The sequence below is a fragment of the Molossus molossus genome, unplaced genomic scaffold (assembly GCF_014108415.1).
Source record: "Molossus molossus isolate mMolMol1 unplaced genomic scaffold, mMolMol1.p scaffold_m16_p_2, whole genome shotgun sequence".
NCBI lineage: Eukaryota > Metazoa > Chordata > Mammalia > Chiroptera > Molossidae > Molossus > Molossus molossus.
Genome location: NW_023425355.1, coordinates 84,879,717 through 85,023,895, shown reverse-complemented (window position 1 = coordinate 85,023,895; position 144,179 = coordinate 84,879,717).

Sequence of the window (144,179 nt, the reverse complement as noted above, 5' to 3'; positions counted from 1 at the left end):
GTGTCAGTAAAAATTCTGCTGCGTATGATGTCTGAAATTTTGTTGCCTACAGTCTCTTCTAGGATTTTTATGGATTCATGAGTTACATTTAAGTCTTTTATCCATTTTGAGTTTATTCTCGTGTAGGGTATAAGTTAATGGTCTAGTTTCATTTTTGTGCAAGTAGCTGTCCAATTTTCCCAGCACCATTTATTAAAGAGGCTATCCTTACTCCACTGTATGCTTTTGCCACCTTTGTCAAATATTAATTGAGCATATTGCCTTGGGTCCATTTCTGGGTTCTCTGTTCTGTTCCACTGGTCTATATGCCTGTTCTTGTGCCAGTACCAGGCTGTTTTGATTATAGTGGCTTTGTAGTATAACCTGAAATCTGGTATTGTGATCCCTCCAACTTTGTTCTTCCTTTTCAAGATTGCTGTGGCTATTCGAGGCCTTTTCTGGTCCCATATGAACTTTTGAAGTAATTGTTCTAATTCTGTGATGTATGCCATTGGTATTTTGATGGGGATTGCGTTGAATCTATACATTGCTTTGGGTAATATGTATATTTTAATGATGTTAATTCTCCCAATCCATGAACAGGGTATGTGTTTCCACTTTTTTATATCTTCTTCTATTTCATTTTTCAATGACCTGTAGTTTTCTGTGAATAGGTCCTTTATTTCTTTGGTTAAGTTTATTCCTAGGTATCTCAATTTTTTTGCCGCAATGTTAAATGGGATTTTTTCTTAGTTTCTCTTTCTGTGAGTTCATCCTTGGTGTATAAGAATGCCGTCGATTTTTTGACGTTAATTTTATATCCTGCTACTTTGCCAAATTCATTTATTAAGTCTTTTTTTTCTTTTCCGTTTTCTTGGAAGATTTTTTTCCATCCCTTCACTTTCAATCTATGTGGGTCTTTTGTCGTGAGGTGTGTCTCTTGTAAACAACATATAGATGAGTCATGCTTTCGTATCCAATCAGCTACTCTGTGTCTTTTTATGGGAGCATTCAGTCCATTTACATTTAAGGTGATTATTGATATGTATTTATTTATTGCCATTTTTGTATAGTGTGGTTCTATTTTCCTTCCCATTTCTCCTGGTAATTACAGTAGTCCTTTTAACATTTCTTGCAGTGCTGGTTTGGTGCTAATGTATTCCCTTAGCCTTTTTTTTTTTTGTCTGGGAAGCTCTTTATTTGACCTTCTATTTTGAATGATAGCCCTGCTGCATAGAGTAGTCTTGGATTCAGATCCTTGTTTTTCATGACCTTGATTACTTCATGCCATTCCCTTCTAGCCTGTAGTGTTTCTTGTGAGAAGTCAGCTGAGAGCTTTATGGGGTTTCCTTTGTAGGTAACCTGTTGCTTATCTCTTGCTGCTTTTAGGATTCTCTCGTTGTCTTTAATTTTTGGCAGTTTGATTACTATGTGTCTTGGTGTTGGCCTGTTTGGGTTCTTCTCCTTTTTTTTTTTTTTTTTCCCTCACCCGAGGACATTTTTCCATTTTTTTGTACAGATAGAGTAGGAGAGAGAGAGAGGAAGGGAGAGAGAGTGAGAAACATCGAAGTGAAGGGACACATCGAGTGGCTGCCACCCGCAAAACCAACCAGTGCCGGGGACAAACTGCAACTAAAGTACGTGCCCTTAGAAGGAACTGAACCCGGTTCTCTCCGGACCGCAGGCCGACACTCTAACCGCTGAGCCAAACTGGCTAGGGCGGGTTCTTCTTACTTGGGGCTCTCTGTGCTTCTTGAACTTGAATGCCTCCTTTCTTCACCAAATTAGGGATGTTTTCTGTCACTATTTCTTTGAATATATTCTCTAACACTTGCTTATTTCCTTCTTCTTCAGGGACTCCTATGATACAAATATTATTCCGTTACCAGCTGTCCCACAGTTCTCTTAAGCTTTCTTCCAGTTTTTTAACCGTTTTTTCCTTTTGGTTTTCTGATTGGTTGATTTTTTCTAGCCTGTCTTCTAATTCACTGATCCAGTCCTCAGCTTCCCCTACTCTACTTTTTAGACCTTCCAATGTGTTTTTCATTTCTGATATGTCATTCTTCATTTCTTCCTGTTGGTTTTTAATTTCCAACTGGTTGATTGTCAACATTTCTATGTCTTTACTCATGGTTCTCATGTCCTTACACATGCTGTTGAGCTTCCTCAACATCATGGCTCTAAATTCCAGTTCTGTTAACTTGCTTAACTGCACCTCATTTATCTCATCTTCCGTAGAGGTCTTTTGTTCTTTCATTTGGCTTTTATTTCTGTTTTTCACCATTTTGGCTATCACAGTGGGCTTTGGAGTCTGCCAAATTTTCCCTGTGGGTGTTGGTGTTCTGCTGTTTGTGGCTCCCTCTCCTGGGTTTGGATGAGCCAGGGAGGACCCACTTTAAACACCACTGTCATGTCTTAGCTTTTCTGGTTAGTGTTTCTAGCCCAGAGAATGGTAGTTATCCTCTAGTTTTTTTGCCTGGAGGCTATTATTAGAGGTCACCTGCAGACCCTTGGTTTCTGAGTTGCCTGAAAAACTCCCTCAGGTGCTCAGTGTAAGAGGATTTCCTGAGAGTGAGGCAGCTGTTGGTTGTTAATGGGCCTCAATTAGCATTTCAATGGCCACCAGGTGGGGGTGAATCTCTGAGGGAGGGGCCGCCGCCTCTCCCCAGGGCCCTGGGAAGGAATCAAATGACCACAGCCCTGTGTGGATGCACTCAGCGAAAGCTCTTAGCACCCTCCAAAACCCAAGTGTCCCCACACAGATCTAGTCCAGTCTGCCTTCCCTCTGCCGGAGCCCAAGTTGAGTGGCTGCTTCCAATTTAGCCTCTGTCCAGACTCTGCGTCGTGGAGCCACCTGGGACTTTTAACTCGAGGGTGCTGCTTCCAGCTGAGGGAGGCCTGGCTGGGGCTACAGCCAAGGGCGTTGCACTCAGCAGAAACCCCTGGACTGAACCACTGTAGCGGGACACTGCAGAGGTGGCAGTAGCTTCCAGCACAGTCCCCTGGTCCCTGCGAGTCCATGTGGCACCAGTTGAGGGCTTAGCACGCAGAGTTCATGGGACTCAGTCTTGGTAGCAGCGTCCCACCGAGTCCCCTGGCCCCCGCGAGTCTGTGTGGCACCAGCTGAGGGCTTAGCAGGCAACAGAGTTCCCAGGACCCATGCAGGGTCGCAAGGGAGGCAGTAGCAGTAACTTCCCACTGAGTTTCCTGGTCCCCACACAGGCTGCTGTGGACCGTGGGCTCCCGGCCCCCTCTTGCGTCCTCACAAGACTACCAGGATTGAGTCAGTGTTTCTGGTTATGTGTTCCTCCAAGGTGTCTTTCAGTTGCCCCTTCCTGACAATTTGCCTTTATTTTCGTTGTAAATCCAGTTTGGTCCTGGGAGATGGTCTGTGTAGCTCCATTCACTTCGCCACCATTTCAGTTCTTCAAAGAACGACTCTTTTTCATTTTAATTTTAAATTCTTAATGTATAGATATGGATTTGAGACTTAGATTTGAATAATGTAAGTCCATAGACAGCAGTGGAAGTGCCTGAATGCTGGGCAACTTGGAGCCATCCAGATTATATGTTTCTCACCTTTTTCTCCCTCTCCCCATGGCAAGTAATTTAGCTAATTTTATGTTTTACTAAGTACACCTATCTTCTCTATAGACCCTTGTTAAACTCATTTCCTTAGCTTTTAAAATAGAGCTGCTTTTAGCTATGTGTATTTCTCTCAACCTGAGTTTTTAAAGGGAAAAAATGGACTCCTAGAAGCCTGCCACTCCAAATGAGAAGATTGGGAAAGATCCTATCAACAATGGGGACTCTAGAAAAATTTCAGAAAGTCCAGGGCTGGGAAGAAAAAATCTTATACTCCTAAGTGCTAAGCCTGTATTTTCACCTGGCACCTATCAAGGTAAATGGTCAATATCCTCTCCAGAAAGGTTGGAGAAATTGGGATTGCTACCCTGCAAATCTCAGTACCACCTAAATTGTTTCCTTTTTCTCTAATGAGTTTCTTGCATGTTTACCATGCTTTTTCTGGGGCTTTTGAGTTGAGTTATATAAGTCTAAATAAAGGACTGGGAAGACTAGGACACATCAGGGTATGGTAGATGTATTGAGGAAAACTTTACTTTGGGTGGAAAGCAAGTCATATTAATATGCCATCCCTAAGTACTGAAAAAAAATGTTGATGAAGCTATCTTATCTGGGGAAGGGAAAAATGGAGCAAGGCTTGCTATCTATCAGGCCTCAAAACCAGAACATTAAATATGCAGCAAGTAAGGGGATACTCATTCAGGTGTGTACTCATTCACTTTCTGAAAATTCTGCATTGAATGAAAACTATATGTGGCAGGGCCACCACTTTCAGCTGAATGTAATGCTTTACTCGAGAGGGTGTCATTCACATAACCTAAAACATAATTGTCACCTTTTTGAATAGAGTAATGCACATCTTGTAAGATATATGTAATGGCTGTGGGGGTGAGTGGATATAGCTGCATACACTGAGTGCCCTCTCTTAAGTCAACACACTATCTTTCCGCTACTGGGCTACCTCAGTTGACTCATAAGCAGGCCTTAAGGAGCAAGTCCTAGGAATTGAGGGTTCCTGGTAAATGTCAACCTTTGTTGTTTTCCAGGAATTTAAATATCCTGGTGCTAAAAAGGTATTCCCACACAAGTGTAAAATTTGTGGTGAGGAGGTGGGTCTCCCTCTGTGTGCATTTAGAGCTTCTACAGTTTGCAGAACCCAAGTATTTTTTCTGTCCTCCTGTTTTTTCCAAGCAACATTCCTTATAGTGCCCATTCTATTTTGTTTTCTTTTGGGATTTTTCCAATTTTTTCCTGCCTCAGAAGCTTCTTTTAATACTCAAAAGCTTTTTTGCTCTCTCAGGATTGAGAACAAGTCTTCACTTCCTTACTTGGCAAAATATATAAATTTACTACCAAAATATATGCATATTAATACATCCATATTTAAACTATTTTTAAATATATGTTTATGTATATCTATATCAATTTTTTTAAATTCACTATAACCATAGAGGTTAAGAAAATACTGAGAAAATTTAATTTGGTTAGTGCTTTTTAGTCTATTTAGCATTTTAGTTTTTAAATTCTGCAAAGGAATGAACAGAGGAAAGGGTATTCATCTCAGACTTATAAAAAAAGATTATGTCAGTTTGTCTTTTTCCCTTCCATATTTCTTGAGTTGTTCCTTCTTAACTCAAGATTTTCTCAAAGAAAAAAACAAGAGTCTCAGGGTGAAGATGGATGACACTATTCCCTTAGAGACCTGAGTGGTAACTGGGAAACCACAGGTGATGTATACTATTGTGCTGAAAAATGGGGATGGAGAACCTTCATCCTGATGTCCCCTCCCAGATAAGTTCCCATAAATCACATTGTATCAGTACATTGAATGGACAAGTGGAAGTGTGTGGAATTTTTCTGTCATCTAAAATCAGTTACTTATTGTAACCCATTCCAAATCTTTGGGAAAATTTAGATTATATCAAAAGGATGAAGGTTTCTCGGTTTTAACTTCTAATATTTCTGTATTACTACCTATGTACAACCAGTGAGAATCTACTATTCAAGACATCTATTCCTCCATCATGATCTCTATGTATTGCCCTGGTTAGAAAGTTTCACATCCCCAAATTTGTGCGAGGCAGAGATAGTGATGCCACTGGAAATTGTCCTCAGATTTAATTGTGTTCTTATTTTTGAAAAGGTGTGAGCGTATGCATGTTGCTCATAATTTAGTTGAAGTGTTCACATACATACTGTTTTGTTTGAATTTGGGTAAAACTTTCAGATTGGTTTAGCTTCTTAATGTTATTTATTTGAACTCTGGTACCTGTTTTTTTGTTTGTTTGTTTTTTGGTTTTGTGTGTGATTATTTTGCTTATAATTGTGCATTCATTTACAGAGTCTTTGTATATTTCTTTTTAAAATGTAATCTTTGTTTTTTAATTAGTATCCTTTCTTTTCAGTATGCATGGCATTTTGAGTTATTGTTTGCTTGTATGATTAAGAAATTTTATAGATAGAACTTTGATTTGTTCAGTGAATGTCTTGTTTGTGATTTTGGGGTGAGTTTCTAATTACTTGTTTTTGGTTGAAACCTGCTTTTCTTTGCTTGTTTCTCATTTTGTTTTGATGTATGTGTTTTGTTTGATTTGTTCTGAGAAGTACTTTGGAGTCTTTATTGTGGTTATATTTGTGTGTTTGCATTTATGTGAGCATTTTCCTTCTGATTTTTAATTTGTATGATTTTTGTTTGGTGGGTTTTTTTCCCCTTTAATATTTATGTTAACTTTTAAAAGTTTTGTTTTGTAGGAATATATGTGTGTTTATTGTATTTGGGTTTTGATTTGTGCAAGTTGTGATAGTTAATTTGACTTTTGTATGTTTGTTTTATTGTCTGTGTATGCTTGTATGGTTTGGTAGTTCCAGTATAATTTTTTATGATATATTTATGTATTAAGTTTGTTAGGACGTTGTTATGGCCTTCTTTATTTTTTTAATCCTGTTTATTGACTTTTGCTTATGTGGTGAATTATTGGTAGGGATTTTTAAAATCTTAATTGTTTTGTTTTGTTATTGATTTATTTGTGCCTTGTTGTTTTGTTTGACTTTTTATTGGTAAATTGGGGTATAGATTGTTGAGTTAGAGATGGATTATTTGTGGTTTGTTGATTTTTTTTCAGCTTATATGGTATTGTTATTTAAAGACTTTTGTATTACAGGATGATTTTATTTGGGGCAATGACTTTATTGTATTTTTAGCACTTTAAGTTCTTTACATTTCCATTTACAAAGCACTATTGAGGTATAATTTAAATTCTACCTCTTGTTAACAAAAAGACAACCAACTGAATGAAAAAAGAGGTTAATATACAAAATGTATGAAGAACTCATATATCTCAATACCAAAATAACAAACAAATCAATTAAAAAGTTGGAAAACCCCATTAGAAAAAACATATGTACCCCTATCTTCATAGCAGAACTATTTACAATTGCTAAGACCTGGAAACAGCCCAAGTGTCCATCAATAGATGAGAAGATAAAAAAGCTGTGGTCCATACATACAATGGAATATTATGAAGCTGTAGGAAAGAAATATCTCTTATCCTTTGGGACCTCGAGAGTACTATGCTATGTGAAATAAACCAATCAGAGAAAGACAAATACCACATGTTCTCACTTATGTGTGGAATATAATGAACAAGGTGGGCTGATGAATGAAATAGACCCAGAAACATAAAAAGGTTTATGGTTCAGACTGACAAACCTCAAAGGAGGGGGTGGGAGGGTATGCATGAGATAAACCAAAGAACATATATGCATGTATGCATAACCAATGAACATAGACAACGATGCCGGGAGTGAGGGTGGGGGGCAGGTTGAGGAGGAGGGTGTCTAGGGGGAAAAAAGAACATCTGTAATAAAAATAAAATAATAAAAATTTAAAAATTAATTAACATAATTCACTACAATAGAATAAAAGAGAAGAAAAGAGGAAGGTGGTGGCTGGCAAAACTGTAGGGAAGGTGAGGGTGTGAGAGAGTGAGCAAGTGTGTGAGAATGTGAGTGCACATAAAAGTGAGTGACCAGCCCTGGCCGGTTTGGCTCAGCGGTTAGAGCGTCGACCTGCGGTCCCGAGAGACCCGGGTTCGGTTCCCGCTAAGGGCACGTACCTCGGTTGCAGTTTGTCCCCGGCTCTGGTCAGTCGTGCGGGTGGCAGCCACTCGATGTGTCCCTTCACGTCGATGTTTCTCTCTCTCTCTCTGTTCCTCTCTCCCCCTCCTACTCTACCTGAACAAAAAATGGAAAAATGTCCTCGGGTGAGGATAAAAAAAAAAAAAAAAAAAAAAAGTGAGTGACCAAACCCGAGCAGTGCAGAGCCACAGAGCAGAAAGATCCTGTGCTGTGGACAGGAGCAGCTGGCTACCTTGGTAAGCAACCCTTCAGGGTGCCTCTCCCTGCCCCATGGGGAGGTCCCACCATTTGAAAGATCCCAGGTCTTCCTTGAAAAGAGGCAGTGGGAGCTGCAAAGGCCCAGAAACTTGAGCCCACCAGCACACCTGGCACCATCTGCCCAGTGGACAATTTGTGTCAACAAAGACCAGTGCAGAGTAGTGGAGCTCCCAAGGTACCAGTCATGGAAGATGCAGACAGCCTGGAGCCCAGCACCATCCCCCACAGTAGCAACCTGATCAGAGTCCAGATATACCCCTAACAACAGAGGCTTGGGAGCAGACTTCCATCCCCAGGCAACAAAAGCACAGACCAGGAGCTGAGACCAATCATCACAAACTACAGGAAAAGCTGAGCAGCAGTTGAGCCCCATGGGGCAGCAGCACTCCCCAGCCACCAGCCACAGGACCTGGGGCTCCACAGAGGTCTGTGGTTGTCCAGAAGCTCACAAGAGCAGTGGGAATCCCGAGACTAAAAGAGACTGGTGCTATCCAGCTGCCCTCCAGTGGGAAGTGCAATGTGTGGGGGCACCAGAGAGGCCTGTGCCAACCAGTAGGGACTGTGCAACTCAGTTACTCCTGGGACATGTGGGGTGCTGAAGCACCAGAGAGGCCTGTGCAAACCAGCAGGGACTGTGTTGTGTAGTTACCCACAGGGCCTTCAGGGTGCTGAAGCACCAGAGAGGCTTGTGAGACCCAGCAACCCATAACATAGCCATAGAGCCGGGTCCCCAAAGGGACTGTGCAATCCAGTTATGTGTGGGACCTGCGAGGTGTGGGGGCACCATAATGGCTTGTGTGACCCAGCTACACACAAGATAGGCATAGAAAATGTGAAAAATAAAGGCGGAGTGAATAGAAGCTACAGAAATGATTTCCCAGGACCAAACGGGAAATACAACTAAAATAAAGACAAATTCTCAAAAAAAAAGCAACAGAAAAGCAGCAGGACAGGACCATATAACCAGGGACATTGGTAGGATCGTTGGAGGCACAAAACGGTGGGGTGCTGGGGACCCATGGACAGCAGCAGCCTTAGCTGAGAGCAGCGCCCTTGGGGAATAAGGAACAAACCAGCTCCACAACACAGAGAGCTGGGACAGAGCACTAAAATAACCTCATCCATTCACCTGGGGGCTATGGCAGAGGAATGGCAGAGTGTTCTGGACTCTGTGGGGACACCCAGGATTTGAAGGGCACTCAGAATTTTTGAAGAGTTGCGGCCAGAATGAACAGTGGCCAGTATGCTCCTTCCCAGAGCTGTGGGGAAAAGTAGCAGCACCCCCATTGGAGATTTAGCCTTTCCCAGGTGAGGCACAGAAATCCAAATGGAGGCTCATTAATAAACAGCATCTATTTTACCCTCCGGAAATCCTCTAATGCAAAACACCAGGGCTACATTCCAAGGTACTGAGTAACTGAGACTACTAGCCACCAGGAAAAAGCTGTAGGAAAACTGAACCTTTCCTGGGCATGCAAATCTACCCAGGAAAGTAAGACTTGCAGTGCTGTTTATCGTGGGCCCAGATAGGCTCATCCAAACCCAGCAGAGGGAGCCACAAACATCAGAACACCAACACCCACAGGGAAAATTTGGCAGGCTTTAAAACCCACTGAGATAGCCAAAGTGGTGAAATAAAGAAACAAATTCCAAAATAAAAAACAAGAGACCTCTATCAAAGATGAGATTAATGAAATTCAGTTAAGCAAATTGTCAGAGCTAGAGTTCAGAGCCATGGTCTTGAGGAAGCTCAACAGCATGAGTAAGAACATCAGCACAATGAGTAAAGATATAGAAACATTGAAAACCAACCAAGTGGAAATGAAGAATGACATAGCAGAAATAAAGAACATATTGGAAGGACTAAACAGCAGAATAGAGGAAGCTGAGGACCGGATCAGTGAATTAGAAGACAAATTAGAAAAAAATTAACCAATCAGAAAATGAAAAGAAAAAAATAAAACAATTAAAAAACAGGAAGACAGTTTAAGACAACTGTGAAACAACTAGAACGTAATAACATTCGCATCATAGGATTTTCCGAAGAGGAATAAAATAAGCAAGGGTTAGATGATATATTTGAAGAAATCGTGACTCAAAACTTTCCTAACATGGTGAAAGAAGAAAGCATTCAAGTTCAAGAAGCACAGAGAGCCCCAAGTAAGAAGAACGCAAACAGGGCCACACCAAGACACATAATAATTAAAATGTCAAATTAAAGACAAAGAGAGAATCCTAAAGGCAGCAAAAGATAAGTAACAGGTTACCTACAAAGGAAACCCCATAAGACTCTCAGCTGACTTCTCAACAGAAACACTACAGGCCAGAAGAGAGAGGCGTGAAGTAATCACGGTCATGAAAAACAAAAATCTGAATCCAAGACTATTCAGCAAGGCTATCATTCAAAAAAGAAGGCGAAATAAAGAGCTTCCCAGAGAAAAAAAGACTAAGGGAATATATTAACACCAAACTAGCACTGCAAAATATGCTAAAACGACTGCCGTAAGTAGTACAAGAAATAGGACAAAAAATAGAAACACAATAAACAAAAATGGCAATAAATAACTACATAACAATTATCACCTCAAATGTGAGTGATTTGAATGCTCTGATAAAATGGCATGCTGCAGCTGACTGGATAAGAAAGAATGATTGACATATATGTTGTTTACAAGAGACCCACCTCACAACAAAAGACTCGAATAAGTTGAAAGTGAAGGGATGAAAAAAAAACCTTTCAAGCAAATGGAAAGAAAAAAAAAGCTGGGGTAGCAATACCCATATCTGATGAAGTAGATATTGAAAGGACTTATCCAACAAGAAGATATAACCTTGATCAACATATCTGCACCCAATATAGGAGCACCAACATATGTTAAAAATCCTTTGGAGGACTTCAAAGGAGAAATCAACAGCAATACAATCATAGCAGGGAAATTCAACACCCCGCTGACATTACTGGATAGATCATCTAGACAAATAATTAACAAGTAAACACAGACTCCAAATGAAGCAATAAATCAAATGGATTTAATAGATATCTACAGAGAATTAGACTCCTAAACCGCAGAATTCACATTCTTCCCAAGCGCACATGGGACATTCTCACAGATAGACCACATGGTAGGGCAAAAACTAAGTCTCTACAAGTTCAAGAAGACTGAAATCATATCAAACATCTTCTCAGTTCACAAAGGCATGAAACTAGAAATCAATTGCAACAAAAACATGCAAAGACATTTGAAAACATGAAGGCTAAATAGCCGGTTATTGGACAATGAATGGGTTACCATGGAGATCAAGGAAGAAATTAAAAACTTTCTGAAAACCAATGAAAATGAACACACCACAACACAAAATCTATGGGATGCTGCAAAAGCAGTTCTGACAGGAAAATTCACAGGCCTACCTCACGAAGCAAGAGAAATCTCTAACAAACTATCTACCCTCACAACTTAAAGAACTAGAAAGAAAACAAACAAAAAGAAAAACCCAGAGCAAGTAGAAGGAAAGAAATGGTAAAGATCAGAGCAGAAACAAATGACATGGAGACAAAAAAACAAACGAACAAAAAAAACGTTTAAAGGATCAATGAAACAAAGAGCTGGTTCTTTGAAAAAATAAACAAGATTGATGGACCCATAGCTAGACTCACCAAGAAACGACGAGAGAGAATCCAAATACACAAAATCAGAAATGAAAGAGGAGACATAATAACTGACACCACAGAAATACAAAAACATTGTTAACAAATATTATGACAAATATACAACAACAAATTTGACAATTTGACAATCTAACCAAAATGGAAAATTTTCTAGAAACACATAGTCTCCCAAAGCTGGACTGGGAAGAGATAGAAAACTTGAACAAAACAATAACAACAAAAGAAATTGAAGTTGTAATCAAGACTCTCCCAGCAAACAAAATCCCATCCCCAGATGAATTCCTGGGAAAATTTTAATGATTTATTCTAAGAAGAACTAATACCCATTCCCTTCAAACAATTTCAAAAAAATCAAGAAGAAGGAAGACTTCCAAACTTGTTTTATGAGGCAAGCATAATTCTAATTCCAAAACCAGAAAAAGACAGTACATGGAAAGAAAAGTACAAACTAATATCACTGATTTACCTAGATGCCAAAATTTTGAACAAATTACTAGCAAACTGAATCCAGCAATACATCAAAAAAATTATTCACCATGACCAAGTGGGATTCATCCCAGGGTTGCAATATTCGCAAATCAATAAATGTGATACACCACATAAACAAAATTAAGCATAAAACCAATAGACACTGAAAAAGCATTCAACAAAATCCAGCACCCATTTCTGATAAAAACCCTCAGCTTTCTGAAACTAGAGAGATCATATCTCAACATAATAAAGACCATATTTGAAAGACCTACAGCCAACATCATACTCAATGGGCAAAAATTAAGAGCATTTCCCTTAAGAACAAGAACAAGAAAAGATGCCACTTGCACCACTATTATTTAACATAGTACTGGAATTCTTAGCCACAGCAATCAGACAGGAAGAAAAATAAAAGGGATCCAAATTGGAAAAAAGGAAGTGAAACTGTCATTATTTATAGGTTACATTGTACTATACATAGACAACCCCTAAGACTCCATCAAAAATTTACTAGACTTCATGAATGAATTTGGCAAAGTAGCAGGATACAAAATTAACGTCAAGAAATTGATGGCATTCTTATACACCAATGATGAACTCACAGAACGTGAAACTAAATAAACAATCCCATTTTCCATCACGGCAATAAAATTAAGATACCTAGGAATAAACTAAACCAAAGAAATAAAGGACCTTTTTGCAGAAAACTACAGGTCATTGAAAGAAGCAATAGAGGAAGATATAAAAACTGGAAGCACATACTTTGTTCATGGGTTGGAAGAATTAACATCATTAAAACGCCCACACTATCCAAAGCATATGATAGATTCAATGCAATCCCCATCAAAATACCAACAACATACTTCACAGAATGAGAACAAATACTTCAAAGGTTTATATGAAACCAAAAAAGACTCCTAACAGGCACAGCAATTTTGTTTTGAAAAGAAGAACAAAGTTGGAGGGGTCACATTACCAGATTTCAGATTACACTACAAAGCCAGTGTAATCAAAACAGCCTGGTTCTGGCACAGGAACAGGCTTGTAGACCAGTGGAACAGAATAGAGAACCCAGAAATGGACCCAAGTCAATATGTTCAATTAATATTTGACAAAGGTGGCAAGTTCATGCAGTGGAGTAAAGACAGTCTCTTTAATACATGGTGTTGAGAAAATTGGACAGCTTCATGCAGAAAAATGAAATTAGACCATCAACTTACCCCATACACAAGAATAAACTCAAAATGGATAAAAGACGTAAATATGACTCATGAATCCATAAAAATCCTAAAAGAAACAGTAGGCAACAAAATTTCAGACATCATCCGCAGCAGAATTTTCACTGATACATCTTCTAAGGCAACAAAAACAAAGGGGAAAAGAACACATGAAACTACATCAAACTGAAAACTTCTGCACAGCAAAAGATACAATCATCAAAATGGAAAGGCAACCCACTGTATGGGAGACATTAATTGCCAATGATATATCAGATAAGGGGTTAATTCCCAATATATAGAGAGCACTCATGCAACTCAACAAAAGGAAGACAAAGAACCCAATTAAAATACGGGCAGAGGAACTAAATAGACACCTCTCCAAATAGGACATACAAATGGCTAAGAGACATAGGAAGAAATGCTCATCATCACTGGTGGGAATACAGACTGGTGCAGCCACTATGGAAAACAATATGGTGTTACCTAAAAAAATTAAAAATTGAACTTCCATTTGACCCAATGATCCCGCTTCTAGGAATATACCCTAAGAAGCCTGAAACACCAAGCAGAAAGAATATATGTACCCCCATGTTTGTAGCAGCACTGTTTACAATAGCTAAGATCTGGAAACAGCCCTAGTGTCCATCAGTAGACCAATGGATAAAAAAGCAGTGGTACATATACACAATGGAGTGCTATGCAGCTGTAAGAAAGAAAGACACCTCATCCTTTGAGACGACATGGAATGACCTGGAAAGTATTATCCTAAGTGAAACAAGCCAAACAGAGAAAGACAAGTTTCATATTATCTCACTTATTTGTGGAATATAATGAACATAACAGTCTTAGAAATGGGGTAGTCCAAGAAATGTGGAAGTGTGGTACAGACTGACAATTCCCAGAAAAGAGTGCTGGCGGGAGAGATAAACCTCAGAACTTTTATGCATGTATGCATGAACAATGGACATGGACAACAAAGTTGGGGACAGGGCAGGGAGGGAGGGGAAGTGGAGGAATGAGGAGAAACATCTGTAACAAAAACTAATTAATTTAAAAAAATAATTAAAGAGAAAACTATTATCATGGATAATAAAAAATAAAAAGAGGGAAAAGAATTGGAATAGACAATTTTCTAAGAACATACAGATGGCCCTTAGACTCGTGAAAAAATGTTCAATGCCACTAATTGTCAGAGAGATGCAAATTGAATCTACAATGAGTTATCACCTCACACATGTCAGAATGACTATCATCAATAAATCAATAAACAACGTGTTGGTGAAGATATTTAGTAAAGTTAACCCTTGTGCACTATTGGTTGGAATGCAGACTGGTGCAACCAGTATAGAAAACAAGAGGGTCCTGAAAAAATTAAAAATGGAAATATCTCATGACCTAATGATTCCACTTCTTGGTATATATCTGAAAAAACCTAAAACACTAATTGGAAAGACTATATACACCCCCATGTTCATTGTAGCATTATTTACAGTAGCCAATATATGTAAGCAACCCAAGTGCCCATCAACAGATGACTGGATAAAGAAGAGGTAAATATATACAGTTGAATAGTGTTTGATCATTTGTGACAACATGAATAGACTTAGAAGGTATTATGTTAAGTTAAATAAGTCAGGCAGAGAGAGACAAATACCATATGACTTCACTTATATGTGGAATCTAAAGAGCAAAATGAACAAAGTAGAAACAGACTCATAGCTACAGAGAATAGTGATGGTTGACAGAACGGAGCTGGTTTGGAGGGCTGATTAAAAACGTTGAAGGGGTTGAGAAGTAATAATTGATACAAATAGACATGGGGATAAAAAGTACAACATAGAAAATGTAGTCAATACTATTGTAGTAACTATGTATTGTGCTAGGTTGATACTGGAAATATCAGGGGTGCCACATTGTAAAATATATGATTGTCCAACCACTATGCTTTACACCTGAAACTAAAACAAAATAATATTGAATGTAAACTGTAATTAAAAACTAAAAATTTAAATTAAATAAATAAAGTCTACAATGTATTACACTCTGACATTTTTATACACATATGAAATCTTTACCAGAATCAAAATAAATTTCCAAAATATTTCTTCTATCCTTTCATAATCCTTCATTCTTTTCTCTCCCCTTACCACCATATGCCCAGGCAACCACTGATCTGCTTTGATTCACTAGAAATTAAATTTTATTTTCCAGATTTTTCTTAAAATGGTGTCATAAAGTATATACATTTTGTTTAGTTTATTGTACTCAGCATAATTTTTTTTATATTTTCTCATATTATTTTGTAAATTAATACGTTTATTTTTATGGCTGAATAATATTTCATTGTGTGGATATCCCACAAGTTGTTTTTTTTTTTTTAATGCATTCACCTGTAAATAGACATTTGTATCAGTTTGGAGTGATTTTTCCTTTGACTATTAGATATAAAATATCTATGAGCCTTGCTGTAAAATATCTGTTTGAAAAATACTTTAATTCTTTTTGAAAGCCTGGGTCACATAATATTGTAGGCATGTATACCTTCTTAAAAGAAACTAACAAACTGCTTTCCAAACTGCTGAACCATATTTTTATTTATTTATTTTTATCCTCACCCGAGGACATTTTTCCATTTTTTGTTCAGAGAGAGTGGGAGGGAGAGAGAGTAAGAGAGAGAGAGAGAGAGAGAGAAATATCGACGTGAAAGGGACACATCAAGTGGCTGCCTTGCGCATGACCCAACCAGGGCCAGGGATAAACTGCAACCGAGGTATGTGCCCTTAGCGCGGACCAATTCTGGGCCTCTCTGGCCTGCAGGCCGATGCTCTAACTGCTGAGCCAAACCAGCCAGGGCTGTTTTTATTTTTTTCCCCTATCTTATTAATTTTAGCCATTCAAATAGCTGTGTCCTCCCATTTTCTTATTTTTCAACTCCCTATTTACAAATGATGTAGAACATCTTTTCATGTGATTAATCCCCATCCCTATATCTCTTTTGGTGAAGTACCTATTCAAATATTTTGTCCATTTTTTAATTTTGTTTGATTTTTTAATGAGTGTTGAGCCTTCCTTATAAATTCTGGATATGTCTTTTATCAGATATGTCTTTTGCAGATATTTTCTGTCATTCTCTACCATGTGGGCTTTCTTTTCATTCTCCTCAACAGTATCTTTCAAAGAGCAGAAATTGATTTGGATGAAGCCCTATTTTTCCATTTGATCTCTTATATATAAGATACCATATCATATCTGAAAAACCTTTACCTAACCAAAACCAAAAAAAAAAAAAAAATGGAGAGGGACTTGTCTGACTTAACTTATTATCATGCTCTCAAGGTCCATTCATATCCTTGCAATTGACAAGATTTCCTTCTTTTTATGGCTGAATGATGTTCTGTTGTACTATATACCACATTTCCAAATCTATTTATCCATTGATAAACACTTAGGTGGCTTTCATATCTTAGCTATTGTACATAATACTACAATGACCGTGGGTATGCACCTATCTTTTTTACTTACTTAGTGATTTTGTTTTCTGTGGATAAAAATCCAGGAGTAAGATTGCTGGATCATAGTGGTGTAAGAAAGAATCAAAGTATGAAGAAAAAATTAATTCTGTCCAGCACTGCTCCAACCAAGCTCTATGAGGTCTGGCATGTTTAGATATAATGAGTGAGTTGTGTGGTACTTTCTACTTAAAAAGTGATTTGGAGGAAATACAAAAGTACTTTTTCATGTGCCAACTATATCAAATTGAAAACAATCAGAGTGATGTAGGCAAGTATTCTAAGTTCAAGAGGAAAAGGTGAAAGAAAAGAAGGAAAGCTGCCCTGGCCGGTTTGGTTCAGCGGTTAGAGCGTCGGCCTGCGGTCCTGAGAAAAGAAGGAAAGCTTATTTTCTCTCGGTCCTCAAATCTGTCCCATTAAATGTGCACCTGTTGAGGGGTAGGCACTCAAAAAAAGGAAAATGAGAAAGAGGAGCACACTGATTGTTTTCCAGGACTCTTGGGTATATTCTGCTGATCCCTTATTAACTGACAGTGTTGAGGTATTGACTGACCTGGCATACTGAGGAAGGGTTGGTGGGGTTTATGCAGATGATGGCGATCATCTTCAGCTATGCTGTGTGCAGTGCTACACTTCAGGACATGTCATTCATGTGGCTAATGTTATGATTGGCATCTCTTAAAGTGAGGTAATGCATTACAGGTACAACATTGGTTCTGGCGCTGGGATAGGATATATTGGTTATCTGCACACAGATGTCATTTCTTGAAACTTGGAATCACCCACTTAACACTGGTTCAACTCTTTGGACCTGTTAAATAGCCTTCTAAAATCTAGTGCAGAACGGTTCCGGAAAATGCCTCATCTGTAAGTTATTCAGGGATTTGTATCATTTTGTTTACCTACAGCTATGCTGTGTTCAGTGCTCTACTCAGGAAGGCATTGTTCACATAGATTGATATATAAAAGGCACCTTTCCGAGTAGCACAGTGTGCAATGTGGACAACATTTATGGTGGCATTGGTAATGGTGGGTGAAACTTTATTCATATAGCTGCACTTCTTTGAGCTTTGGTACTCACCTTTTAGTGAGGGACCACCTCCCAATATTCTCTGAAGCATTTCTTTAGAGACCTGAGTCAGAATTTAAGTGCACCTGGGAAAATTCTTCCACGTAGGTTCTTCAGGTATTTATAGCTTTTTGTCCACAAAAGGTCTGACTACACTTGAAACAATATTTTGGAGAGGAACATGAACCTTACTCTTTTGTCTTTATAGTCTTTCTTTCTCCCCTTGGACCTGGGGGAAGCATGACCCCTGGTGACTTCTGACACTGCCTATCAGCCATTACCTAGATTCAAGGGCAATAATGATCAAGTTATACTTGTTGGTCAAGTGTTTGAGCCATATGTATCCCAAATAAAATTGGTGACTATCAGCCTACCTAGAAAGGGCTTTTGCCTATTTAATTTTTTTTATTCATTCCATCCTTGTTGTTTCCATAGCCCGCCAGTGACTTTACATTTAAAATAACATTTTATCTAGTTGTTTCAATGAGAGAGTGAGAAATTAACCAAAGAACATATGAACATATGTGCATATATGCTTGCCCAGGGACACAGACATTATATATATATTCTCCAGACTGAAATATGAAGTGCATTTGTTTGCATTTTGATTCTTAGACTTGTTGATATTTTAATTTTTGGTGAAAAATTTGACTTATTCATATATATAAGGTCTTTCATTGATTTAATTTCAATCAAAACTGAGATTGCTGGCAAAACATTTAAGTCAGAAATAATATCCAGATTAATTACTACAAATCACAAAAATGGTTTCTCTTGAAAAATAAGTTAGTATGAAGTATTCTGTTTCTTAGGAAAGGAGTTTGTTATTCATAACAATGAAGTAAATCCTAGTTTAAACGGTATATAATGTCTTTTATTTCTTGTAAACATGATTTGTAATTTCCATTTGCATTTTCTCTTGTATACAGAGTGGGGCAAAGTAGGTTTACAGTTGTTTGTATGGAAATTTATACAATAATAAAGAGTAATACAGGAATAAACTCTGTTTTACATACAACTGTAAACCTATTGTTGTCCCAATTTGTATTATAGAAAAATCAAGTCTTGAAAATGGGTTGGAGATTGAAATTGAAGAAAAAGCTGAAGCTAAAAATAGTTGGAATATTTCTGTTCTTTATTTTTAATTATACATTCAAGGAAATTTAACCTAGATGATTATGATATAAATAAATGAAATATAATATGTATTAGTTACTTGCCATACAAAAGATGTTCTCTTCAGTGTATCAACTCATTTGATTATTGCAAAAACTACTGTTATCTATATCAGAGATGAAAACACTTAGGTACAGAGAGATTACACACTTTACAAAAGGTTATATACTTTTTATTTATTTATTTTTATTTGTTTTTTTGTTGTTCGTTATACACATTATAAATGGCAGCACAGTTGTTCTAAATAGACAGAAAGAATGCAGGTTCTATGATCTGAAAAACAGGAGATAAATCTAAGGTACTCTGAATATTTTTTATTAATTAATTAATTTTTGATGCAGATGGTTCTCCTTTTCCTCCCATTGACACCCTCCTGCGGATCCCACACCCCCAGGATCATAAGTGCATATAAGTTCTGTGAGCTAATTTCTTCACTCCTCCTACCCCCTTTTCTGAGATTTGTCAATCTCTATGCCACATCCATGTCTCCTGGTCCATTCTGTTCATCAATTTGTTTTTTGCATTATATTCCACAAATAAGTGAGATCATGTGATATTTGTCTTTTTCTGCTTGGCTTATTTCACTTAGCATAATACTCTCCAGGTCCCACTATGAAGTCTCAAATGATAAGAGCTTTTTATCTTTCATAAGAGAGCACAGCTGCATAGTGTTCTACCACAGCTTTTTTTATCCACTTATCAATTGATGGACATTTGGGCTGTTTCCAGATCTTAGCAATTGTAAATAGTACTGCTATGAACATAGGAGAACATATATTCTTCCTGATAGGTGTTTCAGGTTTCTCAGAATATACTCCCAAGAGTGAGATCACTGGATCAAATGGTGGTTCAATTTTTAATTTTTTTAGGATACATCATGTTGTTTTCCACACTGGCTGCATTCCCATCAGCAGTGTACTAGAGTCCCCTTTTCTCTACACCCTCACCAGTACTTGTTGTTTGCTGATTTGTTGATGGCAGCCATTCTGGCAGGTGAGAGGTGACATCTCATAGCTGTTTTAATTTGCATCTCTCTGATGATTAGTGACGCTGAGTATTTTTTCCTATGTTCTTGGTTATTTGTAAGTCCTGTTTTGAGAAGTGTCTGTTTAGGTCCTCTGCCCATGTTTTAATTGGATTCTTTGTCTTTTTTTGTTGTTGTTGAGTTTTATGAGTACTCTATATATTTTAAAAATTAACCCTTTATTTTATGTAATGTTGGAAATTATTCTCTCCCATGTATTGGGTTCCCTTTCCATTTTGATGATGGTTTCTTTTCCTGTGCAGAAGGTTTTAAATAAGCTGTAGTCTCATGTGTTCAATATTCACAAATCAATAAATGTGATGCACCACATAAACAAAGTGAAGAATAAAAACAACATGATCATATCAATTGATGCTGAAAAACATTTGACAAAATTTAGCATGTATTTCTGATAAGAAAGCTCAGCAATGTGGGAATAGAGGAATATCTTGACATAATAAAACCTACAGCCAACATTATACTCAATGAGCAAGAACTAAAAGCATTTTCTTTAATGACAGGAACAAGACATGGATGCCCACTTTTACCACTCTTATTTAACATAGTACTGGAAGTCTTAGCCATAGTGATTAGCCATGAAGAAAAAATAAAGTGGATCCAAATTGGAAAGGAGGAAGTGAAACTGTCATTATTTGCAGATGACATGACATTGTGCATAGAAAACCCTAAAGACTCCATCGAAAAACTACTAGAGCTAATACATGAATTTGGCAAAATAGCAGAATACAAAATTAACATCAAGAAATTGACAGCATTCTTATATACCAACAATGAACTGACAGAAAAAGAAACTAAAAACAGGAAGATATAACTTTGATAAACATATATGCAAAAAATATAGGAGCACCAAAATATATTTAAAATCATCTGGAGGACTTCCAAGGAAAAATCGACAAAAATACAATCATAGCAGGGGACTTCAACACACCGTTGACAGCACTGGATAGATCCTCTAGGCAAAAAATTAGCAAGGAAACAGAGACTCTAAATGAAGCACTAGACCAAATGGATTTAATAGATATCTACAGAGAATTACACCCCAAAACTACAGAATATACATTCTTCTCAAGTGCACATGGGACATTGTCAAAGATAGACCACATGATAGGACACAAACAATCTCTACAAGTTCAAGAAGATTGAAATCATATCAAGCATCTTCTCATATCACAATGGAATGAAACTAGAAATCAATTGCAACAAGAACATGCAAAGACATTTCAACACATGGAGGCTAAATAGCATGTTATTAAACAATGAATGGGTCACCGAGGAGATCAAGGAAGAAATTAAAAACTTCCTGGAAACCAATGAAAATGAACACACAACAACACAAAATCTATGGGATGCAGCAAAAGCAGTTCTGAGAGGGAAGTTCATAGCACTACAGGCCTGCCTCAAAAAACAAGAAAAATTTCTAATTGACTGTCTAACCTGACAACTTAAAGAATTAGAAAGAAAACAAAAAGAAAACCCCAGAGAAAGTAGAAGGAAGGAAATAGTAAAGATCAGAGCAGAAATAAATGACATAGAGACCAAAAAAAAAAAAAACAATTCAAAGGATCAATGAAACAAAGAGCTGCTTTTTCGAAAAGATAAATAAGATTGATGGACCCTTAGCTAGACTCACCAAGAAACAAAGAGAGACAACCCAAATACACAAAATCAGAAATGAAAGAGGAGAAGTAACAACCAACACCACGGAAATACAAAAGATCGTTAACAAGTACTATGAACAACTATATGGCAACAAATTCAACAATCTAAGCGAAATGGACAAATTTCTAGAAACACACAGTCTCCCAAAACTATTCCCGGAAGAGATAGAAAACTTGAACAGACCAATAACAACTAAGGAAATTGAAGAGGTAATCAAGACTCTCCCAGCAAACAAAAGCCCAGGCCCAGATGGCTTCATGGGGGAGTTTTACCGAACATTCAAAAAAGAACTAACACCCATTCTCCTCAAACTATTTCAAAAAATTCAAGAAGAAGGAAGACTTCCAAACACGTTCTATGAGGCCAGCATAATTCTAATTCCAAAACCAGAAAAAGACACTATGAAGAAAGAAAACTACAGGCCAATATCCCTGATGAACATAGACGCCAAAATCCTGAACAAAATATTAGCAAATCGGATCCAGAAATACATCAAAAAAATTATTCACCATGACCAAGTGGGATTAATTCCTGGGATGCAAGGCTGGTACAATATTCGCAAATCAATAAACATGATACACCACATAAACAAAATGAAGAATAAAAACCACATGATCATATCAATAGATGCTGAAAAAGCATTAGACAAAATCCAGCATCCATTTCTGATAAAAACGCTCAGCAATGTAGGAATAGAGGGATCATATCTCGACATAATAAAGGCCATATATGAAAGACCTACAGCCAACATCATACTCAATGGACAGAAACTAAAAACATTTCCATTAAGAACAGGAACAAGACAGGGATGTCCACTTTCGCCACTCTTATTTAACATTGTACTGGAAGTCTTAGCCACAGCAATCAGACATGAAGAAAAAAAAAAAGGGATCCAAATTGGAAAGGAGGAAGTGAAACTGTCATTATTTGCAGATGACATGATATTATACATAGAAAACCCTAAAGACTCCATCAAAAATCTACTAGACTTAATAAATGAATTTGGCAAAGTAGCAGGATACAAAATTAACGTCAAGAAATCGACGGCATTCTTGTACATCAATGATGAACTCACAGAAAGAGAAACTGAAAAAACAATCCCATTTACCATTGCGCCAAAAAAATTACGATACCTAGGAATAAACTTAACCAAAGAAGTAAAGGACCTATTTGCAGAAAACTACAGGTCATTGAAAAAAGAAATAGAGCAAGATATAAAAAAGTGGAAGCACATACCCTGTTCATGGAGTGGGAGAATTAACGTCATTAAAATGTCCATACTACCCAGAGCAATCTATAGATTCAATGCAATCCCCATCAAAATACCAATGACATATTTCATAGAACTAGAACAAATACTTCAAAAGTTCATATGGAACCAAAAAAAGACCCCGAATAGCCACAGCAATCTTGAAAAAGAAGAACAAAGTAGGTGGGATCACAATACCAGATATCAGGTTATACTACAAAGCGACTGTAACCAAAACAGCCTGGTACTGGCACAAGAACAGGCATATTGACCAGTGGAACAGAACAGAAATGGACCCAAGGCAATACGCTCAATTAATATTTGACAAAGGTGGCAAGAGCACACAGTGGAGTAAAGACAGCCTCTTTAATAAATGGTGTTGGGAATATTGGACAGCTACATGCAAAAAAATGAAACTAGACCATCAACGTACACCATACACAAGAATAAACTCAAAATGGATAAAAGACTTAAATGTGACCCGTGAATCCATAAAAATTCTAGAAGACAATGTAGGCAACAAAATTTTGGACATCATACGGAGCAGAATTTTCACTGATACATCACCTAAGGCAACAGAAATAAAGGAGAAAATGAACACATGGGACTACATCAAACTAAAAAGCTTCTGCACAGCAAAAGAAACAATCATCAAAATGGAAAGGCAACCCACTGTATGGGAGAACATAATTGCCAATGACATATCAGATAAGGGGTTCATTTCCAATATATATATAGAGTGCTCATACAACTCAACAAAAGGAAGACAAAGAACCCAATTAAAAAATGGGCAGAGGAGCTGAATAGACACCTCTCCAAACAGGACATACAAATGGCCAAAAGACATATGAAGAAATGCTCAACATCACTAATCATCAGAGAGATGCAAATTAAAACAACAATGAGGTATCACCTCACACCTGTCAGAATGGCTGCCATCAACAAGTCATCAAAATGTTGGCGAGGGTGTGGAGAAAAGGGGACTCTAATACACTGCTGGTGGGAATGCAGACTGGTGCAGCCGCTATGGAAAACAATATGGTGCAACCTCAAAAAATTAAAAATTGAACTTCCATTTGACCCAGTGATCCCACTGCTGGGAATATACCCTAAGAAGCCTGATACACCAATCAGGAAGAATATATGTACCCCCATGTTCATAGCAGCACTATTTACAATAGCTAAGATCTGGAAACAGCCCAAGTGTCTACCAGTAGACGAATGGATAAAAAAGCTGTGGTACATATACACAATGGAGTCCTATGCAGCGGTAAGAAAGAAAGATCTCTTATCCTTTGAGACAACATGGAGGGACCTGGAAAGTATTATCCTAAGTTAAAGAAGCCAAGCAGAAAAAGACAAATACCTCATGATCTCACTTATATACGGAATATAATGAACATAACAGTCTGAGGAATACAGTAGACCCAGAAACATGAAAGAAGGGCACAGACTGACATCCCTCAGAAGAGGGGGTGCGGTGGGGGTGGGAGGGAGGGAAGACATAAACCACAGAACTTATATGCATGTATGCATGACCAATGGACATGGACAACTAAGCCGGGGATGGGGCGCAGGTGGGGTGGGGGTGCCAATGGGGTAAAAAGGTAAAATATCTATAACAAAAAAATAAATAAATAATTCATAAAAAAAAAAAGAAAACTGTAACTCAAGCAAAAAAAAAAGACAATAACTTAATATTTGATTAAGGAATAATTAGGCTGGAGCTAAGATTTTAAATATATGCTGAATGTTCTTTATTACTGTTCTAATCGCTTAATTTAAATAACACTATCTCCTACAACTGATTGATTGCTTAATCAAAATGAAAATAAATATTTCTCCCTGCCTCTCCATCTCCAATTTAAAATGTAGTCATAGGATAGAAAGACCAAGGTAACAGAAAGTATGTTGTTATAAATTTTATTTGCTCTTACTGTTGAGAAACTGTTTTGAAAATACTTTGCACAAAAAATTCTCAATCCTAGAAACTGTGATTATTTTATGAGGCAAATAAAAGTATAAAACTTAAAAAAAAAAAAGAAAGAAACTAAAAACACAATCCCATATACTGTTGCAGCAAAAAACCAAGACCTAGAAAAACACTTAACCAAAGAAGTGAAGGACCTGTTCTCAGAAAACTACAGGACACTGAAAAAAGAAATAGTAGAAGATATAAAAACGTGGAAGCATATACCCTGTTCATTGATCGAAAGAATCAACATCATTGTATATTTTATTATTTAATAGTTCTTTTGAAAAATAGCTGTTGGTCACCAAATTTTTTGACAAATTACTTTTTAAGATTATTTTAAATTAATTAATTTTTATTATACTTATTCCTCCTTTTTACCCCATTGACACCTTTCTCCCTGCTCCTGTCCCCACACCCCTGCTTTCACTACAATGTTGTGTGTCCATTTGTTATGCATATATGCATATTAGTTATTTGGTTTCTTTCTTTCTTTTCCCCCAGCTTCCTTTCTTCTGAGAATTGTCATTCTGTTCCCTACTTCCATGTTTTTGGGTATATTTTTTTCATCAAATCATTTTGTTCATTATATTCCACAAATAACTGAGATCATGTGATACTTGTCTTTCTATGATTGTCTTATTTCACTTAGCATAATACTCTTTAGGTCCCTCCATGTCATCTCAAAGGGTAAAATATTTTTATTTCTTACAGCTATATAGTATTTCATTGTGTATATACACAATGTACTACAATGGCTTTTTAAAAATATATGTTTTCTTTGAGTTTTTAGAGAGAGGGGAAGGGAGAGAGAGATAGAAACATTAAAAAAAAAGAAACATCTATCAGCTGCCTTCTTCATGGCTGCTATTGAGATTCGAGCTTGCAACCAGGACATGTGCCCTGATCAGGAGTTGAACTAGGACTTTTCAGTCCATGGGACAATGCTCAATTCACTGAGCCATAATGGGTGGGCTATACCATACCTTTTTTATCCACTCATCTATTGATGAACATTTGGACTGTTTCCAGATCTTATTTATTATAAATTGTGTTGCTATTAACATAGGGGTACATATATTCTTTCTGAATGGTGTTTCAGACTTCTTAAGAAATATTTCTAGAAGTAAAATCACTGGATCAAATGACAGTTCCAATTTTAATTTTTTACCCTTTCAAATTATTCCACCTTCCTTCTCAGAGCCTAGGACTTTGCCAGTGCTTAGAAATCCCTGTCTGATGTCACTACATATATATACATTATGATGGTACCTAGAGCCAAGGCCAGGTGGCTCCTTTGGTTAGAGCATTGTCCCATATATCAAAAAGATTGTGAGTTTGATTCTAGATGAGGGCACATACCGAGGTTGTCGGTTTGATCTGTGGTTGGGGCATGCAGGAGAGGCAACCAATAGATGATTCAATGATATGTCTTTTCCTCTCTCTCTCTCAAATCAATAAACATATCCTAAGATGAGTATTAACATTTTTAAAAATTGTTTATGGAAAAAATGATGGCGTCAAGCAGGACAAGAGGGAGCATGTGTGTGTGAGAGAGTGAGCTAGTGTGTGAGCGTGTGAGTGGGTGTGAAGGTGGACGACCAAACTCGGGCAGTGCAGAGATGTAAAGCAGAAGGTTCCTGTGCTGTGGATGGCAGCATCTGGCTAGCACGGTAAGCGACTCTTCAGGGCTTTTCTCCCTGCACTGCAATAAGGCCCCAGCACTTTGAAAGATCCTGGGTCCTCCCTGGGAGGAGGCAGTGGGAGCAGTTAGGGCCCAGCAAACTGTGCCCACCAGTGCACCTGGCACTAGCGGACCAGTGGACACCCTGTGTCAATACAGACCAGTGCACAGTAGTGGAGCTGCCAAGGTGCCAGTTGCAAAAGCTGCATAATGCCAGGAGCCCAGCACCTTTTCCCACAGTAGCAGCCCAATCAAAGTCGAGATATACCCCAAGCAACAGAGGCTCAGGAACAGGCATTAATCCCAAGGCAACAGAAGCACAGAGCAGCAGCTGAGACCCATCCACAACACTACAGCAAAGGCTGAGCAGGAGTTGAACCCCACAGGTCAACAACACTCCCCAACCACAAGCAGTGAGAACTGGGGCTTCACAGAGGCCTGTGTTGCCCAGCAGCCCATAAGAGTGGCAGGAAGCCAGAGCCCGACAGGAACCAGTGCGATCCAGATGCCCAGGGGAACTGCAGGGTTCAGGGGCACCAGAGAGGCCTGTGCAACCCAGCTGCCCACAGGATAGGGTTAGAGCTCGGTCTCCAAAAGAACTGTGTATGATCCAACTGCCAATGGTATGAGCAGGAAGCATGGCTCCAACAGGGCTTGAGCTATACAGCTACAGGTGGCACCAGCAACCAACTGGGAACACAGCTCCTGAGGGGCCCATGTGATCCAGCAGCAACACATACCAGGATAAACCAATACCCATCACCATGCCTAGTAGTCAATCCTCCAGGATCCACAGCAGGCAAGAGGCGACACACAGCAAAATGGTCTGGGAGGCACAGTAGCCTTATTTGATATACAGTGAGCTGCATACACATCCAAACATCACTCAGCAGGTTTAGAGCTACCAGATGGCTAAAATGGAAAGACAAAGAAACAATACCTAAAGGAAGGAAAAGGAGGAATCACCAGAAAAACAACTACAGAAAATGTAAAACAGCAACTTGGCAGATGAAGAATTTAAAGCAATAATTTTAAGGGTACCCAAACAATTTGCTGAAAACTACAAGCAATTTAAAAAGATTTATGAAGAGTTCACTGGGAACTATTTCAATTTAAAAAAGAGGTAGAAGCTATCCACACAAATCAAGAGGAAATAAAGAATGACATAGCTGTTATGAAAAATACCTTAGAAGGTTTAATAGTAGATTAGAAGAAGCAGAACACCATATCAGCGACTTAAAAGACAAGGTAGAGAAAACCTCTCTAATAGAGTAGCAAATAAAAAAAAAATTAAAGCAGGAGGAGAGTATAAGGGAGCTGTGACAAAATACAAAATATAACAACATTCGCATTGTAAGGATACTGGAAAAAGAAGAATCAGAGAAAGGAATAGAGAACCTGTTTGAATAAATAATGATAGAAAACTTCCCTAAACTGATGAAAAGGAAGTCACACAAATCCAGGAAACACAGAGTCCCAAGCCAGATGAACCCCAGAAGACCCACATAATAAAAATGGCAAACATTAAAGATACATCATAATAAAAATGGCAAACATTAAGGACAAAGAAAGAATCTGAAAGGAAACAAGAGAGAGACAGAAAGTTACGTACAAGGGACTTTTCATTAGACTGTCAGCTGATTTCTCAATAAAAACAATGCAGGCCAGAAGAGAGTGCCATGAAGTATACAAAGTAATGCAAGGCAAGGGTCTGAATCTAAGACTACTCTATCCAGCAAGACTATCATTCAAAATTGAAGGAGAAATAAAGAGCTTCATGAGTAAAAAAATAAAAAGCTAAAGGAATTGACCACCACCAAACCAGCACTGCAATAAATGGTGAAGGGACTGTTTTAAGAAGAAATGAAAGAGAGAGAGAGAGAGAGAGAGAGAGAGAGAGAGAGAGAGAGAGAGAGAAAAGAGAGAGAGAGAGGAACACAGGCATAAAACAAAAATTGCAAATAATTATTATCTATCAATAACTAAATTAATGCCCTGGCCCCTTTGTTGTCCTGGCTCTGCAGCTGAGTGTTGGCCTGTGGACCAGAGAGTCCCGGGTTTGGTTCCCACTAGGGGCACGTACCACACATACACACAAAAAAACATAATAACCTTAAGTGTAAATGGCTTAAATGCTCTAATCAAAAGACATTGGGTAGCTGATTGGATAAGAAAACACAACCCATATATATGCTGTCTACAAGAGACCCACCTCACAACAAAAGATTCACACAGGATGAAAGTGAAGGGATGGAAAAGAATTTCAAGCAAGTGGAAATTTAAAAAAGCTGGTGTAGCAATATTCATATCTGACAAGATAGACTTCAAAATGAGGACCATAATAAGAAACAGAGAAGGTCCCTACATAATATTAACAAGAGCAATCCAACAAGAGTATATAAACCTGGTAAACATATATGCACCAAATATGGGACCACCAAAATATATTTAAAAACATCTGGAGGACTTCAAGAGAGAGAACAATAACAACACAATCATAATGGGTGACAATCCACTGGACATATCTTCTAGACAAAAATTAACAAGGACATAGAGTCTTTACAAGACAAATGAGATTAGTTGGACTTCATTGATAGTTACAGAACATTTCACCCCAAACTCACAAAATATACATTCTTCCCAAGTGCACATGGGACATTCTCAAAAATAGACCACATGTTAGGACACAAAGCAAGTCTCTACAAATTCAAGAAAATTGAAGTCATATCAAGCATATTCTCAGATCACAGTGGCATGAAACTAGAACTCAATTACAATAGAAACACACAAAAACATTGAAACACTTGGAGGCTAAATAGCAATGTTATTAAACAACAAAGGGGTTACTAACGAGATCAAGAAAAAAATTAAAAACTTCCTGGAAACCGATGAAAACGAACACACAACACAAAATCTATGGGACACAGTGAAAGCAGTCCTGAAAGGGAAGTTTATAGCACTGCAGGTCTACCTCAAGAAACAACAAAAAATTTCCAATTGACTTTTTAACCCTACAGCTTAAAATACTAGAAAACAGACAACAACAACAAAAACAGAGCTTGTAGGAGGAAGGAAATACTAAAACTCAGAGCAGAAATAAATGACATAGAGATTGAAAAAAACAATTCAAAAGATCAATGAAACAAAAAGCTGTTTCTTTGAAAAGATAAACAAGATTGATGGACCTTTAGCCAGACTCATCAAGAAACAAAAAGACAAAAACCAAATAAACCAAATCAGAAATGAAAGAGGAGAAGTAAAAGCTGACAGCCCAGGAATACAAAACATCATTGAAACATACTATGAACACTTATACGCCAACATATTGGATAATCTAGAAGAAATGGACAAATTTCTAAAAACACACAGCCTCCCAAAACTTAACCAGGAAGACATAAAAACTTAAACAGACCAATAACAACAGAGGAAATTGAAGATGTAATCAAGAAACACCCAGCAAGCAAAAGCCCAGGCACATATGGCTTCACGATGGAGTTTTCCCAAACATTCAAAGATCTAATACCTATTCTCCTAAACTATTCCAAAAAATTTTTTAAAAGACAAAACACTTCCCAACCTATTTTATGAGGCCAGCATAATCCTAACTTCAAAACCAGATAAAGACAATACAAAGCAAGAAAAAGATAGAAAAAAGAAAAATGGTGGCGGAGTGAATGGAGCTACACAGACCATCTCCCAGGACCAAACTGGATTCACAATGAAAACAAAGGCAAATCTTCAGGAAGGGGCAACCAAAAGACACCTTGGAGGACCACATAACCAGGAACACTGACTCAATCCTAGTAGGATTGCGAGGACGCGAGAGGGGGCCGGAAGCCCATGGTCCGCAGCAGCCTGGGTGGGGACCAGGGGACTCGGCTGCGGGAAGTTGCTGCTAATGCCTCTGCTGTGACCACTATTGAGTCCTGCAAGCTCTGCTGCTGCTCAGCACTCGGCTGGTGCCGCACGGACTCGCTGGGACCAGGGGACTTGGCGGCGGGAAGCTGCTGATGCCACCTCCGCTGTGACCCCGCATTAGTCCTGCGAACTCTGCTGCCTGCTAAGCCCTCGGCTGGTGCCGCACAGACGGGCACAAACTGGCTCCAACCAGGGGACTCGGCGGGACGCTGCTACCCAGGCTGACTCATACAAACTCTGCATGCTTAGCACTCAGCGGGTGCCACACAGACTCGAGGGGACCAGGAGATTCTGCTGGAAGGTGCTGCCACCCCTGCAGTGTCCCGCTACCGTGGTTCAGTCCTGGGGCTTCTGCTGAGTGCAACGCCCTTGGCTGGTGCCACAGCCGTGGCCGCCCTTGGCTGGAAGCAGCACTCTCGGTTAAAAGTCCCAGGCAGCTCCACGACACAGAGTCTAGACAGAGGCTAAATTGGCAGCAGCCACTCAACTTGAGCTCCAGCAGAGGGAAGGAAGACAGGAATGAAACTGTGTGGGGACACTCGGGTTTTGGAGGGTGCTAAGCGTTCGCTGAGAGCAGCCACGCAGGACTGTGGTCATTTTACTCCTTCCCAGGGCCCTGGAGAGAGGCAGAGATTCAATCCCACCTGGTGGCCATTGAAATGCTAATTGAGGCCCATTAACAACCAGCAGCTGCCACACCCTCAATAAATCCTCTTACACTGAGCACCTGAGGGAGTTTTTCAGGCAACTCAGAAACCAAGGGTCTGCAGGTGACCTCTACTAATAGCCTCCAGGCAAAAAAAAAAAAAAAGCTAGAGGATAACTACCATTCCCTGGGCTAGCAACACTAACCAGAAAAGCTAAGACATGACAGTGGTGTTTAAAGTGGGTCCTCCCTGGCTCATCCAAACCCAGGAGAAGGAACCACAAACAGCAGAACACCAACACCCACAGGGAAAATTTGGCAGACTCCAAAGCCCACTGTGATAGCCAAAATGGTGTAAAACAGAAACAAAAGCCAAATGAAAGAACAAGACTTCTACAGAAGATGAGATAAATGAGGTGCAGTTAAGCAAGTTAACAGAACTAGAATTTAGAGCCATGATGTTGAGGAAGCTCAACAGGATGTGTAAGGATATGAGCACAATGAGTAAAGACATAGAAATTTTGAAAATCAACCAGTTGGAAATTAAAAGCAAACAGGAAGAAATGAAGAATGACATATCAGAAATGAAAAACACATTGGAAGGTCTAAAAAGCAGAGTAGGAGAAGCTGAGGACTGGATCAGTGAATTAGAAGACAGGCTAGAAGAAATCAACCAATCAGAAAACCAAAAAGAAAAAACGATTAAAAAACAGGAAGACAGCTTAAGAGAACTGTGGGACAACTAGAAATGGAATAATATTTGCATCATTGGAGTCCCTGAAGAAGAGGAAAATAAGCAAGGGTTAGAGAATATATTCAAAAAAATAGTGACAGAAAACTTCCCTAATTTGGTGAAGGAAGGAGGCATTCAAGTTGAAGAAGCACAGAGAGCCCCAAGTAGAAGAACCCAAACAGGCCCACACCAAGACACATAGTAATCAAACTGCCAAAAATTAAAGACAAGGAGAGAATCCTAAAAGCAGCAAAAGAGAAGCAACAGGTTACCTACAAAGGAAACCCCATAAGGCTCTCAGCTGACTTCTCACAATAAACACTACAAGCCAGAAGGGAATGGCATGAAGTAATCAAGGTCATGAAAAGGAAGGATCTGAATCCAAGACTACTCTCTCCAGCAAGGCTATCATTCAAAATCGAAGGTCAAATAAAGAGCTTCCCAGACAAAAAAGGCTAAGGGAATACATAAGCACCAAAGCAGCACTGCAAGAAATGTTAAAAGGACTGCTGTAATTAGCAGGGGAAATGGGTTGAGGAATAGAAAAACACTAAACAAAAATGGCATTTAATAAGTACATATCAATAATCACCTTAAATATAAATGGATTGAATGCTCCCATATAAAGACACAGAGTAGCTGATTGGATAAGAAAGCATGACTCATCTATATGTTGTTTAAAAGAGACCCACCTCACAACAAAAGACTCACATAGATTGAAAGTGAAGGGATGGAAAAGAATTTCAAGCAAGTGGAAATTTTAAAAAGCTGGGGTAGCAATACTCACATGTGATAAAATAGATTTCAGAATGAAGGCCGTAACTAGAGACAAAGAAGGCCACTGCATAATATTGAAAGGATCTATCCAACAGGAAGATATAACCTTGATAAACATATATGCACCCAATATAAGAGCACCAAAATATATTTAAAAACTTCTGGAGGACTTCAAAGGAGAAATCGATAGCAATACAATCATAGCAGGGGACTTCAACACCCCACTGACATCGCTGGATAGATCCTGTAGACAAAAAATTAGCAAGGAAACAGAGACTCTAAATGAAGCACTAGACCGCCCTGGCCGGTTTGGCTCAGCGGTTAGAGCATCGGCCTGCGGTACAGAGAGACCCGGGTTCGGTTCCCGCTAAGGGCATGTACCTCGGTTGCAGTTTGTCCCCGGCCCTGGTTGGTCGTGCAGGTGGCAGCCACTCGATGTGTCCCTTCACATCGATGGTTCTCTCTCTCTCTCTTCCTCTCTCTCCCTCCTGCTCTATCTGAACAAAAAATGGAAAAATGTCCTCGGGTGAGGATTAAAAATAATAATAATAAAAAATAAATAAATGAAGCACTAGACCAAATGGATTTCATAGACATCTACAGAGAACTACACCCCATAACTACAGAATTCACATTCTTCTCAAGTGCACATGAGGCATTCTCAAAGATAGACCGCATGTTAGGGCACAAACTAAGTCTCTACAAGTTCAAGAAGATTGAAATCATATCAAGCAACTTCTCAGATCACAATGGCATGAAACTAGAAATCAATTGCAAGAAGGACATACAAAGATATTTGAACACATGGAAGCTAAATAGCATGTTTTTAAATAATGAATGGGTCACCAAGGAGATCAAAGAAGAAATCAAAAACTTCCTGGGAACCAATGAAAATGAAGATAGAACAACACGAAATCTATGGGATGCAGCGAAAGCAGTTTTGAAGGGAAGTTCATAGCACTACAGGCCTACCTCAAAAAAGAAGAAAAATCTCAAATAGACTATCTAACCTCAAAACTTAAAGAACTAGAGAGCAAACAAAAAGCAAAACCCAGAGCAAGTAGAAGGAAGGAAATAGTAAAGATCAGAGCAGAAATAAATGACATAGAGACCAAAAAAACAATTCAAAGGATCAATAAAACAAAGAGCTGGTTTTTTGAAAACATAAACAAGATTGATGGACCCTTAGCTAGACTCATCAAGAAACAAAATAAGAGACCCAAATACACAAAATCAGAAAGGAAAGAGGAGAGATAACAACTGACACCACAGAAATACAAAAGATCATTAACAACTACTATGAACAATTATATGGCAACAAATTCGACAATCTAAGTGAAATGGACAAATTTCTAGAAACACATAGTCTCCCAAAACTAGATCAGGATAAGATAGAAAACTTAAACAGACCAATAACAAAAGAAGAAATTGAAGATGTAATCAAGTCTCTCCCAGCAAACAAAAGCCCAGGCCCGGATGGCTTCATGGGGGAGTTTTACCAAACTTTCAAAGAACTAACCCCCATTCTCCTCAAACTATTTTAAAAAATTCAAGAAGAAGGAAGACTTCCAAACTCGTTTTATGAAGCCAGCATAATTCTAATTCCAAAACCAGAAAAAGACACAACAAAGAAAGAAAACTACAGGCCAACATCCCTGATGAACATAGATGCCAAAATCCTGAACAAAATACTAGCAAATTGGATCCAGCAATACACCAAAAAAATTATCCTCCATGACCAAGTGGGATTCATCCCAGGGATGCAAGTCTGGTACAATATTTTCAAATCCATAAATGTGATACACCACATAAATAAAATGAAGAATAAAAACCACATGATCATATCAATAGATGCCGAAAAAGCCTTCGACAAAATCGAATATCCGTTTCTGATAAAAACGCTCAGCAGTGTGGGAATAGAGGGATCGTATCTAGACATAATAAAGGCCATATATGAAAGACCTACAGCCAACATCATACTCAATGTGCAAAAACTAAAAGCATTTCCCTTAAGAACAGTAACATGGCAAGGATGCCCAATTTCACCACTCTTATTTAACATAGTACTGGAAGTCTTAGCCACAGCAATCAGACAGGAAGAAAAAATAAAAGGGATACAAATTGGAAAGGAGGAAGTGAAACTCTCATTATTTGCAGATGACATGATACTATACGTAGAAACCCCAAAGACTCCATTAAAAATGTTCTTGACTTAATAAATAATTTTGGAAATGTAGCAGGATTCAAAATTAACTTCAAGAAATCGATGTCATTCTTATACACCGAGGATGAACTCACAGAAAGATAAACTAAGAAAACAATCCCATTTACCATTGCGGCAAAAAAAATTAAGATACCTAGAAATAAACTTAACCAAAGAAATAAAGGACCTATTCACAGAAAACTACAGGTCATTGAAAAAAGAAATAAAGGAAGATATAAAAAAGTGGAAGCACATACCCTGTTCGTGGATTGGAAGAATTAACATCATTAAAATGTCCACATTACCCAAAGCAATCTATAGATTCAATGCAATCCCCATCAAAATACCAAGGGCATACTTCACAGAATTAGAACAAGTACTTCAAAAGTTCACATGGAACCAAAAAAGACCTCAAATAGCCACAACAATCTTGAAAAGGAAGAACAAAGTTGGAGGGATCACAATACCAGATTTCAGGTTATACTACAAAGCCACTGTTATCAAAACAGCCTGGTACTGGCACAAGAACATAGAACACAGAAATGGACCCTAGGCAATATGCTCAATTAATATTTCACAAAGGTGGCAAGAGCATACAGTGGAGTAAGGACAGCCTCTTTAATAAATGGTGCTGAGAAAATTGGACAGCTACATGCAGAAAAATGAAACTAGACTATCAACTTACACCCTACCGAAGAATAAACTCAAAATGGATAAAAGACTTAAATGTGACTCATGAATTCATAATAATCCTAGAAGAAACTGTAGGCAACAAAATTTCAGACATCATACGCAGCAGAATTTTCACTGATACATCACCTAAGGCAACACAAACAAAGGAGAAAATGAACACATGGGACTACATCAAACTCAAAAGCTTCTGCACAGCGAAAGATACAATCATCAAAACGGAAAGGCTACCCACTGTATGGGAGACCATAATTGCCAATGATATATTAGATAAGGGGTTAATTTCCAATATATATAGAGTGCTCATACAACTCCACAAATGAAAGACAAGGAACCGAATTAAAAAATACGTAGAGGAACTAAATAGACACCTCTCCAAACAGGACATACATATGGCTAAGGAACATATGAAGAAATGTTCATCACTAATCATCAGAGAGATGCAAATTAAAACAACTATGAGGTATCACCTTGCACCTGTCAGAATGGCCGCCATCAACACATCATCAAACAACAAGTGTTGGGGAGGGTGTGGAGAAAAGGGGACTCTAGTGCACTGCTGGTGGGAATGCAGACTGGTGCAGCCACTATGGAAAACAATATGGTGTTACCTCACAAAATTAAAAATTGAACTTCCATTTGACCCAGTGATCCCACTTCTAGGAATATTCCCTAAGAAGCCTGAAACACCAATCAGAAAGATTATTATAATGTTGCATTGAACACTGATGTGCAATTTTTGTGCAAGCATTTGTTTTAGAGTAGCAAGATCACATGATGAGTTTATGTTTAATTTTTTAAGAAATTAATAATATGTTTTCCAAAGTGCTTGTAATGTTTTAAATTTTCAACATTTCTGTTTCTCTATGTCCTTAACAGCACTTGGTATATTTAATCTTTATTACTTTAGCCATCCTAGTGAGAATAAACTGCTGTCTCATTATGGTTTAATTTTGTATTTCTGTAATAACTAATGATGCTGAAAATTTTATGTGCTTACTTACTTTTGTATATTTTTTTCTAGAGAATTTTATTTGTAAGTATAAAAAACTGGAAGCAATCCTAAGTTCCTTCAGAAGAAGTTATATATCCACTCATTGAAATACCATATAACAATAATAAGAAATGCACCACTGACATATATTATAATTTGGTTGAATTTCAAAAGCATTTTGCTGATTGAAAGAAGTCAGTCTCAAAAGTTAACGACTTCATGTTTCCATTAACAAGATATTCTTTTATTTTATGTTTTTATTGATTTTTTAGGGAGAGCAAATGGGAGAGATGGAAACATTCATGTGAATGAGAAACTTCTATTGACTGCCTCCTGCTTCCCCCCTACTAGGAATTGAGCCTGCTACCCTGGCATGTGCCCTGACCAGAAATGGAACTGGGAGCTCTCAGGCCATGGGGTAATGCTCAATCCATTGAGCCATGCTGGCCCGGCTTACATGATATTCTTGAAAAGATAAGCTTATATTAATGAAGAGTACATGAATTATTCCAGGGTTTAGAAGGTGGACACAAGGAAAGTATCTAAGGTGATGCAACTATTTTTTATCTTGATAGTTGTGATATTTCCTGAAATCTATACATGTGCTAAAATCAAAGGACTACATACATACACAAAATTTAAATTTTACTGCACATTATTTTGTATCTATATGCTCTTAGTGTGCATGCATATTTTATTTTAATTTTTTTTAATCTTTAAAGACTATATTTTAGAGCAGTTTTAGAGTCACAGCAAAGCAGAGAGGAAGACAAAGGGATTTTGCATATACATTCTGCACCCATCCATGCATAGCCTCCACATTATCAACAACATTTACCAGAGTGATACATTTCTTTTTTTCCCTTTATTGATTTTAGAGAGAGAGAGAGGAAGTGAGAGGGAGAGAAAGATAGAAACATTGATGAGAGAGAACACCAATTGGCCACCTCCTGCATCTTCCCCACTGGGGACTGGGCCTACAACCTGGGCATGTGTCCTGACTGGAATTTGAACTGGCAACCTCTAGGTGCATAGGTCACACTCAACCACTGAACTATACTGGCCAACCAGTGTCATCTTACAACCGATGACCCTACATTAACACATAATTAGCAAATAAAGTCCATAGGTTACCTTCCTACATGTCTTTCTTGGTCTCAGTTTTGTTTGTGTGTGTTTTCTCACTTCTATAATTACCATGCATAGTAACTTATCAGAAAAATTTTATCTATTAATTATTTGGTGGTACTTCTAAAATAAATTTATTATCCTTAGAACAAAAATGCAGCAATAAATGGAACTCCACCAAATGGTTACTTAATACTCTCTTCTGTAAATCTGCTCCACCTGTTATATTTTGGTTTCTCATGGACTATAACTTTAGCTCTCCTATGGACCATCATTACCTTTTCTATTTTATGACATCTTCCTATGCATTCTTTTCAACTTAGTAGCCTGATACTAGCCCAACCCGTTTTTGGGCAGAATATTACACTTGCTCTTTTTAGTTCGTGTCAAGCCACATGATAAGTAAAATTGGATTGATTGTTACTGAGACTTTCTTAGACCAAAAATCATTAATAGTGTGAGATGTAGGGGCTTAATATGTTATTTTTTACAAACATCTTTTACATCTACAAATCTTCCCTTTCCATATTTTTATGAAATGTCCCATTCCCACTAGGTCTAGGGAAGTGGCCCTTGGAACATATTTCTCAGAGTAAAAGTTAAAAAATGTTATCTCAAAAATTATACTCCAGATCTTATTTATTTAAATTAAATTACTTTATTTATTTTTGTTACAGATGTTTCTTCTTTATCCCCTGCTGATACCGCCTTCCCCCACTCTCCCTGCCCTGTCCCCAGCTTTGTTGTCCATGTTCATTGTTCATACATATGTGCATATAAGTTCTATGGTTTATCTATCCCCCCCCCCTCTTTTATGGGGATTGTCAGTCTGTAACCAACTTCCACATCTCTGGGAATACCCCGATCCTCAGACTCTTATGTTCATTATATTCTACAAATAAGTGAGATCATGTGATATTTGTCTTTCTCTGCTTGGCTTGTTTCGCTTAGGATAATACTCTCTAGGACCCTCCATGTTGTCTCAAAGGATAAGAGATCTGTCTTTCTAACAGCTTCATAATACTCCATTGTGTATATGTACCACAGCTTTGTTATCCATTTTTCCACTGATGGACATTTGGGCTGCTTCCAGATCTTAGCTATTGTAAACAGTGCTGCTATCAACATGAGAGTACATATATTCTTTCTGATTGGTGTTTCAGGCTTCTTAGGGTATATTTCTAGAAGTGAGATCACCGGGTCAAATGGCAGTTCAATTTTTAATTTTTTGAGGTAACACAATATTGTTTTCCATAGTGGCTGCACCCAGTCTGCTTTTCCACCAGCAGTGAACTAGAGTACCGTTTTCTCCACAACCTCGCCAGCACTTACTGTTTTATAATTTGTTGATGGTGGCCATTCTGACAGGTATTAGGTGATACTTCATAGTTGTTTTAATTTGCATCTCTCTGAAGATAAGTGATGTTGAGCATTTCTTCTTATGTCTCATAGGCATTTGTATGTCCTGTTTGGAGAGGTGTCTCTTTAGTTCCTCTGCCCAATTTTTAATTGGGTTCTTTGTCTTCCTTTCGTTGAGTTGTATGAGCACTCTATATATATTGGAAATTAACCCCTTATCTGATATATCATTGACAATTAATCTCTCCCATACAGTGGGTTGCCTTTCCATTTTGATGATTGTATCTTTTACTGTGCAGAAGCTTTTGAGTTTGATGTAGTCCCATGTGTTCATTTTCTCCTTTGTTTCTGTTGCCTTAGGTGACGTATCAGTGAAAAGTCTGCTGCGCATGATATCTGAAATTTTGTTGCCTACAGTTTCTTCTAGGATTATTATGGATTCATGAGTCACATTTAAGTGTTGTATCCATTTTGAGTTTATTCTTGTGTATGGTGTAAGTTGATGGTCTAGTTTCATTTTTTGGCATGTAGCTGTCCAATTCTCCCAAACCATTTATTAAAGAGGCTGTCTTTACTCCACTGTATGCTCTTGACCCTTTGTCAAATATTAATTAAGAAAATTGTCTTGGGTCCATTTCTGGGTTTTCTATTCTATTCCTTTGACCTATCTGCCTGTTCTTCTGCCAGAACCAGGCTGTTTTGATTACAGTGGCTTTGTAGTATAACCTAAAATCTGGTACTATAATTCCTCCAACTTTGTTCTTTTTCAAGATTGCTGCGGATATTCGGGGTCTTTTTTGGTTCCATATGAACTTTTGAAGTATTTATTCTAGTTCTGTAAAGTATGTCATTGGTATTTTTATGGGGATTGCATTAATCTATAGATAGCTTTAGGTAGTATGGACATTTTAATAATATTAATTCTTCCAATCCATGAACAAGGTACCTGCTTCTACTTTTTTACATCTCCCTCTATTGCTTTATTCAACAGCATGTAGTTTTCTGAAGTAGGTCCTTTATATATTTGTTTAAGTTTTTTCCTAGGTATCCTTATTTTATTCTACGATGGTAAATAAAATTGTTGTTTTAGTTTCTCTGTCTGTGAGTTCATTGGTGTATAAGAATGTGGTCGATTTCTTGATGTTAATTTTGTATACTGCTACTTTGCCAAATTCATTTACTAAGCTAATAAATTTTTGACGGAGTCTTTGGGGTTTTCTACATATAGTGTCATGTTATCTGTGAATAATGACAGTTTCACTTCCTCCTGTCAAATTTGGATCCCTTTTATTTTTCTTCCTGTCTGATTCCTGTGGCAAAGACTTTCAGTACTATGTTAAATAAGGGTGGTGAAAGTGGGCATCCTTTTCTTGTTCCTCTTCTTAAGGGAAATGCTTTTAATTTTTGCCCATTGAGTATGATGTTGTCTGCAGTTCTTTCATATATGGCAGGTATTATGTCTACATATATTCCCTTTATTCCCAGATTGCTGAGCATTTTGATTAGAAATGAGTGCTGATTTTTGTCGAATGCTTTTTCAGCGTCTATTGATATGATCATATAATTTTTTATCTTTCATTTATGTGGTGTATCACATTTATTGATTCGTGAATATTGTACCAGCCTTGCATCTCTGGGATGAATCCCACTTGGTCACGGTGAATAATATTTTTGATGTATTGCTGGATCAATTTGCTAGTATTTTGTTCAGGATTTTAGCATCTATATTCTTCAGGGATGTTTGCCTGTGGTTTTCTTTCTTTGTAGTGTATTTTTTTGTTTTGTTTTAAAATTAGAATTATAATGGTCTCATATAACGAGTTTGGAAGTTTCCCATATATATATTTTATCCTCACCCGAGGACATTTTTCCATTTTTTGTTCAGATAGAGTGGGAGGGAGGGAGAGATAGAGAGATAGAGAGAAACATCAATATGAAAGAGACACATCAAGTGGTTGCCACCCACACGACCAACCAGGGCCGGGTACAAACTGCAACAGAGGTACATGCCCTTAGCGGGAACGGAACCCGGGTCTCTCTAGACCACAGGCCAATGCTCCAACCGCTGAGCCAAACCGACCAGGGCTCTTCTTATATTTTTTGAAATAGTTTGAGGAGATTAGGTACTAGTTCTTCTTTGAATGTTTGGTAAAATTCCCTCGTGAAGCCTTCCCGGGCTGGGCTTTTGTTTGCTGGGACAGTCTTGATTATATCTTCAATTATCTTTGTTCCTATTGGTCTTTTCAAGTTTTCTATCTCTTACTGGATCAGTTTTGGGAGACTACGTGTTTCTAGAAAGTTGGCCATTTCTCTTAGATTGTAGAATTTGTTGCCATATAATTGTTCATAATATTGGTTAACAATCCATTGTATTTCTTTGGTGTCACTTATTTCTCCTCTTTCATTTCTGATTTTGTGTACTTAGGTTCTATTTGTTTCTTGGTGAGTCGAGCTAAAGGTCCATCAATCTTTTTATCTTTTCAAAGTACCAGCTCTTGTTTTCATTGATCCTTTGAATTGTTTTTTGGTCTCCATGTCATTTATTTCTGCTCTTATCTGTACTATTTCCTTCCTTCTACTTGCTCTAGAGTTTTCTTTTTGTTTGCTTTCTAGTTCTTTAAGTTGTGAGGTTAGATAGTCTATTAGAGATTATTCTTGTTTTTTTTTTTAGATAGGCCTGTAGTGCTATGAACATCCCTCTCAGAACTGTTTTTGCTGCATCCCATAAAAATTTGTGTTGTTGAGTGTTCATTTTTATTGGTTTCCAGGAAGTTCTTATTTCTTCCTTGATCTCCATCATAATTCATTTGTTGTTCAATAACATACTATTTGGCCTCCATGTTTTCAAATGTCTTTGCAGTTCTTGTTGCAATTGATTTCTAGTTTCATGCCATTGTGATCTTAGTAGATGCTTGATATGATTTCAATTCCAAAACCAGAAAAAGACATTACAAAGAAAGAAAACTACAGACCAATAGCCCTGATGAACATAGAAGCCAAAATCCTGAACAGAATACTCACAAATCGGATTTAGCAATACATCAAAAAAATTATTCACCATGACCAGGTGGGATTCATCTCAGAAATGCAAGGCTGGTACAATATTCGCAAATCAATAAATGTAATACACCACATAAATGAAATGAAGAATAAAAACAACATGATCATATCTTCTTGAACTTGTAAAGACTTAGTATGTGCCCTAACATGTAGTCTATTTTTGAGAATGTCCCATGTACACTTGAGAAGAATGTGAATTCTACAGTTTTGGGGTGTAATTCTTTGTACATATCTATAAAATTCATTTGAACTACTGCTTCATTAAGAGTCTTCCTTCTCTTGTTAATTTTTTGTCTAGATTATCTATCCAGTGATGTCAGCGGGGTGTTGAAGTCCCCTGGTATGATTGTATTGCTATTGATTTCTCGTTTGAAGTCCTCCAGAAGATTTTTAATATATGTTGTTGTTCCTCTACTGGGTGCATATATGTTTACCAAGGTTATATCTTCCTGTTGGATAGATTCTTTCAATATTATGTAGTGGCCTTCTTTGTATCTAGTTATGACCTTCATTTTGAAATCTACTTTATCAGATGAGTATTGCTACCCCAGTTTTTTTTTTACTTCCCATTTGCTTGAAAGATATTTTCATCCCTTCACTTTCAACCTATGTGGGTCTTTTGTTATGAGGTGGGTCTCTTATAAACAATATATATGTGAGTCATGCTTTCTTCTCCAGTCTGCTACTCTGTGTCTTTATATTGGAGCATTCAAACACTTTTCATTTGAGGTAATAATTGATATGTACTTATTTTTTGCCATTTTTGTTTAGTATGGTTCTATTTTTCTTTCTATTTCTTCTATTAATTACAGCAGTCCTTTTAGCATATCTTGCAGTGCTGGTTTGGTGTTAATATATTCCCTTAGCCTTTTTTGTCTGGGAAGGTCATTATTTGGTGTTCTATTTTGAATGATAGCCTTGCTGGGTAGAGTAGTCTTGGATTCAGATTTTTGTTTTTCATGACCTTGATTACTTCATGCCCCTCCTTTCTGGCCTGTAGTGTTTCTGTTGAGAAGTCAGCTGAGATCCTGATTGGGTTCTCTTGTAGGTAACCTGTTGCTTATCTCTTGCTACCTATAGGATTCTCTATTTGTCTTTAATTTTTGGCAGTTTAATTACTATGTTCTTGGTGTGGGACTATTTGGGTTCTTCTTACTTCCGGCTCTTTGTGCTTTTTTGAACTTGAATGCCTTCTTTCTTCACCAAGTTCTGAAAGTTTTCTGTCACTGTTTCTTCAAATATATTCTCTATCAATTGCCCATGTTCTTCTTCTGTGGGTACTCCGAGGATGCAAATGTTATTACGTTTCCAGTTTTTCCACAGTTGTCTTAAGCTATCTCCCTGTTTTTCAATCTTTTTTTCCTTTTGGTTTTCTAATTGCTTGATTTTTTCTACCCTGTCTTCTAATTCACTGATCCGGTCCTCTACTCTGCTGTTTAGTACTTCCAATGTATTCTCAATTTCTGCTATGTCATTCTTCATTTCCACTCAGTTGGTTTTCAGTGTTTCTATATCTTTACTCATGGTGCTGGTGTCTTTACTCATGCTGTTGAGCTTCCTCAGGATCATGGCTCTGAACTCTACCTCTGATAATTTGCTTAACTGCATTTTATTAATCTTATCTTTGATAGACTCCTCTTGTTCTTTTATTTGGAATTTGTTTCTTTGTTTCACCATTTTGGCTATCTCAGTGGGTTTTGGAGCCTGCCAAATTTTCCCTGTGGGTGTTGGTGTTCTGCTGTTTGTGGCTCCCTCTACTGGGTTTGGATGAGTCTTTGTGGGCCCCCATTAAACACCACTGTCAAGTCTTACTTTTCTGGGTAGATTTGCAAGCCCAGGAATGGTTCTGTTATCTTCTAATTTTATCCTGGAAGCTAGTAGTTTCAGTTACTTAGTGCCTTGGTGTTCTGCATAAGAGGATTTCCAGAGGGTGGAATAGATGCTGGTTTTAATGAGTCTCAATTTGAATTTCTTTGCCTCACCTGGGAAAGGCTGAATCTCCAAAGCAGGGGGTGCTGCTGCTTTTCTTCACAGCTCTGGGAAGGAGCACACTGGCCACCATCCTTTGTGGCTACAACTCAGCAAAGACTCTGAGTGCCTTCCAAATCCCAGGTGTTCCTGCAGAGTCCAGCCCAGTCTGCCCTCCTACTGCAATGACCCCTAGGTCAGTGGCTGTGGCTATTTTAGTGCTCTTTCCTGACTCTCTGCACTGTGGATTGGCTTGGTATTTATTCTCTGAGGGCACTACTCAGAGTTAAGACTGTTGCTGTCCATGGACTCCAAGTCTGCCACCCTCTTGTGCTGCTACTGATCCTACCAGTGTCCCTGGTTATATGGTCCTTTGCTGCTGCTTTACTGTGGCCTTTTTTCTGAAAATTTGTCTTTATTTTATTTGTAATTGTTTGGTCCTGAGAGATCATCTGTGTAGCTTCCAATTACTCCCCCTCTATTTTCACATCCTCTATGCCTATCTTGTGCACAACTGTGTTGCATATGCCTCTCTGGTGCCCAACACCCTGCAGGTCCCACAGGTAACTGGATCACACAGTACCCTTGGAGACCCAGCTTTATGTCTCTGTCATGGAATGCTGGGTCACAATGGCCTCTCTCATGCTTCAGCACCCCACAGGTTTTGTTTGTAACTGGATCACACAGTTTGTGCTGGGTCATATAGGCCTCTCTGGTGTTTCAGCACTCTGCAGGTCTTGTGGGTAAGTGGATTGCACAATCCCTGCTGTGTTGAATGGCTTCTCTGGTGCCCCCACACCCTGCAGTTTTTGTGGGAAGAAAGCTGGATCGCACCAGTCTCTCCCATGCTCCGGCTTCCCATTGCTCTTGTGAGCTGCTTGACCACACATGCCTCTGTGGAGTCCCAGGTCCCACCTCTGGTTGCTGGTGAGTGCTGCTATTCAGTGGGGCTCAACTCCTGTTCATCCTTTGCTGTAGTTTTTTGGGATGGGTCTCAGCTACTGGTCTGTGCTTCTGTTGCCTCAGGATGAATGTCTGCTCCCCAGCCTCTGTTGCTGGGGGTATATCTCGACTCTTATTGAGCTGCTACTGTGCGGGAAGGTGCTGGGCTCCCAGCTGTCCACTGCTTTTTTAACAGGCACCTTGGGAACTACACTACTGTGCACTGGTCTGTGTTGACACAGGATTCTTCAAAACTGTAAATGGCATAAAATTGAAAAAAAGAAAGAAATTTAAAATTTTACTGATCAGAGAAACAGATAAAGAAAATTTGTAGAAAAAGTGGTGAAATTCATATATGTCAATAGTTTTGTTAATGTTACTGTATGATTGTTAATTTCTGAGTGATTTTTTTTAAGATAGTCACCTTATAGGCAGCTGGGTGATTCATATATTAAAAAGTCCCTGTATTGGATTTATAACTTTTCCATAAATCTAAAATTATTCCAGAATCAATGACAGAAAAACAAAGAAACAGAAGCTAAAACAACTGTTTGTGCCTGGTATATAGAGCAACTAAAGGTGTGGATTTCAACCTAACAACATGAGAAAGTCAGATAAACAGTGAACTCTTTTCCTCTCAAATATCTTAGAGATATAAGTTTGCAGATCTATTGTATTTGTAACTGTATTTTAAGGAATGATAGTCCCTTGCAAGGAGAAATGGGATATAGAGATTGAGCAGAGAGAATTAAGCATCTTTACTGGCATAGCAAGCACCCAAGGAACAAACAAAAGCAGTCTCCTGCTAGGAAATGTGCAGGGAACTGAAGAAAGATTCCTATGTAGCTTAGGTGTGATGGATGTCAGAGATCAATGACTAAAGCAGGGGCGCTGAGAAAAATCCCATAAAACCTAGACATCACTATAAGAACAAAACATGATAGAAGAATTTAAAGCTTGACTGCATTTAAGGTAACCACCACAAAAATAAAACCCAATCCCAGGTTAATAACTGACAAGATTGACTCAACTACCCCTAGTACAAAAGAAGTGGAGTATTCATTTCCAGGTACAGATATCATTTACCTAATTCTCTACTATTCCACACATAATGTTCAGGATAAGATACAAAAGTTAACACACAAACAAAAGAAGACAAAAATACCTAGTACCAAAAGACAAAGAAATCAATAAATAATACTAGATTCAGAGATTATACAAATATGACAGTTATTAGATATGGACTTTATCATAACTATGGTTAACATAATTAAGTATCTAGTGGAAAAATTAGACATCTTTCAAGAGGAGATGATGAAATTTTTCAAAGAGATTGAAACTATAAGAAAAATTAAATGGAAATGCTACTACAGGAAAAAAAAAAAAAACTACTTCCAGAAATAAAGATTTTCTTTGATGGGCCTACAATTACCTTAATGTAATACAAAGGCAGAGACTTGTAAAGGCTTGAATGACAACTGCATAGATGGGGGGTAATTGGATTGGGCTACTACACTGACCCATTCAGTGTGCAGTGCCTTTCACAAAAAGGTGTCATTCATGTGGACTAAAATATGAACGGCGCCATTTTGTGAAGAGTAATGCACAACATTTGGAGTATAAGTGGTGCCACTGGAGATGGGATTGTGGCTGCAAGCACAGAGATGCCTTTTTTGGAGCCAAGACACCCACTCTTCAGTGCTGGAATAAATACCTTAAGAAACATTTTGTGCCTTCTAAGATAATATTCACAGGAACTTGTGGACTTCTGGAAAAAAACTCCCACTTAGGTTCTTTAACAATTTATATATTTTTGCCGCATGAAGCTTGACTAAATTGTGGAAACATTTTATTAGGAACACAGTTAGAAAATAATCATGGGGATGTAAGGTACAGCTTAGAAAATATAGTCAGCAATACTATGATAATAATGTATGATGTCAGGTGGGTACTGGAAATATCAGGGGAACACTTTGTAAAGCATATGTGATTGTCTAACCACGATTTTGTAGAGATAAAACTAGGGTAAAATAATATTGAATGCAAAATGTAATTGAAAAATAAAAATTTAAATATTATGTATATACTTGAAAGAAAAGAACACTCAATTGTTGATAATAGGAAAACTACCAAAATATCAAACAGCAATAAACAACACCATATATGGTCAAAAGAATAAATGAACACTGCAGTAAAGAAGATATATTTGTGACTTATAAGGCCATAAATAATATCAAATATTAATGAGTGAGAATACACAAATTACCAATATCAGAATTTTTTTAACTTATTGTTATTTTTTTATTAATTGGTTTTTGTTACAGATCTATCTCATTTTCCCCCCATTGACACCTTCCTCCCCTTCCCCTCTACCCCATCCCCAGCTTTGTTGTCTAGTTTATTGGTCATGCATACATGCATGTAAGTTCTGTGGTTTATGTCGCCCCCCCCCAATCCTTCCTCTTCTGAGGCTTGTCAGTCTGTACCCCACCTCTATGTCTCTGGCTTGATTTGTTAATCAGTTTGTTTAGTTCATTATATTCCACAAATAAGTGAGATCATGTGATATTTGTCTTTCTCTATTTGGCTTGTTTCGCTTAACATAATACTCTCCAGGTTCTTCCATGCCATTTCAAAGAATGAGAGATCTTTCTTTCTTACAGCTGCATAGCTCTCCATTGTGTATATGTACCACAGCTTTTTCATCCAGTCATCTATTGATGAACACTTGGGTTGTTTCCAGATCTTAGCTATTGTAAATAGTGCTGCTATGAACATGGGGGTACATATATACTTTCTGATTGAGGTTTCAGGATTCTTAGGGTATATTCCTAGAAGTGGGATCACTGGGTGACATGGCAGTTCAATTTTTAATTTTCTGAGGTAACACCATAGTGTTTTTTATAGTGGCTGCACCAGTCTGCATTCCCACCAGCAGAGTACTAGAGTCCCCTTTTCTCCACACCCTCACCAACACTTGATTGATGATTTTTTGATGTCTGCCATTCTGACAGGTGTGAGGTGATAAATTATAGTTGTTTTAATTTGCATCTCTTTGATGATCAGTGATGTGAGCATTTTTTCATATGTCTGTTGGCCATTTGTATGTCCTGTTTGAAGAGGTGCCTATTTAGATTCTCTGCCCATTTTTTTTTTTTTGTCCTCACTCGAGAATATTTTTCCATTTTTTTTCTTCAGATAGAATGGGAGGGAGAGAGAGAGATAGAAACATCGACGGGAAAGGGACACATCGAGTGGCTGCCACCCGTATGACCAACAAGGGCCAAGGACAAACTGCTACCGAGGTACGTGCCCTTAGCAGAAACCAAACCCAGGTCTCTCTGGGCCGCAGGCTGATGCTCCAACCGCTGAGCCAAACCAGCCAGGGCTGCCCATTTTTTAATTGGGTTATTTGTCTTCCTTTTGTTGAGTTGTATGGGCACTCTATACATTTTGGAAATTAATCTCTTATCTGATGTATCAGTGGTAAATATGCTTTCCCATACAATGGGTTGCCTTTCCATTTTGATGATTGTGTCTTTTGCTGTGCAGAAGCTTTTGTGTTTGATGTATTCCCATGTGTTCATTTTCTCCTTTGTTTCTGTTGCCTTAGGTGATGTATCAGTGAAAAGTCTGCTGCGTATGATGTCTGAAATTTTGTTGCCTACAGTTTCTTCTAGGATTATTATGGATGCATGAGTCACATTTAAGTCTTTTATCCATTTTGAGTTTATTCTTGTGTAGGGTGTAAGTTGATGGTCGTTTCATTTTTTTTTTTTTTGCATGTAACTGTCCAATATTCCCAACATTGTTTATTGAAGAAGCTGTCTACTCCATTGTAGGCTCTTGCCCCCTTTGTCAAATATTAATTGAACATAATGTCTTGGGTCTATTTCTTGGTGTTCTGTTCTGTTTTATTTGTTTATATGCCTGTTCTTGTGCCAGTATTAGGCTGTTTTGATTATAGTAGCTTTGTAGTATAACCTGATAACAGGTATTGTGATCCCACCTACTTTATTCTTCTTTTTTCAAGATTGTTGTGGCTATTCGGGGTCTTTATTGGTTCCATATGAAGTTTTGAAGTATTTGTTTAGTTCTGTGAAGTATGTCGTTGGTATTTTGATGGGCTTTTCATTGACTCTATAGATTACTGTGGGTAATATGGACATTTTCATGATGTTAATTCTTCCAATCCATGAACAAGGTATGTGCTTCCACTTTTTTATATCTTTTTCTATTTCTTTTTTCAATGTCCTGTAGTTTTCTGCAAATAGGTCCTTTACTTCTTTGGTTAAGTTTATTACTAGGTGTCTTAATTTTTTTGCCATGATGATAAATACAATTCTTTTTTTAGTTTCTCTTTCTGTGACTTCATCATTGTTGAATAGGAATGCTGTCTATTTCTTGACATTCATTTTGTATTCTGCTACTTTGCCAAATTTATTTATTAAGTCTCTGTATTTATGAATCTGTTTCTATTTTGTCTGTTTGTTTATACTCTTCTTTTTATTCTACATGAAAGTGAAATCATATGGTATTTGTCTTTGTCTGATGGACTTATTTCACTTAGCATAATACCCTCTAGGTTTTTCCATGCTGTCCCAAATAGTAGGATTGGATTAATTTGTATGACCAAGAGATATATATATACCAGTGCATTTTTATCCACTCGTCTATTGATGGGCACATGTGTTGCTTTCATATCTTGACTAATGTAAATAATGCTGCAATAAACATAGGAGGCATATATTCTTTTGAATCAGTGTTTTGAGTTTCTTTGGATATATACCCAAAAGTGAAATTGCTGGGTCATAAGGCAGTTCCATTTTTAATTTTTGTAGTAACCTCAGTAATTTTTTCCACAGTGGTTGCACAAGTCTGCATTTCTACAAACAGTGCACAAGGCTCTTCTTTCTATTTACCCCCCCCCCCCCAAAACAGTGTTTATTGACTTATTGATGATATCCTTTCTGACATTTGTGAAGTGATATTTCATTGTGGTTTTAATTTGCATTTCTCTGATTATTAGTAATGTTGAGTATGTTTTCATATGTCTATTGGCCATCTGAATATCCCCTTTGGAGAAGTGCTATTTAGGATTTTTGCCCATTTTTTAATTGGGTTGTTTGTTCTTTTAAAAAAATCTTTTTTTATTGATTTTTTTAAAGGGAGAGGAAATGAGAGGGAGCGAGAGATAGAAACATTGATGAGAGAAAACAACAATTGGCCACCTCCTGCAAGCCCCCCACTGGTGATCGGTCTCACAACCAGGGCATGTGCCCTGACCAGCAATTGAACTGGCAACTTCCTAGTGCAATGGTTAAAGCTCAACCACTGATCCACATCAGCCTCGCTGTAAATTTTTTATAAATTTTGGATATTAACCCTTTATCAGATGCATTCTTCCATTCAGTAGGTTGTGTTTTCATTTTGTTGATGGTTTCTCTTGTTGAGCAAAAACTTTTTTCTTTGATGTTGTCCCATTTGTTTAACTTTTCTTTTCTTTTCCATTGCCTGAGGAAATCTATCAAAAAATATGACTAAAACAAATTTATAAGATTTTACTACCTATGTTTTCTTCTAGAAGTTTTATGGCTTCTTGTCTTATATTTATGTCTTTAATCCATTTTATGTTTATTCTTCCATATGATATAAGAGGGTGGTCTAGTTTCATTTTTTTTGCACATATCGTTCCAATTGTCCCAACACTATTTATTGACTAGATCATCTTTACCCCATTGTGAGTTCTTGTCTTTTTTCAAAAAATCTTTTTATTGATTTTTTTTTAGAGAGAGAGAAAGGGAAAGATAGAAACATCAATGTGACAGAGAAACATCAATCAGCTGCCTCCTGCACACTCCCTACTGGGGATCAAGCTTGCAACCCAGTCAAATTTTCTGACCGGGAATCAAACTGGGACCTCTCAGTTCTTGTGATGAATTACAATCCACTGAGCCACACCGGCCAGGCATTTCTTGCCTCCTTTGTAAAATATGAATTGATTATATAATAGTGAGATTATTTCTGGGATCTCTATTGTGTTCCATTGATCTATATGTCTGTTTTTATGCCAGTACCATGCTGTTTGCCTTTTCTTGATCTTACTACAAATAGAATGCATATAAGAATGCATATATATACATACATGTATATATATATATATATATATATATATATACTCGATTCTTATTTTCTTATTTCTCACAGATTTATATTTGTGAATGATTCTACTCACTAAAATTGACTCATGATTCTAAAATCAGTCTTACCTACACTTTTGCAGTTATTCTCAGATCAGATGAATGGTAAAAATTTTGAGACACCTGACTTACATATTGTTAGCTGAGGGTAAACAAGAGAATACTCTGCCCTCTTGTTTCAGCTCTTATACTGTAAATAAGTATCCTTTTTGCAGGGTATTTAGTGCCACCATTTTCACATTTTTGCAAAGTTCACTGTTTATAATGGTCCCACTTGCAGAATTGTGTTACTTTTTTTTTATTAATTAATTAATTCTTGTTACAGATGTTTCTCCTTTTTCCTCCACTGATTCCCCCCTCCCCCTCACTCCCCACCCTGTCCACAGCTTTGTTGTCTATGTCCATTGTTCATGCACGCATGCATATCAGTTCTGTGCTCTATCTCTCCCCCAGCACCCCCTCCTCTGGAAACTGTCAGTTTGTACCCCACTTCCATGTCTCTGGGACTACCCCATTCCTCAGACTGTTATGTTCATTGTATTCTAAAAATAAGTGAGATCATATGATACTTGTCTTTCTCTGTTTGGCTTGTTTCACTTAGAATAATACGTTCCAAGTCCCTCCTAGTCGTCTCAAATGATAAGCAATCTTTCTTTCTTACAGCTGCATAGTACTCCATTGTGTATATGTACCACAGATATTTTTATCCATTCATCTACTGATGGACATTTGGGCTGTTTCCAGAATTTACCTATTGTAAATAGTGCTGCTACAAACATGGGGGAACATATATTCTTTCTCATTGGTGTTTCACGCTTCTTAGGGTATATTCCTAGAAATGGGATCACTGGGTCAAATGGAAGTTCATTTTTTAATTTTTGAGGTAACACCATATTGTTTCCTATAGTAGCTGTATCAGTCTGCATTCCCACCAGCACTGTACTAGAGTCACGTTTTCTCCACACCCTCGCCACCTTTGCCAACACTTGTTTAATGTTTTGTTGATGGCCATCATTCTGAAAGGTGTGAGGTGATACCTCATTGTTGTTTTAATTTGCATCTTTCTGATGATTAGTGATGTTTAGCATTTCTTCATATGTCTCTCAGCCATATGTATGTCCTGTTTGGAGAGGTGTCTGTTTAGGTCCTCTGCCCTTTTTTTTTTTTTTTAATTGGGTTCCTTGTCTTCCTTTTGTTGAGTTATATGAGCACTCTCTATATATTAAAAATTAACCCCTTATAAAATATATCATTGGCAAATTATGCTCTCCCATACAGTGGGTTGCCTTTCATTTTGATGATTGTATTTTTTGCTGTGCAGAAGGTTTTGAGTTTGATGTAGTCCCATGTGTTCATTTTACCCTTTGTTTTTGTTGCCTTAGGTGATGTATCTGTGAAAATTCTCCTGTGTATTATGTCTGAAATTGTGTTGCCCACATTTTCTTCTAGGATTCTTGAGTCACATTTAAGTCATTATTCATTTTGAGTTTATTCTTCTATATGGTATATTACTAGAAGTCGTCTAAGTTAATGGTCTAGTTTCATTTTTATTTTTTGCATGTGGCTGTCCAATTTTCCCAACACCATTTATTAAAGAAGCTGTCTTTACTCCACAGTATGCTCTTGCCACCTTTGTCAAATATTAAGTGACTATATTTCCTTGGGTCCATTTCTGGGTTCTCTGTTCTGTATCACTGGTCTATATTCCTGTTCTTGTGCCAGTACCAGGCTGTTTTAAATACAGTGGCCTTGCAGTATAACCTGAAATGTGGTAATGTGATCCCTCCTACTTTGTTTTTCTTTTTCAAGATTGCTGTGGCTATTCGAGGTCTTTTATGATTCCATATGCACTTTTGACGTATTTATTCTAGTTCTGTGAAGTATGTCATTGGTATTTTGATGAGGATTGCATTGAATCTATAGATTGCCTTTGGTAGTATAGATATTTTAATGATGTTAATTCTTCCAATCCATGAAAAAGGTATGTGCTTCCACTATTTTATATCTTTCTCTATTTCTTTTTTCAATGACCTGTAGTTTTCTGCTAATAGGTCCTTTATTTCTTTGGTTAAGTTTATTCCTAGGTATCTTAAAATTTTTTTTGCTGCAATGGCAAATGGGATTGTTTTCTTAGTTTTTCCTTCTGGGAGTTCCTCATTGGTGTATAACAATGCCATTGATTTCTTGAGGTTAATTTTGTATCCTGCGACTTTGCAAAATTCATTTATTAAGTCTAGTAGATTTTTGATGGAGTCTTTGGGGTTTTGTACATATAGTATCATGTCATCTGCAAATAATGACAGTTTCTCTTCCTCCTTTCTAATTTGAATCCCTTTTATTTGTTTCTTACTGTCTGAATGCTGTGGCTAAGACTTCCAGTACTATGTTAAATAAGAGTGGCGAACGTGGGCGGCCTTGTATTGTTCCTGTTCATAAGAGAAATGCTTTTAATTTTGGCCCATTGCGTATGATGTTTGCTGTATGTCTTCCATATATTGCCTTTATTATGTGGATATATGATCCCTCTATTCCCACATTGCTGAGCGTTTTTATCAGAAATGAAGGCTGTATTTTGTCGAAGCCTTTTTTGGCATCTGTTGATGTGATCATGTGGTTTTTATTCTTTATTTTGTTTATGTGGCTTATCACATTTATTGGTTTACAAATATTGTACCAGCCTTGCATCCATGGAATGAATCCCACTTGGTCATCGTGAATAATTTTGATGTGTTGCTGGATCCGAAGTGCTAGTATTTTGTTCAGGATTTAGGCGTCTATGTTCATCAGGGATATTGACCTGTAGTTTTCTTCTTTATAATGTCTTTTTTTTTTTTTTTTTGGTTTTGCAATTAGAATTATGCTGGCTTCATAAAAGGAGTTTGGAAGTCTTTCTTCTTCTTTAATTTTTTGAAATAGTTTGAGGAGAATGGGTGTTAGTTCTTATTTGAATATTTGGTAAAACTCCCCAGTTAAGCCATTCAGGCCTGGGATTTTGTTTGCTGGGAGAGTCGATTACATCTTCAATTTCATCTGTTGTTCTTGGTCTCTTCAAGTTTTCTATCTCTTCCCGGTCCAGTTTTGGAAGGCTATGCGTTTGTAGAAATTTGTCCATTTCACTTAGATTGTAAAAATTGTTGCCAAATAATTGTTCATATTAGTTAACTATCTTCTGTATTTCTATGGTGTCAGTTATTATGTCTCCTCTTTCATTTCTGATTTTGTGTATTTGGGTTCTCTCTCTTTGTTTCTGGGTGAGTCTGGCTAAGGGTCCATCAATCTTGTTCATCTTTTCAAAAAACCAGCTCTTGTTTTTGTTGTTGTTGTTGTTGTTGTTTTTCATTAATTTTATTTTTGTTACAGATGTTTCTCCATTTTTACCCCATTGGTACCTCCCTCCCCATCCCCCCTGCCCCATCCCCGGCTTTGTTGTCCATGTCCATTGATTATGCATACATGCATATAAGTTATATGATTTATCTCTTCTCACCCCCACCACCTTTTCTTCTGAGGGTTGTCAGTCTGTACCCTTCTTCCACGACTCTAGGTCTACCTTATTCCTCAGAATGTAATGTTCATTATATTCCGTATATAAGTGAGATCATGTGATATTTGTCTTTTTCATGCTTGGCTTGTTTCACTTAAGATAATACTTTCCAGGTCCTTCCATCTCGCCTCAAAGGATAAGAGATCTTTCTTCCTTACAGCTGCATAGTACTCCATTGAGTATATGTACCACAGCTTGTTTATCCATTCATCTACTGATGGACACTTGGGCTGTTTCCAGATATTAGCTATTTTAAATAGTGCTGCTGTCAACATGGGGGTACATATATTATTTCTGATTGGAGTTTCAGGCTTCTCAGGGTATATTCCTAGAAGCAGGATCAATAGGTCAAATGGAAGTTTAATTTTTAATTTTATGGGTAACAACCATATTGTTTTCCATAGTGGCTGCGACAGTCTACATTCCCACCAGAAGTGTACTAGATTCCCCTTTTCTCCACACCCTCGCCAACAACTGTTTGATGATCTGTTGATGATGGCCATTCTGACAGGTGTGAGGTGATACCTCATTGTTGTTTTAATTTTCATCTCTCTAATGATTAGTCATGTTGAACATTTCTTCATATGTCTCCTGGCAATTTGTATGTCCTGTTTGGAGAGGTGTTATTCAGCTCCTCTGTCAATTTTTTAATTGGGTTCATTGTATTCCTTTTGTTGAGTTGTATGAATACTCTATATATTTTGGAAATTAACCCCTTATCTGATGTATAATTGGCAATAATGTTCTCTCACTCACTGTGTTGCCTTTCCATTTTGATGGGGTTTTTTTGCTATGAAGAAGCTTTTTAGTTTGAGGTATTCCCATGTGTTCATTTTTTCCTTTGTTTCTGTTGCCCTAGGTGATGTATCAGTGAAAATTCTGCAGCATATGATGTCCAAAATTTTGATGCCTACATTTTCTTCTAGAATTTTTATGGATTCACAAGTCACATTTAAGTCTTTTATCCATCTTGAGTTTATTTTTGTGTACGGTGTATGTTGATGGTCTAGTTTCACTTTTTTTGCATGAAGCTGCCCAATTTTCTTAACACCATTTATTAAAGAGGCTGTTTTCACTCCACTGTATGCTCTTGCCACCTTTGTCAAATATTAATTGAGCATATTGCCTTGGGTCTATTTCTGGGTTCTCTGCTCTGTTCCACTGGTCTATATGCCTGTTCGTGTGCCAGTACCTGGCTGTTTTGATTACAATTGCTTTGTAATATAACCTGTATCTGGTACTGTGATCTTACCTACTTTGTCCTTTTTCAAAATTGCTGTGGCTATTCAGGGACTTTTTGGTTCCATATGAACTTTTGAAGTATTTGTTCTAGTTCTGTGAAATATGTTGTTGGTATTTTGATGGGGATTGCAATGAATCTATAGATTGATTTGGATATTATGGACATTTTAATGATGTTAATTCTTCCAATCCATGAACAAGGTATGTGCTTCCACATTTTTATATCTTCCTCTATTGATTTTTTCAATGTCCTGTAGTTTTCTTCAAATAAGTCCTTTGCTTCATTGGTTAAATTTATTCCTATGTATCTTAATTTTTTTTGCCATGATGGTAAATGGGATTATTTTTTCAGTTTCTCTTTCTGTGCGTTCATCATTGGTGTATACAAATGCCATTGATTTCTTCAAGTTAATTTAGTATCCTGCTACTTTTTCAAATTCATTTATTAAGTCTAGTATATTTTTGATAGAGTCTTTAGGGTTTTCTATGTATAATATCATGTCATCTGCAAATAATGACAGTTTCACTTCCTCTTTTCCAATTTGGATCTTTCTGTTTTGTCTTCCTGTCTGATTGCTGTGGCTAAGACTTCCAGTATTATGTTAAATAAGAGTGACAAAAGTGGGCATCTTTGTCTTGTTCCTCTTCTTAAAGAAAATGATTTTATTTTCTGCCCATTGAGTATGATGTTGGCTGTAGGTCTTTCATATATGGCCTTTATTATGTCTACTTAAGATTACTCTATTCCCACATTGCTGAGTGTTTTTATCAGAAGTGTATGCTGGATTATGTCAAATGCTTTTTCAGCATCTATTGATATGATCATGTGGTTTTTATTTTTCATTTTGTTTATATGGTATATCACATTTATTGATTTGTGAATATTGTACCAGCCTTGCATCCCTGGGATAAATCCCACTTGGTCATGATTAATAATTTTTGTGATGTATTGCTGGATCTAATTTGCTAGTAATTTGTTCAGGATTTTGGTGTCTATGTTCATCTGGGACATTGGCTTGTAGTTTTCTTTCTTTGTTGTGTCTTTTTCTGGTTTTGGAATTAGAACTATGCTGGCTTCATAAAATTAGTTTGGAAGTTGTCCTTCTTGTTCGATTTTTTAAAATAGTTTGAGGAGAATGGGTGTTAGTTCTTCTTTGAATGTTCGGTAAAACTCCCCCATGAAGCCATCTGGGCCTGGGCTTTTTTTTTTTTTTTTTTGCTGGGAGAGTCTTAATTACATCTTCAATATCTTCAGTTGTTATTGGTCTGTTCAAGTTTTCTATCTCTTCCCGGTCCAGTTTTGGGAGACTGTGTTTCTAGAAATGTGTCCATTTCTCTTAGATTGTCAAATGTGTTGCCATATAGTTGTTCATAGTTGCAGTTAATGATGTTTTGTATTTTTGTTACTTCTCCTCTTTCATTTCTGATTTTGTGTATTTGGGTTCTCTCTCTTTGTTTCTTGGTGAGTCTAGCTATGGTCCATGAATATTGTTTTTCTTGTAAAAAAAACCAGCTCTTTTTTTATTGATCCTTTGAATTGTTTTTTTGGACTCTATGTCATTTATTTCTGTTCTGATCTTTTCTATTTCCTTCCTTCTACTTGCCTTGGGGTTTTCTTTTTGTTTGCTTTCTAATTTTTTAAGTTGTGAGGTTAGACAGTCAATTAGAAATTTTTCTTGTTTTTTGAGGTATGCCTGTAGTGGTATAAACTTCCCTCTCAGAACTGCTTTTGCTGCATCCCATAGATTTTGTGTTGTTGTGTGTTCATTTTCATTGGTTTCCAGGAAGATTTTAATTTATTCCTTGATTTCCTCGGAAACTCATTCATTGATCAATAACATACTATTTAGCCTCAATGTGTTCAAATTTCTTCGCATGTTCTTGTTACAACTGATTTCTTGTTTCATGCCTTTGTGATCTGAGAAGATGCTTGATATGATTTCAGTATTCTTGAACTTGTAGATATTGAGTTTGTGTCCTATCATGTGGTCTATCTTTGAGAATGTCCCATGTGCACTTGAGAAGAATGTGAATTCTGTAATTTTGGGGTGTAATTCTCTGTAGATATCTATTAAATCCATTTGGTCCAGTGCTTCATATAGAGTCTCTGTTTTATTGCTAATTTTTTGTCTAGAGGATCTATTCAGTGGTGTCATCAGGATGTTAAAGTCCCCTACTATGATTGTACGCTGTCAATTTCTCCTTTGAAGTCCTCCAGAAGATTTTTAATATAATTTAGTGCTCCTTTATTGGGTGCATATATGTATATCAAGGTTATATCTTCCTGTTGGATAGATCCTTTCAATATTATGTAGTGGCAGTCTTTGTCTCTAGTTATGGCCTTCATTTTGAAATATATTTTATCAGATATGAGTATTGCTACCCCAGCATTTTTTTTGCTTTCTGTTTGCTTGGAAAAATTTTTTCAATCCCTTCACTTTCAACCTATGTGAGTCTTTTGTTGTGAGGTGGGTCTCTTGCAAACATATAGATGAGTCATGCTTTCTTATCCAATCAGCTACGCTGTGTCTTTTTATTAGAGCATTCAATCCATTTACATTTAAGATGATTATTGATATGTACTTATTTATTGCTATTTTTGTTTAGTTTGGTTGTATTTTTCTTCCTATTTCTTCTACTAATTACAGCAGTCCTTTAACATTTCTTGCAGTGCTTGTTTGGTGCTAATGTATTCCCTTAGACTTTTTCTGTCTGGAAAGCTCTTTATTTGACCTTCTATTTTGAATGAAAACCTTGCTGAGTAGAGTAGTCTTGGATTCAGATTCTTGTTTTCCATGACCTTGATTACTTCATGCCTGTAGTGTTTCTTGTGAGAAGTCAGCTGAGAGCCTTATGGGGTTTTCTTTGTAGGTAACCTGTTGCTTATCTCTTGCTGCTTTTAGGATTCTCTCTTTGTCTTTAATTTTTGGCATTTTGATTACTGTGTGTCTTGGTGTGGGCCTGTTTTTCTTCTTCTTACTTGGGGCTTTTTGTTCTTCTTGACCTTGAATGCCTTCTTTTTTCTCCAAGTTACAAAAGTTTTCTGTCACTATTTCTTCAAATATATTGTCTAACCCTTGCTCCTTTCTTCTTCTTCGGGGACTCCTATGATACAAATATTATTTTATTTCCATTTGTCCCAAAGTTCTCTTAAGCTGTCTTCATGTTTTTTAATTGTTTTTTTTTTTTTTTTTTTTTTTTAGTTTTCTGATTGGTTGATTTTTTTCTACCCTGTCTTCTAAATGACTGATTCGGTCCTCAGCTTCCTCTACTCTGTTGTTTAATACTTCCAATGTGTTCTCATTTTCTGCTATGTCATTCTTTATTTCCACTTTTTGGTTTTCATTGTTTCTATATCTTTACTCATGGTGCTGATGTCCTTACTTATGCTATTGAGCTTCCTCAAGATCATGGCTCTGAACTCTACCTCTGATAATTTACTTAACTGCATTTCATTAATCTTATCTTTGATAGACTCCTCTTGTTCTTTTATTTGGAATTTGTTTCTTTGTTTCACCGTTTTGGCTATCTCAGTATGTTTTTGAGCCTGCCAAATTTTCTCTGTGGTTGTTGGTGTTCTGGTTTTTGTGGTTCCCTCTACTGGGTTTGGATGAGTCTTTGTGGGCCCCCATTAACACCACTGTCAAGTCTTACTTTTCTGGATAGATTTGCGAGCCCAGGAAATGTTCAGTTATCCTCTAGCTTTTTTCTCATGGCTAGTAGTTTCAGTTACTCTGTGCCTTGGAATTTAGTCCTGGTGTTTTGCATAAGAGGGTTTCCAGAAGGTGGGATAGACTCTGGTTATTAATGAGCCTCAATTTGGATTTCTTTGCCTCACCTGGGAAATGCTGAATCTCTGAGGGGAGGGGGGCTTCTGCTTTTTCCACAGGTCAGGGAAGGAGCACCCTGGCCATCATCCTTTGTGGCCATAATTCACCAAAAACTCTGAGTGCCCTCCAAATCTCGGGTATTTCCACAGAGTTTCAACCTAGTCTTCTCACCCTCTGCCATAGCCCCCAGGTGAGTGGCTGTCTCCTATCTCTCTGTGCCATGGAGCAGGCTTGGTCTTTATTTGTTGAGGGCGCTGCTGAAAGCTAAGACTGCTGTTGTCTGTGGGCTTCCAGCCCACCGGCCTCTTGTACCCCCACAGATTCTATCAGTGTCCCTGGTTATATAATCCTGTTTTGCTGCTTTTTTCTTCTTTTTTTCTAAAGATTTGTCTTTATTTCAGTTGTATTCCCCATTTGGTCCTGGGAGATTGTCTGTGTTGATTCTATTCACTCCACCTCCATTTTCACATCCTCTATGCCTATCTTGTGTGCAGCTGGGTCGCACAGGCCTCTCTGGTGCTTCAGCACCCAAGAGGTCCCACATATTACTGGACAGCACAGTCCCTGCTGGGTTGTGCAGGCTTCTCTGGTGCTTCAGCACTTCTCAGTTCCTGTGGGTAACTGGATGTCATAGTCCCTGCTGGGTCACACAGGCCTCTCTGGTGCTTCAGCACTCCACAGGTCCTGTGGGTAACTAGATCACACAGTCTCTGATGGGTTCTGCAGACCTCTCTAGTGCTTCAGCACTCCATAGGCCCTGTGGGTAACTAGATCACACTGTCTCTGCTGGTACTCACAGGCCTCTCTGGTGCCCCTGCACTATGAAATTCCTGTGGGAAGGCAGCTGGATCACATTAGTTGCTCATGGGCTCAGGCTTCCCAGTGCTCTTGTAAGCTACTGGACCACACAAGCCTCTGTGGAGCTCCAGATCTTGCTGCTCGTGGCTGGAGAGTGCTGCTGCAGTTTTTGTGGATGGGTGTCAACTGCTGGTCTGTGCTTCTGTTGCCTGGGGATGAATATCTGCTCCAAAGCCTCTGTTGCTAGGGGTATATGTCAACTCTGATTGTGCTACTACTATAGTGATGGGTTCTGGGCTTTATTTGGCTTCCATGAACAGCACCTTGGGAGCTCCTCTACTTTACACTGGTCTGTGTTGACACAGAGTGTCCACTGGTCTGATGGTGGCAGTTGTGCTGGTGGGCTCATGTTGCTGGGCCCTAGCCAATTCCACTGCCTCCTCCCAGGAAGACCCAGATCTTCCATTAATGTGAGACATCTTATCCCTATGTCATAAAGAAGTGACCTGAAGGGCCACTAACCATGGTAGCTGCCTTCTCCTGTCCACAGCATAGGAACTTTCTGCTTCGTGGCTCTTCCCTGCTCGGGTTTGTCCATTCCCCTTCACATCCACTCACACTGTCTCACATACTCACCCTCCCTTTGGTCTTGCCCACTGCCATCTTCTTGTGTCACAGTATGGATATTTTAATGATGTTAATTCTTCCAATCCATGAACATGCTGTATGCTTTCATTTTTTTTATATCTTCTTCCATTTCTTTTTTGACTGACCTGCAGTTTTCTGTGAAAGTTTATTCTTAAATATCTTAATTTTTTTTATCGTCATGGTCAATAGGATTGTTTTTTAGTTTCTCTTTCTGTGATTTCCTCATTTGTGTATAAGAATGCTGTCAATTTTTGGAAGATCTTGGGTCTTCCCTGGGAGGAGGAAACAAGGAGAGGCTAGGGCTGAGCATCCTGAATCCACTAGAGCAACTTGCACCATTCTCCAGTGGATTAAGCTGTGTCAACACAGTAAGCACATAGAAATACTATCGAGGTGCCTGATGCAATAACTGAAACCATCCAGGACCAGAGCACCACCCCCAACAGCAGTGGTGGCTTACCCAGGTTTGCTTTGGCATGGCCTATGGGGCTCCAGGCTTGTGGTGCCATAGTGGCCAGCCCAGGCTTGTGGCAGCTTGCCCAGGCTTCTGGAGGCACTAGCAGCAGCTTGGAGCCTAGTACCTTGTTTTTTACAGCAACAGTAATTGGGTGAAAGTAGAAACACACCCCTAACAGGCATTAGTAGCTCATATTTGCAGCTGAAACCCATCCCCAGTGGCATTAGCAATGGCTGATGAGGACCAGTGCCTCAGCCCAAGCAGCAGGGCTAGGACAGCTGAGACCTGCCCCTGACAACTGTAGCAGCAGAGTTGGAATGGAGCCCCTCCACCCAGCAGCAGCAAAGTCCCAGGTGTGGGTCATCTTCAGCCTTCAGCCTTCAGCCTTCAGCCTTCAGCAGCAGTAAAAATTTGAGACCTGAGAGCACCCCCTGGCAGCAACAGCAATAGTAGAAATATGAATCGGGATCTAACACTCACTCCCAGCAGTGTCTGATCAGGAGCTGAGCTCCACTGAGCAGCAGGGTTCCCCAACAGCACACCAGCAGGACTCATGCACCCCAGAAGCATAACATAGAGACCCACAAACCCCAGCAGTATACCAGAGGAGCCCATGAACCCCAGAAATGTGCCAGTGGAACCTGTGCTTCCCAACAATGTATAGCAAAACCCCACACATTTCAGCAACATACCAGTAGGACCTATGTGCCCTAAAATGGCACCAGACAGACTCCCCCGCACCCCAGGAAGCAACAGAACATATTGGCAGGTAAGACCTATCCCCCGCAGTATCAGAAAAAGCTGATCAAGAGTGGTGCCCCAGCCAAAGAAGCAGCGAGTCTCAGGGAGCCATGACGTGCATGACAGACAAATTCCAGGTGTCAGGTGTCAAATTTCCAGGATTAACAGCAGATAAGAGATGCCATACACCAAAACATGTCTGGGGACACAGCAGCCTTAGTTGATACATACTGACCTGCCTACACATTCCAACATCCCTCACTGGACTTAGAACTACCAGATTGCTAAAATGGTGAGACAAAGAAACAACACCCAAATGAAAAAAAGAGGAATCACCAGAAAAGGAACTAGAAGAAAGCAACTTGTCAAATAAAGAATTCAAAGTAATAATTATAATTGTGCTTAAACTATTTGGTGAGAACTACAAACAACTTAATAGGAATTATAAAGAGCTCATTGGAAACTAATTCATCATAAAAAAGGTAGAAGCTGTGCATAAAAATCAGAAGAAAAATAATAAATGGCATAGCTGTCATGAAAAATACCTCAGAAGGGTTTAATAGATTAGAGAAAGCTGAAAACTGAATCAGTAACTTAGAAAACAAGGTATAAAAAACACCCAAATAAAGCAGCAAATGGGGAAAAAAATTAAAAAGCAAGAGGAGATTTTAAGGGAGCTATTGGATAATACAAACTGTAACAACATTCATTTTATATATGTACCAGAAAAAGAAGACTCAGAGAAAGGATTAAAGAACCTGTTTGAAGAAATAATGACAGAAAACTTCTCTAAACTGGTGAAAAAAAAAGTTACACAAGTCCAGGAAACACAGAGAGTCCCAAGAAAAATGAACCCCAAAAGACCCACAGCTAGACACATCATAATAAAAATAGAAAACATTAAGTACCAATAATGAATATTAAAGACAACAAAAGAGAGACAGAAAACTACCTACAATGGAGCTCCATTAGTCTGACAGCTGATTTCTTAATAGAAACATTGCAGGACAGAAAGGAGTGGCATGAAATGTCAAGGCAAGTATCTGAATCCAAGACTGCTCTATCCAGCAAGGCTATAATTCAAAATTGAAGGAGAAATAAAGAGCTTTACAGATAAAAATAAGGCTAAAGAAATTTACCACCACCATCCCAGCACTGCAAAAAAAAAAATGCTCAAGGGACTGTTTTAAGAAAAGGAAACAGAGAAAGTGAGAAAGAGGAACACAGGTATAAAGTTAAAATTACAATTAATAACTATCTATAAATTATAACTTTAAATGTAAATGGCTTAAACACTCCAATCAAAAGACATAGTGTGGCGGATTGGATATAAAAACATGACTCATATATGTTGTCCTTAAGAGACCCACTTCACAACAAAACACACAGGATGAAAGTGAAGGGATGGAAAATAACTTTGCTAGCAAATGGAAATGAAGAAAAAAATAACTCATGTAGCAATACTCATATCTGACAAGTTAGACTTCAAAGCGAAGGCCATAATAAGAAACAAAGAAGGTCACTGCATAATATTAGAAGAATCAATTTAAAAAGAAGATATAACCCTGGTAAACATATGCACACCAAATATGGGAGCACCAAACTATACTAACAAACTTCTGGAGGGCTTCAAGGGAGAGAGCAATACAATATTAGTGGGTGATTTTAACACCCCACTTACACCACTGGATAGATCTTCCAGACAAAAACTTAACAAGGGCATAGAGACTTTAAAATATCAGTTGGACGTAATTGATATTTACAGAACATTTCACCCCAAAGCAGCACAATATACATTCTTCTCAAGGGCACGTGGGACATTTTCAAAGATAGACCACATGTTAGGACACAAAGTAAGTACCAATTTAAAAAGATTAAAATCATAACAAGCATCTTCTCAAATCACAATGACATGACACTAGAACTCAAATGCAACAAAAACATTCAAACACTTCACGGCTAAATAACATGTTATTGAATAATCAACGGGTTACCACAGAGATCAAGAAAGAAATTTAAAACTTCTTGGACACCAATGAAAATGAACACACAACAACACAAAATCTATGAGATGCAGCAAAAGCAGTCCTCAGAGGGAAGTTTATAGCACTACAGGCATATCTCAATAAAGAAGAAAAATTTCTAATTGACTCTCTAGCACTACAACTTAAAGAATTAGAAAGAAAACAAAAAGAAAAACCCAGAACAAGTACAAGAAAAAAAATAGTAAAGATCAGAGCATAGAGGAGGACAAAAAAAAAAAGTTCAAAAAATCAATGAAATAAAAAACTTGTTCCTTGAAAAGATACACAAGATCAATGGACCTTTAACCAGACATATCAAAAAACAAAGAGAAGACCTAAATAAACAAAATCAGTAACAAAAGAGGAAGCTAAAAACTGCCAACACAGAAATACAAAAATCACCAAAACATACTATGAATAATCATATGCCAATAAATTGGACAATCTAGGTGAAATGGATGAATTTGTAGAAACACAGAGGCTACCAAAACTAAACAGGGAAGAAATATAAAACTTGAACAGACCAATTGAAGATGTAATTATGGAACTCCCAGCAAACAAAAATCCCTGCTTGGATGGCTTCACAGGGAAGTATTACCAAACATTAATAGAAGATCTAATTCTTAATCTTCTCAAACTTTTCCAGAAAATCCAAGAAGATGGGAGACTTCCAATCTCATTTTATAAGAACAGCATAATCATATTTTCAAAACTGAATAAAGGCACTACAAAGAAAAAAAAAAAAACTAAGGCCAATATCCCCGAAGAACACAGATTCCAAAATTCTTAAGAAAATATTAGCAAATAGGATCAGTAATACATCAAAAGAAAAAATTATTCACCATGACCAAGTGCGATTTACACCAGGGATGCAAGGCTGATAAATATTTGCACATCAATAAATGTGATACACCACATAAACAAAATGAAAGATAAAAACCATATGATCTTATCAATAAATGCTGAAAAAGCATTTGACAAAATATAGCACCCATTTTTGATAAAAAAAAAAAACAAACAAACAAAAAAAAAAAACGCTGAGCAATGTGAGAATAGAGGGATCACATCTCATCATAATTAAGGCCATATATGAAAACCCTATAGCTAACATTATTCGCAATGGGCAAAGAATAAAAGCTTTCACCTTAAGAACGGGAACAAGACAGGGATGCTCCTTTTGCCACTTTTATTAAACATAGTCCTGGAAGTCTTAGCCACAGCAATTAGACATAAAGAAAAAATAAAGAGGACCCAAATTGGAAAGTAGGAAGCGAAACTGTTATTATTTGCAAATTACATAATATTGTACATAGAAAACCCTAAATACTCCATGAAAAATTTGCTAGTCTTAATAAATAAATTTGGCAAAGTGGCAGGATACAAAATTAACATCAAGGAGTCAATGGCATTCTTATAAACCAACTTGGAAATAACAGAAAAAGAAACAAAACAAAAACAATCCCATTTACCATTGCCGCAAAGAAAAATTAAGATCCCTAGGAATAAACTTAAACAAAGACGTAAAGGAACTCTACACAGAAAACTACAAGTCCTTGAAAAAAGAAATAGAGGAAGGTATAAAAAAGTGGCATCACATACCTTGTTCATGGATTGGAAGAATTAACATCATTAAAATGTCCATACTACCCAATGCAATCTATAAATTCAATGCAATCCCCATCAGAATACCAACGACATACTTCACAGAACTAGAACAAACACTCCAAAAGTTCATATGGAACCAGAAAAGACCCCAAATAGTCACAGAAATGTTGAAAAAGAAGAACAAAATAGAAGGGATTACATTACCAGATTTCAAGTTATACTTCAAGCTACTGTAATCAAAACAGCCTGGTACTGGCACATGAACAAGCAGAGAGATCAATGGAACAAAATAGAGAACCCAGATATTGACCCAAGAGAACATGCTAAATTAATATTTGAGAAAGGTGGCAAGAGAATACAGTGGTCAGAAAAGTCTCTCTAATAAATGGTTTTGGGAAAATTGGACAGCTACTTGAAAAAAACAAATGAAGCTACACCACCAACTTATGCCATACACGGGAATAAACTCAAAATGGATGAAAGACTTAAACATGACTCATGAATCCATAAAAATTCTAGAAGAAAATGTAGGCAACAAAATCTCAGACATCATACGCAGTAGAATTTTCACTGATACAACACCTAAAGCAAGAGAAACAAAGGAGAAAATGAACACATAGGACTACATCAAACTCAAAAGCTTCTGCACAGCAAAAGATACAATCATCAAAACGGAAAGGGATCCCACTATATGGGAGACCATAATCGCCAATGATGCATCAGATAAGAGGTTAATTTTCAAAATATATAGAGTGCTCATACAACTCAACAAAAGGAAGACAAAGAACCCAATTAAAAAATGGGCAGAAGAACTAAATAGACACCTCTCCAAACAGGACATACAAATGGCAAAGAGACATATGAACTAATTCTCATCATCACTAATAGTTAGAGAGATGCAAATTAGAACAATGAGGTATCACCTCATGCCTGTCAGAATGGCCGCTATTAACAAATCATCAAACAAGTGTTGGTGGGGTTGTGGAGAAAAGAGGACTCTAGTACACTGCTGGTATGAATGCAGATTGGTGCAGCCACTGTGTAAAATGCTTTTGTGTTACCTCCACACGTTAAATATTTAATTGCCATTTGTCCCAGTGGTCCCACTTCTAGGAATAAATCCTAAGAAACCTGAAACACCAATCAGAAAAAAATATATGTACACATATGTTCATAGCAGCATTATTTACAATAGCTAAGATCTGGAAACAACCCAAGTGTCCATCAGTAGATGAGTGGATTAAAAACTTATGGTATGTGTACACAATAAAATACTATGCAGTTTTAAAAAGGAAGAACTCTTATTTTTTGAGATGGCATAGTAGGACCTGGAGAGGATTGTGCTCAGAGAAACAAGACAACTAGAGAAAGACAGATGTCACATGATCTTACTCATTTGTGGAATATAATGAACTAAACAAACTGATGAACAAAATAGACACAGAATCATAAAAGTAGGGCACAGACTGACAATCATAAGTGGGGGAGAGGGAAGGAAAGTGATAAACCAGTATACTTATATATGCATAACGCATGGACATAGACAACCAAGCTGAAAATGGGGCAGGGAGAAATGGGGAGTAGTGTGTCAATGGGAAAAAAAGGAGAAACATCTGTAACAAAAATTAATTACTAAAAAAAATGTCATCGATTTCTTGATGTTAATTTTGTATTCTGCTACTTTGCCAAATTCATTTATTATTTTTTTATATTTGATGGAGTCTTTAAGGTTTTCTATGTATAATATCGTATCATCTGCAAATAATGACAGTTTCACTTCCTTCTTTTGTATTGGGATCATTTTTATTTTTTTTATGCCTAATTGCTGTGGCTAAGACTTCCAGTACTATGTTAAATAAGAGTGGCGAAAGTGGACATCCCTGTCTTGTTCTTGTTCTTGTTCTTGTTCTTGTTCTTGTTCTTGTTCTTGTTCTTGTTCTTGTTCTTGTTCTTGTTCTTGTTCTTGTTCTTGTTCTTGTTCTTGTTCTTGTTCTTGTTAAGAGGAATGTTTTTAATTTTTGTCCATTGAGTATTATATTGGCTGTGGTTTTTTCATATATGGCTTATATTATGTTGAGATTTGATCCCTCTATTTTCACATTGCTGAGCACTTTTATCAGAAAAGGGTGCTGGATTTTGTGAAATACTTTTTCAGCATCTATTGATATGTTCATATGGCTTTTATCTTTCATTTTGTTTATGTTGTGTATCACATTTATTGATTTGCAAATATTATATCAGCCTTGCATCCTTGGGATGAATTTCACTTGGTCATGGTAAATAATTTTTTGGTGTATTACTTGATCCGATTTGTTAATATTTTGTTAAGAATTTTGGCATCTGTGTTCATCAGGGATATTGGCCTGCAGTTTTCTTCCTTTGTAGTGTCTTTATCTGGTTTTGGAATTACAATTATGCTGGCCTCATAAGATGAGTTTGGAAGTCTTCATTCTTCTTTAATTTATTTGAAATAGTTTGAGGATAATGGCTATTAGATTTTTTTTTTTTTTAATGTTTGGTAAAACTTCCTGTAAAGCCATCCCAGCCTGGGCTTTTGTTTGCTGAGAGCTTCTTAATTACATCTTCACTTTCCTTTGTTGTTATTTGTCTGCTCAAGTTTTCTATGTATTCCCGGTTCAGTTTTGGGAGACTGTTTTTCTAAAAATTTGTCCATTTTGCCTAGATTGTCTAATTTGTTGGCATATAATTGTTCATAGTATATTTTGATGATCCTTTATATTTTTGTGGTTTCAGTTGTTACTTCTCTTTTATTTCTGATTTTGTTTATTTAGGTCCTCTCTTTTTGTTTCTAGATGAGTCTGGCTAAAGGTTGATCTAACTTGTTTATTTTTTCAAAGAACCAGCTTTTTGCTTCATTGATCTTTTGAACTTTTTTGTTTTGTTTTGTTTGTTTTTTGTCTCTATGTCCTTTTTTTTCTGCTCTGACCTTTACTATTTCTCTTTTTTTCCACTTGCTCTGGGCTTTTCTTTTTGTTTTCTTTCTAGTTCTTCAAGTTGTAGGGTTAGAAAGTCAATTAGGAATTTACCTTGTTTTATGAGGTGCTGTGAACTTCCCTTTAAGGAGTGCTTTAGCTGCATCCTATAAATTTTGTGTTGTTGTGTGTTCGTTTTCATTGTTTTCCAGAAACTTGTTAATTTCTTCCCTGATCTTTTTGGTAACCTATTGGTTGTTTAATAACATGTTCTTTAGCCTCCAAGTGTTTGAATATTTTTGTGTGTTTTTGTTGTAATTGGGTTCTAGTGTCATGCCACTATGATCTTAGGAGATGCTTAATGTAATTTCAATCTTTTTGAATTTTTAGAAACTTAGTTTGTGTCTTAACATGTGGTCTATCTTTGACAATGTCTCGTGGGCACTTGAGAAGAATGTATATTCTGCAGCTTTGAGGTGAAATGTTCTGTAAATATCAATAAAGTCCAACTGATCTAGCTCATCAATTAAGAACTTTATGTCCTTGTTAAGTTTTTGTCTGAAAGATGTACCCAGTGGTGTCAGTAGGCTGTTAAAGTCACCCACTATGATTGTATTGCTATTGATCTCTCCTTTGAAGTCCTCCAGAAGGTTGTTAATACATTTTGGTGCGCCCATATTTGGTACATATATGTTTACCAGGGTTATATCCTCTTGTTAGATTGATCTTTTTAATATTATTTAGTGCCATTCTTTGTTTCTTATTATGGCCCTCTCTTTGAAATTTATCTTGTCAGATATCAGTATTGCTACACCTGCTTTTTTCTTTTCTATTTGCTTGGAAAATTATTTTCCATCCCTTCACTTTCATTCTGTGTGAGGCTTTTGTTTGGAGGTGAATCTCTTGTGGACAGCATATATATGGGTCATGTTTTCTTATCGAATCTACTGCCCTATGTCTTTAATTGGAGCATTTAAGCCATTTACATTTAAGGTTATTATTATAGTTATTATTTGCCATTTTAATTTTATGTCTGTGTTCCTCTTTCTTTCTGTTTCTTCTTCTTACAACAGTCCCTTGAGCATTATTTTTATCCTCACCCGAGGTCATTTTTTCATTTTTGTTCAGATAGAGTGGAAGGGAGAGTGTGAGAGAGAAACATCGACATGAAAGGGACATATCGAGTGGCTACCACTCACGCGACCAACCAGGGCTGGGGACAAACTGCAGATGAGGTATGTGCCCTTAGTGGGAACTGAACCCGGCTCTCTCTGGACCACAGGCTGACACTCTAACAGCCGAGCAAACCGGCCAGGGCCCTTGAGCATTTTTTGCAGTGCTTGTTTGGTGGTGGTAATTTTTTTTTTTAGCTTTATTTTCCTCTGTGAAAATAAATTCAATTTTGAATGATAACCTTGCTGGATAGAGCATTCTTCGATTCAGACGCTTGCCTTGCATTGCTTTGTACATTTCCTGCCACTCCCTTATGGCCTGCAGTATTTCTATTGAGAAATAGCTGTCAGTCTAATGGGAGCTCCATTGCAGGTAACTTTCTGTTTTTATCTTTCTTCGTTTAAGATTTTATTTTTGTCTTTAATGTTTTCCCTTTCTATTATGACGTGTCTATTTGTGGGTCTTTTGGGTTTCATCTTCCTTGGGACTTTCTGTGTTTTCTGGACTTGTGTGACTTTTTCCTTCACCAGTTTAGGGAAGTTTTTTGTCAATATTTTTTCAAACAGGTTCTCATTTCTTTCTCTGATTCTTCTTTGTCTGATACACCTACAATGCAAATGTTGTTATGTTTTGTATTATTCCACAGCTCCCTTAAAGTCTCCTCCTGCTTTTTAATCTTTTTCCCCATTTCTTGTTCTATGTGGGTGTTTTTATCTACCTTGTCTTCTAAGTCACTTATTCAGTCTTCAGTTTTTACTAAACTACTATTGAACCCTTCTGAGGTATTATTAATGACACCTATGCCATTTATTATTTCCTCTTGATTTTTATGCATAGCTTCTACCTTTTTTAAAGCTGAAGTAATTACCAGTGAGCTCTTCATAATTCTTATTAAGTTACTAGTAGTCTTCACCAAATTGTTTGAGCAGTCTTATAATTACTGCTTTGAATTCTTTATTTGACAAGTTGCTTTCTTCTAGATTTTTAGTTCCTTTTCTAGTGATTCCTCTCTTTTTTTTCATTTGGGTGTTGTTTATTTGTCTCACCATTTTAGCAATCTGGTAGTTCTATGTCCAGTGAGGGATGTTGGAATGTGTAGGCAGGTCAGTGTGTATCAACTAAGGCTGCTGAGACCCTGGCCTGTTTTGGTGTATGGCACCTCTTACCTGCTGTGGGTCCTGGAGGGTTGACAACTGGAACCTGGAATTGGTATGTCATGTGGGTCTTGGCTCCCTGAGTCTTGCTACTTCTTCAGCTGGGGCACCATTCTGGATCAGCTTTTGCTGATGGGGCTGGGGATGGGTCTTAGCTGCCAATCAGTGCTTCTTTTGCCTGGGTTGCCTGGGTCCAGCTGGTGCATTGCTGGGGTGTGTGGATCCCACTAGTACGTTTCTGGGGTGTGCGGGGTTCTACTAGTATCCTTTGGGGATTCGTGGGTTTTACTGGCATGCTGCTGGGGTATTTAGGTCTCATTGGTACACTGTTGTGGTTCATGTGTTCCACTGGTGTTCTGCTTGGGTTCATGGGTCCCTCTTGTATGCTTCTGGGGTGTGTGTCTCTCACTGGTGTGCTGTTGGGATAACCTTCTGCCAAGTGGAGCTCAGCTCCTAATCAGTTGCCTCTGGGGGCGAATGTCAGCTCATGGTTCTCACTGCTACTGCTGCTACTGTTGCCAGGGGGTACTCTCAGGTCCCAATCCTTTACTGCTGTTTGGGGCTAAGGATGCTCCACACCTGAAACTTTGCTGCTGCTGCGGGGAGGGGCTCCATTTTGATGTTGCTGCTGCAGTAGTCAGGGGCAGGTCTGAGCTGCCCTAGCCCTGCTGCTTAAACTGGAGCACCACTCCTGATTAGCCCTTTCTGATGAATCTGAGGTTGGGTCTCAGCTGCCAACCTTATCTATTAATACCTGTTGGGAGTTGGGCTCAACTCCCGCACAATCACTGTTGCTGTGCGGGGAGGTGCCAGGCTCTCAATCTGGTGCTAGTGCCGCTGCAAGCCTGGGCAAGCTGTAGATGCTGTTGGGGGTGGACTCTGATTCCTGGCAGGTTTTGGCTACTTCAGCAGGCATCTTTATAGTGCTACTACTGTGTGCTGACCATGTTGACACAACTGGGTCCACTGGACCAATGGTGCAAGGTGCTTTGGTGGAATCAAGCTGCTCAGCTTCATAGCACAACAGGCCTACCTCAAAAAGCAAGTAAAATTTCTAATACACTATCTAACCTCACAATTTAAAGAACTAGAAAACAAAAAAAAAGAAAACCCCAGAGCAAGTAGAAGGAAGGAAATAGTAAAGATCAGAGCAGAAATAAATGACATGGAGACCAACAAAAAATTCAAAAGATCAATGAAACAAAGAGTTGGTTCTTTGAAAAGATGAACAAGATTGATAGACTCACCAAGAAACAAAGAGAGAGAGCCCAAATACACAAAATCAGAAATGAAAGAGGAGAAATGATAACTGACACAAAAGAAATACAAAAAATTGTTAACAAATATTATGAACAATTATACGGCAGTAAATTCGACAATCTAAGTGAAATGGACAAATTTCTAGAAACACACAGTCTCTCAAAACTGAACCAGGAAGAGATAGAAAACTTGAACAAACCAATAACAACAAAAGAGATAGAAAATGTAATTAAGACTCTCCCAGCAAAAAAAAAAAGCCCAGGCCTTAACAGCTCCACAGGGGAATTTTACCTAACATTCAAAGAACTAATACCCATTCTCCTCAAACTATTCCAAACAATTCTAGAAGAAAGACTTCCAAACTTATTTTATAAGGCCAGCATAATTCTAATTTCAAAACTAGAAAAAAACACTTCAAAGAAAGAAAACTATAGGCCAATATTCCTGATGAACATAGATGCCAAAATCTTGAACAAAATATTAGTAAATCGAATCCAGCAATACATCAGAAAAGTATTCACCATGACTAGTGGGACGCATCACAGGGGTGCAAGGCTGGTATAATATTTATAATTCAATAAATGTGATACACCACATAAACAAAATGAAAAATAAAAATTGTATGATTATATCAATAGATGTGGAGAAAGCATTCGACAAAATTCAGCATCCATTTCTAATAAAAACACTCAGCAATCTGGGAATAGAAGGATAATATTTTGACATAATAAAGGCACTATATGAAAGTTCTACAGCCAACATCATACTCAATGGGCAAAAATTAAAAACATTTTTCTTAAGAACAAGAACAAGACAAAGATGCCCACTTTTGTCACTCATATTTAACATAGTACTGGAAGTAGTAGCCATAGCAATCAGACAGGAAAAAAAAATAAAGGGGATCCATATTGGAAAAGAGAAATTGAAACTGTCATTATTCGCAGATGACATAATACTATACGTAGAAAACCCCACAGACTCCATAAAAATTTTACTAGACTTAATAAATGAATTTGGCAAAGTAGCAGGATACAAAATTAACCTCAAGAAATCAGCGGCATTCTTATACACCAACAATGAACTCACAGAAAGAGAAACTAAGAAAACAATTCCATTTACCGTTGCAGGAAAAAAATTAAGATACCTAGGATTAAACTTAACCAAATAATAAAGGACCTATTAGCAGAAAACTACAGGTCATTGAAAAAAGAAGTACAGGAAGATATAAAAAAAAGTGGAAGCACATACCTTGTTCATGCATTGAAAGAATTAACATCATTAAAATGCCCATACTTCCCAAAGCAATCTATATATTCAATGCAATCCCCATCAAAATACCAATGACATACTTCACAGAACTGGAACAAATACTTCAAAAGTTCACATGGAACAAAAAAAAAAAAAAAAACACCTCAAATAGCCACGGCAATCTCAAAAAAAAGTAGAACAAAATAGGAGAAATTGCATTACCAGATTTCAGGTTATACTACGAAGCCACTGTAATCAAAACAGCCTGGTTCTGGGACAAGAACAGTCATATAGACCAGTGGAACAGAGCAGAAAACACAGAAATGAACCCAAGGCAATATGCTCAATCAATATTTGACAAAGGTGGCAAGAGCATACAGTGGAGTAAAGACAGCCTCTTTAATAAATGGTGTTGAGAAAATTGAACAGCTACATGCAAAAAAAATGAAACTAGACCATCAACTGACACCATTCACAAGAATAAACTCAAAATGGATGAAAGACTTAAACATGACTCTTGGTTCCATAAAAATCCTAGAAGAAACTGTAGGCAACACAATTTCAGACATGACACACAGCAGAATTTTTACTAATACATCACCTAAGGCAACAGAAACAACAGAGAAAATGAACACATGGGACTACATCAAACTCAAAAGCTTCTGCACAGCAAAGGATACAATCATCAAAATGGAAAGGCAACCCACTGTATGGGAGAGCATAATTGCTAATGATGTATCAGATAAGGGGTTAATTTCCAATATATATAGAGTGCTCATACAACTCAACAAAAGGAAGACAAAGAATCCAATTAAAAAATGGGCAGAGGAACTAAATAGATACCTCTCCAAACAGGACATACAAATGGCTAAGAGACATATGAAGAAATGTTCAACATCATTAATCATCAGAGAGATGCAAATTAAAACAACAATGAGGTATCACCTCACACCTGTCAGAATGGCCGCCATCAACAAATCAGCAAACAAGTTTTGGCAAGGATGTGGAGAAAAGGGGACTCTAGTACACTGATGGTGGAAGTGCAGACTGGTGCAGCCACTATGAAAAACAATATGGTGTTACCTTTAAAAATTAAAAAGTCAACTGCCATTTGACCAGTGATCCCACTTCTAGGAATATACCCTAATAAGTTGTTTACAAGAAACCCACCTCACAACAAAAGACTCACATATGTTAAAAGTGAAGGGATGGGAAAAAAATCTTTCAAGCAAATGTAAAGCAAAAAAAGAAAAGCTGGAGTAGCAATACTTATATCAGATAAAGTAGATTTCAAAATAAAGACCATAGCTAGAGACAAAGAAGGCCACTACATAATATTGAAAGGATCTATCCAACAGAAAGATATAACCTTGGTAAACATATATGCACCCAATTTAGGAGCACCAACATACATTAAAAATATTTTGGAGGACGTCAAAGGAGAAATCACAGCAATACAATCATAGCAGGAGACTTCAATACCCTGCTGAAATCACAGGAGACATCTTCTAGACAAAAATTAACAAGAAAACACAGACTGTAAATGAAATGCTGTATCAAATGGATTTAATAGACATCTACAGAGAATTGCACACCAAAACCGCAGATTTCACATTCTTATCAAGTGCACATGGAACATTCTCAAAGATTGACCACATATGAGGGCACAAGCTAATTCTCACCAAGTTTAAGAAGATTGAAGTCATATCAAGCATCTACTCAGATCACAATGGCATGCAACTAGAAATCAATTGCAACAAGAACATGCAAAGACATTTGAAAACATGGAGGCTAAAAAGAATGTTATTGAACAATGAGTGGGTTACAATGGAAAAGAAGGAGGAAATTAAAAACTTCCTGGAAACAAGTTAAAATGAACACACAACAACAAAAAATCTATGGGATGCAACGAAAGTCGTTCAGAGAGAAGTTCATAGCACTACAGGCCTACCTGAAGAAGCAAAAAAAATCTCTAATTATCTAACCTCACACTTAAAGAACTAGAAAGCAAACAAACAAAAAAAACCCAGAGCAAGTAGAAGGAAAAAAATAGTAAAGATCATAGCAGAAACAAATAACATGGAAACCAAAGAAACAATTTAAAGGATCATTGAAACAAAGAGCTGGTTTTTTGAAAAGATAAACAAAAATGATGGCCCATTAGCTAGACTTACCAAGAAACAAAGAGAGAGAATTCAAATACACAAAATCGGAGATGAAAGAGGAGAAATAATATCTGACACCACAGAAATACAAAAAATTGTTAACAGATATTACAAACAATTATATGGCAACAAATTTGACAATCTAAGCAAAACAGACAAATTTCTAGAAACACATAGTCTCCCAAAACCGAACAGAGAAGAGATTTAAAAAAGTTGAACAAACCAATAACAACAAAAGAGATTGAAGATGTAATCAAGACTATCCAAGCAAACAAAAGCCCAGGCCCAGATGGCTTCACGGGGGAATTTTACCAAACATTCAAAAAAGAACTAACACCCATTCTCTTAAAACTATTTCAAAAAATTCAAAAAGAAGGAAGACTTTCAAATTCATTTTATGAGGTCAGCATAATTCTAATTCCAAAACCAGGAAAAGACACTTCAAAGAAAGAATCTACAGACCAATATTCCTGATGAACATAAATGCCAAAATTCTGAACAAAGTACTAGCAAATCTAATCCAGCAATACATCAAAAAAATTATTCACCATGACCAGGGGGGTTCATTCCAGGGATGCAAGGTTCGTACAATATTTGAAAATCAATAAATGTGATACACCACATAAACAAAATGAAAGATAAAAATCATATAATCATATTTAGAGACGCTGAAAAAGCATTTGACAAAATCCAGCACCCATTTCTGATAAAAAAAAGTTCAGCAATCTGAAAATAGAGGGATTATATCTCAACATAATAAAGGCCATATATGAAAGACCTGCAGCCAACATCATACTCAGTGGGCGAAAACTAAAAGTATTTCCCTTAAGAAAAGGTTCAAGACAAGGATGCCCATTTTTGCCACTCTTATTTAATATAGTACTGGATGTCTTAACCACAGCAATCAGACGGGAAAAAAAAATGAAGGAGATCCATATTGGAAAGAAGAAAGTGAAACTGTCATTATTCGCAGATACCATGATACTATACATAGAACCCCCAAATACTTCATCATAAATTTACTAGACTTAATAAATGAATTTGGCAAAGTAGCAGGATACAAAATTAACGTCAAGAAATCGATATCATTCTTATACATCAATTATGAACTCACAGAAAGAGAAACTAAAAAAACAATCCTATTTACCATCATGGCAAAAAAAAAATGTGAAACCTAGGAATAAACTTAACCAATGAAATAAAGCACCTATTCACAGAAAACTAAAGGTCATTGAAAAAAAATAGAGGAAAATATAAAAAGTGGAAGCACATACCTTGTTCACGGATTGGAAGAATTAACATAATTAAAATGTCCATATTACCCAAAGCAATCTATAGATTCAGTGCAAGTTTCATCAAAATACCAACAAAGTACTTCACAGAACTAGAACAAATACTTCGAAAGTTCATAGGGAACAAAAAAAGACTCTGAATAGCCACAGCAATTTTGAAAAAGGAGAACAAAGTAGAAGGTATCACATTACCATATTTCAGGTTATACTACAGAGCCACTGTAATTAAAACAGCCTGGTACTAGCACAAGAACAGACAGATAGCCCAGTGGAACAGAACAGAGAACCCAGAAATGGACTATAGGTAATGTGCTCAAATAATATTTGATAGAGGTGGCAAGAGCATACAGTCGAGTAAAGACAGCCTCTTTAATAAATGGTGATGGGAAAATTGGACAGCTACATGGGTAAACTTTATCAAGAATAATACTGTCTAACCACTAGGGTTTGCATCTAAAAGTAATTTAAAAGAATATTGAATGTACACTATAATTGGAAATGTAAAAGTAAAGAAAGGGTTGTTCAAATAATGTTCATACTAGAACTATTCACAATAACCCCAAATTGGAAAAAGTCCAAATGTTCTTTAGCTGATTAAAGGATAAATAAAATGTGGTATACCCACACAATGAAATATTATCCAGCTATAAAATGAAGTACTGATATATGCTGCAATATACATCAACCTTTGTAAATACTATGCTAAGTGAAAGAAGCCACACACAATAAAATATGTGACATTTTGCATGATTTCATGTATGTAAAATATCTATAATAGGTAAATCCATAGAGACAGAAAGTATATTAGTGGTTGTCAGGGGCTGGTGGGAGGAATAAATGTCCTTTTTATTTATTTATTTATTTATTTATTTATTTAATCCACACCCGAGGACATTCTTCCACTTTTTGTACAGACAGAGTGGGAGGGAGAGAGAGAGAGAGAGAGAGGGAAACATCAATGTGAAAGGGACACATCGAGTGGCTGCCACCCGCACGACCAACCAGGGCCGGGGACAAACTGCAACCAAGGTACGCGCCCTTAGTGGGAACCAAACCCGGGTCTCTCCGGACCACAAGCAGACGCTCTAACCACTGAGCAAAACTGGCCAGGGCTCCTTTGTTTTTATTTAAGAACCATTTAGCCCTGGCCAGTTTGGCTCAATGGTTAAGGCATCAGCCCATGAACCAGAGATCCTCAGGTTCGGTTCCCGCTAAGGGCACATACATCAGTTGTGGTTTGTCCCTGGCCCCTGTTGGGGTCTTGTGGGTGGTAGCCACTCAATGTGTCTCTCTCACATCGAGGTTTCTCTCTCTTCCTCCCACTCTATCTGAAGATAAATGAAAAAAAAATGCCCTGAGTGAAGAAGAAAAAATAAACATTTAGTAGACTGTTGCACCATAAGGAATATAATTTTAAAATTTAGCATATTCCCTACTTTACTAGAATCACAGACCCAGGAAGAGTTGTGTATGGGGGGATCGAAAACCATAGCTTAGTTGCCCCCCTGAAAGCCACCATTCAAATAATAAAATAGAGTTGCAAGAATAGGCAAATATTTTAGCAGGGAATGCTAATACTTTAATAAGTACCCAAGACAAACTTTATTTGCCCAGTAAAAGTGAATGAGGCTAAGATTGAATTAACATTAAAAACTTTTGATACCAAAATCAAAGTCTATGCATTTCCTTGCAGATATAGTAAAGATTGACTAACATGAATGGTTGGTAGGAAAGGGGCATTAATATGTGAGTATCTGTGTTCTTCTCCAATTAAATTTTGCTTCAGCTAGTTCAGCTCTTTATTTCTGTAACACCATAAGTATTGGTCTGCATTAGCCAAATTGACTCATGAGATTATAGTGAACTAGTGTCAGTGAGTAGGAAGAACTAAAAAAGAACCCCAGATGACCTAAATTAATCTACTTATTTAAGACTTGAAAAGAAAGAGCAAGCATTGAAAGGAAAGCTGAATTGTTATCAGAGACACGGAGATTCTGTGTTTGATGAGCGAGAAATTGATGCAATTTCCAAAAGTGGGAAAGATGGGTTGGAAAGGAAAGATAATTCTGAGAAATACTGTTATGTCTTCAGGCCTGCTAAATCATTTTCAGGATGCCAGTCTTAACAAGGTTGGAGGAATAAGTTTATTCTGTTAGGCCAAGAATCTTAGGACATTGAATACTCTAAATCCATAGAAAGTATAGGAATAATCTGGTGAAAAGTTTCTCTTGGGACTTTTTCCCTAGACTTGGGATAGAAAAATATACTTAGAATCCCAGAGCCATTTTGAAGTCCAATCTGAGATTGTGAAAATTTCCAGACACAGAAATTAACTTTGTAGTCTTTGTAATTTTTTAATATGGTATGTCTCTAGATTTGAAAAGCAAACTCAAAGAAGACTATATGGTAAATTAACACTATTGCTGCACCTAAGTAAATAATCAAGACAGACCTACTGAAACCAGTCTTATTTTGTGATTGAGAAAAATTTATTTTTATTATTATGATCAGTATATTATACAAATATATATTTTAATATGTTTCACTTAGATTTGTTTTCTGATAAAGTTAGGTGGCACCAGTAAGAAAAATTGTGAAAAACTTGGGAATGGACCAAAAATTTTATGTGCCTTCAATGGAAATCTAGATGTTTACTAAATCTGGGTTTTCTGATTCTATTTTTTATGCTTTTCACAATTCTGTACTTTATAGATACCTGATAGCCATGCAAATGGCTCTTGCCCACAGACAAGCAAATGGATTCTATGCAATGGAAAAAACATTGATTTTCTTTTTTGGGTACAAAAATTGATTTTTTATAAGTTAATTTCTGTGTTACTGATTGATTTACATTGGTGTGGCACTTTGAATACTCCTTTGAATTGGTCATTATGAAAGTGAATAATTAATATGCTCAGAAAATATGTTTAGAAAACTCATTTGTAAGATAGTTTAGACTAACAGCCACAAGAAGGAAGTCTTGGAGCACCCTATTAGTCATTATAAAAATTTCCTAGCCCAGGACTTGTTAGACTGCTGGAAAAAACAAGTAAGCAAGACAGCAGAAACAATAATAGTATACAATAAGTAAAAGTCACAAGATGTATAACTTCCATTCTTGCACACGAAGATAACCTATTATTGCCAGGTATTAGTAAGATGTTTTTTAGGTCACCCTGAACAGGAGTGACAGTTGGTGAGAGCGTAATTCTGTGTACCAAAAAGGTTGTGTGTTGGATTTCTTGTCAGGGCACATATCTAGGTTGCTGGTTTGATCCCCAGTTAGGACGCATATGGGAGACAACTTACTGATGTTTCTCTTTCATGTCAATCAATCTCTCTCTCTCGCTCTTCTTTCCTCTCTCTCTAAAATAAATAAAAATATATCCTCAGCAGAGGATTAATTTATTTTTAAAAACATGTTTTTTAGTGCACAAAGTAGAATGACCAACCCACCAAAATCTCTGAGAAAGTGGATAAGGCAATAACAAAAAGGAAATAAAATAGGTGACTAGAAGAAAATAATCTGCTTACTTAATGAAGGACCAATCAGCAAGACTCTCAACTTCTAATCCCTTACTCATGATTACTCATAGTATTTGCTCTACAATACCATTTGTCTGGAATCCATTAAAAAGTTTGGGCTTTTGAGCAATAGTTTTCCTATTCTACTTGGTGGCACCATTTTCAATAAAAGTAGCACCATTTTCAATGCTCAGTTTTTGTCCTATGAACCAACAGGTCCTGATTCAAATCCTGGTCAGGGCACATGCCTGAGTTCTAAGCTTGATACCCTGTAGGGGGCATGCAGGAGACAGTCAATCAATGTTTCTCCCTCACAATGATGTCACTATTTCTCCCTTTCTTCGTCTCTCTGTAAAGAAATCAGTAAGTAAAATTTTAAAATACCCAATCTTTCTTCACTACAAAGAGCAGTGTCAATTCTTAACTCCATGCACACAGGAGAGAACATACTCTCATTTGGCTGGTTCAACTACAATTATATCTTACTGGTTCCTTCATTAATTAATTGCCTAAATAAAATCACTAACGTGTTTATTTCATATTTGTAAGAGAGTTATGATTTTACATTAACAATAACAAGCTATGTTTTAACAATTTTTTCCAGTTTCTGAAGTTAGTCCCTTTATCTAAGATTTGAGTTCTATTCATCCATTACTTAAAATTTCAAGTTGGACAAAAAGTTTCTGTTTTGTTTGATATTTGTAATTACTGAATATTTAAACTGTTCATACTTCATTTATTTATTTATTTATTTTAAATACGTTTTTATTAATTTTTGAAAGAGAGGGGTAAAGAGAGACAAAAACACTGATATGAGAAAGAAATATTGATCACTGACTTTCCACATGCATCCATCTAGAGATCAAGTCTGAAATCTCTGCATGTTTCCTGGCCAAAAATCAAATGCAACCTCTCACTCCATGTCATGACGTTCAAGCCACTGAGCTACACCAGCTGGCTAAATTATTCTTATTTTAGAATATATATAATAATAAGTTTATTATAATGATAATAACCTCATAATAAGTTTATGAGATTACAAAACGTTCCTTTTTGAAATTAATTTCTTTATTTTTGTTACAGATGTTTCTCCTTTTTCACCCACTAATTGCTCCCTTCCCCGCCCTCCCCACCTTGTCCTCAGCTTTGTTGTCCATGTCCATTGTTCATGCATACATGCATATAAGTTCTGTGGTTTATCTCCCCCACCACCACCACCATCTCTTCTAAAAATTGTCAGTTTGTACCCACTTCCACGACTCTGGGACTACCAAATTCCTCAAACTGTTATGTTTATTAAATTCCACAAATACATGAGATCATAAGAAATTTGTCTTTCTCTGTTTGGCTTGTTTCACTTAGGATAATACATTCCAGGTCCCTCCATGTCATCTCAAAGGATAAGAGATGCATACTACAGCTCTATAGTATTCCATTGTGTATATGTACCACAGCTTTTTTAGCCATTTGTCTACTGATGGATATTTGGGCTGTTTCCAGATCTTAGCTATTGGAAATAGTGCTGCTACAAACATGGGGGTACATATATTCTTTCTGAAAGGTGTTTCATGAGTCATGCTTTCTAATCCAGTCAGCTACTCTGTATCTTTTTATCGAAGCATTCAAACCATTCACAGGTAAGGTGATAATTGATATGTACTTATTTATTGCCATGTTTGTTTAGTGTAGTTTTATTTTTTGTCCTATTTCTTCTACTAATTACAGCAGTTTTTTAGCATATCTTGAAGTGCTGGTTTGGTGTTAATATATTTCCTTAGCTGTTTTTTTTTTTTTTTTTTTTTTTTTTTTTGACTGGAAAGCTCTATATTTGACCTTCTATTTTGAATGATAGCCTTGCTGGATAGAGTACTCTTGGATTCAGATCCTTGTTTTTCATGACCATGATTAGTTCATGCCACTCCCTTCTGGCCTGTAGTGTTTCTGTTGAGAAGTTTGCTGAGAGTCTTATGGGGTTTCCTTTGTAGGTAACTTGTTGCTTATCTCTTGCTGCCTTTAGGATTTTCTCTTTGTCTTTAATTTTTGGCATTTTAATTACTATGTGTGTTGGTGTGGGCCTGTTTGAGTTCTAACTTGGGGCTCTTTGTGCTTCTTAAACTTGAATGCCATCTTGCTTCACCAAGTTAGGAAAGTTTTCTGTCACTATTTCTTCAAATATATTCTCTAACCATTGCCCATTTTCTTCCACTTCCGAGAATCCTATGATGCAAATCTTATTACGTTCCAGTTGTCCCACTGTTCTCTTAAGCTGTCTTCCTGTTTTTTAATAGTTATTTTTTTCTTTTGGTTTTCTGATTGCTTGATTTTTCCTTTCCTGTCTTCTAATTCACTGATCCAGTCCTCAACTTTCTCTACTGTGCTGGTCATTCTTCATTTTCACTTGGTTGGTTTTCAACGTTTCTATACCTTTACTCATGGTGCTCATGTCCTTACTCATGCTGTTGAGCTTCCTCAAGATCATGGCTTTGAACTCTACCTCTGATAATTTGCTTAACTGCATTTTATTTATCTCATCTTCGATAGAATTCTCTTGTGCTTTCATTTGGGATTTATTTCTCTGTTTCACCATTTTGGCTCTCTCAGTGGGTTTTGGAGCCTGCCAAAGTTTCCCTTTGGGTGTTTTTGGTTTGGTTTTTTGCTTTTCGTGGTTTTCTGTACTGGGTTTGGATGAACCTGGGTGGGCCCACGTTAAACACCACTGTCAAGTATTACTTTCCTGGGTAGATTTGCAAGACCAGCAAAGGTATAGTTATCCTCTAGCTTTTTCCTGGAGGCTAGTAGTCTCAGTTACTCAGTGCCTTAGAATGTAGCCCTGGTGTTCTGCATAAGAGGATTTCCAGAAATTGGGATAGATGCTGGTTATTAATGAGCCACAATTTGCATTTTTTGCCTCCCCTGGGAAAAGCTGAATCTCCAAGGCGGGGAAGGGGGGGTCTGCTGCTTTTACCCACAGTTCTAAAAAGGAACACACTGGCTACCATTCTTTGTGGCCACAACTCATCAAAAACTTTGAGTACCCTTCAAATCCTGGGTATCCCCAAAGAGTTTCAGCCCAAGTCTGCCCTCCCTCTACTGTAGCCCCCAGTTGAGTGGCTGTTGCTATTTTAACGCTCTGTCCTGGCTCTCTGCACTGTGGAGCGGGCTTGGTCTTTACTCCCCAAGTGCTCTGCTCACAGCTAAGACTGCTGCTGTCCATGGGCTTCCAGCCAACCACCCACTAGTGCCTCTGCAGATCATACCAGTGTCCCTGGTTATATGGTTCTGTCCTGCTGCTTTTCTTTTGCTTTTTTTTTTTTAACGAGAATTTGTCTTTATTTTAGTTGTAATTTTTGTTTTGTTCTGGGAAATCATCTGCATAGCTTCTGTTCACTCTGCCTCCATTTTTCACATCTTCTATGCCTATCTTGTGAGCAGCTGTATACCACGGGTTTTCTTGGTGCCCCAGCACCCTGCAAGTCCCGCAGGTAACTGGATTGCACAGTCCCTTTTGGGACTGGGCTCTATGCCTATGTTATGGGATACTGGGTGGCACAGGCCTCTCTGGTGCTTTAGCACCCCACAGGTTTTGGGGTAACTTGGTGGCACAGTCCCTGCTGGGTCACACAGGCCTCTGTGGTGCTTCAACACCCCACAGGCCTCATGGGTAACTAGATCACACAGTTTCTGCTGGGTGGCACAGGCCTCTCTGGTGTTTCAACACCCCACACATCCTGGGAATAGTGCTAGATCTCTCAGTCTCTGCTGGGTTTCATAGACCTCTCTTGTGCTTCAGCTCCCTGCAGGTCCCGCTGGTACCTGGATGGCACAGTCCCTGCTGGGTCACACAGTCCTCTCTGGTGCCCCTGCATCCTGCATGTCCTGCGGGCGGGCTGCTGGATCACACCAGTTTCTCAGGGGCTCAGGCTTCCCACTGGTCTTGTAAGCTACTGGACTGCACAGGCCTCTGTGGAGCCCCAGGTCCTGCCGCTGGAGGCTGGAAAGTACTGCTGACCTGTGGGGCTCAACTCCTGCTCAGCTTTTGTTGTTGTTTTTAGGGATGGGTCTCAGCTGCTGGTCTGCTCTTCTGTTGCCTGGGGATGGATGTCTGCTCCCCAGCCTCTCTTGCTGGGGTTATATCTCGACTCTGATTGGGCTGTTACTATGGGGGATGGTGCTTGACTCTGGGCTGTCTGGGGCTTCCATGACCAGCACCTTGGGAGCTGCACTGCTGTGCACTGGTCTGTGTGGACACAAAGTGTCCACTGCTCCGATGGTGCCAGGTGAACTGGTGGGCTCAGGTTGCTGGGCCCTAGCAGATCCCACTGCCTCCTCCCATGAAAGATCCAGGATCTTTCAAAATGTTGGGACCTCCCAGCAGCGCAGGGAGAAGAGCCCTGAAGAGCCGCTTACTGAGGTAGCTGGCTGCTCCAGTCCACAGCACAGGAACTTTTTGCTCCACCTCTCTGCACTGCACTAGTTTGCTCATCCACCTTCATGTCCACTCACACTAGCTCACTCTCTCACACACTCACCCTCTCTCTGGTGCTGTCAGCCGCCATCTTCTGCCATGTTATAACTTTTTCTTAAAATGTATTTTTAAAAGGTTTTTAGAGAGAGAAGAAAGGAGAGGGAGAGAGAGACATAAATGTTAGAGCAAAACATTCATGCGTTGCCTCCTGAATGCCCCCTACTGGCGATTAAACCTTCAACTTAGGCATATGTTCTGACCTGAAATCCAACTCGCCACTGGTCAGTGCATGGAATGATGGCCAACCAACTAAGCCACACAGGCCAGGGCTGAACCCACATCCTTTTCATGCATGGGACAATGCTCCAAACAATCAAGCCACCTGTCCATGTAAAATTTTTTACTATTTTTTATGACTTTAGAGAAAGAGAACTGGAGAGGAAGAGGGAGATAGAAACATCAATGAGAAAGAATATCCACTTGTCACCTCCTTCATGCCCCCCACTGAGGTTTGGGCCCACAACCTGGGCATGTACCTTGACCAGGAATTGAATCAGTGACCTCTTGGTGCATGGGTCAATGCTCAACAAGTGAACCACACTGGCCAGGCAATTTTTACTTTTTTTTTTTTTATCCTCACCCGAGGACATTTTTCCATTTTTTGTACAGATAGAGTGGGAGGGAGAGAGAGGAAGAGAGAGAGAGAGAAACATTGATGCGAAAGGGACAAACTGCAACCGAGGTACATGCCCTTAGCGAGAACCGAACCCGGGTCTCTCCAGACCGCAGGCCAACGCTCTAACCGCTGAGCCAAACCGGCCAGGGCAATTTTTACTTTTTCTAATGATAGAACTTAAGTGGAACAATATGCCACCCCAAAATATGCCACTTTGGCACATTGATTACTTTGAGTTAAAGTTACTTTAGAATCAACTGGTGAGAGCCCTGGCCGGTTTGGCTCAGCGGTTAGAGCATCCGCCTGCGGTCCGGAGAGACCCGGGTTCGGTTCCCGCTAAGGGCATGTACCTCGGTTGCAGTTTGTCCCCGGCCCTGGTTGGTCGTGCGGGTGGCAGCCACTCGATGTGTCCCTTTCACATCGATGTTTCTCTCTCTCTCTCTTCCTCTCTCTCCCTCCCACTCTGTACAAAAAAATGGAAAAAAAAATGTCCTCGGATGAGGACTAAAAAAAATAAAAAAATTAAAAAAAAGAATCAACTGGTGAGAGAAGGCTTCTCTGACCTCTTTTGTCCCCTGGAAATAAGAAAATAAATCTCCCATGTGAAAATTACCCTCCCTGTACTAAGACAGCAGAAGATAATCTTATCACCAGAGATAGGGAATTTAAGGGTCTAGCAAGCTGTATAAACAAACCTTGTTTCTTCTCCACTAATTTACTACTCCAAGCCCAAATTTCTTTGTCTTGTTAGTTCTTCACAAAATTATCGGTCCTTTGTTTAAAAAATATAAAAGCTGCTTGCTTTGGTATCTTTCTGAACCTCATATCTTCGGGATTTTCATACATATGAAATTAAATTTGTTTTTACTTCTTTTAATCTGTCTTATGTCAATTTAATTATTAGACCAGCCAAAGAACTCAGAAAGAAAAAAAGAAAATTATTTTCTTTTTTTCCCTACAGAACTAAGGCTCATAGATTTCACTCCAAAAATGATCACAGATTTTTTTTAAGGATAGAGCTAAAAAGCATTCATCTGTCTTAATACAAGTCCAGTTGGATCCACATTTTCTCATTCTACTTAAGAAACAGCCCAGGGATATGTCCTGTTAACCAAATACTGATTAATATTTTATTAATGGAAAGCAGGGGAAGAATAAGTAAGAGCTAATCATGGACATGCATCTTGGGACAAACCACATTCCTGCTTAATAAGAAGCTTTTTCTCCAAAGAAACAAGAATTATATTCACAAATTTTATAATACAAGTAATGTAATTTAGTAAAAAGAAAATATGGGTAGTAAAAGGAAAGAAAATGAGACAATGTTAATGGAACACATACATTATGCCAGGTTCTGTTCAGTTGTTTTGTATTTACTTAATCCTCACAACATGTATTAAATTTGAATATTAATAGTCCCATTTTACAAATGAAAGAGCTCAGGCTTAGTCAGGTAATGCCAAGTTTACCTTAATGCATTTCATTGTTAATACCAAGTTTGCCTTAATGCCAAATGCACCTTAATAAATTTTAAGTAGCTTGATAACAGAGACTATATCTATATATATATATATATATATATATATATATATATATATATATTATTCCCAGAGTCTTGCATATCATAAGGCATGCAAGACAAACTTAATAAGTGTTGCCAAATAAATAAATATATAAATGAGGGAATGAATGAACAATGTAGTAAAACAGACATTTGAACACATGAACATGTAATTCAAAGGATATGCTGTATGGAGAAAATTATGGAATGTTAGTTATACTGTGATCAAATAGTATGCTCTAAATGATTTCAATCATTAGAACTTTGTTGAGGTATTCTCACCATATGGCCCACTATATGATGATTTTTGGTAAATATCCACATGCACTAAAAATATTCATGAATTCTGTTACCAATGAATTGATAGAAGAAGTAAATGTTCATTTTAGAAAGAGCAAGTACCCAGGAGATAACTAGACCCCTTTGCTTCTCAGTAGATAACTAGACCCCTTTGCTTCTTGCTTCTGTAAGCTTCTTACTGCTCTTGCATATAAAGAATGTCCACCCAACCCGCTATAAAGCTCAGCGTGCCCCATAACTTGGGGCCCAGAATTTGGAGACTGCCTCCTCTGGGTAAATAAAGGAACCTCCTTGCTGCCTCTGGTGTTCTGTCTGAGTCTTTTCCATAACATTTTGGTTCCCTGACCGGGAAATAACTCACATGAGCAGGCAATTGCCACTGGTGAGGTGGCTCTGTGGGTGCTCCATGGAGCCCTGTGATGGAGGGAAGCCCATGCTCTGGCCATTTAAGGTTCCTGCCCACTCTGACATCTGCAGCCAGCTGTGGGCAAGTTTCACACCCCACCTGGGCTACTGGGGGAAACGAACATGACCAGCCTCAAGAACTGCACAGCTTCAGGGATGGTGAGTGCCCCCGGGGACCAGAAGTCCCAGTACAGGCCCACCCTTGAGGTGGAAGGAGAGACTCAGGCCTTTCAGCCACCAGATAGGGCAAGCCCTAATGGGAAGAAATGTTTAAACTCTGTTGAATGTCAGTGTGTGAGTGAGTGTGAATGTCTGTGTGGCTCCACGAGTGCAAACCTATGAAGTCTGAGTGAGCCCCAACCTGTGAGACTGTGGTAACCTTGTCTCAGGACAGCATCAGGTTCTGGGGGACACAGTCCCTCCTTGGGAACCTGATTCAAGTCAGGGGTTTGTACTGACCTGCCAAAGCCAAGAGGCACCTAAATCCCTGTGAGGAGTGCAGCCAGGCAGGAAAACCAAAAATCCCCACTCCTTGTCTGTCTGCGCCATTATGGGAGGAGAAACCATGGAAGGAGGCCCATCAAGAGTACTTAACTGCATGTAGCAAAATTTTTATCAGTTCTGGGGCCAGGATCTGAGCATGACTCTGAGTCAGTCGGAAACCTTTTGTTCAGCCGAATGGCCTAGTTTTGGGATAGGCTGGCCTCCTGAGGTAACCCTCAACTTAGAAATCATACGAGCAGTACATCTGATAGTAACAAGGAGGCCAGGACATTCAGACCAATACATCTACATAGATAGATGGCAGGAACTAGATCAGGACATGCCAAAATGGCTCCAATGCTGAGCTGGGCAGAAGCTGAAATTGGTAGGGGTAACTGGAACAAAGAAAAAAACCTCACCTTGCCAAATGTGGGCAGCCCCTGCCCACATTCTTGTGGCTCAATCTAAGGAAGCATGCCAACCCCCCATTCTCAAAGGCGACTCAGAGGAAGAACCGTCTATCCTCTTGGCCCCCATATGTGCCTGAGACCATCTCTTGGGCCCCTAAAACTGACACTCCACCACCATCTGTCTTGCCAGCACCAGCCCCAGAAGCGCCCCCCTGCTTCCCTGGTCTCAACAAGGTGCTGGCTGTGGCAGCAATTCTAGATGCCTCTCAGGGAGACCCATGCTCCACAACAAATTGGGCCAGATGGTACTGAGCAGCCAGAACAGACCATCATTTATTACCAACCATTCACCACCACTGACCTCTTAAACTGGAAGCACCATACTCCGTCTTACTGGGAGAAACCCCAAGCCCTGATCAACTGTATGGAATCCATCATGCAGACCCACCGTCCCACTTGGTATAACTGCTAACAGCTACTCCTCACGCTGTTCAACACTGAGGAGCAAAGACTCATTCCCCAGGAAGCCCACCAATATCTGGAGACCACGGTGTCCATGGGCACTTTGGACCCAGCCCAATGGGAAAGAGCAACAACACCTGAGGCCCAACCTGACTGAGACCACCACTCAGAAAAAGGAAGGGCTATGCTTCAGAGATACAGGGATGCCCTTCTTCATGGAATCCAGGTGGGGGCCCAATGACCTACTAGCATGTCAAAGGTAGCTAATGTGACTCAGCAGCCTGATGAATGCCCTAGAAATTTCTACAAACGTCTGTGTGAGGCCTATCGGATATATACCCCATTTGATCCTGAAGGGCCAGACAACCAGAGAATGGTAAACATGGCATTCATCTCCTAATCAGCCTTGGACATCAAGAAGAAGCTTCAGAAACTCGAGGGCTTTTCCAGAATGAATATAAGCAAACTAATAGAGATTGCCAACAAGGTATACAATAATAGAGAGGAGGTGGCCTAGAAGGAGGCTCAAAAAAGAATGGAGAAAAAGGCAGCTCTCTTGCAGCCACACCAGGAAAGCCCCTGCCACCCAGAAAAGACCAGTGACCAAAATAAAAAATCAAGCCTACACATTGGAATGTGGAAGCAGACCAATGTGCATACTGCAAATAAAGGGGACACTGGAAAAGAGAGTGTCCCAACTAAAAGAAGAAAAGTCTGACTGATAGGCAATCAGGACCTGAGATCCAGATGCCTACCATTCTCAGTCTGGCAGGCCTAGACTCAGACTAGGGAAGACCGCACTCACTACTCCTCAGCTCTCATGAGCCCATGGTCCAAATGACAGTAGGAGGCCAAACCCTCCCCTTTTTGGTAGATACTGGGGCAGAACATTCAGTAGTAACAACCACAGTTACACCTCCCTCAGGGCATGAGATCTCTATCATTGGCACCACCAGACCACCTAGTAGTCCCAGACAGTTTTGTTAAGCCTGAACTGTAGAACTCAGGAGCCACCAGGTAAAGTACGAATTCCTGTACATGCCGGAGTGCCCAGTTCCGCTACTGGGATGCGACCTGCTTTCTAAACTAGGAGCCCAGATCTCCTTTTGCCCATCAGGAGAGGCTCACTAACAAGTTGGAGTCCCACACCTCATAGTAGTCTTAATTCCCCAGGAAAAAGAATATTGACTATATAAGGAAGTGGAGGAAGGCCAACAGGAGCCCACAGAGGGAAGGGGGATTGACCTTTGAAAGAGATACCCAAAGGTCTGGGCAGAAAACAACCTGCCAGGATTGGCAGGGAACCATCCAATTATAGAACTAAAACTGGGAGCCAGACTGAAACAGATCTGCCAGTACCCCATCCCCAGGAAGGCCAGGCTAGGCATCACAGAAGTAACCCAGTAGCATCTGAAGAAAGGTATACTTGTTCCATACCAGTCCCCCTGGAACACCTCCTTTCTGCCAGTAAAGAAGCCAGATGGGAGTGGATACAGGCTGGTACAGGACCTTTGAGCAGTGAATGAAGCAATAATCAGACTGCACCCCATGGTACCAAACCCATACATGTTCCTTATCCAGTTCCCACTGGAGGCAGCCTGGTTCATCTTTTTGGACTTGAAGGACGTCTTTTTCTGCCTCTGACTTGTGACGGTGAGCCAACCACTCTTTGTTTTTGAATGGGAAGACCCCCATACTAAGGCAAAGACCCAACTGACCTGGACCAGATTGCCCCAAGGATTTTAAAATTTGCCCACTCTCTTCAGAGAGGCCCTGGACAGAGACTTAAGACTGTTTACTGATACAGAAATGGACCTAGTGCTGCTACAATATGTAGATGATCTCCTACTAGCCACCCCCACATTGACCGGTGTTGGGATGGCACCTGCCAGCTCCTTGAACTGCTGACAAAGGCAGGGTACCGGGCCTCATGGAAGAAAGCACAGATATGCCAGGCCCCAGTAAAATATCTGGGATTCCTCATTTGCCAAGGGAAATGGGTCCTGGGCCAAGAAAGGAAGCAGGTCATCATGGCCCTACCAACTCCAGGCACACGGAAGGAATTTCGAGAGTTCCTATGGGCCGCTGGGTTCTGATAAATCTAGATATCGGGATATGCAGCATTAGCCAAACCACTTTACCAAGTGCTGAAATGCCCAGACACAGCACCCCTCTTATGTGAAGCTGAACAAGAGAATGCCTTCCAGGCTATAAAAGATCATCTTGGGCATGCGCTGGCCCTAGGGCTGCCAGACCCCATTTGGCCTTTTAATCTCTACATGCACAAAAAGGAGAAAATAACATTAGGGGTTTTTACACAACCAATGGGACCATGGCAAAGGCCAGTTGCACACCTAAGCAACTGGACAATGTAGCAGCAGGCTGGCCGCCCTGCCTGAGGACCATAGCTGCAGCTGTCACTCTCTTACAGGAGGCAGACAAACTAACACTTGGGCAAGAGATCAACATATTTCTTCCCCATGCAGTACCTAGTCTTCTGGCTGGACAGGGACACAAATGACTCTCCAATTCGAGACTGACACAGTACCAGGGAGTTCTTCATGAGTATCCCCGAGTGAAAGTCAGCACTGTTCGGGGTATAAACCTGGTTACATTCTTCCCTGCTTAACTGGGAGAACCAGACCACTACTGACTAGAGACAACTGAAGAGGTACATGCCAGCTGACCATACCTGTAGGACCAGGCTTAACACTCTACACCAATGGGAGCAGTTACATGACTGAGGGGAAACAAATGGCAAGATATGCTGTCATGGAAAATGAGAAAATAATTGAAACAAAGCCCTTGCCAGCGACTGGTCCACCCAAAGGGCAGAACTCTGGGCATTAATTAGGGCACTAGAAAGTGCAGAAGGAAAAAGGGTCAATATTTACACAGACTCTCGGTATGCCTTCACCACCATACATGTCCATGGGGCAATCTACCGAGAGAGAGGACTCTAAACCGCTGAGAGGAAAGAAATTAAAAATAAGGCAGAAACACTTCAACTGCTAGAAGCAGTCTGGGCCCCTTAGGGAGTATCAGTAATGCATTGCAGGGGTCACCAGAAGGAAGAGACAGAAGTAGCTTAAAGGAACAGAAGGGCAGATTAGGCAGCAAAGGCAGCAGCTACAGAAAGGGAGGCCCTGACAAATACCCCAGCCATAGAAGGCAACCTATTAGAACTGAACCTCAATCAGCTAAACTACACCCCAGAGGAACAAAAATAAGCCATACAAGAAAACTGCCTCTGAATGCCCACTGGCACATGGAAACAGATGAACGGATCTACATACCCTCAGTCCAGGCCAGCAATCTCATCGGGTAATGCCACGCCCTCACACACCTAGGAAAAACTTCTCTAGAGGCTTTACTCAGGAGGTATTACTACTTCCCTAACATGTCTGGACTCTGCAGCAGCAGTGGCTCAATGCCTGGCATGTGCCAGGAACAATGCCGCAGGTCACCAAAAAAAGCTTCCCAAAATACAACATAGGGGACAACAGCCTTTTGAGGACCTACAGATTGATTTTACTGAGATCAAGCCAAGCTTGGGATACAGATACTTACTTGTATTAGTCTGTACTTTCTCTGGATGTGTAGAAGCATTCCCCACCAGGACAGAAAAAAGCAGAGAGGTAGTCAAGACCCTTCTCAGGGAAATTATTTCCTGCTTTGGTTTCCCTATGACCATTGGCAGCGACAACGGGCCAGGGTTTGTTGCAAAAGTGCTCCAGGAACCAGCAACACAATTAAAAATCACATGGAAGCTACACACTGCCTATCGCCCTCAGAACTCAGGAAAGGTAGAACGCATGAACCGGACCCTAAAAGAAACCCTTGCAAAGTTCCATCAGGAGACCAACCAGCCCTGGCCAGACCTGCTACCTTTAGCATCATTCAGGGTACAAAACACCCCTAATGCCACAGGGTATACACCATTTGAGTTAGTTTATGGGAGGCCACCAGCCATACTACCCCTACCTAGAGGACAGCTACAGATTAAAGGGAAAGCAGGGCAGACAAAGTACCTCCAGAAGCTAGGGGAAACACTTAGCCAAATATATCAGGCCAGATTAGGCCAAGGACCCTTACCACAAGGGGGGCCAGCCCACTCACATAAACCAGGCGACTATGTATGAATTAAAGACTGGAAAAAGGAACCCCTCCAACTCACATGGACCAGGCCCCACCTTGTCATACTAACAACCTCTACCACACTTTAGGTTGCAGTAATCACCCCCTGGATTTATCATAGCCAAGCCAAGAGGGCAACAAACCCAGCAGATTCCAGGAGGTCAGAAGGGGACCCAGAGGACCAGTCACCACAGATGAAGACCCTGAGGTTGAAAAAGAAACCAGGCATTGATGGAGGCTCAGAGGAATGGACAATTGCCCAGGATAGTACCTGACTGCAGTGGGAAGTTTTGCTATAATTTTAGGAATTGGACTGATGATTGTAGCTCCAACAGAATGGAACACCTGGGAACAACTGTCTCTCCGGGGGAACATATCTTGGGCTTGTCTGTGCTTTTGGATGCCTACTATGCTTTACTTAGCAGACCCTACCCTGATTTTAGCCCCTGTATGTCAATGTAGCAAGCCTGCAGAAAGGGTACAACTTGCAGGAGGAGTAATAAACTGGAAATTCCCTGCAATGCCCTTTGCATATGCCACTGCTATGCCTGTGGAATGCCTACAATGCTATCAGACTTGGTCTCCCACATGTGTCTAGGACAATAAATTATACATAATGGGGAAGTTGGAAGGGACCGTTGGATACCAAAGTCAAAGATGTCAATTATATGATGCCCCAGGTAGACAGATTTGTTAGAGTACCTACCTCCAATTAAGTGATTTAACCCAGGAAGAATTTGAGATGGTCCAGAAAGAAGCTGTTAAAGAAATAGTCAGAGGGCTGAGGAAGCAGGAGGAAAAGATAATATATAAGGGTGCCAATCTTACCACTTTCTAGGAGATGTTACAAAAAATCAGCCCTACAGTACAAGTTCAGGAACTAGTACAAACCATGTACTCAGCATACCAGAATATTAGCAACTCCACTTGGGCATGTGGGTTTGTCTACTGTTCCAGGAGAAAGTACTCCTAAGAATACCTGTTCCACATACCTGGAGTCATACTGGGGTGCCTCTTTGTCCCAGTCAGGCCCTAGCCCAAGGGCCCATAACAACCAATGTATTCCTAGACATTAGAGGATCAAATGTAGCTTGCCTAGAGTCAGAGAAGATCTCCCCAGAAAAAAAAAAAAAACCACTAAGGTCTCTTAACCCAGAGCTCTGTACCAGAAAGATCAATATTTCCAATCACATCAGTTTATGTACTGAGCCGGGATTATTCCTCCTGTGTGGATGGGAGGCCTATAGGTGCTTCCCTGCCAACTGGACTGGAAGATGTCTAGAGGTCTTCCTTACCCCTAGCCTCAGATCCAAACCCCCCAGAAAATATTGAACCTACTCCTACTCTGACTGAGCAGAAAGAGACCTACTCAAATCAAAAGGGGGGTAGGCATAGCAGTTGCAGCCAGAATTGGCATTGCAGGTGGGATAGGGACAGGGGTAGCGGGTTTAGGGTTCTCTGCCTCTACCTACTATAAGTTGTCTGCCCAACTTAATGCCAACATGACTACAGTAGCAGACTCTTTGACCACCATCCAACAACAGATTAATTCACTAGCAGAGGTAACTTTACAGAACCACCGAGCTCTAGACTTGCTAAGAGCATAAAAAGGAGGAACTTGCATGTTCTTGGAGAAAGAATGCTGCTACTTTGTAAACTAGTCTGGAATCATAACACAAAAGGTCAAAGAGCTTGGAGAAAACATGCAGAGCCAAAGAATTAGAAAATTGGAATTGGGGAATAGACACACAGGGCTGGCTCTGATGGTTACTTCCACTAATTGGACCAATAGCCATCATTCTCCTATAAATAAGCATTGAACCATGCATAATACAAACCATAGTCCAAACTTTAGAGTTCACTGTAACCAGGTGGGCCACAGTCAAAATATTGACCATCCAACAATATCAGTACAGATATCAACTCCTACAAAGGTCTGATCTGTATCATGATGCAATTGGCAGCAATGACAGCTAATAGCATCAAAAGGGGAGAATGATAAAAGAAGTAAACCATAATTTTAGAAAGAGCAAGTACCCAGGAGATAACCAGAACCCTTTGCTTCTCAGTAGATAACTAGACCCCTTTGCTTCTCAGTAGATAACTAGACCCCTTTGTCTCCTACAGATAACCAGACCCTTTTGCTCCTTGCTTCTATAAGCTGCTTACCACTCTCACATCTAAAGAATGTCCACCCAGCCCACTATAAAGCTAGGTGCATCCCACAACTCAGGGCCCAGAATTTGGAGACTGCTTCCTCTGGGTCCACATGCATAAATAAAGGAGACTCTTCACTTCCTATGCTGCTCTGTCTGAGTCTTTTCCATAACAGAATGAAGTGAGAAAGAGATGTAAGTGTGCATATGCATGCATGCACATATGTGCCACATATATCAAATAGGTCATATTTGTTTTTGTTTTCTCAAATTTTGCATAACACTGTTTTTCTTTGAATTTGTTATATCATATATTGAGACTGGTGTTTTGTACTTTTAAATTCTGATATTTTAAACAGTCCTTATTTCTCCTTTATTTTCCAAAATGTTTTTGCTGGGTATAGAATTCTAAGTTGAGTGGTTTTTATTTTTTGAAACATATAAAAAATGCCATACCATCACTCCAAAATTCACATGGAATATGAAGAAATCCTGAATAGATAAAACAGTCTTGAAAAAGAAAAAGTTGGAGGCAGCACATGATTTCAAAATATATTACAAAGCTACAGTAATAAAAACAGTATAGTATTGGCAGAAGACACACATATAGACCAATGGAACAGAATAGAAGCCTAGATATAAACCCTGCATATGTGGTCAAATGTTGTTCTACAATAATGGTATGTCCACACAATAGGAAAAGGAGAGTTTCTTTAAAAATGGTGTTGGGAAAACTGGAATTCCACATCTAAAGGAATAAAGTTTGATCCTTACCTTAAACCATACATAAAAATGAACTCTAAGTGCCTGCTTGGTGTGGTTCAGTGAATTGAGCATCATCCCATGGACTTAGAGGCCCCAGTTCAATTCCCAATCAGGGCAGATACCTGGGTTTCAGGCTTGATCCCCAGAAGGGAACGTACAGGAGGCAGCTGATCAATGTTTCTCTCTCACATCTATGTTTTTATCTCTCTCTCCCTTGTTCCCAAAAAATCAATAAAAATATATTTGGGGGAAAGCAGGATGGGGATGGAAGCATGGAAGAGGGGGTAAATGGGGATAAAAGGAGGGGGCATTTGTAATACTTTCAACAATAAAGATTTTTAAAAGATTAACTCAAAGCGGATTCAAGACATAAATGCAGTCCGGCTGGTTGAGCGTTGACCCATGCACCAAGAGGCCACTGACTCTATTCCTGGTCAGAACACATGCCCAGGCTGTGGGCCTAATCCCTGGTAGGAGGCATGCCAGAGGCAGCCAATTGATGTTTGTCTCTCCCTCTCACTGCCTCTCTCTGTAAAATCAATAAAGGGGGAGGAAGACATAAATGTAAAGCCTAAAATTATAAAATTTCTAGAAGAAAATATAGGGGAAAAGATTGATGACGTTGGATATAACACCAAAAGCACAGGCAATAAAAGCAAGAATAGACAAATGGGACTATATCAAACTTAAAATTTTTCAGCACATTAAAGTAAAAAAAGAAAATCAAGAGAGAAAAGATGACCTATGGAATAAAAGAAAACATTTATAAATTATATATCTAATATATAATATCAAGGGTTAATAGTTATAATATATAAAGAAATCCTAAAACTCAACAACAAAAATAAATTGATTAAAAGTAAGCAAAAGATTTGAATAGACATTTTTTTAAAATATAACATAGATGGTGAACAGGTATTTGAAAAGATGTTCAAAATAACTAATAAAGAAATGCAAATCAAAACCACAATGAGATATAACCTCACACACATTAGAATGTCCACTATAAAATCAAAACAGAAAATAACAAATATTGGCAAAGATGTAGAGAAATTGAAATGCCTGTGTACTGTTGGTGGGAATGAAAAATGGTGTATCCATAATGGAAAATATTATAGAGGTTCTTCAGGAAATTAAAAAGAGAATTACCATATGAGTCAATAATCCAACCTCTGAATATATATCCAAAGGAACAGAAAGCATGATCTCAAAGAAATTTGAACACTCATGTTTATTGTAACATTATTCACAATAGCCAAGAGCTAAAAGCAAACCAAATGTGCATTGATGCATGAATAAAGAAACTGTGGTATAGACACACAATGGGATATTATTTATCTTTTTTTAAAAAATATTCTGGGTCTATTTTGTTATTATATTTCACAAATTAGTGAGATATGTGATATTTGTCTTTCTCTGATTGGCTTGTTTCACTTAGGATAATACTTCCCAGGTCCCTCCAGGTCATCTCAAAGGATAAGAAATTTTTCTTTCTTAAAGCTGCATAATATTTCATTGTGTGACTTTTTGTCCACTCATCTATTGATGAAAACTTGGGCTGTTTCCAGATCTTAACCATTGTAAATAGTGCTGCTATGAACATAAGGGTACATATATTCATTCTGATTGGTGTTTCAGGCTTCTTAGTGTATATTCCTAGAAGTGGGATCACTGGGTCAAATGGCAGTTCAATTTTTCATTTTTTGAGAAAATACCATATTGTTTTCTATAGTGGCTGCACCAGTCTGCATTCCCACCAGCAGAGACATGGAAGTGGGGTACAGACTGACTAACCTCAGAAGAGGAGGACATGAGGGGAGGGAACAGATAAACCACAAAACTTATATGCATGTATGCATAAACAAGGATGTAGACAATAATGCCAGGGCTGGCAGAATTAAGAGGAGGGTGTCAATGGGGGAAAAAAGGAGAAACATCTGTAACAAAAATAAATAAATAAGTAAAAAAAAATTCTGCTCAGTGCTACAACATGAATGAACCTTAAGGACATCATGCTAAGTGAAATAAGTCAGTCACAAAGACAAACATTGTATAATTGCTCTTTTATGAGGTATCTAAAGCAGTGAAACTCATAAAAAAACAGAAAGTAAATGATAGTTGCCAGAGGATGCAGGAAGGACAAAATGGGGAGTTGTTATTCAATGGGTGTAGAGTTTCCATTTTGCATTATGAAAAAGTTCTGGAGATCTATTGCACAACAGTGTGAATATATTTAACACTACTGAACTGAACACTTAAAAGTGATCAAGATGATAAAGTTTGTTATGTGCTTTTTATCACAATTAAACATTTTCATATGCCATTCTAGTTTATTTTTTCTTGTATAAAAAAATACTGATAGAGCAGGCATGGTAGAGCTCTGAAATAACAGAGGCCAGGTTGTGATGGTATCGAATAGCCTCCAGAAACCAGAGAGTGGAATAGTTACAATGGCCATCAAGGTTGGAGTGGCAAAGTGATCTCTATCTGAAGAATGTTATATAGATAATTACTAGAACACTGTGAGAAAAAGGATAAAATAGAACAGTAGCTATCCACGGGTACTAGTCAATTTATCTCAGTAGAACCAATCAAGAAGTTTGACCATGAAATTGAGGCACATCATCACAATAAATAGACACAATTCCTTCTTTAGTTTCTGAATCTATTTCATCCTGAGAGTGCTAGAATTTTATTTTCACAGGAAAGACGTCTTCTAGATATGGATTTGCCATAGGGCAGGCCTCAACCAGCAGAACTCTCAGTGTATGGTCCTCTGACCAGAGAGGAGGATCCATTCAGAGCAAAGGAGATATGATAGTGAGCCCATGACAGTAGGTTTTACTGATCATAACACACATACACCACCCAGAAGGCTGCTGGCCAGAAAAAGTGTTAGAATGGCAGCTGAATGCCCATCCTAATCACCAGGTTAAGTAAATGCTCTGCAACTATGGGGTGATTTTTCCAGAACATATTATATATTTTTTATCAAATTCCTTTATGTAGCACTGTGTCTCTCATAGACTATGTGGGCATGAGAACCAAGGAATAATGTCAAGCAGGAAGATCCATCTACCAATCCCAAATGAGGATGCCTACCACAGAGAATGGCACAGATGTCTCTGGGTCTGTTTTGTTCATCAGCTTATACTGTTCATTATAGTCTACAAATAAGTAAGATCATGTGATAGTTGTTTTTCTCTGATTGGCTTATTACACTTAGCATAATACTCTCCATGTCCCTCTATGTTGTCTCAAAGGATATGACATCTTTCTTTCTTACAGCTGCATAGTATTCCATTGTGTACATGTACCACTGCTTTTTTATCCACTCATCTATTGATGGACACTTGGGCTGTTTCCAGATCTTAGTAATTGTAAATAGTTCTACTATAAACATGGGGGTATACATATTCTTTCTGATTGGTGTTTCAGGCTTCTTAAGATATATTCCCAGAAGTGGGAACACTGGGTCAAATGGCAGATCAATTTTTAAGTTTGGGGAGAAACACTATATTGTTTTCTATAGTGGCTGCACCAGTCTGGATTCCCACCAGCAGTGTACTAGAGTCCCCTTTTCTCCACACCCTCGCCAGCACTTATTATTTGATGATTTGTTGATGGCAGCCATTCTGACAGGTATGAGGTGATACCTCATAGTCATTTTAATTTGCACCTTTCTGACAATTAGTGACAGAGCATTTTTTCATGTGTCTCTTGGCCATTTGTCCTGTTTGGAGAGGTGTCTATTTAGGTCCTCTGCCCATTTTTTTCCTTTTTTAATCTTCACTCAATGACATTTTTGCATTTATCTTTAGATAGAGTGAGAGGGAAAGAGGGAGGAATAGAGAGAGAAACATCAATGTGAGAGAGACACATCGACTGGCTGTCACCCACATGACTTCAACTGGGGCTGGGTTCAAACTGCATGAAAGGTACATGCCCTTAGCAGGAACCAAACCCAGGTCTCTCTGGTCTGTGGGCCAATGCTGTAACTACTGAGCCAAACTGGCCAGAGCCCTCTGCCCATTTTTAAATTGGGATATTTGTCTTCTTTTTGTTGAGTTGTATGAGTACTCTATATATTTTGGAAATAAACCCTCATCTGCTGTATCGTTGGCAATTATGCTCTCCCACTTAATGAATTCTGTTTCCATTTTGATACTTGTTTTTTTTTTTTTTTTTTTTTTTTGTACAGAAGCTTATTAGTTTGCTGTAGTCCCATATGCCAATTTGTCAATTTTTTCTTTTGTTTCTGTTCTTTAGGCATTGTATTAGCAAAATTTTTACTGTGTGTGATGTCTGAAATTTTACTGCCTACATTTACTTATAAGATTTTTATGAATTTATGAGTTACATGTAGTCTTTTATCCATTTTGAGTTTATTCTTGTGTAGGGTGTAAGTTGATGGTCTAGTTTCATTTTTCTGCATATATCTGTCCAAATTTTTTTCAGCGCTGTATATTAAAGAACCTGCCTTTCCTCCATTGTATGCTCTTGCCTCCTTTGTCAAATATTAATCAAGCATAAGGCCTTGAGTCAATTTCAGGGTTATCTGTTCTGTTCCGTTGATCCATATGCCTGTTTTTGAGCCAGTACCAAGCTGTTTTGATTACAGTGGCTTTGTACTATAATCCAATGTCCATTATTGTAATCCATCCTATTTTGTTCTTTTTCAAGATTGCTGTGGTTATTTGGGGTCCTTTTTGGTTCCATATAAACTTTTGCAGTATTTGTTCTAGTTTTGCAAAATACGTCCTTGGTATTTTAATGGCGATTGCATTGAATGTATAGATAGATTGCTTTGGGTAGTTTGGACATTTTAATTATGTTAATTCTTCCAATCCATGAGCAAGGTATGTGCTTCTGCTTTTTTATATCTTTCTTCCTTTTTTTTTTTCTTTCCCAGTGTCCTTTCTTCTTTGGTTAAGTTCATTCCTGGGCATCTTAGTTATTTTGCCACAATGATAAAAGGGATTTTTTTTAGTTTCTCTTTTTGTGAGTTCATTATTGGTGTATAATAGTGCCATCGATTTCTTGATGTTAATTCTGTATTCTGCTACTTTGCCATATTTATTTATTAAATCAAGTAGTTTTTTATGGTGTCTTTAGGGTTTTCTATGTACAATATCATGCCACCTGCAAATAATGACAGTTTCACTTCTTCCTTTCCAATTTAGATCCCTTTTACTTTTTCTTCATGTCAAAATGCTGTGGCTAAGACTTGCAGTACTATGGTAAATAAGAATGGGGAAAGTGGGCATTTTGGCCTTTTTCCTCTTTAAGGGAAATGCTTTTAGTTTTTGTTTCATTTTTTTCATTGTGTATGATGTTGGCTGTAGGTTTTTTATTTACGGCTTTTATTATGTTGAGACCAGTTTCCTCTATTCCCACATTGCTGAGCCTTTTTGTTAGAAATGGGTGCTAGATTTTGTCAAAAGCTTTTTCAGTGTATATTGTTATGATTATATGGTTTTTATTTTTTGTTTTGTTTATGTGGTGTATCACATTTATTGATTTGCAAATATTGTACCAGCCTTACATCTATGGGATGAATCTCACTTTGTCATGGTGAATAATTTTTTAATGTGTTGCTGTATCCAATTTGCTAATATTTTTTATGGATTTTGACATCTATGTTCATCAGGAATATTGGCCTATAGTTTTTTTTTTCTTTGTGGTGTCTTTATCTGATTTTGGAATTAGAATTATTCTGGTCTCATAAAATGAGTTTGAAAGTCTTTCTTCTTCTTGAATTTGTTGGAATTGTTTGAGTAGAATTAGAGTTAGTTCGGTAAAAGCCTTCTGTGAAGCTGTCGGAGCCTGGGCTTTCGTTTCCTGGGTGTTTTCTGATTACATCTTCAAGTTCCTTAGTTGTTATTGGTCTATTCAAGTTTTATATTTCTTCCTAGTTCAGTTTTGGTAACTGTAATTTTTGGAATTTGTCCATTTCTCCTACATTGTCCAATTTGTTGGTGTATAGTTGTTCATTGTAATGGGTTAACCATCCTTTGTATTTCTGTGTGTCTGTTATTTTCCTCTTTTGTTTCTGATTTTGCTTATATGGATCCTCTGTCTTTGTTTCTTGGTGAGTCAGACTAAGGGTCCGTAAATTGTGTTTATATTTTCAAAGAACCAGTTCTTTGTTTCATTGATCTTTTGAGTTGTTTTTAAGCCTCTATGTTATTTATTTCTTCTCAGATCTTTACTCTTTCTTCTACTTGCTCTGGGTTTTTCTTTTTGTTTACTTTCTAATACTTTAAGTTGTAAAGTTAAATACTCATTTAGAAATTTTTCCTGTTTCTTGAGGTACGCCCATAATGCTATGACATTTCCTCCCAGGACTGCTTTTGCTGTGTCCCATGAACTTTGTGTTGTTGTTTGTTCATTTACATTAGTTTCCAGGAAGTTTAGTATTTCTTCCTTGATCTCCTTGGTAATCCATTAGTTGTTTAAAAACATGCTATTTAGTCTCCATGTGTTTGAGTGTTTTTATTATAATTGATTTCTAGTTTCATGACATTGTGATCTGAGAAGATGCTTGATATAATTTCAGTCTTCTTGACCTTGTAGAGACTTATATTGTGTACTAACCTGTGGTCTGTCTTTGATAATGTCCCATGTCTACTTGAAAAGAATGTAAATTCTGCAATTTTGGCTTGGAATTCTCTGTAGATATCTATTGAATCCATTTGATCTGGTACATCATTTAAAGTCTCAGTTTCCTTGTTAATTATATTTTTAAATTGATACAATTTCCATGTTTTAATTTTTTATTTAACTGCTATTATATTATATATATTCAGATATCTTCATTTAAATATATTTATAATTGATTTTTAAATAGAGAGGAAAAGAGAGGGAGAGAAAGATATAAACATCAATGTGAAAGTTCAACATCTATGGTTTCCTTCCTGCACACCCCCAAGGGTGATCTATCCTGCAACTCAGGCACATGGCCTAATCAGGAATTAAACCAGCAGACTTCCCATGAATGGAATGATGCCTAACCAACTGATCCACACTGGCCAAGGCATATATCATCTTCACTCAACAATATAGATTGGGGGTTTACTCAGTTTACTATGCTTTAAACTACATTGATTTTTAGTACTGTGTATAATTTTGATGTAAGGTCATACCACAATTTGTTCATCCATTCTTATTTTTATTAATGTTTAAGTGTTCCTTTTTTAAAATTATAATTACAGTTGATCTTAAACACTGTCGGAGTTACAGCTATTGATCTCCTTCCCTGTTGAGCATACAGTGGAGTAAGGACAGACTCTTTAATAAATGGTGCTGGGAAAATTGGACAGCTACTTGGAGAAAAATGAAACTAGACCATCAACTTACACCCTACATGAGAATAAACTCAAAATGGATAAAATACTTAAATGTAACTCATGAATCCATAAAAATCCTAGAAGAGACTGTAGGCAACAAAAATTCAGACATCATATGCAGCAGAATTTTTACTGACACATCACCTAAGGCAATAGAAACAAAGGAGAACATGAACACATGGGACTACATCAAACTCAAAAGCTTCTGCACAGCGAAAGATACAATCATCAAAACGGAGAGGCTACCCACTGTATGGGAGAACATAATTGCCAATGATATATCAGATAAGGGGTTAATTTCCAATACATATAGAGTGCTCATACAACTCCACAAAAGGAAGACAAAGAATCTAATTAAAAACGGGCAGAGAAACTAAATAGACACGTCTCCAAACAGGACATACAAATGGCTAAGAAACATATGAAGAAATGCTCATCACTAATCATCAGAGAGATGCAAATTAAAACAACAATGAGGTATCACCTCACACCTGTCAAAATGGCCGCCATCAACAAATCATCAAACAACAAGTGTTGGCGAGGGTGTGGAGAAAAGGGGACTTCAGTACACTGCTGGTGGGAATGCAGACTGGTGAAGATATTATGGAAAACAATATGGTGTTACTTCAAAATATTAAAAATTGAAATTCCATTTGACCCAGTGATCCCACTTCTAGGAATATACCCTAAGAAGCATAAAACACCAATCAGAAAGAATATATGTACCCCCATGTTCATAGCAGCACTATTTACAATAGCTAAGATCTGGAAACAACCCAAGTGTCCATCAGTAGATGAATGGATAAAAAAGCTGTGGTACATATGCACAATGAAGTACTATGCAGCTGTAAGAAAGAAAGACTTCTTATCCTTTGAGACTACATGAAGGGACCTTGAAAGTATCATCCTAAGTGAAACAAGCCAAACAGAGAAAGACATGTTTAATATGATCTCACTTATTTGTGAAATATAATGAACATAACAGTCTGAGGAATGGGGTAGTCCCAGAGACGTGAAAGTGGGATACAGACTGACAATCCCCTAAATAGGGGGGGGGGGATAAACCACAGAACTTATATGCATGTATGCATGAACAGTGGACATGGGCAACAAACTGTGGAAAGGGCAGGGAGGGAGGGGAAGGGGGAATCGGGGGGGGGGGGGAGAAACACCTGTAACAAAAATTAATTAATAAAAAGAAAAGAAAAGAAAATATGCATATAACTTTTGGCTCCCCAGAAACTTAACTACAGTCCACTATTATTGGCAGAGGATTGGTTGTAGGACTCCAAAGAAAACCAAAATCTGAAAAAATATTAATTTCCTTATATAAAATGCCATAGAAGAATGCATATAATCAGTTGACCTTCCACATCACATCTGCAGTTTTCCAACTGCGGATATAAAATACTGTTTCCTGGTGAAGTGGCTCAGTTGGTTGGAGTATTGTCCTGTACACTAAAACATTGCAGGTTTAATTCCTGGTCAAGTCACATACCTATGTTGTAAATTCAATCTCCAGTGCATATGGGAGGCAACTGATTGATGTTTCTGTCTTTTATACCTCTTCCTCTGTATGTAAAAGTTAATAAAACATATCCTCAGGTGAGGATTTAAAACAAACAAACAAAAAGAATATACTGTTTTTGATCTGTAGTTATTTGGATCTACAGATGCAAAACCCAGAGATAAAAAGGGCTGATAATATATTTATTGAAAAAAATCTATGTATAAGTGGACCCCCACAGTTTGAACCTATGTTGATAAAGGGTCAACTGTAATGCTGAAATTAATTTTAAATAGGTAACATGTGCCAGATAATATATATGTGAAAATGTCAAGAAGATACAACTGAAAGAGAAATGGCTGTCTCGAACTCTAGTTTATGGATCCTTGCTCCCCTTTACTTATGTATGTACACATGTATGTATATATGTGTGTTTGTTTTCTTTAGGGAGAAATATATAAAAATACATGTATGTAGAGATAAGTTTACTTCAATAACCTGGCCCCATATGGCCCCATAAGTAAATTCCTGCCAAATGTGTTATAAAAGCTTTCTTTCTCCATTCAAATGTCTCAGTGCCTTTGAAGAACACTGACTGCATACACGAGTTTCTTTCTTGATTCTCTCTACAACTCCATTGATGTATATTTATAGCATCATCCCGATATCACACTGGCATAGTTATTTTATCTTTATAGTAAATCTACAAACCAACTTTATTCTGTTCAAGATTGTTTAGTTGTTCTTGGTCCTTTATCTTACATATGAATTTTAAAATCAATTGCCAGTTTCTTCAAGACATTCTGCTGCTATTGTGATTGAGCTTTCATAGAATAAATAGATCAAATTGAGTAGCATTGTCGTCTTACTGAGTCATTCTCATATGGTATGCAAAACAGAATGGAAGTTCCTCAGAAATTAAAAATAAACCTACCATATGATCTAGCAATCACACACATCTACTGATGAACACATGGGTTGGTTCCAGATCTTAGCTATTGTAAACAGTGCTGCTATGAACATAGGGGTGCATATATTCTTTCTGATTGGTGTTTCAGGATTCTTAGGATATATTCCTAGAAGTAGAATCACTGGGTGAAATGGCAATTCCATTTTTAATTTCTTTGAGAAACCATCAAAAAAATGTTCCCACAGTGGCTGCATCAGTCTGCATTCCCACCAGCAGTGTGCTAGAGGCTCCTTTTCTCCACACCCTTGCCAGCACTTGTTTGATGATTTGTTGATGGCAGCCATTTTGGCAGGTGTGAAGTGATGCTACATAGTTATTTTAATTTGCATCTCTCTGATGACTAGTGACATTGAGAATTTTTTCATATGTCTCCTGGCCATTTGTATGTCCTCTTTGGAGAAATGTCCATTGAGGTCCTTTGCCCATGTTTTAATAATATTGTCTGTCTTCCTTTAGTTGAGTTGTATAAGTACTCTATTTTTGAATATTAACTCCTTATCTGATGTAGCATTGGCAAATATGTTCTCCCAGAGAATGGATTCCCTTTTTATTTTCATTCTGGTTTCTTTTGTTGTACAGAAGATTTTTAGTTTGATGTAGCACCATTTATATAATTTCACATGTTTAAAATGATTCTAAGTTTATTATATAAAATGTTAAAGTCCCCTGTCATACAACTCCTGTTCTCCAATCCTCCCAATCTAATTCCTGCAAGTAACCACTGTTAACAGTTTTAAAAGAACCTTTTAAACTTCCAAATACACTCAGAAATATAAGAATTTTAGCTTATCAAAAAAGGATCATGCTTTTATATTTTTTTGCTTTCTAATTTTTTAAATTAATGTATCATGTAATTATTAATAAATTAATAAATATGAATATACCACACTATTTTACCATAGTAGTAGTAGTACACTGTATAGTTTTACTGCCATTAATTAATTAACTAGTTAATTAATTATTTTGATACTTTATTAATGGATATTTAGATTACTCTTATTGTCCAAATGCCCCAAACTAATAGATATAAAAATTTTGCTAGAAAACCATGCAGCCAAAAATATCTTGTGTTGAGGAGAAGAAGAAGCCCCCCACCTTTGTTTTGTTCTTATGGTAGGACTGGTAATAAAATAATAAATTAGACATACAGCTAGATTTACAGGAAAAAGTCCACTTTAATATATGTGTACAGGAAATTATAATATGATTCTCAGATCATAAATTAAGGCTCAAAGAAACAATCGAACTAGGTACATTTTTATACTCTGGCAACCATGAAAAAATAAATTTGAAAGAAATTACAGGACAAAATAGGTTTAGTGCAGGGGGGTTCAGATTGGGAAGAGGGTGTCAATAAGAGAAAAATCTGTAACAAAAAGAAATAAATTGATTAAAAATTATAGTCCTTAAACCACCTGAAAAAAAGGGGGGATAGAGCTCAATGGAAAGTAACCTAACCAAGGTTTTGTTATTCATTAATGAGGAATTTAAACAAAATAGTAAATTAGAAAATAGAAAACAAAATATTTTTACCCCATTCCTCAGACTGTTATGTTCATTATATTTTACAAATAAGAGAAATCATATGATAATTGTCTTTCTCTGTTTGGCTTGATTCACTTTGGATAAGATTGTCCATGTCCCTCCATGTCATCTAAAAAAAACGACATCTTCCTTTTTTACAGCTGCATAGTACTTCATTGTGTGTATGCACCATGGCTTTTAAATCTATTCGTCTAGTAATGGACATTTGGGCTGCTTCCATATCTTAGATATTGTAAATAGTGCTGCTATGAACATGGGGGTACATATATTCTTTCTGATTGGTGTTTCAGGTTTTTAGGGTATATTCCAAGAAGTGAGATCACTGAGTCAAATGGTAGTTCAATTTTCAATTTTCTGAGGTAACACCATATTGTGTTCCATAGTGGCTGCACCAGTCTGCATTTCCACCAGCAGGGCACTATAATCCCATTTACTTCACACCCTTGCCAACACTTGTTTAAAGATTTGTTCATGGCAGCCATTCTGACAGGTGTGAGGTGACACCTCATTCTTGTTTTAATTTGCATTTCTCTGATGATTAGTGATGTTGAGCTTTTCTTCATATGTCTCTTGCCCTTTAATATGTCATCTTTGGAGGGGAGTCTATTTAGTTCCTCTGCCCATTTTTTAATTGGGTTATTTGTCTTCCTTTTGTTGAGCTGTATGAGCACTCTACATATATTGGAAAATATCCACTTATCTGGCATACCATTGGGAATTATGCTCTTCCATGCAGTTTGTAGCCTTTCCATTTTGATGATTGTATCTTGATGTGCAGAAGCTTTTGAGTTTGATGTAGTACCAATTGTTCATTTTCTCCTGTTTCTGTTGCCTTAGGTGATGTATCAGTGAATATAATGTCTGCTGCATATACTATCTGAGATTTTGTTGCCTACATTTTCTTCTAGAATTTTTATGGATTTATGAGTCACATTTAAGTCCCTTATCCATTTTGAGTTTATTCTTGTGTATGGTGTAAGTTGAAGGTCTAGTTTTATTTTTTAGCATGTAGCTGTCCAATTCTCCCAACACCATTTATTAAAGAGGCTGTCTTTACTCCACTGTATGCTCTTGCCACCTTTGTCAAATATTAATTGAGCATATTGCCTTGGGTCCATTTCTGGGTTCTCTGTTCTGTTCCACTGGTCTATATGCCTGTTCTTGTGCCAGTACCAGGCTGTTTTGATAACAGTGGCTTTGTAGTATAACCTGAAAACTGGTAATGTGATACATCCAACTTTGCTCTTCTTTTTCAAGATTGCTATGGCTATTTGGGGCCTTATTGGTTCCATATGAACTTTTAAAGTATTTTTTATAATTTTGTGAAGTATGTCGTTGGTATTTTGATGGGCATTGCATTGAATCTATAGATTGCTTTGGGTAGTATGGATATTTTAATGATGTTAATTCTTCCAATCCATGAACAAGTTATATTCTTCCACTTTTTATATCATCCTCTATTTCTTTTTTCAATGACCTGCAGTTTTCTGCAAATAAGTCTTTTATTTATTTGGTTGTTTATTCCTAGGTATATTAATTTTTTTGCCACAATGGTAAATGGGATTATTTTTTAGTTTCTCTTTTTGTGAGTTCATCATTGGTGTATAAGACTGTCATCAATTTATTTTTTTAATATTTTTTTATTAATTAATTTTTCTTTTTTTTTGTTTTGTTTTGTTTTGTTTTGTTTTGTTTTGTTTTGTTTTGTTTTGTTTTATCCTCACCGAGGACATTTTTCCATTTTTTGTTCAGGTAGAGTGGGAGGAAGAGAGAGGAACAGAGAGAGAGAGAGAGAAACATAGATGTGAAAGGAACACATCGAGTGGCTGCCACCCGCACAACCGACAAGGGCCGGGGACAAACTGCAACCAAGGTACGCGCCCTTAGCGGGAACCGAACCCGGGTCTCTCAGGACCGTAGGCCGACGCTCTAACCGCTGAGCCAAACCTGCCAGGGCTTAATTAATTTTTCTTACAGATGTTTCTTCTTTTTCCCCCACTGATTACCCCTCCCCCTCCCTCCCTTCCCTGTCCCCAGCTTTGTTGTCCATGTCCATTGTTCATGCATACATGCATTTAACTTCTGTGGTTTATCTTTCCCCCAACACCTCCTCTTCTGGGGATTGTCAGTCTGTACCCCACTTCCATGTCTCTGGGACCACCCCATTCCTCAGACTCTTATTTTCATTATATTCCACAAATAAGTGGGATTGTATGATACATGTCTTTCTCTGCTTGCCTTGTTTCACTTAGGATGATACTTTCCAGGTCACTCCATGTAGTCTCAAAGGATAAGAGATCTTTCTTTCTTACAGCTGCATAGTACTTCGTTGTGTATATGTACCACAGCTTTTTATCCACTCATCTACTGATGGACACTTCGGCTGTTTCCAGATCTTAGCTATTGTAAATAATGCTACTACAAACATGGGGGTATATATATTCTTTCTGATTGGTGTTTCAGTCTTCTTAGGGCATATTCCTAAAAGTGGGATCACTGGGTCAAATGGCAGTTCAATTTTTCATTTTTTGAGGTAACACCATATTGTTTTCCATAGTGGCTGCACCAGTCTGCATTCTCACCAGCTGTGTACTTGATTCCCCTTTTCTCCACACCCTCGCCAACACTTGTTGTTTGATGATTTATTGATGGCAGCCATTCTGACAGGTGTGAGGTGATACCTAATTGTTGCTTTAATTTGCATCTCTCTGTTGATTAGTGATGTTGAGCATTTCTTCATGTGTCTCTTGGCCATTTGTATGTTCTGTTTGGAGAGGTGTCTACTTAGTTCTTCTGCCCATTTTTTAATTGGGTTTTTTGTCTTCCTTTTGTTGGGTTGTATGAGCACTCTATATATATTGAAAAATTGACCCCTTATCAGATATATCATTGGCAATTATGCTCTCCCATAAAGTGGGTAGCCTTTCCGTTTTGATGATTGTATCTTTCACTGTGTCATCAATTTCTTGACATTAATTTTGTATCCTGCTACTTTTCCAAATTCATTTATTAAGTCTAGTAGATTTTTGATGAAATCTTTAGAATTTTCAACGTATGCTATCATGTCATCTGTGAATAATGACAATTTGACTCCCTCCTTTTCAATTTGGATTCCTTTTAGTTTTTCCTGATGGCTAATCACTGCGGCTAAGATGTTTAGTACTATGTTAAATAAGAGTGGCAAAACTGGGCATTCTTGTCTTGTTCCTGTTCTTAAGGGAAATGCTTTTAATTTTTGCTTATAGAGGATGATGTTGGATTTAGGTCTTTCATTTATGGCCTTCAATATGTCGAGATATGATCCATCTATTCCCAGATTGCTGAACGTTTTTATAAGAAATGGTTGCTAGATTTTGTCAAATGCTATTCCATGATTATTGATATGATCATATAATTTTTATCTTTCATTTTGTTTATGTGGTGTATCACATTTATTGATTTGTGATATTGTATCAGCCTTGCATCCCTGGGATGAATTCCACTTGGTCATGGTGAATAATTTTTTTGATGTATTGCTGGATTCAATATGCTAGTATTTGGTTTGGGATTTTGGCATCTATGATCTTCAGGGATATTGGCTTGTAGTTTTCTTTCTTTGTAGTGTTTTTGTGGTTTTGGAATTAGAATTATGCTGGCCCCATAAAACGAGTTTGTAAGTCTTTCTTCTTCTTGAATTTTTTGAAATAGTTTGAAGAGAATGAATATTATATTTTTTTTAATATTTGTTAAAATTCCCCCTTGAAGCCATCTGGGCCTGGGCTTTTGTTTGCTGCGAGAGTCTTGATTACATCTTCAATCTCTTTGTTGTTATTGGTCTGTTCAAGTTTTGTTCCTCTTTCTGGTTAACTTTTGGGAGAGTATATGTTTCGAGATATTTGTCCATTTTGCTTAGTTTATCAAATTAATTGCCATATTATTGTTCATAATATCTCATAACAATCCTTTGTATTTCTGTGGTGTCAATTATTATTTCTCCTCTTTCATTTTCGATTTTGTGCATTTGGGTTCTCTCTCTCTTTGTTTCTTGGTGAGTCTAGCTAAGTGTCCATCAATCTTGTTTATCTTTTAAAGAACCAGCTCTTAGTTTCATTGTTCCTATGAATTGTTTTTATTGGCCTCCATGTCATTTATTCTGCACTGACATTTACTCTTTAATCTTTCTACTTGCTCTCTGCTTTTCTTTTTGTTTGCTTTCTAGGTCTTTAAGTTGTGAGGTTAAATAGCCTATTAGAAATGTTTCTTGCTTCTTGATGTAGGCCTGTAGTGCTATGAACTTCCTTCTCAGAACTGCTTTCACTGCATCCCATTCATTTTGTGTTGTTGTGTGCTCCTTTTCATTCAATTCCAGGAAGTTTTCAATTTCTTTCTTGATGTCCATGGTAACCCATTCATTGTTCAATAGCATGCTATTTAGCCTCCATGTTTTCAAATGTCTTTGAATGTTCTTGTTGCAATTGATTTCTAGTTTTATGCCATTGTGATCTAAAAATATACTTGATATGATTTCAATCTTCTTGAACTTGTAGAGACTTAGTTTGGGTTCTAACATGTGGTCTATCTTTGAGAATGACCCATGTGCACTTGAGAAGAATGTGAATTTTGTAGTTTAGAGGTGTAATTCTCTGTAGATATTTATTAAATCCATTTGGTCTAGTGCTTCATTTAGAGTCTCTGTTTTATTTTTAATTTTTTGTCTAGAGGATTTCTCCAGTGATGTCAACAGGGTGTTGAAGTCCCCTCCTATGATTATATTGCTATCAATTTCTCCTTTGAAATCCTCCAGAAGTTTTTTAATATATATTGCCGCTCCTATATTGGGTGAGTATATGTTTACCAAGGTTATATCTTCTTGTTGGATAGATCCTTTCAATATTAGGTAGTGGCCTTCTTTGTCTCTAGTTATGGCCTTAATTTTGAAATCTATTTTATCTGATATGAGTGTTGCTACTCCAACTTCTTTTTTTCTTTCTATTCGCTTCAAAGATTTTTTTCCTTTCCTTCACTTTGAACCTATGTGAGTCTTTTGTTGTTAGGTGGATCTCTTGTTAACACCATATAGATGAGACATGCTTTCTTATCCAAACTGCTACTCTGTCTCTCTTTTTTTTTTTTTTTTTTTTTTTTTGGGAGCCTTCAATCCATTTATATTTAAGGTGATTACTGATATGTACATATTTATTGCCATATTTATTTAGTTTGGTTCTATTTTTCTTTGTATTTCTTCTACTAATTACAGCCATCCTTTTAACATTTCTTGCAGTGCTGGTTTGGTGCTAATGTATTCCCTTAGCCTTTTTATCTTTGTCTAGAAAGCTCTTTATTTTGAATGACAACCTTGCTGGATAGAGTAGTTTTGGATTCAGATTCTTGTGTTTTATGACCTTGATTTCTTCATGCCATTCCCTTCTGGCCTGTTGTGTTTCTGTTAAGAAGTCAGCTGAGAGCCTTATGGGGGTTCATTTTTAGGTAACTGGTTGCTTATCTCTTGCTGCTATTAGGATTCTTCCTTTGTCTATAATTTTTGGCATTTTGATTACTATGTGTCTTGGTGTGGGACTGTTTGGGTTCTTCTTACTTGGGGCTCTCTGTGCTTCTTGAACTTGAATGCCTTCTTTCTTCACCAAAGTAAGAAAGTTTTCTGTCACTAGTTTTTTGATTAAATTCTCTAACCCTTGCTCATTTTCTTTTTTGGGGGGGGACTCCTATGATGTGAATATTATTATGTTTCCAGTTGTCCCACAGTTCTCTTAAGCTGTCTTTTTGTTTCCTAATTGTGTTCTTCTTTTGGTTTTCTGATTGGTTGATTTTTTCTACCCTGTCTTCTTATTCACTGATCTGGTCGTTTGCTTTCTCTACTCTGATGTTTAGACATTTCAGTGTGTTCTTTATTTCTGATATGTCATTCTTCATTTCTTCTTGGTGGTTTTTAATTTCCAACTGGTTGATTTTCAACATTTCCATGTCTTTAATCATGGTGCTCATGTTCTTACACATGCTTTTGAGCTTTCTCAAGATCATGGCTCTGAATTTTAGTTCTATTTACTTGCTTAACTGCACCTGATTTGTTTCATCTTCAGTAGAATCTCTTGTTCTTTCATTTGGGATTTGTTGCTTTGTTTCACCATTTTGGCTATCTCAGTGGGCTTTGGAGCCTGCCAAATTTTTTCTGTGGGTGTTGGTGTTCTGCTGTTTGTGGCACCTTTGACTGGGTTTGGATGAGCATGAGAGGACCCACGTTAAACACCACTGTCAAGTCTTACCTTTTTGGGCAGAGTTGCAAGCCCAGAAATGATCAGTTATTCTTTAGCTTTTTGCTTGGAGGCTATTAGTACCAGTTACTTGAAGAGCCTTGGTTTCTCAGTTGAATAAAAAACTCCCTCAGGTGCTCAGTGTAAGGGGATTTCCTGGGCATGGGGCAGAACCCCATTTTTTATTAGCCTCAATTTGCATTTCAATAGCCACAGGGTGGGGCTGAATCTCAAAGAGAAGGACCACAGCCTCTCCCCAGAATTTGGGAAGGAGTAAGATAACCACTGACCTGTGTGGCCACAACTCAGCAAAAGCTCTGAGCACCCTCAAAATCCCAAGAGTCCCCACACAGTTCCAATCCAGTCTGTCCTCTCTCTGCCGGAGCCCAAGGTGAGTGGCTGTGGCTATTTTAGCGTCTGTCCCAGCTCTGTGTTGTGGAGCCGCTTTGGAGTTTAACCCAAGTGTGCTGCTCACAGCCAAGGCTGCTGCTGTCTGTGGGCTTCCAGCCCCCCTCTTGCACCTCCACAATCCTACCAGAATTGGGTCAGTGTCCCTGGTTATATGGTCCTCCAAGCTGCTTTTCTGTTGCTTTTTCCTGACGATTTGTCTTTATTTTTGTTGTAATTCCAGTTTGGTCCTGGGAGATGGTATATGTAGCTTCCATTCACTCCGCCACCTCACCTTCTATTTTTAATGGTAGCCTTGCTAGATAGAGTTGTCTTGGATTCAGATCCTTGTTTTTCATTACCTTGATTACTTCATGCCATATCTTTCTGTCCCATTGTGTTTTTGTTGAGAAGTCAGGAGATTTTCTTTTGAGGGATCTATTTGGTAGGTAATTTGTAGTTTATCTTATCTATGCTGCCCTAAAGATTCTCTCTTTGTCTTTAATTTTTGGCATTTTTTTATTATATGTCTTGGTGTGGGTGTGTTTGGGTACTTCTTTACTTAGGGCTTTCTGTGCTTCTTGAATTAGAATGCCCCCCCCCTTTTTTTTTACCAAGGTATGAAAGTTTTCTGTCACTATTTTTTCAAATATGTTCTCAAACCCTTTCTCATTTTTTTATTCTTCTGGAACTCTTATGATGCGGATGTTGTTACATTTTATAGTGTTCCAAAGTTCTCTTAGGCTGTCTTCTTGTTTTTTATAGTTGTTTTTTTTTTAGTTTTCTGATTGTGTAATTTTTTTTTTTTTTTACCCTGTCTTCTAATTCAGTGATCCTCAGCTTCTTGTACTCTGCTGGTTATTCCTTTCAATATGTTTTGTTTTGTTTTTGCTATGTCATTCTTCATTTCTGCTTGGTGGTTTTTCATTTCCAATTGGTTGATTTTCAATGTTTCTATATCATTAGTCATGCTGTTAAGCTCTTTACTCATGCTGGTGAGCTTCCTCATTATCATTACTCTGAACTCTACCTCTGATAACTTGCTTAATTGCATTTCATTTACCTTTACTTCTGTAGAATTCTCTTGTTCTTTCATTTGGGATTTGTTCTTTTTCTTCACCATTTTGGCTGCCTCATTGGGTTTTGGAGCCTGCCAAATTTTCCTTTTGGGTGTTGGTTTTCTGGTGATTGTGGCTCCCTCTACTGGTTTTGGATGAGTGTGGTAGGACCCACATTAAACACCATTGTTGAGTGTTACTTTCTTTGGTTGATTAACATTGCAGTCAAAGGTTCAATATTCTCTTAGCTTTTTATGCTAGCTATTAGTTTCAGTTACTTGATGAGTCTTGAGTTGTAGCCCCCATTTGAATGAAAAAATCCCTCAGGTGTTCAGGGTAAGAGGCTTTCCATTGTATGGGGCAGATGCTTGCTGGCAGTCTCTAGCTGTTAATGATCCTCAATTTTCATTTTTCTGGCCTCTCAGGGTGGTGTTAAACTTTTGAGGGAAGGCTGTTGCTTCTCCTTGGGGCTCTGGGAAGGGCCTCTTTGTTTAAAGTGGCTTCTGTACAAGCTTGATTTGGTGTTGTCTTTCTGTCCCTGGTTATAGGGATGCTCTCCAGATGCTTTCCTGTTGTTTTTCCCAATGATTTGTCTTTATTTTAGTTGTAGTTCCAGTTTGGTTATAGGAGATGGTCTGTGTAGCTTTCATTCACTCTGCTGCTATTTTTCGCCCTCCACAAAAGTCTTATGTTTGCAAGCTCATTCAGTATGAGAAAGGACTAGAGGAGATATGAAAATTTAGAATAGCCACATTACTTTATATTTGAATTCTATCCCACGTTTTAGAAAGAAGTAAGATCAATCATTTTGTTGTAGTTGTTTACTGCTATTTTGTTGTTTTATTTTTTAAACTGGGGTGTTTTTTTTAGATTGATTTTTTTTTCTTTTTGGTTGAAAGTGTTACAGATATTCCTCCTTTCCCCCACATTGAGACCCCTTTCCCTGCTTCCCACCAATCTTCACCACACTGTGGTTTGTGTCAACTCTCTATGCATATGTGCATATAAGTTATTTGGTTTATCTCTTCATGCCCCTCGAGCCTCCTTCCCCTTGAGGTTTTCAGTCAGCTTTCTACTTCAATGTCTTTTATCCAATTTGTTCATCAGCTTATTTTGTTCATTATATTCCACAAATAAACTAGATCACATAATACCTGTCCCTCTCTGACTGTCCCTCTTTGCTCAGCATAACACTTCTCAGGTTTCTCCATTTTATCTCAAAAAGGAAAAGACCCTTCTCACCCTCAGCTGCATAGTATTCCACTGTGTAAGTGTACCAAAGATTTTTTTATCCACTTATCTACTGATGAGCACCTGGGCTGCCTACAGATACCAACCATTGTAAATAATGCTGCCATGAGCATACATGTACACACACACCTTTGATTCGTGTTTCAGGCTTCCCAGTATACATTCTAATAAGTGGGATCACTGACTCAAATGGGAGCTCCGTTCTTAATTTTTTGAGATAAAATCACATTATTTTCCATAGTGGCTGTACCAATATGCATTCTCACCAGCAGTTCACTGAAGTGCCCTGCTCTCTACACCATTGCCAGAACCCATTGTTTGGTGATTTGTTGATGGCAGGTGTGAGGAGATACCCTATAATTACTCAATTTTCATAGAATCAATCTTTTAAAAAATCTTTCAGAAATAAAAGTAAAAGATCATGTCTTCAATGATTTTATGAGGTTGTTCTTACTCTAAAAACCAAAACCAAGAATAATGCAAGAAATATAGATATATAAAATATATTCTACTATAAAGGAACAACTCATTAAAAATGACAACACATCTAATGAAGTAAGAGATAAAATTACATCATTTTTTCCCAGGATTGCATGTTTGGATTAATAAAGGAAATCAATCTGTGGTGGTTCATGTAACATTTATTAAAATGATTGAACTTCATTAAATTATTTAGATTCCACTCTTTGAAACACAAAGCAAAGAGGAGATAAGCCACAGACATAATGAAGAAAATATCTGCAAAAGTCACATCTGATATAATCTCATTTTGGAAGATGGTTTAGTGATCTCTTACAAAACTAAAATACCCTTTAAAAAATGAATTAATAATATTTTTACATATGTTTTTCTTTTTCCCCATTGACACCCTCCTCCCCATTCCTCCCCACCCCATCCGCAGCTTTGTTGTCCATGTTTATTAGTTACACATGCATACATATAAGTTCTGTGGTTTATCTCTCCCCCCCAACCCCTCTTCTGAAGATTGTCAGTCCGTACCCTACTTGCATGTCTCTGGGACTAACCTGTTCCTCAGACTGTTATGTTAATTATTTTCCACAAATAAGTGAGATCATGTGATATTTGTCTTTCTCTGCTTGGCTTGTTTTGCTTAAAATAATACTCTCCAGATCCCTCCATGTCATCTAAAAGGATAAGAGATCTTTCTTTCTTTTTTTTCTTTTATCCTCACCCAAGGACATTTTTTCAATATTTTCTTCAGATAGAATAGGAGGGAGAGAGAGGAAAAGAGAGAAACATCGACATGAAAGTGACAGATCGAGTGGTGGCCACCCCCATGACCCAACCAGGGCTGGGGACAAACTGCAACTGAGGTACATGCCTTTAGCGGAAAACGAACCCAGGTCTCTGCGGACCACAGGCCAATGCTCTAACAGCTGAGCCAAACCAGCAAGAAAGAGATCTTTATTTCTTAAAGTTGCCCAGTACTCCATTGTGTATATGTACCACAACTTTTTTTATCCATTTGTATACTGATGGACACATGAGCTGTTTCCAAATCTTAGCTATTGTAAATAGTGCTGCTATGAACATGGGGGTACATATATTCAATATGATTGGTGTTTCAGGCTTTTTAGGGTATATTCCTAGGAGTGGAATCACTGGGTCAAATGACAATTTAATTTTTAATTGTTTGTGTAAACACTATAATATTTTCCATAGTGGCTGCACCAGTCTGCATTCCCACCAGCAGTATACTAGAGTCCCCTTTTCTCCACACCCTTGCCAACAATTGTTGTTTGATGATTTGTTGATGGTGACCATTATGACAGGTGTGAGGTGATACCTCATAGTTGTTTTAATTTTCATCTCTCTGATGATAAGTGATGATGAAAATTTCTTTATATGTCTCTTGGCAATGTAATGTTCTTTTTGGAGAGGTGTTTATTTAGCTCCTCTGCCCATTTTTGAATTGGGTTTGTTGTCTTCCTTTTGTTGAGTTGCAAGAGCACTCTATATATTTTGGAAATTAACACTTTATCTCATGTATCATTGGCAATTATGCTCTTTTATACAGTAGGTTGCCTTTAAAAATGAAAAGGCAACTTATTGTATGGGAGCATGTTTGTTTTACTGTGCAGAAGCTTTTGAGCTTGACATAGTTTTATGTGTTCGTGTTTTCCTTTGTTTCTCTTGCCTTAGGTGATGTATCAGTGAACATTCTGCTTCATATCATGTCTGAAATTTTGTTGCCCACATTTTTTCTAAGATTTTTGGATTCACAAGTTACATGTAAATCTTTTATCTATTTTCAGTTTATTCTTGTGTATGGTGTAAGTTGATGGTCTAGTTTCATTTTCTTCCATGTAGCTGACCAATTTTCCCAACAGCATTTATTAAAGACACTGTATTTACTCCTTTGTATGCTCTTGCAAACTTTGTCAAATATTAATTTAGCATAATTTTGTGGGTCAATTTCTGGGTTCTCTGTTCTATTCCATTGATCTCTCTGCCTGTTGTTGTGCCAGTACCAGGCTGTTCTGATTACAGTGGCTTTGTAGTATAACCTGATATCTGGTATTGTGATCCTATCTACTTTTTCTTTCTTTTCAAAATTGCTGTGGCTATTTGTTGTCATTTTAGGTTCCATATGAACTTTTGAAGTATTTGTTCTCCTTCTGTGAAATATGTCATTGTTATTTTGATGGGGATTGCATTGAATCTATAGATTGCTTTGGGTAGTATGAACATTTTAATATGTTAATTCTCCCAATTCATGAACAAGGTATGTGCTTTCACTTTTATACATCTTCCTCTATTTCTTTTCTCAATGTCCTGTAGTTTTCCTCAAAGAGGTCCTTTACTCCTTTGGTTAAGTTTATTCCTAGGTATCTTAATTTTTTTTGCTGCGATAGTAAAAGGGATTGTTTTCGTAGTTTCTCTTCCTGTGAGTACATCATTGGCATACAAGAATGCCATAGATTTCTTGAAGTTAATTTTGTATCCTGCTACTTTGCCAAATTTATTTATTAAATCTAGAAAATTTTGATGGTGTCTTTAGCGTTTCTTATGTACAATATCATGTCATATGCAAATGACAGTTTCATTTCCTCTCCAATTTGGAACCCTTTAATTTTTTCTTCATGTCTGATTGCTGTGGCTAAGACTTCCAGTACTATGTTAAAAAGGAGTGGCAAAAAATGGTCATTCCTGTCTTGTTTCTTTTCTTAAAAGAAATGCTTTTAGTTTTTGTTTATTGAGTATGATGTTGGCTGTAGGTCTTTGATATATGGCATTTTATATGTCAAGATATGATCTCTCTATTTCCACATTGCTGAGCGGTTTTTTTTTTTTTTTTTCAGAAATGGATGCTGGATTTTGTCAAATGCTTTTTCCGTGTCTATTGATATGATAATATGGTTTTTACCTTTCATTTGTTTATGTGCTGTATCATATTATTGATTTGTAAATATTGTGCCAGCCTTGCATTCCTGAGATGAACCCCACTTGGTCATGATTAATAATATTTTTGGTGTATTGCTGGATACGATTTGCTAGTAATTTGTTCAGAATTTTGGCATCTATGTTTATCAGGGATATTGGCCTACAGTCTACTTTCTTTGTGTATATATATATATATATATATATAATATGTAATATATATATATATATTACAATCTATGTCATTGGTATTTTGATGAGGATGGCATTTAATCTATAAATTGCTTTGGGTAGCATGGACATTTTAATGATGTTAATTCTTCCACTCCATGAACAAGGTATGTGCTTCCACTTTTTCATATCATCCTTTATTATTATTATTTTTTTACAATGACCTGTAGTTTTCTGTGAAGAGGTCCTTTACTTCTTTGGTTAAGTTTATTCCTAGGTATCTTAATTTTTTTGCTGCAATAGTATATGGGATTGTTTTTTTTTAATTTCTCTTTCTGTGAGTTTACCATTGGTGTATAAGAATGTCGTCTATTTATTGACATTGATTTTGTATCTTGCTACTTTTCCAAATTTATTTATTAAGTCTAGTAGATTTTTGATGGAGTGTTTAGGGATTTCTATGTATAATATCATGTAATCTTCAAATAATGACTGTTTTACTTTCTACTTTCCAATTTGGATCCTTTTTATTTTTTCTTCATGTCAGATTGCTGTAGCTAAGAGTTCCAGTACTGTGTTAAAAGTGGTGAAAGTGGGCATCCCTGTCTTGTTCCTGTTCTTAATGGGAATGCTTTTAGTTTTTGCCCATTTAGTATGGTGTTGGCCTTTATTATATTGATGTATAGTCCCTTTATTCTCACATTACTGAGCGTTTTTATAAAAAATGGGGGCTGGATTTGTCAAATGTTTTTTCAGCATCTATTGATATAACCATATGGTATTTATCTTTTCTTTTGTTTATGTGGTGTATCACATTTATTGATTTGTGAATATTGTACCATCCTTGCATGCCTGAGATGAAACCCACTTGGTCATGATAAATAATTTTTTTGATGTATTGCTGGATCTGATTTGCTAATATTTTGTTAAAAATATTTGCGTCTGTGTTCATCAGGGATACTGGCCTGTAGTTTTTTTCCTTTGTATTGTCTTTATCCAGTTTTTGAATTAGGATTATGCTGCCCTCACAAAATGAATTTAGAAGTGTTTTGTGTTTGGGGATTTTTTGGAATAGTTTGAGGAAAATGGGTATTAGATCTTCTTTGAATGTTCAGGAAATCTCTCCTGTGAAGCCATCTGGGCCTAGGCTTTTGTTTGCTTGGAGTTTCTTGATTACATCTTCAATTGTCTTTGTTGCTGTTGGTCTCTTCAAGTTTTCTATGTCTTCTTGGTTCAGTTTTGGGAGGCTGTATGTTTTTAGAAATCTGTCTATTTCTCCTAGATTGTCCAATTTGTTGGCGTATAATTGTTCATAGTATGTTTTGATCATCCTTTGTATTTCTGTGGTGTCAGTTGTTACTTCTTTTTTTATTTTGTTTATTTTGTTTCTGTCTTTTTGTTTCTTAGTGAGTCTGGCAAATGGTCATTTGATATTTTTTATCTTTTCAAAGAACCAGCTCTTTGTTTTATTGATTTTTTTAGTCTCTTTGTCTTTTATTTCTGCTCTGACATTTACTATTTTCTTTCTTCTACTAAGTCTGTTTTTTTTCTTTTTGTTTAATGTCTAGTTCTTTCAGATTTAGCATTAGAAATAAATTAGAAATTTTTCATGTTTTCTGAGGTAGGCTTGTAGTGCTATGAACTTCCCTCTCAGAACTACTTTTGCTGCATCCCATAGATTTTGTGTTGTTGTGTCTTCATTTTCATTTGTTTCCAGGAAGTTTTTAATTTCTTCCTTGATCTCGTTAGTGACCCATTCGTTGTTTAATAACATGCTACTTAGCCTTTATGTGTCTGAATGTTTTTGTGTGTTTTTATTGTAATTGAGTTTTAGTTTTATGCCACTGTGATCTGAGGATATGCTTGATATGATTTCAATTTTCATGAATTTGTAGAGATTTGCTTTGTGTCCTAAGATGTGGTCCATCTTTGATAATGACCCATGTGCACTTGAGAATAATGTATATTCTGCGGGTGTGAAGTGAAATGTTCTGTAAATACCAAGTAAGTCCAACTGATCTAGTTTGTCTTGTAAGGACTCTATGTCCTTGTTAAGTTTTTGTCTAGAAGATCTATCCAGTGGTGTCAATGGTGCGTTAAACTCACCAACTCTTATCGTGTTGCTATTGATCTCTCTCTTGAAGTCCTCCTGAAGTTTTTTTAGTATATTTTGGTGCTCCTATATTTGGTGCATATATGTTTACTAGGATTATATCCTCTTATTCGATTGTTCCTGTTAATATTATGTAGTGACCTTCTCCGTCTATTATTATGCCCCTTGTTTTTAAGTGTATCTTGTCAGATATGAGTATTGCTACACCAGCTTTTTTTTAAATTCCCATTTGCTTAAAAAATTTTTTTCTATCTCTTCACTTTTAACCTGTGTGAGTCTTTTGTTGTGAGGTGGGTCTCTTGTAGACAGCATATATATGGGTTCTGTTTTCTTATCCTTTCAGCTACTCTATGTCTTTTAATTGGAGCATTTAATTTGTTTACATTTAAGGTAATTATTGATAGATTGTTATTAATTGCCATTTTAATTTAATGGTTGTCCTCCTCTCTCTTTTTTTCTTTCTGTTTCTTTTTCTTCTTACAACAATTCCTTCAGCATTTCTTGCAGTGCTTGTTTGGTAGAGGTAGATTTTTTTAGATTTTTTTTTTAATCTGTGAAGCTCTTTATTTCTTTTTCAATTTTAAATGATAGCCTTGCTGAATAAAGTAGTCTTGGATTTAGACCCTGCCTTGCATTACTTTGTACACTTCATGCCACTCCCTTCTGGCCTTCATTGTTTATATTGGGAAATCAGCTGACAGTTTAATGGGAGCTCCCTAGTAGGTAACTTTTTGTTTCTCTTTGGCTTCCTTTCAGATTCTTTCTTTGTCTTTAATATTTACCATTTTTATTATGATGTGGGTCTTCTGGGGTTCATCTAGTTTGGGACTCTGTTTTTTTCTGGGCTTTTGTCATTGTTTCTTCAAAGAAGTTTTCTATTTTTTTCTCTCATTCTCCTTATTCTGGTATTTCTATAATGCGAATGTTGTTATGTTTTGTGTTGTCCCACAGCTTCCATAAACTTTCCCCCTGCTTTTTAAATTTTTTTTCTATTTGCTGCTCTATTTAAGTGTTTTTCTCTATCTTGTCTTCTAAATTACTGATTCGGTCTTCAGCCTTTTTTAATCTGCTATTAAACCCTCCTAAGTTATTTTTTATAACAGCTATGTCACTCTTTGACCCGTCCCGCAGGTCAAGCAACGAGGACTCTAGAGGCGGAGTGAGGATGAGGAGGGACAAGAGACACGAGAAATGGAGACAAGACAGGGCTCTGATCAAGTCTCATTTATTCAGGGGTAATTCACACAATATATAGGGCAAGAAGCACCTGTTGCCAAGCACCAGGCTTGCCCGAAGCAATTCTAGGAAATAATACAAAAGGAACAAAAGGTCAGCAAAGACTGGCTTATTGAGTAAATGGTTACTTAAAGAAATGCAAAATGCAGAGATAAAAAAATGCAGAATGCAGAGATATCCTGCCTTGGGGCAGGCGATGGCAGAACAGATTATAACAAAATTGACACCATGCAAAAAGTCTCCCACGATTCTTTATTTTTTTAAATTTTTATGCATAGCTTCTACCTCTTTATGAGTAGCTTCTACCTCTTTTTTAAAGAAGTAATCCCCAGTTAGCTCTTTATAATTTTTATTAAGTTGCTTGTAGTTCTCACCAAATTGTTTGAGCACCCTTAAAATTGTTGCTTTTAATTTTTTGTCTGACAGGTTGCTGTCTTCCATTTTCTGTAGATCCTTTTCTGGCGATTTCTTTTTATTTCCTTTGGGTCTTTCTTTGTCTCCCAATTTTAACCATCTGGTAGCTCTATACTGGCTGAGGGATGTTTGGATGTGTATGCAACTCAATGTATATCAAACAAGGCTACTGTGCCTTCCATAATGTTTTGTTTTGTGTCACCTTTTGCCTGCTGTGGACCCTGAAGGATTGACTACCAGGGGCTGGTATTGTTGTGTCCTGGTAGGTGCTGCTGCTGGATCATGTGGGCCCCTCTGGAGCTGTGTTTCCAGCTGGTAACTGGTGCCACCTGTAGCTTTATAGCTCAGGCCCTGTTGGAGCCTCACTCCCTTCCCATATCATGGACAGCTGGATCACACCATCCCTTTGGAGACCCAGCTTTACACCTATATTGTGGGTATCTGCGTTACATAGACCTCTTTGCTGCCTCAGCACCCCACAGGTTCCATGGGTAACTGGATCACAGAGCCTTTTGGAGACCTGGCCATATGCTTATCTTGTGAACTGCTGGGTCACACAGGCCTCTCTTGTGTCTCAGAACCCCACAGGTCCCATGGATAACTGGATCACACAGATTTTTGAAGACCTGGCTCTGTGCCTATCTTGTGGGCTGCTGGGTCACACAGGTCTCTCTGGTGCCACAGCACCCCACAGGTCCTGAGGGTAACTGGATCACACAATCCCTTTGGAGACCTGGTTCTATGCCTATCTCGTGGGCTACTGAGTTGCACAGGCCTCTCTGGTTTTTCTGCACCCTGCATGTCCTGCAGGTGGGCAGCTGGATTGCACCAATCCCTCTAGGGCTTGGCTTCCCACAGCTCTTGTGGGCTGCTGGGTCTCACAGGGCTTTCTGGTGCCCCTGCACCCTGCAGGTTCTGCAGGTAAGCAGCTAGATCCCACTAGTTTCTCTAGGCCTCTGTATTCCCACTGCTCTTGTGGGCTGCTGGGTCTCACAGGCCTCTGTGGAGCCCCAGGTTCCGCTGCTGGTGGCTGGGGAGTGATGCTGCCCCATGGGGTTCAACTCCTGCTCAGCCTTTGCTGTAGTTTTTGGGGATGGGTCTCAGCTGCTGGTCTGTGCTTCTGTTGCCTGAGGATGGATATCTGCTCCCCAGCCTCTGTTGGTTGGGGTGTATCTCAACTCTGATAGGGGTGCTACTGTGGGGGATGGTGCTGGGCTTCCAGCCATCTGTGGCTTCTGCACCAGGCATCTTGGCAGCTCCACTACTGCCAGTGGTCTGTGTTGACACAGAGTGTCCACTGGGATGGTGCCAGGTGCACTGGTGGACTCAGGTTGCTGTGCCCTAGCTGCTCTCACTTCCTCCTCTCAGGGAAAACCTTGTATCTTCCAAAATGGTGGGACCTACTCTTGGTGCAGGAAGAAGAGCCCTGAAAAGCTGCTTACTGTGATATCTGGCTGCTCTTATCCACAGTACAGGAACCTTCTGCTCAGAATCTCTGCACTCCTCATGTTTGGTAGTCCACCTTCATGTCCACTCACACTCTCTCACATACTTATTTACTCTCTTACACACTCAGCCTCACTCCAATTTTGCCTGCCAGCATATTTTTTCCATACTTCTTGATATATACCCAAAGGAATTGAAAATGTATTTGTACACAGAAACTTGCACACAGTTGTTCATAGTAGCCTAAGTCATAATTGCCAAAACCCTGGATGCCACCAAGAAGTTTTTCATTAGGTAAATGTATAAATGTACTGTGATACATCTAGACAGTGGACTGTTATTCAGTGCTATAAATAAATGAGCTATCAAGACATAAAAAAACATGGAGGAACCTTAAATGAATGTTACTAAGTGAAATAATTCAATCTTAAAAATGCTATATACGATATGATTCCAAGTATATGCCATTCTTGATGAGGCAAAACTGTGGAGACAGTAAAAAGACCAGTGATTTCTGAAGGTTGGAAAAGGCTATAGGTTAAATACATGGAGCACAGAGGACTTTGGAGGCATTGAAAATATTATGTATATCATAATGATGCATACATGTCATTATAGTTTTGTCCAAAAATATAGAATGTACATTAAGAGTGAAGCCTAATGTAAGCTACGGGCTTTGGGTGATTGTGCTGTGTAAATGGAGGTTCATCAATTGTAATAAATGTACTATTCTGGTGGGGGATGTTGATAATGGAGGAGGCTCAGCCTGTTTGAGGGCAATGGGTATATGCAAAATTGCTATATCTTCCTCTCAACATTGCTACAAACCTAAATCTGTTCTAAAATGTAAAGTCTATTTTTAAAAAACATATTTAGTTGTTAAAAGACAATAGAATAATATATGTAAGGCATACTTTTTGGAATCAAACAGACATGATTTTAAGATCTGTCTTTGTCAATTTACATCTGTGATTCCATATCCTCATGATGCCCTTTAAAATTTATTATATTACCAAACTTATAGGGTGGTTATTAAAGGACAAATTATATAATATATGTTAAACAGTTACTAGCACATTACTTAATAACTTTTATTACAAAATATTGTGATTTAATTCTTGGTAGAACAGAAGATCAAGGCTTCCAGAATTATATTCTTCAATAAATACAATGATTTTAAATAATTCAGATACAATTAGAAGTACTAAACAACTCCCCAAAGATGACACTCAAGCAAACTCCAGGAAGGAAGCCATTCTTAAAATCTGACATTGCCTTCAAAATTGAGTACTTAGTAATTAACCTTTTCACTGAATTAATTGTAATCTATATTTTAATTTAAGGACTTGCACATTGTCAGGATATTTGAATTTGACTATGAAGATACTAACAATAATCTTCAAGACTAATGATTCTCATTAACACTAAATGAGAAATACCAAAGGCACAGGTTCTTGTATATTATTACTTCCATAGAAATACATCTTATTTGAGAAAGATTCAGATTTAGGAAATAGTTTTCTGGATTTACATGCTTACTATTTTATCTATCAAATACACATAAGATCTCACCTTGCCTCAAGTACTTGGTAATTTGTTTAGTAATCACTAATTAGATAATCATCCAAAATATTTGCTAACCTTGACAGATAACTCAGAAAAAAATAAACATTTACTAACTTTAATAATATCAAAATGTGCCAGCATTTATAAGGTAGGAAGTATAAGTGAGTCCTTGGGGAATGTTTTTTCAATATATAGTCAAGCCTTCTGCATATGTCTAATTTTATGTTGGGCACAAAATATTTGAACATGTTATAGAAATTCAATGGAGATAGCTGCATTTCAGTAGACAATAAATGTGTGTCCTCTTTAAAACATATAGTCTTATGGCTTCAAATTTTTAGATAAATCTTATATTAAATTTATGATTCTTTTCCAAATTTACCTTTTAAAAACTAATATATTCTAACATAGTTTACATGTTAAAACTAGGCAAATTTTCTACCTTTTTATATGTACATTAGCATTTTATATGTTTGAGCATTTTTATACTTTTTACTTATTTTAATTACAGTTGACATGCAATATTATATTTATTTCAGGTGTACAATATAGTGATTAGATATTTATATAACTTATTTTTTTTTTCTTCACCCTAGGACATTTTTCCATTTTTTTGTTCAGATAGAGTGGGAGGGAGAGAGAGAGAGAGAGAAACATTGACGTGAAAGAGACACATAGAGTGGCTGCCACCCGCACAACCAACCAGGGCCGGGGACAAACTGCAACCGAGGTACATGCCCTTAGAGGGAACCGAACCTGGGTCTCTCCAGACAGCAGGCCGATGCTCTAGCCGCTGAGCCAAACCGGCCAGGGCGGCATTTATATAACTTAGAAAGTGATTCCTCTCCATTAGTCAAATACCCACTGGGCATCATGCATAGTTATTACATTATTATTGACTATATTCTATATGCTGTATTTTACATCCCTGTGACTATTTTGTAATTACTAATTTGTACTTTATCCTTTCACCTTTTTCACCCAACATAAAACTATGTGCTAAATTTGCTTCATGTTGGTGATCTTATTATACTTTTCATATATACTCATTATTCATCCCAAATTGTAATGATTGTTCTGTACATAGATGATCAGGTAATATAATCACTGTATAGTATTCTGTATTTCTTATAAACATCATGTAATCTTAGCTTTACAGTAAAATTTAATGATAACTGACAATCCACAAGCTGATATCTCCCCAATAATTGTGGTTGTTTGAATTTCTCTAGTTTATTCATTTGAAAAAGGCTACAGGGAAATAGCCAAGATGAAACCTGATTTAATTTTACCAGAAATTCAGGCAATTATCAATGAATATTGGGGTCCTCCTAAAAGGATTTAGGAGTAATCTTAAAGAAGTCTCCATTGCTCATAGTACATTTATGCAACAATAAACAATAACTATGATTTATAAAAATACATAAATATGCTTAAATCTATGAGTTAAAATAATTGTCAAAAAGTCTATCATTGGTCACTTTTGGAAGATACTGGGTGTTTTCAAATGGATTTGTGTATCTTTCTAACATATTTTCAAACAACTTATACCATTATATATTTTTAATTTAAAATAAAACATAATGAGGTGATTTAAAATAAATTTTTACAACCTTTGCCTTTTAATTGGTATATTTACACTAATATATTGGTAATAATAAATAACACTATTTATTGTTTTAATTAATGTATTAGGGCTTAAGCCTGCAATTTTTATTGATTTTGGTTTTGTTCCCTGAGTTTTATCTGCTTCACATTTTACCCTTTCCTGTGTGTCACTTGAACTTACAAGCATGGAGAAAAGTAGATTTATAGTTGTTCATATGGAAAATTATATAATACAAAAATAAATAATACAAGAATAAACTTTGTTTCATGTTCACAACCGTAAACCTACTTTTGCTAACCATGTATTTTAGAATTCCACTTTGACTTTGTTGAGGTATTTTTTTGTTTGTTTGTTTATTTATTTGTTATTGATTAATTTTTGTTACAGATGTTTCTCCTTTTTACCCCCACTGATTACCCCCTCCCTCTCCCTCCCTGCCCCTTCCCCAGATTGTTGTCCATGTCCACTCTTCATGCATACATGCGTATAAGTTCTGTGGTTCATCCCCCCCAACCTCCCCACTCCTTAGGTGATTGTCAGTCTGTACCCCACTTCCACGTCTCTGAGACTACCCCATTCCTCAAACTGTTATGTTCATTATATTTCACAAATAAGTGAGATCATATAAAACTTGTCTTTCTCTGTTTGGCTTGTTTCACTTAAGATGATACTTTCAAGGTCCCTCCATGTCGTCTCAAAGGTTAAGAGATCTTTCTTTCTTACCGCTGCATAGTACTCCATTATGTATATGTACCACAGCTTTTTGATCCATTCGTCTACTGATGGACACTTGGGCTGTTTCCAGATCTTAGCTATTGTAAATAGTGCTGCTGCAAAGATGGGGGTACATATATTCTTTCTGATTGGTGTTTTATGCTTCTTAGGGTATATTCCTAGAAGTGGAATCACTGGGTCAAATGGAAGATCAATTTTTAATTTTTTGAGGTGACACCATATTGTTTTCCATAGCGGCTGCACCAGTCTGCATTCCCACCAGCAGTGCCTAGAGTCCCCTTTTCTCCACACCTTCGCCATCACTTGTTGTTTGATGATTTGTTGATGGCGGCCATTCTGACAGGTGTGAGGTGATACCTCATTGTTGTTTTGATTTGCATCTCTCTGATGATTAGTGATGATGAGCATTTCTTCATATATCTAAGTATCTGAACCTTTGCTTGTTTGTTCGTTTTCAGTCTATTTTCTCTTTTATGTTCAGATTTGTAAATTATATTGTTCTATCTTTAGGTTCACATGTTATTTTCTTTGTCATCTGTAATCTACTGTTAAGCCCTTGCAGTAATTTATTTTATTTTAGTTATTATATTTTTCATGTTTCTAATATTTACTTGGCTCTTTTTTATAACTTTAATTATTTAATAAAAATTTCTGATTTTGTTGGACTAGGCACATAAAAAGATATGAGCTGGAAAAGGCAATTAGATCTTGGAGAGAGTATGTGTGAGATGTGACAAACTGAAAATAAACAACGAAGGTGTCAGACCCCTATGTGAGGGGAGAAGATTCAGAGCTCCTCCCGGATTTGGTCTAACTGGTGGCATAACACTTAGGTAAAGTGGCCTTATAGTTTAAAGATGTAATTTTTGGAGACATGAGGGAAGGGGTAATTTCCTCTTCCGTCGGGGCATTCTAGCCTAGGGCTATAAATCCTCTGAACTCCCAAATATCAGGGCACTTGATTTGGTCTCAGACAGCTGAGCTGCCTGCTCAGGGCACTTGGTTTAGTTTCCTGCAGCTGAGTTTCCCCTCAGGTTCTACCTGAGTGTATTTCTTTCCTACAAATAAAGTTATGCCTGCTTTTGCTGCTATTTAATGTCTCTTGTTTGAATTTATTCCTAAAAGCAAGATAAGAACTGGAGGTACAGAGTACTGTCTCTGGCCAGAGACCTACTTGACCACTGCTGACATTTTAACTTCATTTATTTTATTCTTCAACCACAGTTTACATTTAGTACCATTTCATACCAGTTTCATATGTACAGCAAAGTGGCCAGAAAACCATACACTCTGCAGAGTGGTCCCCACTCTGTCCCAACAACCACCTGGCCTCTTACCCCATTATCTCAACATTATTCACTATATTCTCCATGATACAATATACATTTCTGTGGCTCTTCTGCAACTACCAATCTGTACTGCTTAATCTTTTCAACTTTTCACCCAAACCCCCAAATCCCCACCCTTCTGACAGCTGTCAGTCTGTTCTTTGTATCTATGAGTCTGTTTATATTTTGTTTGCTTATTTTTATTCATTAGACTTCATATGTAAGTGAAATTTTATGGTATTTGTCTTTCTCTGACTGGTTTATATAGCTTAGCAAAATACCCTCTACGTCAAGTTATACTATCTCAAAGGGTAAGACAGCTGCATAGTATTTCATTGCATAAATGTACCACTGGGGCCCTGGCCAGTTTGACTCAGCAGTTAGAGTGTTGACCTGCAGTCCAGAGAGATCCAGGTTCGGTTCCTGCTAAGGGCACGTACCTTGGTTGCAGTTTGTTTCTGGCCCTGGTTGAGTCATGTGGGTGACAACTACTCAATGTTTCTTTCATGTCAATGTTTCTCTCTCTCTCTCCCTCCCAGTCTATAATAAATAAATAAATAAATAAATAAATAAATAAATAAATAAATGTACCACTGGGCTTTTTTATCCCCTCATTAACTGATGGGCACCTGACTTGCTTCCAAATCTTGGTTATTGTAAATAACATTGCAATGAACATAAGGGTGCATATACTCTTTTAAATTAGTGCTTTGAGTTACTTGGAATATATTCCCAGAAATAAAATAACGTTTTTATTTTTTTTTTATTTTTAATTTTTTGATGAAGAGCCAGTGTTTTCCTTATTGGTTTCACTCATCGGAATTCTCACCAGCAGTGCACTAGTGTTCTCTTTTTATTCACATCCATGCCAACACTTGTTCATTGATGTATTGATGATAGACATTCTGACAGGCATGAGGTGGTATCTCTTTGTAGTTTTGGTTTGCATTTCTTTGATGATTAGTGATGTTGAGCAACCTTAAATATGTCTATCAGCCATTTGTATATCTTCCTTGGAAAAGTGTTTATTCAGGTCTTCTGCCCCCTTTTATTTGTTTATTGTTTTGTTTTGTTTTTGGTGTTGTCAGAGTTCTTTATAAATTTTGCATACTCACCCCATATCAGATATATCATAGGTGATACTCATCTCTCACTAAGTTTTCTTTTTTATGGTTTCCTTTATTGTGTAAAAATTTTACTTTGATTTAGTTCTATTTGTTTACTTATTTATTTTGTTTCTCTTGCCTGAGGAGATACATCTGAAAAAAACTATTGCTAAGAGAAATGTCAGTTTACTGCCTATGTTTTTTTCTAGTTATACTGTTTCAAATCTTACATTTAAGTCTTTAATCTATTTTGAGTTTATTCTTGTGTATTATGTAAGAAGGTGGTCTAGTTGCTTTTTTGCACATATTTGTTCAATTATCTCAACACCATTTGTTAAATATGCTTTACCCCATGCATGTTCTTTTGATCTTTCTTAAATTGCAATTGACCATATAGGCATGGGTTTATTTCTAGGCTCTCTATTCTGTTCCATTGATCTGTATGTTTGTTTTTATGCCAGTACCATGCTGTTTTGATTATTATGGCCTTGTAGTATAGATTGATATCAAGCAGCATGATACCTCCAAATTTGTTCTTTCTCAAGATTTCTGGGGATTACTGGGGTCTTTTGTGGTTCCATATACAATTTTTGGATTATTTGTTCTAGTTCTGTGAAATATACCAATGGTACCTTGACAGAAATTGTGCCGAATCTATAAATTGCTTTAGGTAGTATGGGTATCTTAATAATGTTAATTCTTCCTATCCATAAACATGGTATGTGCTTCCATTTATTTGTATATTCTACAATTTCTTTCTTAAGTGTCTTATACTTTTCCAAATACAGTCTTTTATGACCTTGGTTCAATTTATTCCTAGGTACTTTATTATTTTTAAAGCAATTGTGAACAAGATTGTTTTCATAGTTTCCCTTTCTGATAGTTTATTATTGGTGTATAAAAATGCAACTGATTGCCCTGGCCAGTTTGCTCAGTGATTAGAACATCAGCCTGCAGACCAGAAAGTCTCGGGTTTGGTTTCCACTAAGGGCACATATCTCAGTTGCAGTTTGTCCCCAGCTCTGGTTGGGGTTGTGTGGGTGAGAACCACTTAATGTGTCTCTCTCACATTGATGTTTCTTTCTCTCTCTCTCTCTCTCTCTCCCCCTCCTTCTTTTCCTCCTGTTCTATCTAAAATGAATGCAACAGTGTCCTCAAGTGAGGATTTAAAAAAAATGCAACTGATTTGTGAATATTTATTTCATACCCTGCTACTTGATTGAATGCATTGATCAGTTCTACTAGTTTTTGCCAGAATCTTTAGGGTTATCTATGTACAATATCATGTCACCTGGAAAAAAATGACAATTTTAATTCTTTCTTTCCAATTTGGATGTAATTTATTTTTTCTTCTTGTCTGACTGCTGTGGCTAGTACTTCCAGTACTATATTGAATAAGCTTCATGAAAACATATATCTCTGTCTTGTTCATTATCTTACTGGAAACACTTGAAGTTTTTGCCCATTCAGTATATTACCTGTGGATTGGCCTTAGTTATATTGGAGTATGATCCCTTTATTTTTTAGTTTGCTGAGAGTACTTATCATAAATGAGTGCTAGATTTTATCAAATTATTTCTCTGCTTTTATTTATATAATCATATGATTTTTGTCCCTCATTTTATTTATGTGGTGCATCATGTTTATTGATTTGTGGTTACTATACCAACCTTGCATCCCAGAAATAAATACCAGTTGATCATGATCATGGTGTATGATGTTTTTAATGTATTGCTGGATTTGGTTTGCTAATATTTTGTTGAAGATTTTTGTCCTTCATTTAGTTTATGTGGTATATTATATTTATTGATTTGAAGATATTTTATCAACCTGGTATCCCTGGAATAAATTTCAGTTGATCATGGTGCATAATCTTTTTAATGTATTTCTGGAACAGGATTACTAATATTTTGTTGAGGATTTTGGTATCCATGTAAATCAGGGTTTTTGGCCTAAATTTTTCTTTCTTTGTAGTGTTTTTATTTGGTTTTGAAGTTAAAATAATTCTGGCTTTGTAACATGAGCTTGGGAATCTTCCCTACTCTTGAAGAAATATTTTGGGAAGGATGAGTGTTAATTCTTCTTTGAATGTTTGGTAAAAATCACCTGTGAAGCCTTCTGGCCCAGGGCTTTTATTTGCTCTGAATCTTTTGATCACTGCTTTGATTTTACTAGTTACAATTGGTCTGTTCATATTCTGTTTCTTCTTATTCAGTCTTGGAGATTGCATGTTTCTATGAATTTATTAATTTCTTCCAGATTGTGCAAATTGTTGGCCTATAGTTGTTCATACTATTTTCTTTGAATCCTTTGTATTTCTGTAGTATCAGTTGTTGCTTCCTTTTCAATTCTTATTTTCATTTATTTGAGTTTTTTATTTGATTCTTGAGTCTGGTTAAAATTTTATTGATCTTGTTGATGTTTTCAAAGAATCAACTCTTGTTTCAGTAATTTTTTTGTAATTAATTTTTATACTCTATTTTACTTCTGCTCTGATCTTTATTATTTCCTTCCTGCTACTCACTTTAAACTTTGTTGTTCTTTTTTACTTCCTTTATGTATTGTTTATTTGAGATTTTCCTTGACACAGCATTCTTCCACAAAAATATTTTGGTTGAAGTAGTCATTTGTGTTATTTTCTGCTACTAGCAGTGTTCCATTTCTCCAAAGTGATTTTATTTAGAAATTTTTAGGATTGTGGGGAATTCTACTCTATGGGCATTTTTATGTCCTCTCTTTGTATATTGAAGTATAACTTTTCCACAGGTAATACAAGTATCTGGAGGTCCTGATAATTCCTATAGGTGTATATAAGATTTTAGCAGTAAGTGTGGATACTACAGCAGTGTGTTTACACATTTAAAAACTTCCATCAGGTTTATAAGGACCATTGGAGTTTAGTGTCCAGCTATGGTCAATAAGTAAAGGGCATTTGCATCGCTTGGGTGCCTTTACTCATTCACAGCAATTAGGTCTGTGCCTATAACTTGAAAATTGTAGCTATGATGCCAGTGGAAGGCTGATGCATAGCTGGACCTGGCTTTCAATGCACTGTTATTCAGGTAGGTAAGAGGCTTGTAAAAAAAAAAAAACAGGTGAAATAAAAGGTTATGACAAAAATGGAAGTAGGAGTGCCCTCTCTTCCCATTCATGAGGGCATGTGGGAATAAAGACCACAGGCTTCAGATACTTTTTTCGCAGCAAGGTGAAGTGAGTCCATCAAAACTCTGTCCTCAGTTGCCCAGTTCCACTTGGGCAACATAATCAGGTCATTTTTGTCTTCTCCCTCCGAGGACATAGTAGACACAGTGCGTGGATCATGAATATAATGTTCCTTTTTTCTGGTTGGTAAAAATGGTATGTCTGGTTGTTGGGAGCTGGCTATGTGTCTGACAAGAGTCCATGGAGCTTGAAGGTCTTGAGTCAGAGACTCAACCTCCCCCACAATCTTAAGAAATTAGGCTTTCATTGTGTTTATGCAGCTCGGGGCTAAGTGCGACCCAATGTACCTTAAAATACCCTAGATCAAAGACTGGGTGTTCCTTGTAATCTGCAAGGCAAACTAATACTATACAGCATTGTTGTAGCCCCGGGCATTATATCAAGATAATCCTATTTTTTATATCATTAAACTTTTGCTGTAAGGTATAAAAGGAATGTAATAAAGCATATCAAGGCTGATCACACTGAGGACAGTCCTCCTGATCCCATATCCATGTCTTAATCTTTATTCTCATCACTCGAACTCAGAAACTCAGCTCTCCAGACTGGTTTTTGGAAACGTGGTGCTAAAACAGGGACCTGAGTACTTGAGATGCAACTAAAGGTAAAGTGATAAATTTCTCTAATGTGGCATGCACAATAAGGAAAGGGAAAAGAGGAGCAATGCCATCTCTCAGCATGCCAGGATTGGTGCAACACAATAAAATTACAAGCACACGCTGCTTGGAGTGAGGGGGAGCTTTGCAAGGCAGCAAATGCTCCAGTTCTCTGGATGTAGTCCTTTTTATTTGCAGACTGTTACCCCCAGGTTACAAGTAGATTTAAATAAATTATTTTCTTGAGATGGCATTACTGCATAAACCCTAGCTTTGTCTCTTGCTTTTCATGGGAAGAGACCTTGAAGCCAAAAGATAACAAACCCTTATTCACATGCAAATGAAGCACCCAACACACTTGGGTGGGTCAGGTTTCCCCCCCCCCCCCGGGCTAGGATTCTGAGAATGCATTAACACAAGTTTGAGAGTGCTTAACACAAGGTTAAAAAGCGTCCATCTTCCAACCTCCCAACCCCACAGAGAAATAGATTAAATAGTGAGGGGTAAAAACAAATGTGACAAGCAGAGTCATCTCAGCACCTTGTGGTGCAGTTAATTTAGTCTATGCTCTGGGCAAGGGAAGCCAAGGTATCTGAGGAACAAAAACTTAAATTTTGAAGTTTATTGAATGGGTTTGTCCTTGGTTTCCAGAGAAAGGAATGGTTAACTTGAAAACATAAGAAAAGGTAGAAGAAAAATTAAGAGAATGGTATACTGCTCATGGCCCAGAAAAAGTTTCTGTAGATACATTTTTTGTGTGGAATTTAGTGAGGAATTTGTTGGACCCCACTAATGAAGCTGAGTGATCCCCAGGAGAAGTGAAAAATCCTCTTAAGGCAGAGATTGAAGAGAAGGATTCTGAATGAGACATGGAGGAATTAAGACTCAAATATCAGGAGAAGTTAGATAATGTTGCAGCTCATTATTATTTCATCCCGCCCTCCCCTCCCCCCTTTTCTCTGTGGTTCATCAGTCTAACAATCAATTTGTACTTCTTAATTCCTCCATCTTTTTCACCAATCCCCCCTGTCCCTACCCATCTGGCAAGCAAGAAAAAGTTCTCTGTATCTATGAGTCTGTTTCTGTTCTGCTTGCTCATTTTCTTATAGATTCAATTATTTATAGACGTGTACTAATTGCCATTTTATTCTTTATTGACTTTAGAAAGAAAGAAAAGGAGAAGGAGAGAGAGAGAGAGAGAACATTGATTGGCCGCCTCATGCATAACCCCAACTGGTTGGGCCCACAACCTGGACATGTGCTCTGACCTGTAATCAAACTGGCGAACTCTTAGTACATGGGTCAACACTCAACCACTGAGCCACACCAGCCAGGCTAGACTCAGGTTTTAAAACAATATTTTTTGATGGCGGCAGGAAGGACCAAAGGGAAAGTGAGTGTGTGAGAGAGTGAGTGAGTGAGTGAGGGAGTGTGAGTGGACAAGAAGGTGGATGACCAAACCTAAGCAGTTCAGAGAGGCTGAGCAGAAGTTTCCAGTGAGGTGAAAGAAAGCAGCCAGCTAGTGCAGTAGGCTGCCATTCAGGGCACTTATCCCTGCTCTGTGGGGTGGCCCCACCATTTTTGGAAGATCCCATATCTTCCTTGGGAGGAGGCAGTGAGACCTGCTAGAGCCCAGCAATCTGAGCCCACCAGGTCACATGGCACCATCAGAGCAGTGGACACTCCATGTCAACACAGACAGGTGCACAGTAGTGGAGCTCCCAAGGTGCATGTTCCAGAAGCCTCAAACAACCTGGAGTCCAGCACCATCCCCCATAATAGCAGCCCAATCAGAGTCTAGATATATCAAAGTCTAGCAACAGAGGCTGGGGAACAGACATCCATCCCCAGGCAACAGAAGCACAAACCAGCAGCTGAGACCCATCTCCAAAAACTACAGCAAACGCTGACCAGGAATTGAGCCCCACAGAGCAGCAGCATTTCCAGCCACTATCAGCAGGGCCTGGGGCACCAAAAAGGCCTATGCAGTACAGTAGCTCACAAAAGCAGTGAGAAGCAGGAGTTCTAGAGAAACTGCTGTAATCCAGCTGCCTGCCGCTGAAACCTGAAGGGTGTGGGGGCACCAGAGAGGCCTGTGCTACCCAGCAGAGACTGTGAGATCTAGTTACCCCCAGGACCTGCTGGGAGATTAAACATCAGAGAGGCCTGTACAACCCAGCAGGTACTGTGTCATCTAGTTACCCCAGATCCTGCAGGGTGCTGAAGCACCAGAGAGGCCTGTGAGACTCAGCAGGTACTTTGCCATCCAACTACCTTCAGAACCTGTAGGGTGCTGAAGCACCAAAAGGGCCTGCATGACCCAGTGGGGACTGATTGATCTAGTTACCCACTGGGCCTGTGGGTGCTGAAACACCAGAGAGGCCTGTGTGACCCAGCAACCCATAACATAAGCATAGAGATCAGTCCCAAAAGGGACTATGCAATCCAGTTATCTGCAGGACCTTCAGGGTGCTGGGGCATGAAGAAGGCCTGTGCAGCTCAGCTGTGCACAGGATAGGCATAGAGGATGTGAAAAACAGAGGCAGAGTGAATAGAAGCTACACAGATGATATCCCAGAACCAGACAGAAATTAAAACTAAAATAAAAACAAATCCTTGAAAAAAAGCAAGAGAAAAGCAGCAGGACAAGACCATATAACCAGGGACACTGGTAGAATCTGCAGAGAAGCGAGAGGGTGGCAGGCTCGGAGTCCACTGAAAGCACCATTTTTAACTGTGAAAATCACCCATGGGAATATAGACCAAGCTTGTTCTACAGTACAGAGAGCCATAACAGAACGCAAAAATAGTCACAACCACTCACCTGGGGGCTACAACAAAGAGAGGGCACACTGGGTTGGAATTCAGTGGGGAAACCTGGAATTTAGAGGGCACTCAGAGTTGCAACCACAAAGGACACTGGCCACTGTGCTCTTTTCCCAAGTTGTGAAGAAGAGCAGCAACACCCCACTTGGAGATTCAGACTTTTCCAGGTGAGGCAAAGTAATGCAAATTCAGGCTTATTAATAACCAGCATCTATTTCACCCTCTGAAAATATTCTTATGCAAAACACCAGGGCTACATTCCAAGGAACTGAATAACTGAGACTACTGGCCTCCAGAAAAAAGCTAGAGGATAACTGAACCATTCTTGGGCTTGCAAATCTACCCAAGAAAGTAGGAATTGACAGCTGTGTTTAACGAGGACCCACCTGAGTTCAGCCAAACCCAGTAGAGGGAACCACAAACAGCAGAACACCAACACCCACAGGGAAAATTTGGCAAGCTTCAAAACCCACTGAGATGCACAAAATGGTGAAACAAAGAAACAAATCCCAAATGAAAGAACAAGAGAACTCTATCGAAGATGAGATAAATGAAATACAGAGAAGCAAATTATCACAGGTAGAGTTCAGAGCCATTATCTTGAGGAAGCTCAACAACATGAATAAGGACATCAGCAACATGAGTAAAGATATAGAAACATTGAAAACCAACCAAGTGGAAATGAAGAATGACATAGCAGAAATTAAGAACACATTGGAAGGACTAACCAGTAGAGCAGAGGAAGCTGAGGACCAGATCAGTGAACATGAAGACAGGGTAGTAGAAATCAACCAATCAAAAACCAAAAGAAAAAAAAAAACATTTAAAAAACAGGAAGGAAGACAGCATAACAGAACTGTGGGTCAACTGGAAACATAATAACATTCACATCATAGGAGTCCCCAAAGAGGAAACAAAATGGGCAAGGGTTAGAGAATATATTTGAAGAAATAGTGACAGAAAATTTTCCTAACTTGGTGAAAAAACAAGGCATTCAAGTTCAAGAAACACAGGAAGTCTCAAGTAAGAAGAACCCAAACAGGATCACACCAAGACACGTAGCAATTAAAATCGCTAGAATTAAAGACAAATAAAGAATCCTAAAAGCAGCAAGAGATAAGTAATAGGTGACCTATTAAAAAAAAACAAAAAAAAAACAACAACCCTTAAGGCTCTCAGCTGACTTCTCAACTGAAACACTACATGCCAAAAGAGAGTGGCATGAAATAATCAAGGTCATGAAAAACAAGAATCTGAATCTAAGACTACTCTATCCAGCAAGGCACCATTCAAAATGTAAGGTAAAATAAAGAGCTTTACAGAGAGAGGGAAAAAAAAAAAAAAAAAAAAAAAAACCTAAGGGAATATATTAGCACCAAACCAGCACTTCAACATACGCTAAAAAGGACTGCTGTACTTAGTAGAAGAAATAGAAAGAAAAATAGAATCACACTAAACAAAAAATGGCAATAAATAAGTACTTATCAATTATCACTTTAAATGTGAATGATTTGAATGCTCCGATAAAGAATCACAGAGTAGCTGAATGGATAAGAAAGCATGACTCACATATATGTTGTTTACAAGAAACCCACCTCAAAACAAAACACTGACATAGGTTGAAAGTGAAGGGATGAAAAAATATCTTTTAAGCAAATGGAAAGCAAAAAACCTGGGGTAGCAATACTCATATCTGACAAAGTAAATTTTAAAATGAAGGCTATAACTAGAGAGAAAAAAGGCCACTACATAATATTGAAAGGATCTATCCAACAGGAAGATAAAACCTTGGTAAACTTATAAGCACACAATTTAGATGCACCAACATATATTAAAAATTTTTGGAGGACTTCAAAGGAGAAATCAACAACAATACAATCATAGCAGGAAACTTCAATACCCTGACGACCCCACCAGGTAGATCCTCTAGACAAAAAAATTAACAAGAAAACACAGACTCTAAATAAAGAGCTAGATCAAATAAATTTAATAGATATCTACAGAGAATTACACTCCAAAACCGCAGAACTCACATTTTTCTCAAGTGCACATGGGACAGTCTCAAAAATAGATCACATGTTAGGGCAGAAACTGTTTCTACAAGTTGAAGAAGATTAAAATCATATCAAGCATCTTCTCAGTTCACAATGACATGCAACTAGAAATCAATTGCAGCAAGAACATGCAAAGACATTTGAATGTATGCAGGCTAAATAGAATGTTATTGAACAATTAATGGGTTACCATAAAAATCAAGGAAGAAATTTAAAACTTTCTGAAAACCAATGAAAATGAACACACAACACAAAATCTATGGAATGATGAGAAAGCAGTTCTGAGAGGGAAGTTAATGGTAATACAGGCTTACCTCAAGAAGCAAGAAAAATTTTAATAAAATATCTAATCTCATAACTTAAAGAACTAGACAGGAAAAAAAAACCCAGAGCAAGTAGAAGGAAGGATATAGTAAAGATCAGAGGAGGAATAAATGACATGTAGTCCAAAAACAGTTCAAAGAATCAATGAAACAAAGAGCTGGTTCTTTGAAAATATAAACCAGATTGACGGACCCTTAAATAGACTCACCAACAAACAAAAAGAGAGAACCCAAATACACAAAATCATAAATGACAGAAAAAATAATAACTGACACCAGAGAAATATGAAGGCTCATTAACAAATACTATGAACAATTATAAGGCAACAAATTCGACAATGTAAGCAAAATAGACAAATTTCTAAAAACACGTATTCTCCCAAAACTGAACAAGGAAGAGATAGAAAACTTCAACAGAAAAATAATAAATGACATTAAAGATGTAATCAAACCTTTTCCAGCAAACAAAAACCCACTCTCAGACAGCTTCAAGAAAAAATATTACTCATTTTCCTCAAACTCTTTCAAAAAATTCAAGAAGTCTTTCAAACTCGTTTTATGATGCCAGCATAATTTTAACTCCAAAACCAGAAAAAAAACACTAGAAAGAAAGAAAACTACTAACCAATATTCCTGATGAACATAGATGCCAAAATTCCAAACAAAATACTAGCAAATACAATCCAGCAATACATCAAGAAAATTATTCACCATGACCAAGTGGGATTCTTCACAGGGATGCAAAGCTGGTACCATATTTGCAAATCAATAAATGTGATGCACCACATAAATAAAATGAAAAATAAAAATCATTTGATCATATCAATAGATGTTAAAAAAGCATTCGACAAAATTCAGCATTCATTTCTGATAAAAATGCACAGCAATCTGGAAACAGAGGGAACATATCTTGACATAATAAAGGCCATATAAGAAAGACCTACAACCACAGAACTTATATGCATGTATGCATGAACAGTGGACATGGATAACAAACTGGGGAAAGGGCAGGGAGTGAGGGGGAGGGGGAATCAGAGGGGGGAAAAGGAGAAACATCTGTAACAAAAATTAATTAATAAAAAATAAAAATATATTTATCTGGTTAAAAAAATTTTTTTAAAAAGACCTACAGCCAACATCATACTCAATGGTAATAATTAAAAGCATTTTCCATAAGAACAGGGGCAAGACAAGAATGCCCACTTTCACTCTTATTTAACATAGTACTGGAAGTCTTAGCCACAGCAATGGACAGGAAAAAAAATAAAAGGGATCCAAATGTGAAAAGAGGAAGTAAAACTGTCATTATTCGCAGAAGACATAAAAATATATGTAGATAACACCAAAGAATCCATCAAAAATTACTAGACTTAATAAAAGAATTTGGCAATGTAGCAGGATACAAAATTGACGTGAAGAAGTTGATGTCATTTTTATAATCCAATGATAAACTTACACAAAGAGAAACAAAAAACAATCCCATTTACCTACGCTGCAAAAAAATTAAGATACCAGGGAATAAATTTAACCAAAGAAAAACAGGACCTATAGGCAGAAAACAACAAGTCATTGAAAAAAATAAAGATATAAAAAAGTAGAAGCATATACCTTGTCATGGGTTGAAGAATTAACATCATTAAAATGTCCATATTACCCAAAGCAATCTATAGCTTCAATGAAATCTGCCATCAAAATACCAATTACATAATTCACAGAACTAGAACAAATATTTCAAAACTTCATATGGAATCAAAAAAGACCTCGAATAACCACAAACAATTTTGAAAAAGAAAAACAAAGCAGGAGGAATCACATTACTAAATTTGAAGTTATACTACAAAGCCACTGTAATCAAAACAGCCTGGTACTGGCACAAGAACAGGCATATAGACCAGTGAAACAGAACAGAGAACCCAGAAATAAAACCAAGGCAATGTGAAAAATTAATATTTGACAAAGGTTGCAAGAGTATACAGTGGAGTAAAGACAGCCTATTTAAAAAATAATGTTGGGGAAAATAGAACAACTACATGAATAAAAATAAAACTAGACCACCAACTTACAACATACACAAGAATAAACTAAAAATGGATAAAAAACTTAAATGTGACACATGAATCCATAAAAATCCTAAAATAAAATGTAGGCAAAAAACATTTAGACATTATGCGCAGCAGAATTTAAACTGATAAGTCTCCTAAGGCAACAGACACAACAAAGAAAATAAACACATGAAACTACATCATAATGAGAAGCTTCTGCACAGCAAAAGATACAATCATCAAAATGGAAAAGCAACCAACAGTAAGAGAGAGTGTAATTGCCAATGATATATCAGATAATAGGTTAATTTTCAATATATATAGAGTGCTCTAAAAAGTCAAAGAAAAAAAACACAATAATCCGATTAACAAATAGGCAGAGGAAATAAATAGACAGCTCTGAAACAAGAACATAGAAATGTCTAAGGGACATATGAAGACAAGCGTTACATCACTAAAGATCAGTGACATGTGAATTAAAACAACAATTAATTATCACCTCACACCAGTCAGAATCGCCATCAACAAATAATTGAACAAGTGTAGGTGAGAATGTGGTAAACTAACGTGAGAATGATTGAATGATTCCATACAGGTAAGAAAGCTGTTCAGTTCTTGGAAAGAACAATGTCAAACTGTTCTGTATACAATCACCTATGTGCGTGGAAAAGGCTTTGATCTCAAAGTGAGGTCTTATAGGCAGGGCATTTTTGGTTAAGAATCAAAGGTTATCACTCTATGTGCTATGTGTGGGTATTTGTTCCACTCTTGGTATCATGAGAAGAGCCCATTTGCAGAGGGCGATAGCTGAAAGAACAGCAATTCAACCAGGAAGGCTTTCACTCATTAATCCTTGACCAAAAGAGAAAGCCAACCTTCGATCGAGAATGAATTATTGGAAATAGTGATCAGTACTGG